The sequence below is a fragment of the Maniola jurtina genome, chromosome 16 (assembly GCF_905333055.1).
Source record: "Maniola jurtina chromosome 16, ilManJurt1.1, whole genome shotgun sequence".
NCBI classification, from domain to species: domain Eukaryota; kingdom Metazoa; phylum Arthropoda; class Insecta; order Lepidoptera; family Nymphalidae; genus Maniola; species Maniola jurtina.
In genome coordinates, this window is record NC_060044.1 from 7,376,959 (window position 1) to 7,501,364 (window position 124,406).

At 36.3% G+C, this 124,406-nt stretch overlaps 3 protein-coding genes and 1 non-coding gene across 13 annotated transcripts; all 4 read right to left on the reverse strand.

Moving 5' to 3' along the window:
• Window positions 1–36,848: 36,848 nt before the first annotated feature.
• On the reverse strand, window positions 36,849–56,566 carry LOC123873237 (homeobox protein Nkx-2.5-like). Its single transcript, XM_045917987.1, has 3 exons — window positions 56,211–56,566; window positions 45,693–45,907; window positions 36,849–39,347 (listed from the first exon to the last, which is right to left on the reverse strand). Exons 1-3 carry the CDS (start codon window positions 56,360–56,362, stop codon window positions 38,740–38,742), a joined length of 975 nt encoding a protein of 324 aa, XP_045773943.1. The 5' UTR covers window positions 56,363–56,566; the 3' UTR covers window positions 36,849–38,739.
• A 2,668-nt stretch (window positions 56,567–59,234) lies between these two features.
• On the reverse strand, window positions 59,235–59,307 carry Trnar-ccu. Its single transcript has one exon. It is a non-coding gene; the product is annotated as a tRNA-Arg (tRNA).
• Window positions 59,308–60,881: 1,574 nt separating this feature from the next.
• Window positions 60,882–72,327, reverse strand: LOC123873233 (vam6/Vps39-like protein). Its single transcript, XM_045917970.1, has 14 exons — window positions 72,291–72,327; window positions 71,993–72,159; window positions 71,636–71,785; window positions 70,804–70,931; window positions 69,886–70,089; window positions 69,159–69,345; window positions 68,385–68,502; window positions 67,956–68,082; window positions 65,565–65,954; window positions 64,816–65,038; window positions 64,124–64,579; window positions 63,816–64,045; window positions 62,952–63,086; window positions 60,882–62,514 (listed from the first exon to the last, which is right to left on the reverse strand). The coding sequence occupies exons 2-14, from the start codon at window positions 72,060–72,062 to the stop codon at window positions 62,359–62,361; spliced, it is 2,574 nt and encodes an 857-aa protein (XP_045773926.1). The 5' UTR covers window positions 72,063–72,159; window positions 72,291–72,327; the 3' UTR covers window positions 60,882–62,358.
• A 1,249-nt stretch (window positions 72,328–73,576) lies between these two features.
• Window positions 73,577–115,749, reverse strand: LOC123873234 (glycogen synthase kinase-3 beta-like). 10 transcript variants are annotated; one of them, XM_045917973.1, is made up of 11 exons: window positions 115,311–115,749; window positions 94,448–94,510; window positions 85,475–85,665; window positions 84,934–85,017; window positions 84,709–84,768; window positions 81,694–81,804; window positions 80,227–80,464; window positions 79,721–79,818; window positions 79,105–79,200; window positions 76,111–76,408; window positions 73,577–75,858 (listed from the first exon to the last, which is right to left on the reverse strand). In XM_045917973.1, exons 1-11 carry the CDS (start codon window positions 115,417–115,419, stop codon window positions 75,809–75,811), a joined length of 1,398 nt encoding a protein of 465 aa, XP_045773929.1. In that variant the 5' UTR covers window positions 115,420–115,749; the 3' UTR covers window positions 73,577–75,808. The 10 variants fall into 10 exon arrangements, with proteins under 10 accessions (XP_045773929.1, XP_045773928.1, XP_045773927.1 ...); XM_045917972.1 differs by lacking the exon at window positions 115,311–115,749 and adding an exon at window positions 94,672–94,923 and having other exon boundaries at window positions 73,577–75,855; XM_045917971.1 differs by lacking the exon at window positions 115,311–115,749 and adding an exon at window positions 94,672–94,923.
• Between the last annotated feature and the right edge of the window lie 8,657 nt (window positions 115,750–124,406).

Consider the following 124,406-nt stretch of genomic DNA (forward strand, 5'->3'; position numbering starts at 1 on the left):
GTGCCATTATGGGTCTATCTACTTATTCTTTAAAAAAATGAGTCGTAGGTAGAAAGGTATAACTACCTTTCTACCTACGACTCATTTTTTTATTTTATTACTTTATAAAAACTGGCAGAATAAATAAGCTTTGAAAACATCTGTGTTGTTTTGCTAAGAAGATTTACGAGGGTACCATCATGGATGTAGTTAGTATTTACATAATAAATATAATTATCATGGAATCTTGTGTAGCGATGCCTACGCGTAGCCCCTAGCTACTCGAATATGAACTACGCGTAGAGCGTACGGTATTCATTACTCGGATGGAGTATTATTTTTTGGCTAAGAGTTACAGACAAACTTTTCCCTCCTCAAACTTTTATAATACTCATTATTGGTTCTGTATACGGACGTTATAAATTGATGTTTGTCCACCGATAAATATATGAATTTATTTGTCTTCTGGCAGCCACTAGCGATAAAAATACAAATGTAATAAATAATGATGAGGGTACTGGGTACCTAGTATGTTTTACCATATATCTTCCTTACTTTGTCAGTTTAATTACCTACCTCCTACCTAATAGGTAAATCAGTAACTATGAACTATGAATAACAATTATGAACTTGCCTGCCTAAAATGTTTTTTGAACAAATCGATAACTTACCTAAAATTCAAATGAATTTTTCGAATTTGTTAATTACCTTTTATAGGTAAAAGTGTGACTACATTGCATGTTTGCATGTAGGTATTATGACGCAATTCATCCCACGATTTTTGCTTCAAACATCACGTTTCATTGAGTTTTGGCGTGTAATATTATTTTTAAAAATAGCTCTGTAACGATCTTCCTGTGCTGAACATACCTACGTATATAAAACGTTACGGCAGCGCTTTAAATCATATTGATAGCTTGTAGAGTTCTACAAGCTATCAATATGATTTAAAGTTCTGCCGTTACCCTACCTAGTTAATGTAGTATGGTAATAACGTCCTGTTAATGACCAACAGTTGGGAAATGTACCCATCAGCGAGGAAGCTGCTACATTGACAATAATTATAATTTTAAGTTATTTCAAAGTACGTAAACTAACGACGTTACAGACATCGTAACGATGTTTGCTTTATGTCAAAAGATAAAATAATGTAACGCGGATAACGCAATGTCTGCTCATTGCCCACGCGACGTTTACTGGGTGACACGCGGCATCCAACCTTGCACTACCTGTCTATAATATAATGCGGACATCGAGCGACGAGGTGGTGCTGATTAGGTGCCGGGGTGGGTCTAATGAGCTATGACCTTAAACCGCCCAAATCGTGTCGCTTACGCATTTCTCCGTTAAGAATAATTCTTCGATTTGTTTAAGTCAACTAAAGCAGCTACCTCTAGCTTCTAACACTAATTGTACGTATTCCAATATTGCGAATAGATAAATGATTTAAGATTTAGATAAGTAGCGTATCACCTTTCATGATGTCTATCAATAGGTTTTTTTTATAAATTCGTAACTTACCTTTATAGATTAGTTACCTATTAGTTTGAGTAATAACAATTAAATATAATTGGAGACAATTAAGCTACGAGGCGGTAACAGACGACCTATCCGTTAACCGAGATCCGTTTGCCAACTCTACGTGTGACATTTATTAATGTTTTAATATGGCTGCCACTTTTAATTTTAAGACACGTTTCATCGTTTCATTATTATCATCACCAACCCACCGCTGCCAGCTCCCAAATACACCATGATCAAAACTGCGTAGACGCTGATCGTTCCTTGCTGTGCTGGGGACAACACGCAGAAAAACTTTTAGCTTTTATAAAATAACGAAGGTCTGGTATGCGCTGGCTCTTACTCCATAATAATTGCTTATGAATAAACGCCGAGCTAGTTAATATTCCAGTAAGATTTGTTTTTAACGATCAGTTTTATTGGCTTCTGATTTTTGACTACATTATGAACTGTTTATTATGAACCCTTTGTGTGCGAGTCCAGCTTGCATTTGACGAATTTTTAGGCATGGATTTTAAAGACCTGGAGTGGCAACTTCTTGTCCCGCAAAATCAAAGAACTCCCACGAGATTTGTAAAAACCTGGAAAGCACGGCTCACCAGAAGAAGTATTCAGAGGGCTGAGTCATTTTGACTAAATATTCTCCAGCGGAGGCGATCCTTTCTTGGGACAAGGTGAGCATAAATATACTACGTCTGAAGTCGTCTTTAAATTATATAGTTTTGCTCATATTTTAATAGGTAGATAATAAATGTTCTATGTTTATATTACACAGTCATGCTGTTTACGTTATTCTAAAGTTAATAATAACCGTTTACTAATGTTCATTCAATGACAAAATCCGACGTAACAAATCAGACGACCACGACAAGCATTTAGGACGGGGCACTACGTACCTATACCTACCTTTTCTGGAAGCGTTTCGTCGTATTTTCGAACCGTCATAGCTTCGGTCTGGATGACGCTAGAAAGCTGAAATTTTCAGAATAAGATGTCCGTGATAGATTTATCAAACAACAGTAACAAGTATCAGTTATCTACCTTTTATGGTTTCAGGTTTAGTGACATCTGAAATACTTCCAATCCATTTTGACTCACTGATAGTAATCAAAATTACTAGAGTACTTCCTAAAAGACGTGACTGAAGTCCTAAAAGACTGAATATATACCTAAACTAAAAATCGCATATAAACTTCGGGAAAGTTAAGAAATCATAAACTTTCCCCCTTTAGCCCCTAGTATAGGGGATGCATGTTTGACAGTCTGTACATAAAAAAATGTGTTTCCTGAAGTCCTAGAAGACTGAAATTTGATATGTAGGCTAGGAATCGCATATTGAATCGGTTGAAGATATCTGCTTCAAAATTGAGTTCAAAGATTCCACCCGAACAAACATCGTTACATACAAGTACATTGCAAGTTAAATAGAAACGTTAAATTAAAAAAAGTAACGATAGAGACTGGGCCATTGAAAATCCAGGAAAAATTAAAGCCAGGTTAATCCTAATAGGAAAGGAAATAGCTGTGATCTCATCCAGACCTGCTTCTATTCGTTTATACGTTCGCTATAAACTGTTACCGTCAACAATGGCCACGCTCGTAATAACTCTATTTAAAATAAATTAATAAGCTATGCGTGAATTTCGTCTACCAAATCGTTAAAAGCCAGGTCAATAAAATATATATATGAAAAAAAAAATATAAGAATATTTCAAAAGGAATGGTCAGGGCCGGCCCGTCCATAAAATCGAACTAGGCGATGGACTCGAAACTCGCCTTCCAAACTACTTGATGGAGACTACACATCATGGCGAGGGTACGGGACTAAACGGCGCGGCGTGCTAACCGCGAGTTCATAGGCTAACGTAGTCGTTTATGTTATGAGAATCGACTGGCTCTCGACATTATTTTGTACCTACCTGAAAATGCCAATATCTGTCGTGCGATAGCTTGCGTGATCTAGCCTTGGACGACAGAAAAAGCGGTCGTTGCGTGCGTTGCTTTAATTTTTTTTTAACTTTCATGTCTTGAGAGTTAATTATTTGAAAGGTCATTTGTGTTTCAGTTTTCGCAAAATTTTTGTTGCAAGTGTGCGTGTCCAGTACCGAATTCGCCTATGGCGCCGAGTTTACTCGTGCCGGCCCTGCCAGGGGTTCGGGTAATTGACAATCTTGGAAAAGTTTTCAACAACCTGCAAGTACTCATTTTTAGTCAGATACTCAATTTAAACTCCACAAGTGACGAGTGTCAGTTTGCGTAGGAAGACAATACACAGCGAAAACTATTGTGAACTATTACCACTCTAACCCGACCCACACCTCTCCTCTCCGCTCTTTAATTGAACGAACTTGAAGGGAAAGTTGGTCGAAACGGCGAAGGTCAAGTAGAATTTGGCTGAAGAAACTGTAATACTATATCGCCTGGCCTTGCTACGAATAGTGTCCGCCCACGTAGACGCAGTGGAAACGATGCGTTATACGAGTCATTGGTAATATTACCTATACCCACCTGATTCGATCTTTTAAAGTTTTAGTAAAATTTTAGTTGATTTATCATATATACGTACCTATAAGTAAAAGTATCTTGGTAGGTAGGATACTAGGTATTGCTTTATTGTTCAAAAGATAGAAATTCCTAGGTAGATTTCCTAAGTATCTTAAAAACATTCAGTTTAATATTAAAACATTGTATGAACGACGAAAGAGAAGAGTCTCAATATTATCATCGATTTGCGCTACTTCCAAGAACAAAATAAATCTCCTCAAGAATTGAATGAATAAAAAGACCCTCAAGGAAACTCTAAGGCATCCGTTCCCGAGTTGACAGCTTGAGACTTTTTGAAGAGAGGCCGGAAACATGTCAGTGTATTGGACAGCTGTAGATGGCGCCACAATAGGAAAGTTACGGGATTCCCTCGCAACGATGTGAGCTCCACCGCTTCCGGGCGGGAATTTTGCGCATAGAAATGGCAGCATTACACATTGTTACACAAAACTTTTACTGTAAAGCTCTCCGCTGCATGCCTCACTCAATATTTCTGGGAGCACTTCCCGTTGGACAAGTTGTTCGATAAACAGAAAACTTCTCATTCTATTTTCGTGTATCTAGTGAATCGTAAACACAGGAACCTGGAAGTTTTGCTACAACAAATTGGATTTGGAAATATATTATTGTTTCGTAAGTTTTTACAAGCTTTTATTGTACTTCCTGTGTAAATAAGTGATCATGTCTTGCAGCTGAATTTAAGACTAGTTTCCCTGGAACACATATCTATTGTAACATCGATGACAAAGCAATAATATGGTACCATAGTGGTAGTTGCATGACGGAGCTGGGAGGTGGCCATAGGAACTCCTCAACTCTTCAACACCATTTCGTCGTGTTTGGGATCAATGGATGTGTCTTAACGAATACAATAGGAGAAATCCAGAGGGATATAGTCTAGGTCAATTGAACTTGTCTTCCATGATTACCTACCTACCTCCCGGCTCTATCAAGAGACCTTTCTTTAAATAAAACCGGGACTTCTTATGATTAGATCTTCTCAAGTACCTACCTAACATAGCTCGGGCTCGTGTTTGGGCTCGTTAATTATTTAAAACTTACTTATAAATTATTAACAACTTAAAAAAGCTTATTTTTATAAAGTCCTCTTAATAGAGGACGACAGGTATCATTGTGTAATTGATTTTCGTAAAATGCTTATCGCTAATTACCTAACTTTTTAAGTAAACTGTACTTCAGTGTAGGTACAATAGTATTTTAAAAGTTGATTCTAGGTAAGTAATTTAGGCACTACACTGGAACATACATATGATTATCACTTTCATTTTATTTCATAGACTGCTAATATCATAAATAAGTTCCTTCCTTCCTTTTGGCTTTGCCCTTAATTGGGTGAAAAACGAAGCGTACCTACTTAAGAATTGATTTTAAACCTAGTTTGATCTGCGAGCAAAGTGTATTATTGCACTATATTTCATTCATTTACCACCCCAGAATAGATATTGACACGCTGTTAGTGGGCAAATATGGACAGTGTACACTGCACACACAGGCGCGGCGCTGCAAATGTTTGCCGTGACATACGCGCTTGCCGCCTTCCGTGAACAAACGCATTCTGACATTAATGTTTGCTCTATTTATTACAGCGATGGGCACCTTAATTACTAGGTCGAAGGTCAAACATAAGGACACTCTGAGCGTATTCGGAACTAAATGTTAGTTATAATAATAATAATTTATTTATTAACCGGACAACAAAAATCCATATAGTGTTAGTAACAAAATACTTTAAAAAAATAGTTATGAGACATCTATCAACATAGTGTCAATACGAAGAACATTTGACTCAAAGTGTCAACTTTAGTGCCCAGAACGCTCGGTGGTCCGCTTCGAATTGGCACAAAAATAGCTCATTTTGTATGGCACATCCCTTCCAGCGTGCTTTTATGTCCATTTGAATGTCAAATATAAACTTGAGGATGTGCCCGCCAATTTTATAACTTTTTAACCGACTTTAAAAAAAGAGAGGGTCTTAATTCGTCGGATTTTTTTAATTTTGTGTATGTTCCCCGATTACTCAAAGAAACTTGGGCTGATTTGGAAAAAAAAATTTATCAACCTCCAGGTCCAGGATTACACAGCTACAAATCTTCATAGAAAGAAAAGTTGACCTCTATGCCTAAAGTGCATTTAAGAAAAACCCTTTTACAAATACCTCACCTTTTACTTATAATTATAATAAAAAGTGACTTTTATTTAAAATTACATGCATCCTGCAAGTGACACTCGTCAATACAACATTCGCTGCACGACATGATGTTCCAGATAATTACTAGACAACCATTAACGCTCTAGATAAAACAATCACAAACTCCGAAAAAATTTAAAATGACGAAAGCATCATGGAATATGCATACAAAAAATACACGTAATGATCATGCAACAGAGTTTATAGTTGCATAATAATTTCCAATGAAATGGGGATTGTTTTTCTTATTGGCAACAAACAGCAATTGTTGCAGGGTATAATTCAAAGATGGCGGCACGCGTCGCGCGCGTGTCGGAAGCGACGTCAGGAAGCGCGGGAAAGCCGCCCTCGCCCGCCGAAACAATACAAACGTGTAAATTGATATAAATTGATGCACTTGCATTGTTTTGCTTACAATAACTTTCACGGGTCATCATGAAAGGTTCTTTAAACCTTTTAAGTTCTAAGAGATAATATTATGTGGAAAAGCTTTTAAAGTGAAAAACCTATTTAATCACTTTAGATATAAATAATACAGTCTAAGTACCAAATAAAATTTGCAAGAAGCTAAAGATTTTCATGAGAGTTTAATTTTGTCTTACGAAAATCGTTTTCTTGGCTTACTTATTATTAATAATGGCATAAATTGACTGAGCGGACCTTAGGAGCGGATAATTATTACTTTGACTCCACAATTCGCCAGCGTTTTGTAACAGCCAAAAAAAGAAGAAAGCATCTCTATAGGCGCTATCTTTGACATCAGATAGTTCCAATGTCCAGTTCCCACCTGCATCATCAGTACCTATCCTGTACGCTTAATGGCACAATAATAATCAATTAATCATCTATCGTCATCGACAGCTTAATCGGACAGTTGGAAGTAGCCAAAAATCAGTTATGACTTTCGACTAGATGATGACATAAAAAGCTTCGAGCTACTGAAAAGAAGCGTTCGTTCAAGCGATTGTAACCAATGGGCGTCTAGCCCTCAATAGCTCGTTCACACAGGCTGCATAAACGTTGCGTAAGCCTAGACTTAGCGCGTACCATTGCGTTGTATTGTATGGAACTGTATGAAACATGGCACACTGCTTGCGTAAAGCGTGGACGTATGCGTAACTCGGTGTGTAAGGGCTTTACGCGCGTCACTATGCACGTGTCACGTGTACGCAATTGGTGTGAATCGACCTTTACTGTTTATTTTCTCTACGCGTCCGATCGTTGAAACTATTGAGGTCGAGGTGAGATTCTCAAACAAATCAGGTATGCATTAACTAAATTAATAACTAACATACAACCAAGAAAACACAAACAGTTTTAAAATAAACATTGGTAATTAATGACTCCCACGGCAGGGTGAGGAGTAAGCAAACGCGAGGGACACGACTACCGTTCCCGCGCCCTCGGTGACTCGTCGCGCTAATTACGCAATCAGTTCACACAATTATGCGACGCCCGCCCACACTGCATTACCTGACGTTTCACTTATCAACACGCTGATTTTCAAATGTTGGAAATAGTTTAACAGCTGAAACAAAAGTAAAAATATATAACGCATGGAAAAGAATGTTTCAATATTTTTTTAAGGTTCCGTAGCAAACAAGGATAACCCTTGTAGTTTTGCTATGTCCGGCTGTCTATCCATCTGTCCGTTTATCCGCGACTTAGTGCTTAGACAACTTAGACACAGACTATACTACATAGAAAGATGTAATTTTTCATACAAACATACTCGTAGTATTAATAACGCGGACAAAGTGATAAAATAAAACACAAATTAACAAAAAAAAAGATTTTTTAGGATACGAGTACCTTCGGCTCCTCTGCACGTAAAGTGAGGTCGAATTTTTTTTCTTCTCCCCTGTCTCATGCATCATGTCAATGCCGGTTGACATTTGGCTGGCCTTTAGAGTTAAGCTACGATAATGTTTATAAACTAACTATAAAGGAGAGTGAAATAACTAAATAGTATTGTGGGCTTAGAATACTAACATACTCTTCTATGTTAGCACGCTTATATTTACCGCTCCGAATTACCTACTTAATGCATACCATCAGGAAAAAATATCAATAACTTTTCATCAAATAAATAAATGAAGTAAGTTATATTACATTAGGACAATGGTTTTATCCGAGGCTCATTAAGCTCATATTGAAAGTGGTGGTAAGGCAAGGGAGTTGCCCTTCACATTACTAATAGCAGAAGATACGGTAACGGCTTGTTTGTTGCTCACAAACGGATTGTACGACGCGCCGCGATATGATTTGGTGAACAGGGAAAACTGTAGACAAGGCCTATGCGGTGCTCATGGTATCCATACTAATATTATAAATGCGAAAGTGTGTATGTCTGTCTGTCTGTCTGTCTGCTACCGTTTCACGGCCCAACAGTGTAACCGATTCTGACGAAAAGTAGGTACAGGGTTAGCTTGTATCAAATAAATAGCTATACTGCACTAATATTTTAAAGATGTAAAATCTGTTAGTTTGTATGATTGAGTCAATCTCGGAAACTAATGATTAAGTAGATTCTGAAAATACTTATAGAAAGCTACATTAGCCATGAGTACTGTAGCCAGGCGGATCAAGTCACGGGCACAAGCTATGTACCTAAGTAATTTCCTAGGGTATTAGTATCGTCACATAGTACCCATATACATATCCCCATATATAATGAGTATTAATGTCGTTGAATGACATCATTGAAACTTTGTCAATTGAAACCATTATTTAGAAGTTCTTATTATTCCAAATCAATGATTGAAATAAAATAGTGCGCTAAGCTTTCCAAGTTAGTTTCAAAGTGAATACGTAAGTTCAAACCTTAAAACATTCAATGTAGGTAATGGCAATTTGTTTTTCAAAAGTGAAAATTTGTTTAGACGCGTTGGACGATTTTGAGATGGGTAGACACTTCAAGATCGAGTCACCGTATATCTGTAGTTATACTTAAGTGTGACATGTTACACGTGTGATTTACGCATTCGATAATAAAATATACCTCTCTATTATATTATAGATCTTTAATTTTTGTAAGTACTATATAGAACAATTTGAAAATCCAAAAAAACGCTGTAGTTTCCTATAGTTTTTAATTTTCACTTCCGCCGTCTACAGAAATGAAAACGGAAAGACTAACTGCATAGACTATATATATTACTTCTAACTGTCAATTTTTGTTATTTCATCATTTTATTTGACGACTCCATAGATGAATGTGATTAAGAAATGACAAATACGCATCGGAAGCGATCCATTTCGGCGGGAAAGGCGCAGGAAGTCGATTCGCCGACCGCGAACATTGCGGCGCCATAGTCGAGCGAGCCGGGTTGCCAGCTTCCAATTGTTTTGTACTTTTGTTTACTGTATATATTAATGATTAACGACATGGAAAATTGCTCTCAGAAGTCTCTTATTTTTCAAAATATTTTATACTAAGTACTTTCGACACGGACAAACACACTTCCACATTTAAAATATGGGTAGTGTAGTGATGCTATGTAACAATCAAGTTTCAAAGAAATACTGCAACTGACTGACAGACAAAACACAGCCTATAAACTTGAAATCTAAGTAGGTTCTCTCTATGTACTATGAACTAAGAAAGGATTTTAAGCATATTTTTGCTACGTATAACCTAAATAACTTTAAGACAAGAGTGAATACTAAATAGGCATCTTCTAGACAAGCACGCTCCAACTTAGACCTCATCTTTAGTACTTGTAGTCAAGCATATCTTGCAATTTAAAAAATCATAACAGCCACAGCTGCCATTCGACCCGCCTTCCATCTGCACATGTTTAAAGAACTACTTAAATAAAATTTAGAAGATCACATAATATAAATTAAACAATCATATTGACAAAAGTGGGTGCGTTTCGAATCACGTCAAAAGGAATGAAACAGTTAGGGTCGCGTGGAGGCCAGGTGCTTCGAAGTCAATCTTCGATGACAAATCATCATTGTGTTTTTTGGATGGCCCAAGTTTTATATTTCAGATGACAAAGGCAATAAAACGTTGATGATTTTTGTGTAACCCTAAATGATGTATTGCATAGTTATATATATTTGACATCTCGTAATGCATTAGGCCTTCTTAATGTAAGTTACAGTATCTACTGCAAAATGACAAGTAGGTACAAGTTAATTTAAATAAAAACTACAGAGTTACGTCCAAAATTGAAGGTGACTATCGCCTGCTGGAGATGCCAAAAAAACCGCGCCACTCACTCTACCACATGGTGGTGTGGAAATGAGTTATTTGGCCAAAACGAGTGTTGGAGTGAACTTTGCGGCACTCGTTTGCTAAAATTATTGATTCTACAAAAAAGGTGACTACATAAATAGTATGTAGTCACCTTTAGTAGTAAATTATCTCTAGTTTAATTTATTACACAACCATTTTCATCATAAAATGAGTCGGAAAGCAGTCATCATCAAAAAAACTGTTTTTGGACGCCATTTTTTCAAGATGGTGGTGCGAGCGGAAAAGATACAAGGTGGCAAAATGAAAATTCGGGGAGAGCATATCGAAATCTATAAAATTACCAATTTTCACAACTCCCGGAAAAGTTTCCAGGTTTTGAGGACCAAATGACTGTACTATTATGAGTAGGTAGGTACAGTTTACGTTGTTGTTGACAAAAGTTTACTTTATCTGTTAGCGAGTAAAAGTTACGAGACAGTATCGTCTACATCATATAAAATTTATAACTACCTGTTCATCGCTTTGTAGATCACCGATCGCAATACTAATGGAAAAGGAATTAGTCACTTCCTTCCTTAGCTCGGAAAAAATAGAAGAATTCCATTGTGTCCACCGGCCAGTGAGGGCGTAACCCTTAACGATTCGTATTCGAAAGATGCTGCTTTTCTTTGTACAATGCTTTTCGTTGTAATAGAGAATGGAATAATAATAATTTTAAGTGTACTAAAAACTTACGAACTAAAAAGGTACTTACTTTGTGGAAATTTAGAAGGAAACCCTAAAAATTATTTACTTTAGCCGTCTGCTCGTCGACTTAACCATGTTTTAACCCATCAAGGGTCGGCTTGGTCTCCTGATTCTTCTTCTGTCGAAGAATCCAAGACCAATCACCTGACTGGTCTTCGATTTAGAGATTTCCACAACTCGCTGTATTTTGTCTCTTTTGTCCACTCGATCTTAAATTGTAAGCGCTTAACTTTATTAGCAACACCCCTTATTTTGAAACTATCGTTCTAAAAATCAATTGTATCACAATATGGTCATCTATAGCCCGAACGATTGGTCTATTGTCCGTTAATGCATCCTGTAGTAGAGGGTGAAATTTCATCGGCTATATTGCTCATTCAGTTTCTAATGCTGGATTAGTTACAGCAACTATAAACAGAGGTGTAGACACAACGCAATGGACTTGATGAAAGTTTTCATAGATGGTGGGTTGGTAGGGGTTGATTTAACACCGCAGTTACAAGTCAGTTTACCATTGCCAGCTAATTACACGGTGTGGCGATGGTTGATGGTATACGATACGATATGCGATAACAGTAAAACTGCCATAATGGCCGCTGCGACGCCGTGTGTGTCAACAAAGTCGGCCGCTCTGAATGGTGCCATGAATTAATTGCTCGACTGCTATTAAACTTTGTCTTAAATTTATTAGATTCAAAGGGGATCATGAAACACCCTCCAGATTTTACGTGATCAGTTTTAGCAGGTTTAGGTTTGGTTTAGTAATTTTTTTTCCATTTATAATATCAACCTTATTATGTCCCTATTTTCCAAAAAAAATCACGTTATTAGCGTCCTTGTGTGAAAATTTTAACCGAATGGATTTAATTCTATCTTGTACTTGGCTTGTACAATTCTTTGTGAAATACGCAACGCCGACACCTGAGCATACACGAAACTTAATGACTTTTAACATCCAAACACAAGTGGCTCAAAGTTCCGAAGGCTCGTGAAGTCATTTCCGATTGTTAGTAATGAACGATGACCCGTATTGAATTGTGGGTGGAAACATCCTTGCGCGACAAAACACCAATACATTCTTTGTTCGAGAGATATTGCGTAAAAACCACCGCCTTGCGTTTGTCGGCGGTGAGTCGACGCGAATCGCATCCGCTCTTCCGACTTTTGTAGTTGCGACATCCCATTGTAACTTTGCAGCGTCCGAATATTTTTGATAAAATTACGTCACACAATAGGAAGAACGCTCAATGCCTTGTTGTTCGATTGTTGTACTTTATTGAGCGAATGATAAATGTCCGGGGGCCTCTAGTTGTTCCTTCCGATATCATTGGATTTGCTAATTCTATTGCACAATTAACTCAGTAGCAATGTTACACCAAGATGAACCGAAAACAGAATTTGTAGTAGGTACCTAGTTGTTTATCTATTTTTTAATATTACCATCTGATTACCATGAGCAGGTAAAGATAATCTGAATCTAGATAAATATTATCTTCAGATAGCATTTATTTACTTATCTACAGTGAATTTTCCAAAGAAATATCAGTGTACAGATCATCCTTTTGAGAAACCCTGCATTGTTCATAGCAAATTAATATCGCCAATTATTTACTAGGTCGACGGAAACATGTAGGTCGTTGTTTTATAACAGCTGTTCCTTCTACATTTTATATGTATATACAGCAACTACGAGTAAAAAGTAGGTAAGTCAGTCAATAAGAAATAAGAACTCTTCCTATCTATACGTAGATGTTTCCGCCAAGAGCGTTTTTGTGTTTAATTCATGTAAAAAGTACAATTTCCAATGTTCCACTAGAATGGTTTAATGGAAATTATGCGTAGCGGTAAACGTCATAACATGTATTAGACCGTGCTCAAAGCAACCCTTTCAGGTCCCATGGACGCTTTGTCAGAATTAATAGCCCGAAAACACGAGCGGCTTCCACGGCTGTTGCTACTTTCCTGATTTTCGGATTGTTTTACGCGTTATTAAACCAGCAATCCAATTACATCAGTAAGATTGAAATGTTGATATTACTTACTTACTTTGGGTATAAAAATATGGCTACAAAGTATCCCAAGTATTTTAATAACCAAGCTACGCTACTGTGTTTCCTTAGCTAGTAGGTATATCATTAGAATTTAGATGAAATAAAAACAATTAGGTCTAATTTTTTGGTGCTTGTGAAATGTCACATCAGCTAATACCTACTACACGAATTATTTGATTGATTTTTGTTCCATCGGATCCAATATAACTGTGATAGTTTCAAAATACCTAGGCATTCTACATACCTAATCTACGTAATAATCTTTAATTAGAAGTTAATTTTGTCACTAGCACCTAGGTTTTAACACTGAGCTAGCGCAGTAGGTAGTCGGATATTAAAACTAACGGATTTCATTTAAATTTTCACTAAAATACCGTCTCTCGGACATTTCAACGAGAATAATAATATAGTTTGTAATATAAACATTTTGTATTTTATAAAAGCTATCTAAATGTTTTGCAGAGAAGAGAAGCTGTGAAAGGAAATTCAACGCCAAAACTGTATTCAAATTAATTATGTTACACACTGGCAAATGTGCGTAAAATCTCTTTAGCTAAGCGGCTAACAATGTGAAATCAATCTTCCGGGGTGAGGCGATGAATGCTAAAACAACGGTGAGGGTGCGAGGGATGATGAGGCAATATTGCGACCCTCCGGCGCGCCCTGCGACCCCTGTTACATCTTACTTAACGCTCCCGAGCCATTTGATCGGACATCTGATTTCTGAGCAACAATATTAGCTGTTTAAGGTTAAAGGTGCAGGGTTCATTTGATAGCTTGACGTAAAAAAGATGACTGAAAACAAGTGTAAATTAATTTATAACACCCCCGACAAGTGAAGGTTACAGTAACTAGAAAAAAGCTGAAAACTTTCAAACGGCTGAACCGATTTTCTTGGATGATAGCTAAGAACACTCTCGATCAAGCCACCTTTCAAACAAAAAAAAAACTAAATTAAAATCGGTTCATTTGTTTAGGCGCTACGATGCCACAGACAGATACACAGATACACACGTCAAACTTATAACACCCCTCTTTTTGGGTCGGGGGTTAACAATACGCGCGGCGTGCACTTCATAGATGCAAAAAGTTTGTACATATCAGCATTATATAAGTTTAGGTGCTTACATTCGATGTTCTATTTTACAAAGCAGGCAATGACTACTTTATAGGTACGTATATAAACTACAAAAGCCTCGAATTTAAATTTTAATGGGTGGATATTGGACGTTTCAGAGCAGTCAGCAGATATTAAAAGGATCCATCACAGCAGCTTTGCAGTGTCACCCTTTATTCGCTTAATTACACCGACATTGTCGCCTCTGTTTATTGTTTACTTTTTTTTAATAAGATTTTCACCAACTGTTGAAATTTTACCCGAAAATTCATACTAGTTTGTTTGAACTAGGCCGTAAGTATTATAATAACAGCTAACAATGAATTCTATGAAATAAACTTAAAACTAAAATAATATTAAATTAAAACCAAAATAAATTAAATTAAATCTAAAACCTTATCGAAACCACCGCAGCGAGGCATTGTATTAAAGATGCTGGCAGTTTTGCCCCCGGATGGTCAGAGGCAATGCGAACATATACCTACCTTAGTGATTCATAATTTTATTATTTCAACTGCAAAACATGGTTAAGTGCCAAAAAGTGTGAATAATAATAGGTATACTTAATTGCTGATGCTATGGTAACAACTCTTAATATTTCAACGTCTTGGGCTAACAAGTGTAAATTAAAAATTTAGAACACCCCCGACAAATTAAGGTTACAGTAACTAGAAAAGAGCTGATAACTTTCAAACGGCTGAACCGATTTTCTTGGATTATAGCTAAGAACACTCTCGATCAAGCCACCATTCAAACAAAAAAAACTTAATTAAAATCGGTCATTAGTTTAGGAGCTACGATGCCACAGACAGATACACAGATACACAGACACAGAGATACACAGATACACACGTCAAACTTATAACACCCCTCTTTTTGGGTCGGGGGTTAAAAAGAACATTATTAATTAAGTAGATAAACCTTAGAAATCTAGTTGTCTAATATGTGCCTCTAGGCAATCCCTATCTAATAAAGAAAAAATATTCAATGCTATTAATAGGCATCAAATTTTAATAAAGTTAGCTACGTAACACACGAGTCAATATAAAACCGGAGGACTGGCGTGGATTCGGATTAGTTGTAAATCCGCGCATGGATACGCATACTACGAGGGCGCTAGCAAGTAGCTACTATTACTCTATGGTTTAAGTTACAAGCTTTAGCAATAATTTGAGACTTATGTTAAGATTACTAGGATTTTCTTTTTTACACTTGCACGCAAGAACCACCATAATTAATTGCGTATTTCACCTAGAGTCTAGCTTTTTGCTCTTTAGTGACAACTACTTATTGTAAACTTTAGTGTAGGTTCTGGTTACTACAAAATAAACAGTAGCAAAATGTACTTCAACAAAATTTAGGATCTGATGCTTGAACGAATTAAAGTTTAAACCATTGATTTGATTAGTAATACCTATATAGTATCTAAATAGTCACATGTTGCACCTATAATATACGGCCTTCATGATCTCTATGTAAGACACATATCATGATGACTTTGTATCCAGATACCTATTTATGAGTCATATTTAAGTTTAAGGTAAGTCGCATGGACGGTGGAGTGTAAAAAATCTTACAGAAGACCTCCTTGTAGGTTACTTATCATGCAGTGTAGGTACATCCTTTAGTAGTCCACTCATATTTAATCGCTTTTCACTTGTAACTTCAACCGTGGCCTAAATGTGCAGGGGCGGCTGCAACACAACAATCAAAATGTAATGGTGGTTCTAATATTGTCGACGATTTATAAGGATAAGTCAGCGAGAGTAAATATTAAATTTGTTAGCGATACTTTCAGATTAAGTGGGAGGGACCTCTACCTCTTATTGGTCCCTAGGGATTTACTAGGATTAAGTTTATTGGTACCTACGAAACTGGGTATTTGTTTGTTTAAAATCTTAGCATATATAGGTACTTATTTAATATTTAAAAAAAAATGTTTATCTGTTGGTTCGTTATACATATATGTATTCGTGCATCGTTCATCCAACTGGATTGAACCTTTGTACAGTTGGGTCTTTGCGGGAAGGTTTGTAAGATAATTCCACACATAGGTTATCGACGCGCGAATCGCATTTCATCACATGCCGGGTAGGTATTAAGCTAGTATCACACACTTAAGTGATATATTATTTATTTTGAATATAATGTAGGTAGGTTGGGGAAACACTAAACCTAATTTGATTACTCGTACTATATACCTATATTCGCCTGTAATCGAACACTCCCTTGCCAAGCACTATGGAGCACCGCGCGCAATACCCCACATCATCTATCCTTATTAGCACGACAGGCCGGCTGGTGGCTGCCATCATAGGCATTAGGTGCGTTTATTATAATTTTAAATAAGTCGTATTATGTTTATGAAGTTACCTAAAAAAGTATTTTTTAGGGTTTCGTAACTCAAAAGGAAAATAGGAACCCGTATGAATCAATTAGTTGTCTGTCTGTCTGTCAAGAGTCAAGACCCGTCAAGGAAATAGAAAATCAAGATCAATTATAGGGTGGGTACTTCTCGTTGTCGTTCACCTCGAATTATCAAAAGCAAGAAGCAACGTCTCATAGCACAAGTAAAGGGGAAAATCCGAAAACCATACTTAGTAGTTAGTACGTTATCACTTATCACGTTAGCGATCACAAACTTATAGCCCTAGTATTTGCAATTGGGGATAATTTAAGTAATAAAACATGCAGATAATAAAATATTTATTTTCATTATACCGATGTAACGTACCTACCTAATAACATGGTGCAAACATTATATTAAGGAAAGCGAGCGACAATGGAAATAAGTTGCATCGTAAGGCGTCGTCGTATTCTACGTACATAAGAAGGTATATAAATCTTCGCATATTGCCTCACATTCAGGGTTGCCACCTTGACCAATTTTAGACCGTTTCGAAATTCATCTAAAATGTTCGTGCCTCGGGAAGCACTCAAATTCTAATTAAATATTGAGTGCATCGCACAGGACATTGAATAACAATAACTCAAAGAACTTTTAGGTTCGCTTCAAAAGGTAAATAGTAAGTACATAAAGTTAAAACCTGCATTTTACTGTAATACAGACTAAGGAAAAACTTGGACGTAGGAAAAAACTCATAAACAAATGTTTTTACGCGACTGCATCATAAGAAGGGTAATGTTTTTAGAGTGACCAATATCCTTGTTCAATTTGCAACGCGTAAACGTAGGATCCAGCTTTTTAAACTTCTTTTTAGGGTTCCGTATCCATACCTGAAGGTTGCAACCAGGATTCTGTTACCAAGTCTACCCTGTTCGTCCGTCCATTCGTTCGTCTGTCAGCGGGCCTGAAAATCTCATGAACTGTAATAAGTAGAGGGTTAAAATTTTCACTGAATGTGTATTTCTATTACCGCTATAATGAGAAATAATGAAAAAAATCAAAATGACCGCCATAAATATTAAAAATTTGAAAAGGTGTCCTTTCTTATACGATGTAAGGAACCCTTCCTGTGCGAGTCCGAATCGCACTTGACCGATTTTTTAATCTCTTAAATCTTTTTCTGGTTCGTTGCAGCAACCCTACTGGCACCAAGTATCACGCCTGAGAAACAACTAACCCTTGGCTGCCTCGTTATTGAGCTCTCACTCCCAAATGCTCCATCCCTTTCCTTCGTATACTGAAAACCAATGTAGATAAACGTACTTTCTTCCTCCGATTTCAATTTACTCGAGACACATTTTCAGGGATTCGTAAGATCAGTGAGCAGTATATGCAAAAAAATTAAACTAGGTAAGTACTTATTTATTATTACCTAGGTAACTAGGTAAGTGTTTACGATTTTGTTACTCTTTGAAAGCATGCTACTATTCAGCTTATAAATAGTTAGGTATATAAAGTAGCATTGATATGATACATAATGGGAAAGTATCTACCTGACCGTCTGAGGCGTTGTTTGTCGCGAATACGCAATCACACTAATATTATAAAGGCGAAAGTTTGTATGTGTGTGTGTGTGTGTGTGTGTGTGTGTGTGTGTGTGTGTGTGTGTGTGTGTGTGTGTGTGTGTGTATGTTTGTTACTCCTTCACGCAAAAACTACTGGGCGGATTTGGCTGAAATTTGGAATGGAGATAGATAATATCCTGGATTAGCACATAGGCTACTTTTTATCCCGGAAAATCAAAGAGTTCCTACGGGATTTCGAAAAACCTAAATCCACGCGGGCGAAGTCGCGGGCATCGGCTAGTGTTTTATAAAATTTTCAACAATTTACGAAGCGCTAGCCGAGCGCGCCAATTTTCTGCATCTTTCCGCTGAAAATGCGACGTCATTAGAATGCCAGTTGCTGGGCGGGCGTTAGTCGGTTTGACCTGAAGATTATAACGCTTGATGTGCGACATTTAAAACTGTGTCAATAAACGATTTTAGTATGTTTTTCATAATAAGTAAAGTATAGTACAGACTCAGATATGTAATACCGTTTTATCTGTTTCTTTAACTTATACTATTGAAACCGTGATTTGCTAAGTAATAGCAACGACAGCCTTTGTTAGCAAGGGCGTGGATAGGTACCTAACTACTACATAAGTTTGATTCTATCTTGTAAGGATGATGGAAAATGTCGAGGAATTTTTAGCTCTCAGCTAATAAAATAGTGAAAAACCGAATGGTTCTGCAACCAACCACTAGTGGATCAAAAGCTTCAGATTTTGCATGACTAATTAGGGTTTCTCTGTAATGTGCCTACCGACCACGCATATCCCACTAAGAAAGGATTTTCAGAAATTCCACCCGATCGATTATAAAACGTATAACTTACATAATACAGACCCATGTCATGACTGCCCATCTTTACAGAAGACACGAGATTTCCGCGATACCCTTACTTAGTGTAAAATAACAGTTTTCGAAACAATTATCGAGTTCCTGGACCTACGCTTACAGTAAAAGTACCCACTGAAAACTCTGGTAGGTATAAAAAATCTGTAGGTATTTTAATAATTTTGATAGGAAAATATACCTAGGTAAATTTTCTCTGACATTACATAAACCATGTGTAAACGGGTACGAAAAAAATAGTATTTCTAATTTTAGTAGTTAATCGAATTACTTACACAATTTTTTAGACCACTAAGTGATGTACTGTACCTACCTTCGTTACGGTTAATGATACCGATCAGAAAAACTTTTTGTAATTATGGAAGTGTAATTAAAAATTTTACACGAAACCGCATATAAAAAAAAATTACTAGGTACAATGTTATCGAAATATTTTTACGAATGCGTAATTTTCTTTGATACTCTAGAAGGCGGGGAAGTCATCGTTCAGAAGTGGGTGTGATCTGCTTTATCGCCTACCGAAATAGCGCACATCTGTTCAAATTAATGTATTTCTTTCTTTCATTTGACATTCTGTGGTTTTTATTTGAACTTTTGAGCATTGCATCACACATTCCTCTCAATAAGTATTTATTATATCACTATGGTAGATAGTCGATACCTACTTGGTTTTATTTATTTATTTATTTATTTTATTTGTAGCAGAAAGTTGTAACAATAAAGGGAAAAAGAATGAAAAAGTAGACAGGAAAGCACTTATTTATAAGAGATCTCTACCAGTGACCCTTGACAGTGCGAGAGGTTGTAAAGGGAGTAGAATAGGTACAACAATGACTTTACCTACCAGGCAGACTGTTTGGAGGACATGTTTTATTTAACAGAAATCATGGCTTAATTTGTATCGTTACAAAGAAAGTAAAATAAAGGTACTTAATTAGAACAGAAAACTGATAGCCCAGCCTGGTGCAGTGGTATCATGCATACTTTACATACAACCGATTTTTTGAACTAGGTAAACAGCTTTTATAGTTTATTTTAAATGACTGAGGCACACAGACAGAAATTTTTCTGTCTGCAGACAGACGGACTAATTCCGGTTCTTTGTTTTACCATGGAACCTTAAAAACTGGACTAGCCAATTAATCACCTCTTTAACTGTTGAGCTATTGAGACTCTGTTTATCTTCGTATATCTATACTTTACCTACATCCCAAATATTTATTTTATAAAGCGGAATGTTGCTTTTACTTAATTCGGCAGTTATTTAAGCGTTTGGTGGGTGCTCATGCGCAGAGTGTGCGGTCGCCATTCAAGGAACATCCCTCATTGTCCCATTGTCCGTCTGTCAGTGGCATCCCAAACAAGTATTCTCTCTAGGCAGTTGAAAAAATCAATGTTTACCTTTATACTCGAGCACATATTTTTATACAGAGTATAATAAGCACCGTTTACAGAATCACGCTTGTCCACAATGCCATACTGTGGGCTGGTATAAAAGGTGTGATAAATGGACGCGGCTATCTATGGCTAATGATGGTGGTGAAACAAGGAAGTATTTTACATTCAAGAATATTACAAAGGTGTGGTGGGTACTTACTGTATGTGAATGTGTGTGGGAATATAAGTACCTATATATTATAGGAAAATCATTAGATAGATATAATATGATATACTAATGTTGTTCGTTATCAAAAATATAAAGGCTAGTTTTAATGGGACTTAGATAATACGACAAATGCATTTTATTTCTTGACGTAGTATTTGTAGTTTGTAGTAGTAAAGAATAATTCTTTATCTATAAAAATTACATTTAAAAAATTAATATCAATAATTCATTTTTTTTAATTTATTTATTCACTAGAGGATGCCCGCGGCTTCGCCCGCGTGGATTACGGTTTTTTAAAATCCCGTAGGACCTCTTTGATTTTCCGGGATAAAAAGTAGCCTATGTCCTTCCCCGGGATGTATCCCATGTCTATACCAAATTTCATCAAAATCGGTTCAGCGGTTGGGCCGTGAAAGCGTAGCAGACAGACAGACAGACAGACAGACAGACACACTTTCGCATTTATAATATTAGTATGGATTACATGCATACACAAGTTAGTTATATAATAGTATGTTTCGCCAAACTGTACAACAGATCATTCATCCTGCATTGAGAAGAAGAGCAAACTTTTACGAATTAAAAATACAATTTTTAGAACGATTGTCAGTTGTCAAAATAGAACTCGTGTTAATAATCGTTAACTGTGGGTACCTTTTGAACTGATTTTCTTTCAATGCTTTCCATCGGTATGCGAGATAATGATGAAGCTTAAAAATAAATTGACCGTCAATAAACGGGAGCAGTGTGTATTAAGGCGAAGGTCGGCGCAGTTGGCACACGCCGCGATTTTCGCTATTCGGCGCACGATAATGTTTAGACGACTTACAATTTAATTATTAAATATTCCACTATCATCATCGTGTTAGAAACGTGATTAAATCCAAGTACTGACAGCGGTGGAAAATAAGGGGTATTTAACTGGTTGAATTAATCGTTACTATACCATTATGTCAACCCTTTTCAGTCATACCGTTTTTTAACTGGAACCATACCGGAACCTTATTTCGGTACCGAAATACAAGATATCAACAAAATATTGGACAGTTTCGTTAAATCATGTTACAAGTCTTTATTTACTTAAAAACTTTTGGCAATCGTTATGCTTTTTTTTACTACGTATAATTACGTAGCGGAGTGCGTCTATTTGTTCTCTTACATAAAATTTATCTAAGTAGGTAGGTACTTGCAATACAACGATGGAAGTGACGAGACAAATTTTGCGGAAGCTTTCGCTACATTCCAGTCGTTTGAACGTCCTTTGTTTATAGTTCAGATATGAACAAGATACCGAAAATAATCACAATAGGTATAATAGGTATGTATAACATAGCATATAACATAAAGTTCCTAGTAGTTATTTGTTTTGTATCAAAAGTTTTGCTCAAAGTTTTTCTCCGCCTCCTATTTCACAAAAAGTTACGTAGGTACCTAAGATTTAAAAAACTCGCGGTAAGCAACTTTATTTTTCCCCGGAAATGAAAAGATATACTATGTCTAAGATTTAACTAAGATTCAAGTTCATGTTATCTCAGTGCCAAATTCTGGCATCAGACCCCAAACGATTGAGTGTGACTCGTTGGGTGTGACCCACCTATTTTATGATATTATTAACAATACTTTCTTGCGGCTACACTATACCACGAGAGTGCCACTAGGCACTAGTGCTATGGGCACACTGGGTGGTCAGCGCTCATTGTGATGGAATGTAAACAGGCCACCACAGCCCATAGTCTCGCCGGACGTTTCCGTGCGGATATCGGAACAATCGGATCTAAGCGCTTTGTAAGCCCATATTAAAATTATGAAAGTTTATGCCCGTTTACAATTAGGTACAAGCAAATTCTGGGATTCATTCCTGTTCCTGAGGCCTATTACCATAGAAAATTTAGTGCGTTTTTCTTGCACACTCCTACGTGGAAATATATTAAAAAAAGTAGCAGGGGTTGTTATTATATCGATGCCAAACCCGAAATTGTAATAATTTTTTTTTGTCTGTTTGTCTGTTTGTCTGTGTGTTTGTGCACGCTAATATCAGAAACGGCTTATTCGATTTAGATACAGTTTTCACTAATATATTGTAGTAAGCTTTACTTAACATTTAGTGTTTATTTCATGTCAATCGGGTCAATTTAAAGAATCACGGCGAACATTTTTAACGTACAGAGTATATATGCTGCCCGAAAAGTCACTATTCCACGCGAACGAAGTCGCGGGCACAGCTAGTTTATAATATAATGTGTAATTTATGTAACGATAAAGTAAAAGGTAGAGTAGGTAGTTTCTCTTTTTGAGGGTAAGGTAAAACCACAGCAAAACTGGCACATCTGTTACCCAAATCAATAGGATTCGTGCGCTTTGTCTAACTAGCGTTTCTCCTCAAACAAAAGGATAAGCAAGTGTTGAAGTCACTTCATAAACTGTAATAACTGTGCCATCGTGGGAACCGAGTGGGCAAAGCATTCGCATCCGGACAATTACCTGACTAACAAATTTTTTGCCTTGTAAAACACTCTAGCACTAAATAGACTATTGAAATGTGCGTTAAAAGTGTCGGCTTTGATACTCAATGACCAAGAAATTATTCATCTCAAGCTGAATGACTCATTGAAATCAAAAACAATCCCGGTCTTTGACTGAATCATGCGTACCTATAGATGTCGAAGATTATCTACTACTTATTTACACTGGTATTATTGTAGAACAATTATTTTTGTATTATCTACCACATATCCAAATATTTAAAAGGAAAAGGTGACTGACTGACTGTCATATCAACGTACGGCTCAAACTACTGATAATTATCGGATCGGATAATTATTATGACGGAGACATCTACTGAGAAAGGATTTTTAAAAATTAAAACCACAAGGGGGTAATAGTCCACATGGACGAAGTCGCGAGCATAAGCTAGTTACTAAATGATTTTAATAATGGTAGGTAAAACACTATCATAGAAATTATGGACACTTTATTACTTCTATTACCTACTTAACCTACCTACCTACTCACTTTCGAGGAAACCTGAAAGAAATTTCAATTAGAGAGCTTCAACTTTGCTGACTTTATTTTCACTTAGTGAACCTAGTGGTAAAGTAGTTTGTAGCAAGTAGATTTATGTACAAAAAATACTATATTTTTTCACCTGGTAAGAAATGGGTACGAGTACAATACCTACATCATAATATCAATAATTTCTACCAAACAGCAAACCTAGTCAATAGGATTAACATTCATATTAAGTAAGTATTGATATACCGGTCTGTAGTCGACACCTAAGCATTTCATAAAATGAGAATTCTCTTAAATTAATATTTATAGTAATAAATTCAAAATATAGGTACCTACCAAGGTAGAACACTCTGTTATCCAGCTTTCACAGCAGCAGGACACTTTCGTCAAAAAAAAAGGATGAATGAATGCGTGAAATGTAAAACGATCAATGCATAGTAAACAATGAACTACCTGCGACTTGCGAGTGGCTCGTAGTGGCCCAAGTTGTAGAATATGGACTTATGAATGAAAGTCGCGTGAATGAATGAACGATTGGGCAGAAACTTCCGTTTCTTCAATAAGCTGGACCCAATCAATTTCACGCATCACGCCGTTGCATAAAACTAATCACAAATACGAGTATCCTGGGTTACGTATTGAAGAAATTCGCCACAATGTTAAGGCAGTAGCTCTAATAACAAATTATATGTGTGAACGCCTCCTGAGAATAAAATGAAATCGAACAGTGAACTGGCTTCGATCAATCAGTTTAGAATGAGGTTTTTTTTGAGATCATGGATTTATTTGTAAGCGACATACCTACTTGTGCAAGATTTTCTTTGTGCAAATAATAATCACATAGCACCTAATAGCTAAAAGTTTTTAATTGCGGTTAATGCTTCTTCTTTTCTGCAATGTTTTTTTGAAGCTTTGCAAATTATTATCTCCCCTCTGCCAGAGTGAATTACTAACAATGTTTCTACTTCTTGTAAAAAAATGCTGTAAGTTTCCTTTACAATAAATGCAAATGAAAATCAAATGACATAATAATATATAATTTTAAACCAATAAAAAGAATATTCTAGAATCATATTATCACGCTTTTCTAAATAGGTACCTACATAATATTATTACAATATCTAGGTAATATTACCTAGTAGCGGAAAATATCTGTGCTATAATCAATGTTTTTACCAATTAGGTACCAATCATAGCGATACTTAATGTTATCGAACAATACCAATAGATAGACATTAAATCGTTTGTTATCATTATTGTTTATTATCTTTAAATATTGTAAAAGTACTTCACAATATAGATAAAATCAGTATTTTCTTATCGAAAATATATCTACACACGTCTCCCTGCAAAGGCTTTAATACGCAAGATCGCAAATATCACTTAAATACAAATAGGGTAATATTAATTAAAATAAATAATTGTCGTCCTACTTGACATAAATTCCTTCCTTTTTTAATTATATTGGCTGCAATCAGACCTGCAGCTCGATTGTGGTAGAATGACAGCTACAATGTCACGATCGCAATCACCTCTGATTGGTTGACGCTCGCTCACTATTGGCTACAGTACATTGCATTGTTGCAACAAGAATAGCATAAAAGCCAATAACAACAATTGCGATTGCAATGATGATTGATGTAGGTTGTACGGAATCGGCTACTGCTGAGTGCTGCCAAATGATGATGCAGCCTAAGATGGAGCACTGAGATGTTGCCTTTTCACTCTTGACTTGAAGTAGGTACCTACTTAATAAGGAAGCAAATCGCTTTGTACTTCAAGATTAGGTAGCAAAATAAAACAAAATTCTAATAATAAATAATTAAGTAATTAATGTACCTTTGCAAAACTCAGCGTGGTTTTCAATAGCAACAAACATTGGCGACAGACTGTCTGGTGGAATATAAAGGACGCACCTAAATATTCTCTTACACTACCATTACAAATCCTTTTATAGGCGCGATGCCTTGACGTGGGTCTCCTTTCCGGTGGCCAGTATAAAGGAGCCAATTATAAGCATTACCTCCGCCTAGCTGTCTTTAAAGACCCTCCAGTTCGGCTTCCGAATTTCAAAGAAACGGCAAAGAATAAGGGATTAACGTAATTTAGTTTATTTGTGATGGTGAATCAAAAATGAAATGATTTGTTTCTTGTAACATACGAGAAACAAATCAGGAAGAGGATAGATGTGAATTATGAACTTTTTTTGCACGATGAGGGGTTTTGGGATGAATAGCTATAACGTTAAGGTTTTTTTTATTTATAATTGTTATTAATTTTTTTGTTTATACTTACCTAATTCTTATTGTTGACATCCACAGGCTGATGACGATGATGATTATGATGAATTGTTATTAAAGATTAAAGGTAAGGTAGGTTAAAGATGTACTTACAGTTTAGCTGGAAAAAGATAAAGCTAGGTACTTACACTCACCTAATTGTAATAAAAAAAATTTAATGCTAAGTTTTTCCGGTTAATTTCGTACTAAGCGGAAAAACTTAGCATTAAAATCGTTTCTATCAATGAAGCTATCTGCTTTGGAGCAGATAGCTTCATTCATTCAATAGCATTAAAAATTTGGAATTGATACAAAGTTTACAAAGAAGTGAGAATTTTTAAAAGCTAGGAAATTCAGAATAAATCCTGACGATAGATAATTTCAGTTGCAATTGAGTTTTTTATTAAAAATTTATTTCATCCTGCTTAGAGACGACGAAATTTAGTGTTTTTGTCATTGCGAAGCAGCGTATTCTTTTGTCAACGGGCCGGACCCCCGCTGCTATCTAATTTCCTCGTTTGGTGGACACTGGTAAGTACTTACGTGATATACTGACTGACAGTGACAATTCAAGGCTCAATAGCTCAATGCAAAAAAGGGTACACTCGGTAGACTGAATTCCCGCAGATCGTAGTTGTTACGTCACCTGGAAGAACTTCGAGTAATATGACCATACTTCGTCCTAGATTAGATTTTCACGCATAACTATTAGAAAGTATTGGGCAAGGAACACACAGACTTTGTTTATAAAGAACACTTATTTTTTGTGTTAAAAATCAGCGTTATATCAATAAAGCAGATAAATAACGAGAGCGAAATTTTATATCATTTGAATCTTCGAAAAATTATGTGCAATACTATAATAATTTTTTATTTTAATATAATTATTATGATGTCAATATAAAAGTAAACACCACTCTAATAAAAAAGATAAAAAATATCTAAAAATTCCTTAAAATGCCTTAAAATGCCCAAAAAAATTACGAATAAAAAAAAGCAAGTAAGTACTCGTTCAAGTCATCGAACGAAAAATAGAACGCAATTTTTAAAGAGTTACCGAATATTTTTTTTCCCGCCGCATCCACTTATACCTATCTCTGTAGTCATAAAAGGAGCTCTCATCATTGAGCCATCAGCTGGCCTGATTAGGTGGAGTCTTGATAAAGATAATTAATCATGTCCCAACAAACCAAATGACCATTAGCCGGCTGCTGAATCACGCACCTAACACGGTGGTCGACTGAGCACCACATAAAATATAACTTCAAAATACTTTGTACGTACTACTCAATAATAAAAGTAAGCCCGTGCTATTAAAGTGTTCAGTTAATAACCAATTTCATTAAAAAAAACTAATTGAGACATTTTCAGCTGCCATATTCGCAGAGTTATAGCGTTCATCTTAATATCTCTGTGGTCGTTGGTGGCCAGTAATTGTGATAATCTGTGGACAATAATAATCTGTGGCTCATTAATTGACATTTGACAGGTCTTTCACAACAGTCAGCGGGGGCGCAATTATTGCAGTGGCGGCCGGAAGTGCGTCAATATTGACGTCTCAATTCCGTTCTTCCTAACTCAGCAAGGGGAATCAGGATTCACGGTCAGGGAGAACTGGAAGGAAATTATTGGAACTTAGCACAAAAAGGCAAATGTAAGTAGGTAGAGACTTACCTTTCGTTCTTGGACAACCTGTCTGTAGTGTAAATAAATAATGATAAAACACATTTTGACTACGTGTAGCTGTACGGACTTGAAACCCGTCCCGTTCATTACTTTTGAAAAAAATATTTGAACTTACGTAAGTACGTTTATCAAAATCCGTATTTAAATTTCAAAATGGTCGCAGAACCTTACCCGAAAAACACACACCATGCACCCACGTGTTAATTTATTGTACGTAAGTGAAGTGTGTGTAATGTGTACCTACTTACGTAGTTACAGATGTGGTTATAGGTATTGCACGTCAAAACTTCACGGATAGGTACTTATCAACTTTGATAGTTTCAAGGTAAGTATTTTTGCCATAGAGATAGTATATGATTTTTGCTATATGATTGCCGTCAGTATGCCTTCTAGGTGTCACAAATTCAAAAGCGTGACAACATATTGCATAACGTAATCCTTCATGCTTTTTGCACTGTGTACCTACATATTTGCATGACAAAAATTTTAATTGAAGCTGTCGCTATTATATCAAACTTTACCAACCATGTCACAATTTTCATCAAATAAAAGATCTTCCTCTTATATTTAATTTTAATCGACCTCTACGATCGAGGAGGTTATCTCAATGTATAATTATCTGCGAGTAGTTACACGTTTATCAGATGAAATCGCAGGCAGGCAAAAACAATAAAATAAATCTTGTAAGAGAAATTCATTTAGAGAAGTTACTTTCGATTATTGGAACTTAGCGTAAACAAGAAAAACTATCAAAGTTTGCTTGACACGAGGGCTGAAAGTTGTAAATGGACGGACAGGCGAGTAGACTCGCGGTAAATGCTCGCTCCATATCGATTTTCTGATTTAGCCTCCCCCTGCTGATAACGACAGGCGACAGGTAACCTCGACGATTGTAGGTATTACATGAATCTTTTTAGACTCTTTGATAAAGTTGAGTATTCTAGTTTTCATAAGTGCGGTTTTCATAGTAGAGCTATAATAGACCGTATAATTTTCAGTTGGACTACAAGATACCTCATAGTAGAGTCATCATTATCATCATTCATCAATTCATTTCTAGCCTACTACTGAGCATTGGTCTCCTTTAAGAATGATAAGTGGCAAAGCCCTAGACCACCGTGCATGGCCATATATGGATTGGCACACTTTACATACCTTTAAGAACACTATGGAGAGCTCTCAGGCATGTAGGTAGACAAAGCAAGTGATATTTGATTGATTAAATAAAAAGTTAGAGGTGATTGCCCGGTATAGAACCCCCGACTCCTCGAATAGAGGCTTACTTCTTAACTACATACTAGACTATCATCGAACCATAGAATATATAGTTCACTCTAAAAATATCGTGGTCATATAAATTATGAATGTTTAGTATTGGATAAACTCTTTTCCTGAAATGTCACAACACAATAATGTAGTCCTTTCTCGCTCAATATTTGTAGATACAATAGTTGGGGAAAAATAGGTAAGTCGTAGCCAAGCCAACAGGGACACTCAATCGTAAGCAATAAATTATTGTAAAGAACATATAGAACACAATTAAACAATACTATAATAATGGAGCCGATAAAAAGTCCAATAAAATAAAGTATAGCATTAATAAAGATATACGACAATGTAGCGAAGAATTTCCTTTGATTGGGCGGCGATTTATCGTGCGGAAATGCCGTTACTCTGTAATATTTCCGCCCCGAACTGTTCATTTTCCCTTTTTTTGCTAAAAAAAGGGCGCGAGACGTCTTAATCGAACTACTCGTTTCAAATATCCGAACCCTCCGCCAGCGGACACAGCCTAAAAGGTACTCATACCATTCTTGAGCGAATGTAACAGTGAGCAAAATAATTCTGAGACCAATTTTTCATTGAGTTCAATGGTAACAGATAAGGATAAAATATTGTCACAGCGCAGCGGGAGATTATAAGGATTGCTAAAATATTGTAAGTAATATACTAATCCAAAGCACAAAAGCTATCAACAATTTGCTTTAAAAGATTTTTGGTTTGTGACGATAGGGATGTGTCCAACTAGTCAAATCAGTAACTTTTTATCAAACTTCAAAAAACGCGCTTAGTATTACTAAGCACGAGTTAGTATGCGAGCTTCTATGAAATACTCTACTGCATTGTGACGTCACAACGATTTAACGTGATTTTTTAGTTTAATCGATAATTTAAATGGTTATAACAAGGACGTGGAGTTTGCGTATTTTGGAAACCAATGAGAAATAATTTTTTTTTTTAGGAAACTTCCCTATTGAGAATATTTTGGTAATTTCAAAGTTTAGGGAGAAAATATTCTAAGTGCCACATAAGTAAAGAAAATCTGGTTATGGATTATAACAGTATTTAAATGACATTTGCATCAGAATATTATTATGAAACTACATATGCTAAGAGCATAGTCAAAAGATCGTGCAGGCAGGTACATAATCTACAACGCAAAAGAGTATATATTCGTGTACCTACATGTTTAAAACAATAGACTGGAAAAATAAACTAAGTGGATTAAACGGGAGCACAAATATGAATGAAAAAGGAAATGTCTAGTTTGCGCAACCGATAAGACAAATTGTTACGCCTAGCCCTACGGAATCGAGACGTAACCCCAAAATGCGCGCATCCGCAACGATGATATATGCGAGGGTATTTCCTGACACCGGCCAGTAGCTACTTGATTTAGCGGAAAGTCAGATAAAACCTAATGCGAACAACAAAAAATATATCACAATACCAGCGCCATAAATATGACGGCCTGTCGTAAACCTTTATGTCTGTGCGTTGTTGCTGGCACGTGAAAAATGGGACTTGCGATACAAATAGAAAAACTAAAACATTTTTTGCGAACGTTGGATAGTAACGGCAGCGCTTTCGCGCGGCATTTGTTACGATGTGCTTTTAGCTTCTAACGGGTTAAAATTTTATCAATTTAGCTTATCTATAGGTATACTAAGTATAGTGAAATAGAAGGTGTACCTATAAAAAATTTATTCACTAGCTGATTGACTCACCTCAGCTTTGCATGTATAGTTAAGTATATTATTAATATTATTTAAATAATATAGTTAGGTATATTATTAATATTTTAGAAATATTTTTTATTCAAATATTTTCGATTCGTCCAATGCATCTAACACTAGTTCGGCAAGAAACTCGGCGATTGCTCTTATCGAAGGTTCGTTTTACAATAGTAGGTACGCCATGTATAGAATAATTGCAGTCCTGCGCATTGTTGGAGTGAGCTGCAACTCAAATCTGGCCCAAAAATGTTTTTTTATTTATTTACATAATCTTCGATTTTGTATATGCGTTTTTCAGGAGCATACTTTTAATAGATTTTTAACCCCCGACCCAAAAAGAGAGGTGTTATAAGTTTGACGTGTGTATCTGTGTATCTGTCTGTGGCATCGTAGCTCCTAAAAGAATGAACCTTGAAACATGGCTTGATCGAGGGTGTTCCTAGCTATAATCCAAGAAAATTGGTTCAGCCGTTTGAAAGTTATAAGCTCTTTTCTAGTTTTCTTATTAGACCAGTTATTACTATCCGACCAATACAAATTAGTGTCCAGCCAAATTCTAATAAAAATGTGTCGGTTTTTTTTTTAATTTTTGCAGTTTATCAAACTTGTGTCAAGTTTTTGCAGGATTTTAAATTATGAAAGATTACACTGTAAATAGGGATTATACTGACTGAACATGGTTAGCTAACTTTAATTATTAATTAAGTCAATAATTATGTTGGGTAAGGCAAGCAAATCTAAACACAAAAATCATGGCGGGGAAGCGTGTTATTAATATTCGTTAGTTACCTACATAACGTGTTTATTAGAGACAATAAACCACCGGCTGAGGGTGCTAGCCGCAAAGTGCTCCCGCGTGTCTATTTTGCTACGACCATTTTCCTTGAGGTCTGTTGTATTTTCTTTGAATTTTTTTTGTCTTCGAGTTTTATAAAGATGTCCTGAGTAAATTCCCAAGCCACAATAGCTAATCTTAGAAAAAAAAGATCAACCTGTATTTTAATTAACTACTTTTTCACTTGAATTGTATTTCTAATTGATGTGAATGGTTTGTATTGTTTTGTGTGCCTTAAAGAATATATTAATCTATCCACCTACATAATATATCTATCCAGCTTAAGGTGGCTTAAGACCGTCAATAGTTATGAATGAATTCATAGATAAAACATTCAAAACATGAATGTAAAATCGATAATTTCAATTAAAGCTTTAAATCCTTTATATAAAAAGAATAAATTAAATGACTGACTGACATTATCAACGTCCTACAATCCAAGCCACTGGGTTTAGAAACTTGAAATTTTGTATCTACTATATAAATTTTCATGATAAAGTACCTTTATGGAAAAAGTCTAAGAAAGGATTTTCTGAATTTCTTCCTTGCGCCTGTTAGAGCTTAATAATTATTAACTGATTATTTTCAAAAACCCATAATCATGACACACACACCTATGCATGATAATGCTGTTAATATTGTTATGGAAGAGCTGCGGTGTTCTGACACAGAAGACAACGCTACCGGGATACTTCTAAAGGCAGCCCAACCTTTTAAAAGTTACTGTAGACCTAAGTTATTTGAAATAAACAATTTTAAATTTTAATTTAAAAAATAATTTCTAAATGACGGAAAAAATATAATTATTTGCGTTATTCATTAGCCATACAACGTTCATAACGTCTTTATTGGAGCTAGTATAAACCGCCCGGCAGCCACAAATGCCTCGCGCGTGCCAACTAAGCTCTTACAACGTTCTTCAGGCCTACTAGAAAGCTTGATGACTTTGATTTACTTATTGGATTAGCCGCCTGCATGTGAACCCTGTAAATGCAATTTGTGCAGCCCATAAATGACTTTTGGATTAGGCGTACCCAATACGTAATGAAGGTTTGGAATTGATAATGGAAACTTTTCCCATTACTTACTCAATTTCTGTTTCTACAATCTACATACATACCTAAGTACTTCAAGATGATACCAGCGACTTCTTTCACGTAAAGTCGGTCTTTAACTATTTACGTAAACTTAAAACTAACACTTGTAGCTTTAGTTTTAAGTTTACGTAAATACCTTACAAAACATCATCTTACAAATCCAACAATTGACAATGAAAAATTGCGCAATTTTACCTACTTACTTTGAATAAATGATTTGACTTTGACTTTTAAAATACCTGGGAACTTTTTGATTTCCCGAGATACCTAAGTATGTAGTACTTAGCATACCTATATCAGTCATCGTAATGCAAGCTATCTCAGTACCCAATAAAGATGATACTTACCCGAGACTTCTTCGGTATTATTTAGTTTCACTAAAAATGCGTAGAAGTTTAGCGTCTGTCGGGATTCGGTAATCCCCCGAGTCTTCAATTTTTTTCCATTTAGATACGAGTGCCTGTACCTATAGAAATAGTTTAATCAGTCTTTTTAATAAATTTTTCAGTTTAATAATTAATTAAAATCAGTAGTATGGAAAATATACCTATACTTCGTTAATAAACTAGCTAAATAGTTGTTAGGTACTTCAAAAAGGTAATCTACTGTCCTATTTATGTTTATGATACATCCATTAGATAAATTACTTACATTATCTTCTAATCAAGGAACCATCACACGAGCAAGGTGTGAAGTGTAGTCAGTAGTGCATCAATGTTATCGTGTTTCTACTCCATTGCGCACTGACCGGCCACCGCTCGTCCATCATAACGATATTGCGCTTACATCAACAATATTGTCTCAATCCACTACCCATTATTCACGCAATTATATACCTTGCAGTTTTCATTTTAAGCATCAATTTAGCTTAACCATCAAACATATACAACCCTCCCTTAATACCAGCGTGGAAAACCAATAAAATTTCAACTGTGTTGCAGAGCAAGATGATTTGTAATAATAAAGTAATGTTTGTCATTTACGATGTTTTCGCAATGAAGCAAAAGCTTTCTTGTGGCTATAATATTATGCTATGTCATAAATGTAAAGCGTCCATTAGTAGCAATGTTGTACCGTTTATGGATGAAAATCCTAATCACAATTGTGTAATTTCTTGCAAATGCCTGAAATGAAGATAGGTATTATAAAACGAAAGTACCTACCTACCCACTGAAGGCATCACACTAATTAAGTATTACTAAGTAACTAATAAGAATACCGAAACGCGAGACTTGAGGAACGGTAAGAATTTATTAATAGGTAAGTATATATTTAAAGATTGAAATATCTACATTATATTTTACTACTTTTAAGTATACCTATTTTTAACTTATAATAGTGCAGTGAATTATTTGAATTACAAGTTACAACTTAGTAACTAAATAAAAAAAACGGTTTAATACCTTTACTTATTTCAATTGAAATTGTAGAGCCAAAATACTCAATTTGTAGTTTCAATTTTCACACAAATAGATATCACACATGTGTCCAAATCAGCGTCAGGAGCCGAAAGGCTGTATTTGTTGTGTATCGAACTAATCGGCTTAACCGTCGCTCCGACACTTCTATTGGGTCCTTGGGCTTTATCGAAGGCGTTTTGAGAATTCATCGAAATTAATTCCCAGTTTGTTTGCCCATTGTCGAACTACCGACGGCGAACGGCGGGCTTTTGTGTGGGGGTTATTATTTATTTAATAAACGGCGACATCTCTTTGTGTGACGTGTTCTCAATCAATTCACGGAGGCGTTAGCTCTTTGTGGAAGTAGGTATTTGTCGGAAATGTACACTCCTTCACAAATGCGTGCGCGCTGAGGCACGTCTATTTTCCTGTGTATTTATATTGGAGATTAGTAAATACTCAACACAATAAATACAATCTCTCATGTAGGCATATCTACCTATTCTGTGCTACGAGTAACTTCCAAGAACATTGATGCAAAATCATCATTATACAACAGAAAACAATTTTTTTTTATTGAACGATAAGTCCTCTTATTTCTAACACCTCATTTTGAGTTTTCTTTCTAAGCTCTACTATTCTATACGGAAATAACAAAGTACCCAATGACCTAAATAGGCCCAAGTTTATGTCTGTATCTACACACGTTTTGCTCGTACAACTTGCTTAACAATGATTTAAGATACGGTAAAGAAAAACATCTCAGGGAAAGCTGCAACCTGAAAGCTCTCTGTAATTTTATCAAAGGTGTGTGAAGACTGCCAATCCACACTTGGCCACCGCGGTAGACTATATTTGGATTTCTGTGACTATAGCCAAATCCTTCTCATATACTTACTGAGTAGAGCCCCGTGCTCGTAGTGAGCCGCCGATGGCTCGATGATGATGATGATGATGATGTTACCACTATAATAATAATAATTATAGTCCATACTTAATTAGTCGCGTCTCTACAACCTGAAGCCTACAACACTTATCTTGAAAATTAGAATAGAATACAATTACAATTGGTCTTCTCTTCGTTAGTGTCCAAAGAAAGTAAGTTTTCTTCTTTGCGAAAGCAAATTTTCCTAAAATAGAGTTTCAAGGAATGTAATCTTTCATACATATTGTCGGTGTTTTATAGGATATATTTCGGAGAGTGTGCTCAGGAACTTTTCGATCTTGTCCCCCCTTTACCATTTTACCACCGAACCGCAAGACGTCGGGCGAGTTTCCATCCTTATGTCGTCGACATTCCATCTACACGCACAAAACGTTTTGCGTTTTCATTCCTCATACGCATGGCTAAGGTTTGGAATACTCTTCCGCGATCTGTGTTTCCTACCAATTACATTCCGGGTATCTTTAAAACAAGAGTGAATAGGCACCTTCTAGGTAAACGCGTCCCATCTTAGACCACATCATCACTTTCCATCAGGTGTGATTGTGGTCAAGCGCTTACCTATAGTGAATAAAAAAAAAAATGTGCCGTATTATATTTGGCACATGTATGAAAGATTACATTCCTTCTGCAATGCCTTCCGTATGACCTCTAACAAGGAAAAATGGCGCAACGTCGTACCTAAAGAAAGTGGATACCTCAAGGGAGGCACGATCCTCAAAATTGAGGGACCGCTGCGAAGAAGATGAAAGACGATCAATTGAGAAAGGCTACGATTTTTTGTTGTGTTCGTAATTTTACTGTCAGGACATGGTTTGATGAAAGTTTTTTTTTTGGAAAATCCACCGGAAAAGTCAGAAAGGATGGGATTTTTGTAATGAAAATCTCAATACACTTCACTCATTAGTGAACTGCACCCATGCGAAGCCGGGGCGGGTCGCTAGTAAGTAAATAATATTTTTGTAGGCATCTAACATAATAGAGCAGGTGTAAAGAAAACATCGGGTAACAAGTACGAGTATGTCAGTAATCGGGTCGCGGACTATCGGCAGCCGCAGATTAGATAAATAACGGTACCGCAAATATTTAACTGGTAAACAATGGACGGCGTACATGTACCGCAGAACTTTTCATGAAACCCATACTTCCATACTTAATTTTATGAATGCGAAAGTGTGTCTGTCTGTCTATCTGTCTGTTAGCTTTTTATGGCCCAACAGTTTGTGGACTGGTTGTGATAAAATTTAGTACAGAGTTAGCTTACATCCCAAGGAATGACATAGGCTACTTTTTATCCGGGAAAATCAAGGAGTTCCCACGGGATTCTCAGAGGCCCTTCCGTTTAACCGATTTATATGAAATTTAGTACAGAGGTTGCTTCCATCCCGGAAACTGACATAGGCCCCGGATTTTATATCCCGGAAAATCAGAGAGTTTCCTCCACGGGATTTTTAAAGAACCTAAATCCACGCGGACGAAGTCGCGGACATCATCTAGTCTATTATTTTTACAAGGCGAGTTACTATACACGCAGGACTCAGAAGAGGCGCTAGTACCGCAAGAAGCACATTTTTCAGTAGGTACTATAAACCGGGCAAGTGCGAGTTGGACTTACACACGAAGGGTTCCGTACCATTGTATAAGATACAACACTATGTACTTTAATTTTTATTATTTGTTGTTAAAGCGGCAATTGAAACAACATGTTCTGTCCGTTTCTTACTTTTAAACTTAGTCTCGTTTCTAGATAAAGAAAAGTTTGTACACATAAAAACAGCTGTATTTTGTCAATCAATTTAATATTCACATAATAATTTATATTTTAAATAGTTTTTTACAAATTTAACATTATTTTAGAAATAGGTAGGTAGTAGGTAGATATTTACTTAGAAATGAATACACTTTTGGTTCTTTTCAAACACACTTTAGCGGAATATTAAAAAGTGGTTATACAAAGAAGGTCCCCTAAAAGTAACTAGTAGGTACTATAGATGTACAAAACTGCAAGGTAGGTAGTTTGTAATTCTGCTCTTTGTAAAGCGCCCTGATATCAATTATATACAAAATATACAGTTTCTAATCTACACAATTTTTAAACTACATTTTTATAAATATATTTTGGAATATACATAAAATATAAACTATTCGCTAGAAATATTCGACTATGATAATACTGAGCCTTACAACTAAATATTGCAATCTAATAAAATCTGATCAACTTTCATAATGATATCTCAGGTAGATCGTACTTAATACTTTCTTTTTACATTAATATACAAAGGAATGTTATATTGGAATGTTTTTAGGACTAATTTTATAATTATAAGAAGTAGCATCTGACAAGGTCCATTATATTGAAAGGTATGTACCCTAGTCCCTAACCTTTATGTACATGGCAACTACCTGCAAACTTGTCTCGAAACAGTCTAGAAAAATACGTGTTTTGGATTTTTGTAAGTTTGTCATGTGTCTGAGTGCAATTTTTTTTAAATTAAACAATGGATTGAAACATTGGAATGTAGGTATTGATTGATAGTAATTTGCCAAAAAACATAACATGTGAATGTTTAACAGATCGTCATGGGCATTTGTAACGAATTTCATAACCTGATTTGTTGACTTTGCGTTCGCACGCATAAATTCTTTGACAGATTTCAAGAAGGCTGTGAAAAGGCTGTGAATAATTCCTGTTGTTAAAACAAGTTCCTCTTTAACAAATTATATGACAATTCCTTCGCAGTTTATACAGTTTTCAGCGTAATTTTATGTAAATGTTACGTAAATGCAAGCTCACGGTAATTTATCCTCTCCTATCAATATTCCGAATATTATAAAAAAAAATAGGAACCAACACCTCAATTAATGTACCATTTAACAATGTATCTAGTAATGCTTTATAGTATTCGAGTTGTCAACTGATCCACATAGTATTGTTTGGTCTTTCGAAAATATTCCGAAAATAAAATAAATATAGCTACTTAATACGTTAAGCTTGCAAAATCATTTAACCAGACCAATGCCAATATTCTGTTTCTATGTTACCTTCATACTTATCAGTTTGCTGTATAAACCGATTGCATGCGTCAGATAGATAAGCATAGCGTTGGCACACACTGGATCTCCACGGATAAAATGTACCTATAATAGGAAATCTTTATGATTTTATACGTTCACGGAATATAAAAAAACTCAATACTATAGCAGAAATAGCCTGATAGTTGGTCACAAGTTTAAAGCCACTCAGCGTACTATGGAGCGGGCTATGCAGTTGGATGTCTCTCTGTGGGGTCATAACGAGGAAATCTACAGAGGAATCAAAGTAACCGACGTAGCTCAAGCTGAAGTGGCAGTGGGCAGGCCATGTCTGTCGTGTTCTGAAGTGGAGCCCGCGTACCAGCATGTGCACTGTGGGATAATCCCCATCCCGTTGGATTGACGACTAAAAAGGTAGTGGATTGTGCTAGATGAGGAATTGAGGAAGGCGGAGGATGTCCAGCAGTGGACGCAAAGAAATTGATTGCTTGATTGATAGCAGAAATATCGTGCCATCAATTTCTTTTAGCTTTAGATAACAAAATATTGGCATTGAAAAATAATTAATATAAATTATTGTTTCAATAAATATTGCAAACTTCAGCTACATCGACTAGGTAACCACATTAAACTCTAGATAACCTATTTTTTCACCACCAACATCCATTTGGCTGAGGACCGTGTCCCGTAACGGGCGGTTGATGATGCATCGGTTGGTAGGGTGGTAGGCCCATTCCGAGCGGTGGTAATCCGTCTGGTTTGCCGATGCACGGCCTACCATCCTTCACCAACACAGGAACTACAACGCGGCGCGGTGATTTTATTCCGCCCATATTCAGGTCATGAGCGCCCTTTTCTTGAACGGCGCGTTTCGTTTTGTATCTGTGGTTTTGGAACCATATCTTCACTTGTGTGGGTGTTAAACGTATTAAGCTTGCTAGATGTTCTCTTTCAGGAGCGGATAAGTACCTTTGTTGTCTGAATCGCCTTTCTAGTTCGTAGGTTTGTGCTTTGGAGAACAGGACGCGCCGTTTGCGTTTTTTATGTGAAAGGACGTTATCGGCGGTGTTCGGGGGCTGGTCGTGGTCGATGTCGTCGTCGTGGTCGAGGCTGTGGTCGTGCACGTCGTGCTCGTGGTCGTGCTCCTGGTCGTGGCGGGGGTCGACTACGGTGGGTGACGAAGCGGAAGGTCCCACTGCGTAAGATAAATCGGAAGCTCTGGACGTGCTGTCCGGACTGACTTGTTGGCCGAGGACACCTAAAACAAAGAAAAATCTGTTTAAAATCTATCTCTAAAACACTACCTGCCTACTAGCTAATACTTTCAATTCAAAATATTGAAAATTTTAAATACTCCTGTCCATGATAAGTAGGTAATCATTTTCTACTAGATGATGCCCGCGACTTCGTCCGTGGGAATTTAGTTTTTTTTAACTCGTAACTCGTAGGATTTTCCGAGATAAAATGTTGTCTATAACAGTTTCCGGGATGCAAGCTAACTCTGTACCAAACATAAAAATCGGTTTAAATGTTAGGCCGTGAAAAGCTACCAGACAAACAAACAGACAGACACACTTTCGCATTTATAATATCAGTATGGATTATCTAGATATACAGTACCTAGTGAGGTAAGGTAGATAGATAAAACTGCACACAACACTTAACGCATTAAGGATGAATAGAGTAACCTTGTTCGTTGATTGCATTGATAACAGCTAGTAACTACCAATGACGTTGCATGCACGTACTTTCCTATTCAGGTATAACCTAGGTATACCTACTGCATTGATCTACAATTCACATTGACTGATGTCTACCTAACCAAGCTATAGCTCGACACCCACTGTAGGTGTCGACTACTGTAGGTGTCGAGGTAAATACCTCATCATAATTATCATCAAACCATCGCCGGCTCACTACTGAGCACACGTCTTCTCTCAGAATGAGAAAGGTTTGACCATAGCCAGCACACAGGCCAAGTGCGGATTTTCAGACTTCACACACCTTTGAAAACATTATCAAGAACTCTCGGCATGCAGGTTTCCTCACGATGTTTTCCTTCATCGTTACTCACATAACTCCGAAAAGCGAGTGTCCAGGAGCGAACCCAGACCCCGTCTAGGAAGCTACAGTTAGGTATAATTTATATTCTGTGGTAATAGCTACCTACCTTGGTAGTTGCATTTCAAAATTGTTAATTACTAACGGCTGCCTAAAAACCGGGCACGTGCGAGTCAGACTCATGCAACGAGGGTTCCGGCGTATTTTTTCCACATTTTGCACAATAAATCAAAAACTATTAAGTATGCATAAAAATAAATAAAAATCTATTTTAGAATGTAGGTACAGGTGAAAGCCCTTTCATATGATACCCCACTTGGTATAGTAATCTTACTTTGAAAGTTGAAAATGCTTTTTGTGATGTAAGTACCTAGGTACTTACGTAACCACAAATTCACGGTTTTAGGATTTTTCTGCGTATGTGTGCTATAAGACCTAATTTCAAAATTTCATGCCAACTTTCATGGGAATCAACGGGATACTCTATAGGTTTCTTGATAGCCACGATAGACAGACAGATAACGAAGTGATCCTATGAGAGTTCCTTTTTCCTTTTGAGGTATGGAACCCTAATATAAATGAAATAACAAACAATTACAATACAATGCAACTACAACACAATATACCTACCTACCTACTACAGTTTTACACTCACATCTAAATCTCCACTTAATCTCTTGGGGTCGCTCTATTTAACTCTAACTAGAAGCTACCAGAAGAATAATGGGACATGAAAAAATCACCGCAAATATTGCATTGTTCGACTGTTCCCCAGCCTCCCCTCGCGAATTCGATTCAGTTTCACACGATATGCTCACTCATGATATCTAGAGGCGGGAGTGAGACTGGGCGTGGTGATGCGGGGAGGAGGGAGGGGAACACCCACCCGCCGGCAGATGTCTCCATTGTTCTGAGATCGTCCTTTCTGATAAGCGCATCTCGGTAATGGAGGTAATAAGTGTCATTTTCCTACGTTCTGTTCTCTATATATCTACTATCTATGTCCTAACTGAACGACTGATCTTAGATCAGTGATCTACCCATCAACGCACAAGTCACAACCTAAACAACTGGGGTTAGCAACTTGAAAAACAGTGGTGTTTTTAGGGTCCCGTACTTACCTCAAAAGGAAAAACGCAAGAAAAAAGAAAAACCCTTCACTCAGAAAGGATCACTTTGTTGTCGGTCTGTCTGTCCGTCTGTCGTGTCTGTCAAGAAACCTATAGGGTACTTCCCGTTGACCGAGAATCATGGGCGGGTACTTATAGCACAAGTAAAGGAAAAAATCCGATAACCGTGAATTTGTAAGTACATCACAAAAAAATTAAAATGTGTTCATGAACAAGTAGGATTACCTACTTATCTATACTACTCTTACTATAGGTACTTATCTTAGGTTATCTTACTTTGAAAATTGAAAATAGATACTAATTATAGTATTTTTAATTTTCAAAGTAAGATAACCATACCAAGTGGGATATCATATAAAAGGACTTCACCTATACATTCTACATCAGGTTTTTATTTATTCAGTTTTTAATTTATTGGGCAAAATGTCGAAAAAATACCTCAGTACGGAATCATCGGTGCGCGAGTCTGAATAGCACTTAGCCGGTTTTTTATAATGTAGGTAAGTAGGTAGGTAGGTACCTAATCAGTTATTAAATACCAATACCTACTGGTCGGTCTGGTTAAGGTACTGGTAACTTAGTTCAGAAAAATTGTAACAAATTCGATTTTTACAAAGATCACAGATTCAGATCAAAGGTTACCTTGGTTCGGACAATAGGTATCTCATTGGCCACTTATTTTATCACGAAACAAAGAAGCAATATTGAAGCCCTTTTATAATAGTCCATCTAGCATGAGGTCCTAAACAACACCCATTACAACAGTTATAACAATAGAATCTATAACTGTCGTCGAATAATGAACAAATAGCATCCCTAACAGCCGCAAACAGTGTAATTGATAGCCAGCTGCCTCGCTCGTCGATTGGCGACAAATTCGTTCCGCATCGCACCCCTAGCAAGTTAAACAATCGCTTAGCCCCCAATCTAAGGGCGTGACGCACCTACGTACCCTATTTACGACGATTTGTATGAGATTTTATAGAAAATCTATATGATATCACCAAAAATCATTTATCATTATCATAACAAAAGGTCAACATCATGACGCATGGGAAAGCGGAAAATGACACTTTTTTTTTAAATATTCTGACTTTTCTGGTGAGCTTATTTACCAACGGGAAGTGAAAGATTTACAAAAATGTTTCATTTATTACCTTGGACTACATACACAGACAGAACATATTCGTATACCAATATGTATTCAACAACCTACCTAGTTTTAACATTGCCTTGATTAGGTAGTGCTACGACACGTCTACGAACTTTATAAATAACCCATTGTTGTGAAATCTAGCAATGAATAGAATACTTATGTGCATCACATGGTCAGCACAAGAGTCTCACAGCGAGCCGGTATGTAGGCGCAGACTCCAAAAATGTTGTTGAAGTTTAGAGGTCGGTGAAATGACGGTAAAAGAGACAATAAGAGAGTATGGGAAAAGTTACTTCTGACTGCTTGGTTTGCTTTGTTTCCTTGTTTACTTGGCTAAGACCCACTCAGAGCTGTAGATCTTTGATGTTGCTGACGACGCGACTTCGGAACTGAAAAGTTTATAGCGTGGACTAAGGATAGTTTCAAATCGTTAATCTAAGCTTTTAAATTAACCCTCAAATCATGTAGATACCTACCTCGAGCACTTTGGTATACCTGTGCTTGAAGATATAAGTACTTTTGGAAAGATAAAAACAAACAATAAAAGACTAAAAGTGTTCTGAATACTTCTGTTTACCGCGAAACTATTTGTTTCGATACAAAATAAGCTATAGAATAATAACTTACCTATTATAAGGATTATTATTGGTCTATTAAAACCTTAGAATGTAGGTAATTGGTATGATCAGGCTTAGGTATATCCAGAAAGACACGATAGGCACTTATACATATAAAGGTATGATAAAATCTTTATGTAATTGTAAGTAGGTAGGTGGTTAATCACAGCAGAGGATTAGTGTTTTTCAACAGGCAATCAAAATGTAACGACGAGTGCCGAAATATTAGATAAGCGATAACATAATTAATGACAACCACAGATTAGCGGCTGAAGGCACTTCATTGGAGGAGCATTTCAAAAAATAATCTCGCCCTCTCGAACTAACTACCGAACACCTATTATTTTCGAGTGGGTCAATATATTTGTGTACGATTATTCGTCTAGGTACTTGTCTTCATGGAGTGATAAATTTGAAGATATTCAAATTGATGTTATCAGTTTATCGATGAACGAAAAAGATACCTATGAATAGCATGTACCTATATATGAGTAGGTACGTGCTGAAAACATTTTGTGAATTAGGTATTAGTAGATAGATAGTTTTTCCTATCAGAGTTTATAAAAAGAGAGTTTTTTTTTTCACATAAAAGAAAACAAACATTTTCTTTTTCTCTGGGATATCTAGGTAGAGTTCCCGTGATTCTCTATTCTGTTCTATATTGCGCTAATATCTAGCAATATAATTGTATCTAGTCTACTATGAAAAACAAATAAAAGTGTAGGTGCTATCTATCTAATTTACAGATAGGTACGACCTACTTTTATAGGTAAGTACCGAAAACGTTAAAAGACGGTGTTACTTTTCCTAATTATTAAAACCTACCTACCTAAGTACATAAGAAGTTTTAAAATTTTTATCAATGTATACCTACCAAAGTGAACTAATATTAACGATGATAGTGGAGTTCTCCTATGTAGGTATAATAAACAGACTTTCAATATCTGATATCTTCAGATAAAAACGTGAATTTCGTAAAGACAAGTTAAAATTCACTCCTTTTGTACAGCTTATACCTACCGTGATATCGAAAAACTGGTGGGCACAGAATACGATCAATTTACCTGCTGAAAATTATTACTAAACTGTGTACCCTACCTACCTGCTTACAAATTCATCAAAGATACCAAACGTTTTAATAACAATGTATTTTAAAATATTATTACATATTCATTTTAAATTAATTATCTTTAATTTTATATTTTTGCAATGTTATATTTTTAATTTTATTTTAATAATTTGTAATATCTATTATATGTTTATATGGGTCCTTGGCCTGAAATAAAATGATAATTTTTTTAATTAGGTATAAGGCGACAATGTAAATCGTTATTGGAACCAATCGATTTTTTTAATGATGTTGATTGAATACCTACCAATAAACCAAATAAAAACCTAAGTATGATACTAAGTACCTACCTACTAGGTAAATGATACAAGTTAAAGTACATACTCTGAAAGGTCCTCATGTTTAGTTTTTACGACTTTACAATATTGCTACTAGCTATTCAGTTAAAAGCACTAATAACTTATTTGAAGGATCATTATCTAAAATTGCTCTTCATCGTGAAAAGCACTGTCAATATTCGCGAAAGGGCTACTTGCCTCAGTTATTTTACTTTGTAACTGTAGAGAGTATATATACCAAGCGCTGAAGTTTCATGTTTACCGTTTAATCGACCGAGAACGACGAGACCAACGAGACAGGTCCTCTATGGTGGTAATAGGCACTTATCCTGCGGCCGACAAGGAAACGACTAGCTATATTTCCTCGCTCAAGGAATGTACTAATCAATCTATAATACCGCGTCGATAAAAGAGATTAATAGTTGATCGCTTATAGCAGAATGCACTGTAGGTGAGAACTCTTACCACTAATATGTGGCAGCGACAAGAGCTATCAAAGAAAAATATTCGCTCAGCGATGCTTGCTTCCTATGTCTCGGCGAGCGGTGAGAGTAATCGCCCGTCGGACTCGCACACTCGCACATATTCCAGCGACAAAACTATCCCAACTAATCGTTTCTCGTTGCTTGGCAAGGGTGCCAATAGGTCGCTGTCCATCTGTCTGTCAGTGGGTTAACGCGGTGCTAACTTTTATCCTCCCAAAGCCACCACAATCCAAAATTCTCCCTGTGTTGGGGACAATACGCAGAGAAACTTTCAGCTTTTTAACGGAGTTCTGGTATGCGCTGGCTCTTAGTCCATAAGTATCCATAAACAACCATTACCTATTAGCTACTAAGTAGATAAAATGAGTTCAAGTGAGGATAATATGGAATTTGATTGCACATCTCCTAATTTGAGAGCGAAGGCCAAATTAGCAAAATATATAAGTATATTTTTAAATTACTTAATAATTTATCTTGTTTAATATTTTAGAAAAGCACTATACATGCTTCAACCAGGAGTGCCTTTCTGGCCTCATATTGTAGACGTCCTCGCCAAGCCTCGGCCGTCTAACTCACGCTCGAACAGAAAACGCTTACTTCCCGGTCTCGTACAGTAATGCATTAATTTATTGATGACAATCAGTAGGTACAGTCAACCGGAAAAATGTCAGAAACTACCAATACAATGGGAACATACGAAATTACTACACATATTTTTTTTTCAGTTCTGTTGTAATCTTTACTTACCGGTACCATCGTGTTGGTCCAACGACAGCCAAGGTTGATGGTGCCTTAACAAATCCTGCGAATAGCTATGATGTTGCGGCGCATAAGGAGGTAGCTCAAGGGGGTTTAAACCCCCTTGCGGCGGTGCATCCAGCCCTTTAGCTTCGTTCAGGCCAAGGATGTCAGAGATTTGGAAGCCGGGCCGCTGTCCCGGCATCTTCATACTGTCTAGTAACCTGTAACAAAGACGTTTTGGTTAGACATCACTACCCATATTATAAATGTGAACGTGTGTTTGTCCTCCAATCACGTTGCAACGGCACAATTGATGTAAATTTTTGCATGGTTATAGTTAAAGACATGGAGAGTAACATAGGCTAGGTACTTTTTGTCGCTGAAAATTAAAGAGTTCCCACGGGATTTTTAAAGACCACAATCCAGGCGGACGAAATAGATTCGAAGAATTAAAATGTAAAAATCTAAGTGTGTAGGTAACCTACCTATTTAAACAGTTATAAGCCTAGCATTATTTAATAACTTGGGATTTATTGGCAAACGTAGGTAAAACAAGAGATCGATTATTTGGCATACCGCTTTGTAATACCTATTGAGAATACTTGAGATGAGCGGCTGCGACACATAGATAGGTAATACCTATTTTTTTACCTATAATAATTATTTTCAAGACATTTTGTTGTCTCATACACATTTGACAAGAATTCCTACAATTATATTTATCGGTAAGTATCGATTGCATCACATCACTATTAAAGAGATGTAAAAAAAGGACAACACACGAAACGTCGATTATGTTATTGATTAAAAAAATAGACTAATAAGTCAATCGCCGTCGCCCGTCGCCCGTCGGGGTCGCGTAGCTCGAAATCTGCCTTTACAAAAGACATAAACGCGCTTGGTTACGAAGGCTCTACAGTAAGAAATATAGTTTTGGCCCCTAATTATTTTAATAGTTTATCATATTGTTAGTTTTGTTTCTAATAAAGTAAAATATTCCAATATTTTATAATGTTTCTGATAGTGTTTTATCTATACACAATACACATACTTCAAGGGAACAAATTATTTTTAAATACATATCAAAAATTTGGAAACTGGCATTATTCGAACCTGCGTCTTCTGGGTTCGCGCCCCACGCTCGAATCCTGCCAGTTCCGTAATTTTTGAATGTATTTAAAATATTCCCGTTAAAATAATATTACAAAAATATACCTATCTACTAAAAGATGACGAAGCTCAGCAGGTAGTATAACTAACTACCTATTATTAAAAAAAATCAAACTCTTCATTGATGGATAACAGCTAATGTGCCGCGACAAAATAAACATACCTACTCGTAGGTAGGTAGGTACTTAATCTTAACTTGAGTTGAGGGTGTATAATTGAAAAGAAACACACACAAATTCCATCAATTCAACTGCTCAATTGTGAAGTGAGAACCTCTCCAGAAAACGTGACCCACATAATAGATTCCAGAGATTCAACAAAGGCCAAACTGTCGAATGTCTATTAAAATACAAGAATTACATGTAGCCGCGAAGGTTCCGTACGTGACCGGATGAAAGGGCGGCGGGACAAGGAACTTTAGCAGGTTGTAAACACTACTATTAACAAGGCTCAGTGAGTGTAAAGTCTGTAAGGAAACTGTCGCATGTCACGATTTCGGGATTATTGGAATCTTCACATAAATAGTCAGACTACAGTGATATCTAAGAAAAATAATTTCCTTCATCACATTATGCCTAAACTGTATAACAATAAACATTACCTAAGTCTTTGATAGACAAAATATGTTCTAAGTAGGTAGGTAGGTACCTATAGATTTCAGCGTGAAAACGATGCGCCTATTTGTGAAAATTTTTCATACCTACCTACCTACTTAATCAGATTTATTTTAATTACAGTTACATATTATAGGTAGGTAAGGATTTTTACCTACTAAGAAAAATATCCTATTCCAGTAGCTGATATACTCCAACTAGAAGCTTTCTGTCATCATAATTTCATTTTGGATGATTTTCACAAGAAATATTTAACACACTGAAAAACAATTTTAGCAAGAACGCAATATTTATTACATAGAACTGGCATTCCGTCGCTTACCCTGGAAAAGCAGATCGGAAAGCCGCCGGGTAAAGAGCCGGCAGGAAGGCAGGCCCCCATGGCGGGAGCAGTATGGGGCTCCAGGCCAGCAGCGAGGCCGGCGGCAGCAGAGGCGGCGGAGAGCGCGCGCTCTCGCCTTCCTCGCACTTCATCTCCCGACCGGGAGAACTCGCCTTCGGAATAATCTTGGATACTGATAAGCCACACCCGCGTAAACACGTGCTGCGTCTCGCGACGCCGCGCCCGCACTAAACAACCCTCGAGTGGCCCTCGGGGTGAAGAACACCCCGCGCCGTCGTACTTCGACAGCCTACTCAGCTCAGTTTGAGGGTGCTCCACTGACCTCCGCCAATAGCGACGTCCCCTTGGCTGGGCGGGCCCCGATCCGACCAATAACCGCCTTTCAAAGCCTTCCCAACAAAAAACTGGAGTATACTTTTGAATAGAGGAGCTTTCGACGTAGCACGTTACGTTATGTTGCTTTTGTAATGAGTGCGCACGTTAAGCCCATTGTTGAGGCCGGGTTCGTTATGGACGCCGCTCTAAATGCCCGGATAACGATTTTCATTTAGAGTGTTTTTAATAAGTCGTATAAGCTCGTATTGAGATTTTTTCTAAATTTTTTTTACCGTGATGGGAGTGAATATTTAACTACATACTGCATTCCATCATGTAGACCTATTTATATCTCTGGTATTTTTTCAAAACTTCAGTATCCACATTGAAAAAGATGTAACAAGTAAATTGTTATTTTGAACTCCACTTTTTTGGTTTTAGTCCTTTGGGCCTTGGGGCAGCAAAAGTAGAATCACAATACAAGTTACACATGTGCAAGTACTTAGTACATTGTCACTCAAAAAACAATACCACCACGGTGAAGTTCCGTGAACAGGTACAAAAAGTCGTACTTACCTACGTTATCAGTTTATGACTTGCACGTGTGCGCTGATGCATTGTTTCAGTTCAAGTCTTTCAATTGTTTGTGTTGTTTTAAAATGTTAAAAGCACCAATTTATTCGTACAACAAGAAAACACTTATTGGGTGTAAAGGAATTAATTATTGAGTTCGATCCCGAATTCCCGATGCGTGTCCGGGTCCGATAGTGAAATTTATTAGCTTGAAATTTCCACTCTTCAATGTGAGCTTTTGGTAAAATGTTGTTGTGTACCTACCTACTTTTACTTCATCATCTTATCGTCCACTGTTGGACATAGGTGTCTTTTGAGTTCCACCAACGTGTTCTATCTTCAGCTTTTCACATCCAACCGATGCCAGCAAGCCTCCGGATATCGTCGCTCCATGCTGCTGAGGCGCGGGTTCCACTCTCGAGGACTTTTCGATTCCAACGTTCACCAGTCCTCCAAGATACGTGACCAGTCCATTGCCATTTCAACGCTTCGCTTCGCAGTCGCTCTAGTTCTTTGGGGCATCAATTCATTCCGAACTAGCTCTTCTATAGCACGCTGAGTGACTTGGAAGTCAAATACTAAAATTACAAATTTTAAGTTAATAAGTACTTATTAAATTAAAATCAGTAATTTACTCTAGGTACCCATGTTCATTTATAAAACACCCGAACGTCAGGCAATAGATTCCTAATAAAGGTTTAAAAGGGATCAAACATCTGTTTGTATTTATTTAAGTAGACATCAGGATTAGGGAAGACGCCAGGTGTTCAACCGTGAATTAACTGAACTTAGAACAATCATCCGTTTAACAATAACATTAACTAGAATGCTTGAATGAAGTGGAATCATAAATGGAATGGCTTACTTTGAACTCATATCGAATATTGAACTCACCCACCGTTTATACGAAACGAAAAACATAAATCGGAAGGCTACAAAATATACCTATGTAAGTAGTACCTAAGTACATAGTACATACCTAAATGCTTGACAATTTTCCTAAAAAAATAATTGCTCTATGTACCTATAAGTATAATAAATAGGTATTTTTATCAAATGTGGTATCAATGATTGATTTTTGATGGTGATTACCTAAATATGGTATAACTATCTATCAAAATAATAATCTAATTTGTAATTCAAGAAAACTTGAAAATTAAAATTGAAATCTTTTAAGTTTTCCTCAGTAGTAGTAAGTATAAATGATTTTTGAAAATTCAACCCCTAAAGTGGTAAGTGGGGGTTTGAAATTTGTGTAGGAACTACTACTCCACGCGGTCGAAATCGGAGGCATGAGCTAGTAATTTCATAAGCTAGGTATACACTGCCTATATTATCCAGTCCTTAACAGGTGTTCCTAATCCATTCCATATGTTGCTGAGTTTAAATTTTGATGTAAAACTCCTTGAGAAAAAATGCTGTCTTTAGTAAGTACTCTTTAGAATTCTAAACAATACTGGCTAAACAATAGCTTATAGGTACTTATAGGCATGATAAGTACCTGCCTACTTAACAGAATATTTTTTATGTTTAGTAATAAATTAAAATCGTTTCACCTAAAATCAAATCTTTTTAAATTGATGTGCATCTACGATGATTCAAAAATCGATCCGCCAGCCAAGCTCAGCGCATAAAGGGCAACAATAACAAAAGGCAATCATTTATGTTTGAACCAGCCCCTAAGTGGCGTGCAGCGCACGTAAAATGTTTAATTGACTTATTGAGAATGAGTTTTTAAAAATATCTACAATCTACCCATCGCTTTATAATCGGCGCTTTACTGCTCTAGTAAGTATATGCTTAATATGAAGAAAAAATATTATTTTGCTGAAGGGTCAGCCCACCAACTGAGGCCAAAAACCCACAATCTGCCGGTTTCCTAGCTGCCGGTTTGGCGAACCGTTGAATGAAATGACTTGCTACGAGTGTTACAGTGCACTTGACGAAACTAACTTCTCCTATAATGAAAGCTTGCATCATGAAAATCGACTCTCACAAATTAGTCGATACTAGAGCTAATTTCTTAAACTGGACCCTTTCAAGTAAAGATTTTTACATAAACCTGTGAGGATGATACTTACTGCAATTGGCGCAGTTAAAGTGCAATAAGCCTACGTTGTCGTATTATTTTTTTTCATATTTTTCTTTAAATCTGGCTTTACTCTGATTAGCCAATGTCAAGTTTGTGATATTTTCAAGTTATTGAATTTATACAAGTGTGGACTCCGTCTGCGCCGGCGCCCGCCGACATACGCGGCGCCCCTTTAGAGCGCTTCCCAGTCAGTTCCACCACCAAAAAACACCAACTAACACAAAAACCAGCCACTCTTAACAAAAAAAAAACACTCCAAACAAGCACAGCACGCGCACCAGCAAACGCCATTACAGACGAAGTCCCGTATTAGTTTACAGATGGCGAAAAACCAAATTAGAATTTCGCGGGCAGACCCGTCACATCCACCTGAAGGGCATCATCATCACTATCCACCCAATGTCAGCCCACTACTGAGAGTACGAATCTGGACTCAGTGTGAGAAGGGTTTAGGCAATGCAGGATTCCTCACGATGTTTTCCTTAACCGTTAAATCAAGTGGTATTTAATTGCTTTAACGGTGAACTTTAATGAACCTACATTTCATTTTGTGAAAGCGTCTTAAAATTTCGTCTATACTGCCTCAGTCAGGTACGAGTAAGCTGCGAGGGCCAGATTAGTGAGGGGCGGGCGGCAGGTGCTCGCGCCCTCGCAATCCGCACCGTGCGTTACCCGTACCCTGTGTACCCTACCTCGATTTTAAACTTTTTGAACCTATACTTATAGACTTGTCAAAAAGTTACTTAAACTCCACTTGATTATGTAGTGGGTAAAATAAAGAGTAACAGCTTACAACTAAGGCCTTACCTACTATAAAGATGGACAGGATATGTGGATGATTAATCTTAAGACCTAAGTATGTAAATAATAATATAATGTTGCGTGTACCATATACTGGTAAAATAAATGTTTGCGTATTATGAATTATGCTGGTGCCTACGACTTCGTCCGCGTGAATATAAGGTTTTTAAAAATCCCGTGGGACCTTTTTGATTTTCCAGGAAAAGTACCTGCCTACGCTATATCAATCGGTTTCTAAGATACAAGCTCTGTAGCAAATAGAGATGCTCGCTAATTTGTACACGTAGATTAAGGTTTTTACAATCCTGTCGCAACTCTAACCCGTCAAAAACAGATGGGTAGTGACAAGCTAACACACAAACAGACACACTTTCGTATTTTCTATGAATAAGTATGGATATGGATGAACATCATCTTACATTTTATGTAGGAGATTGTTACGGCTAGCTATAATCACGTATTTATTGCATTACATTTTATTTTAATTATGTATGTTAGTAGTTTTAATAAATACTTAGATACAAAAAATGTAATTAAACAAAGTATTGTAGAAACTTATAACAGTATCTTAATAGTAACATCATTAACACCTTTAAGTAGGTAGGTACCTACCTCCTAACACAGCATAAAGTTGTAAAATTTTCTATTTCTGTTCCTTTATTTTACGTACTGACTGACTAAGTTGAATAGCGAAAAATATACCTACCTAGTACCCAAATACTTAAATGTTAACTTTGTCAAAGCAATACTTTTAATTCAATATAAACAATATCTAATCGATAGAATAAACATGAAAGCCAAAGTAACGGTAGGTACCTACCTAGTCATTTGTTCCATAACAGCTGTACAGTAAAAAAATATTGTGAGTGAATACTGCAAAGACAATTTCCAAATACGACATCCAATTCTACAGTGCTTTCGTTTCGCCAGACATAAAACGACGACACAAAAAGGAATGCCGAGTGTTCGAGTCATTCAATACATTAGCTTTCCGAAGCGCTCGCTCCGCCGAAATTGACTCACGAAATTGCTGAAGTAGACTAATAGAAAGAGATCTCAATTCGTTAGACAATAACATATTGTTTGCTGTATCTGAACTTATTTTTACGTATTTTAAAATTATTTTATTTGTGGATCCGTTCCGAAAAATTTACTGTATTGCAAATTTTAAAAATTTCCTATCATACGGTTGGACAACAATGTCAAACTATATCAACTAAATCATTTATTTATCAGTTCTATTCTGGTGGAAAAGGGAAACTGGTGGATTTCACACGCGATTCTAGGTCTGGTGGCTGTCTGCTAAATAACGGCGGATGTCCGCCGCAGCAGACCTACCCCTGGGACACTACGTGCCCCCAAACACCGTTAGAAGCATGCCGGAACCACAGCATGCCAACCAACCCGAGGAGCACACTGTGAACGACGGACCGCCCCGTGCCCATCATCCACAGGTTCTCCATCCTCAACATCTTCCTCGCCCGTCTTCAAAAAGAGGCGAGAAACCGGTGGGGCAGCCAGTGATTGGATGGGTGATGAAACACTCATCACCAACCACAGCCACATCTTCAGCTCCTGGGGCTATGCCCCATGGGTGCGTTTACTGCGCCCTCTACTCGGGACACTCAAAGGAACGCGCGGGCAACACCCCTTCCTTGGCAATTCAGTTTTAGCCATGGCTAACAATATCCCATGAAGATAAATTGTTAACCATATTACCATGGGACACCGGCACAAGCGCTGAGCTGCCAACACTCGGGTACCTAAGCCAAGATAAGATGAAAATGGAGCCCGGCGAATAAATCAAAAATCAATCAAACACCCACTCTCTGCTAGCTATAAACTCCCTGTAGCCTGTAGGGGTATGTAATTTGTAGAACTCCCATTATTTATCTGCCAAACTGGTAGGATTAATAATAAATGTTTCCAAGGTTAGCCCAATTATTTAATCTTTAACTCAAATAAGCGAAGCAAAGAAACGATTTGGTAGGTAGCTATTAACTATTAATCACTGAATTCGAAGAGACAATCGTTTGATATTCGCAACAGTAGGTAATGATAAAATAATAGGGGCTGATGGTCGACACGATAGGAAAGTAATTTGTGTAAAAGTTTAGTGGGTTATATTATATTGAACCTACTGTACAGCGCACGACGCTCGTACCACCCGCCGCTCATCGCGAGAAAAAACTACCCCGTGACCAGACTTACTCATACCATTGCCTCTTTACAGTAGGTACGCCCCGAGTCAAATTACGCGACAGTTTTTACATAATGTCTCAATTACGAACAGCGAAAACAAGCAATAAATATGCTAAATCAAGGCCGAAAGAGCTTATTGTGCCGACAGTGGCTGACGGCTGTAATGAGTCTACGTCTTGCCGCGTTCGTGACAAAAAACAAACTAATACCAAACATAATATCCGTCAGTCAGCACCTATTGTACTTAAAGAAAATTTATGGCGCAAAGTTTCCCAATATCAGAAACTTTGCGATGCTACCTATGCGTAGAAGTCGATGGGATTTCACGAATATTTCGTTGTGGCGATATGGTTAGGCGCACTGTGCCTAATGGTTGAAAGCACGGCAAGCCGCGAAGAGGGCTTCCAAACCAATTAAGGGTTCCACGAAGGCATGGGAGAAGACGCAGCTGACGGATTACGAGCTCGATGGTACTCAGGCACTGCCACTGGGACGATTGGCCTGGATCACGCGACCGAAGCCAACGAACCGATAAACGCTTTTCTGAAGCATATTAATAGACTAGTTTAAATATTTTAATTTTGGTTTGTAGATATAGCTTTAACTAAGTATATCCACTAAGTACGTCACAAAAAAACATTATTTTTAAAAAACTGTTAAATAATGTTTTTACAAAAAAACATTATTTTACTTAATAAATATTGGATTCATAGCTTTTAATATCTAAGTGGTTGGGCTGCTTTTTATGTTATTTTAGTTTTAGTGGCCTAACAATGCCTAGTTAAACTGATGATGAGTGACTAATGAATCATGTACTCGTAGATACCTATGCCTATTCGTAAGTAGATAGACAGGTATTGGGGTTGAATTTCTTATTCACATGTAACAATATGACTCACCCAATGACGTAAACATATACACGAGCACGAATAAATATGTGGGCACATGAGTAGATATAGGAAGGACTCTACTCGTGTGATGTGGGTCTAGATACCTACCTACGAGTACATACTTAGTTACGTTTCAAAGCTCTTACTTAATTTTAGGTAGATAGGCAATTTAATTGCTGAACTTCAGTTAATTAGGTTAGGTTATTTCAACTGAGTCGCCAAATTGAGAAAATAATTACAGTAGGTAGAGCTCATATCAGTAGAGTAGTTATAGAGAGCAGTTGACGACTCGAAAAAGAAGACTAAACTTTGCAGGCTGAATTACCTATTGAGCTACGAATGTAGACTAAGCTTCTGTAATTTATAGGTTTTAATTCTTTAGAACGGATTCCCATTTTGAGAAATATTTGTTCTACAACATTATTACCTAATCGTAGCACAAAAATCAAATTGTGTTACCTAGGCAACAAAACAAATTTAAACTTAACCATATAAAATACTTATTTCAAATATTAATTATTATTTTAGATCGGAAAAATTTACTTCCGTAAAGTAAGTATAGGTACCTAGGTTATTTTTCAGCAAAAACTTATTTAAAACTAGCTGATGCCCGCAGCTTCGCCCGCGTGGATTGGTCAGATCCCCTGCAGCATCAGGATTGAGGAGTTGGAATCCAAATTTTTTATGAAACAATGTCACAAAGTTCCTCTATCGATTAAAAAAGAAATGACGCAGATCGGTTCAGAAATCTCGGAGATTTCGGTGTACAAAGGTAGAAAAACACAACTCCCTTCTTGAAAGTCGGTTAAAAAAGTAGCCTATCTTACACCCTGGTCAATCCTCTACTTGTATGTGAAAATCCCGTTAAAATTGGTTCAGCCGTTCCGAAGATTAGCCTTTTCAAACAGAGAGACAAAAATTTAAAAAATGTGTGATTCAGTTATGGTATCGTTCAAATAACCATATGACTTTAATATGTGGTAGTTATTTCGAAATTACAGACAGACACTCCAATTTTATTTATTAGTATAGATTAATCTGTAAGTAGGTACGCTATTTGATTGATAGAAATGAAAGAGAAATTCTAAGTGACCTATGCACCCTATGAAATACTAGCAAATCGAAGGCAGGTACACCTACCTACCTACACCATATCTAGGTACTCATGTGCCTACACCATAAGTTTGTCGTGCATAAAGTCAATTTCAGCATAGGTACCTACTTAGGCGAAAGAGAGACTTTTATACAAAAGTACTTGCAATGAACGTATAGATATCTAACTATAAAGCTTGTAATGTAATGTACCTACCTAACGTAGACACGTATACCTTATACCTACTTAATAGTAAAACATGAAAGTTCCCGCCGCATTAATTTCAAAAGTTTTCAACGGATTTTGCTTAATAGGTAGAAGAGAGCATCTGAGAAAAGGTTCGTATATTCATACCTAAGTAGTAAGCAGATTATTCAGCTAAATATCGGTATAATCGTCTAGGTAAATTATGTAAAAAGCTAGGAACTTACGCGTAAGTGCCGTAACGATAGTCTTCTTCTTGCGATTGCCTGTACTGGCAGCTCGGATCGGCGCCGTAGTCGGGCGGGATGATGGACCAGCTATTGTCATAGTAATTGTAGTAGTCCCCGTAGCCCGCTTCGCCGTCACCCATCATTTTCATGATACACCAACCACCAAAGCAAGAATCACTACACTACTCGGACGTCTAATTAATTCTAGTATTTTGACAGTTTTAATCCGTATCAACAATATCCATTTACGATCCAAATCGCCGCCGATAAGACGATAGATGCTTAATTATTGAAGTCTGTACGACAGAGTGCAGGCGATCATATCGACTGATCGATGGCTCACCGGGCGTTATCAATAAAATTGTATCGTTATCATATCTAACAGCTTTCCCCCGCGATACGGGACTTTTATACCTAAATGCGACAACTCGCACCGACGACGCTAATCTAAATATATAAATTTAGGTATAAGGAAAAGGTGACTGACTGACTGACTGATCTAACAATGCAAAGCACTGGACGGATCGGACTGATATTTGGCATAGAGATACCTACTTACCTACTTAGCTATTATGACGTAGGTAGGGATTTTTGAAAATTCAACTCCTGAGAGCCCAAAATATGAAAATCTGTTATGTATAAAAATGGTATTTGGGCTTTCGGTTGAAAATGAAGAAATGCGTGTATCACGATTTTTGGAAATATTAATGAAAAGGGAAGCACATGCACATGCAGGGTATACATGCTTAACCCTCTTAAGCAGGTATACCCGCAGGAAATGATCTAGACTACTCGGGATAAGAACCTAATTCCATGCGAAGTCGCGGGCGAAAGCGACTATAGGTACCTATATTAGGTACACAAGATAGCTTTAACTGATTAAGATGGTAAAACAGTCATTGTGAAGGAACACAAAATCCTGGAATTACCTACAGGTTGCCGCGTGTTATAAGAATTGTTTATTAAATATTATTATCATTAATGTCGATAAGCATTGCCGTAACCTATGGATGGCTATCGGCGGCGGCATCAGACGGTTCATTTTTAGGGTTCCGTGCCTTAAAAGGAAAAACGGAACCCTTATGATCAATTTGTTGTCCGTCTGTCTATCTCTCTGTCTGTGCCCGTCTGCCCATCTGTCTTATAGTACAAGTAGGTAAAGGAAAAATCCGAAACCGAGCTTTTGTAGTTACATCTCTACTTCGTTATACTTTAGTGTTTGCTCCGCTGTTCGCGAACAAAGTCGCGGGCACCAGTTAATTTTTAAATAATTATAAGGGAAATATCAGCTAAATTAGTACTGCATACTACCTACCTGGACTAATTTGTTATCAAATAAATTATGTGTAAACTTTTATCGATTTAATTGCAGTTTTTCACTTGAAAATTGCATTAAGATAAGTTAATTAAAATCCTTTAAATTAAAATTTATAATAATATATCGTTTGATAAGCTCCAAATAGAGTCACGACTACTGTAAAGAACATTAAAATTATGAAAAACACGATAAAAATGTTGTTAACTATACTTCAAATAAATAACTAGAAATGGGTGACCGGTAAATCATAAAGATCCCGTTCAGAGTTAGGGGAGGTCAAATAATATACCTATCCATTAAATAAAAGGTATTTTTAGGGAGTAATCTCTGGAACTGCTAAATCGATTTTGAAAATTCTTTCACCAGTAGAAAGCTACTTTATTCCTGAATTACATAGGCTATATTCTATTTTCAAAAAATTAGAGATCGCTACGAAAATTGTTATAATGTGAAAAATCGTTTCATCTGATAGCTTTCGTGGCGTGCGCTGTGTGAATAGCTAGAGCTACACGAAACAATAGGTAGGTATAATTTGTTTCTCCCAGTTTGAGAGAGAGACTCACAATTACCATTCTAATGATTTCCAAATGTGGTCTAAAAGCTTTACTTGCGAAGGTGGTTTTACTGACATAGTTGGTATTAATCCTTATCAAAATAAAATTTTTGTTCATCTTAAATATTTAATTTAGACCAAAATTGCCATCTGTATCATTTAATTTAGAATAATGTCATAGAAGATATCACAAAATTAAAATAATGGCTAGGGCAGTCCATGCTTATGCAGCACGATTGCGTCGTATTAGTGTACGTTTTTTTTCCGATAGTTTATTAAATGGGATGAATGCATCATGAGCCATAGAGCACATGTAGAGGCTGTGGACAGAACCGAAGCTCCGCTGCCGTCATGGGTTGCATTACCTGAGTTGGCACTACAAAAAGCCACCAATCAACACTGTGCAGATATTATCATTTCACGATAAAATAAAATAAATTGCACCCGTGCGAAGCCGGGGCGGATCGCTAGTGATAATATAAAAAATGCAATATTTTTGACGTAAACCAACCAAAATTATAACAGGTTAATCATAATACCACCACGATACCTTAGAAGGAAGGAGGTATCAACGCACAGTACTTTAGCACATTAATAGCTCATTTACACAGGCTGCGTAAGCGTAGACGTAGCGCGTATCATTGCGTTGTAATGTAGTTATAGAGTTGTATGAAACATGGCACACCGCTTGCGTAAAGCATGGACGTATGCGTAACCCGGTGTGTTAGGGGTTTACGCGCATCACTACGCACGTGTCACGTGTACGCAATTGGTGTGAATCGGCCTTTATAGCACCAGTTGAAAATGCGTCTATCACCGGCTTGGAAGATTGATCGCGAAGTAGCCGGCGTGGAACTCAGTCATCGTCATCATGATCAGTCCATCGCCGGCCCACTATTGAGCACTCAGAATAAGAAGGGTTTAGGGCTTAGGCCATAACAACTCTCAGCAATGCAGGTTTCCTCACGATGTTCCCCTTCGATATTTAATTACTTAAAAGTTAAAAACACACATAACTCCGAAACGTTAGAGACCCGGAATCGGACCTCCAACCTCCCGAATAGGAGGTGGACGTATTTACCACTAGGCACGAGGAACTCAGTTTTTGCTTTTTGATTTTTTTTACATTTTTTGGTAAAAATTGTTGCAGTACCTCTGGTGGGACTCGAACCCACAATCCTCGGCTTAGGAGGCCGATGCCTTATCCATTGGGCCACAGAGGCGCGCGGCGGAGCGGCGCGAGAGCCGGTCCACGTTCTTCCAGCGCGATCGGCTTGCGTCACCGCTCAAGCACGACACACGATGCGCGTCACTCGCTAGCTGTACAATTAGCACTGATAAATTATTCCGCTATTAATGAGCATATTTTTATATATCAATACAAATCTATTTTCAGGGTTCTGTACCTCAAAAGGAAAACTGAACCCTTATAGGATTACTTTGTTGTCTGTCTGTCCGACTGTCGTGTCTGTCAAGAAAACCTGATACTTCCCGTTGACCTTAGAATCAAGAAATTTGGCAGGTAGGTAGGTCTTATAGCACTAGTAAAGAAAAAAATCCGAAAACTGAATTTGTCGTTACATCATTTAAAAAAAATTTAAATGCGTTCATGAACAATTAATATAGTATTTTCAATTTTCAAAATAGGATAACTATAGCAAGTGGGGTAGGTACCATTTGGGGCTTTACTTGTACATTTTAAAACAGATTTTAATTTATTTTTATGCATGATAGTTTTTGAATTATCGTGCAAAATGACGGAAAAAATACCCGAGTAGGTACGGAACTCTCGGTGCGCGAGACTGACTCGCACTTGACCGGTTTTTACTTTTAGATTGTTGTTTGTGCGTTACCGTATTCTTGTTTCAAATACTGTGACGCCCGTTTTAAAATATTCTTGCCTAGGTATTTCCACAAAAAGATAAATAGGTATTATACACATTCGTTTTATTTTCAATACTATGATTGCGAACTGCTACGTTTGCTTACTATCGACGATCATAGATCGACCAATACTCTATTTTTCTAGGGAGATGTATCGAATGGGCATAGTCTTTTTTCTTCAGGAAGAGAAACCTCTCTGGACTTCTGCACGGGCTAACTGCTTCCCCCATGTCAGCGGGGAATTGCATTGCATGAGGGCCGGTCTCCTAAGCAGAGGGGAGAGATGTGTTTAATAGACCAATCAGATTCTTAAAAGATGTGATAATTTCTTCACTTCATCTAAGAATCTGATTGGTCTACTGAATACATCTTCTCTTCTTTCTTCGCTCCGCTTAGCTGGAGACCGGGCGTTACTTCGTGCTGGCCTTCTAGTTCTTTCTAAAGAGGAAAAGAAGAACTTTTCCTCTTTTTCACTCTTAGGGCCGGCGCACATATGGCGAAGCGCAGCGCAGAGCATTTTTCACAGTCAAAATATTATCGGTATTGTCCTCATTGAAATAATATCTAAAATCAATTGCGCATCCGTGCGGATAATCGCGCATCCGCGCGCAGTCCCACACGTGCTCGCGCATTCTCTGGTAGAAATTCGCGTAATGTGTCACGCGATTAGAAAACTTCGCGGGCATGCTCTGCGCTGCGCTCCGCCCTATGTGCGCTGGCCCTTATAGCATATAGCATTTGGCAAGCAAAGCAAAGAAAGAAAATGCATTTATTTGTTATTTCAGACATCCATCCACACCATCCGGTATCCGCACAGATATAAACGAATGTATTAATTTAGTTAGAACACTAACATACGTAGGTAACAATAATTTTTGGTAAATGTCACTACAATAAAAAACTAGGTAAGTATTTTCGTTTAAAAAATTTACTTTAGAATAAAAATATTTATACACAATGATTACATATTATTATATTATTTTTACTAATATAGGTACAAGATTAGAATTATTTAGAACATCCATCGAAAATATATAAACAACAGTAGCGTACCTATTTACGGAGGTAAAACTACAAGATTTTACACTTATCTGTACAATGTCTTAGATCTTACAATATAAATAAAAGTCATAGATAGCACTTAATAAATAAACCACACTAAAGATTCATTACTCATTTACTAAAGTTTATGTACCACCTGAGGCGACGCGACGAACAGTTTCAAAGCTAAATTGCACGCAAAATCTTTTTTTTTTCTCTCTTGTCTGGCTTTACAAAGATTAGCCAATGTCAAGTTTGTAGTTATTTGTAACAAGTTAGTTAAACTATACAAGTATGGACCCCGTCTGTGCCGGCGCTCGCCGACATACGCACGGCACCCCCTTAGAGCGCTTTCCAGTCAGTTTAAAAAAAAACACTCCAAAAAGGCAGAGCACGCCCGCCAGCTAACACCAATATAGACGAAGTCCACGCAAAATCTTTAAAATCCTTCAAAAATGTCTGGAAATTTCCTCTAGTGTTCGAGGCTCGTTTAGTGCAACCGGTCAATATTTGCAAGACTAAACCGCTACCATCTCAGTGTGAATTGACCCTAAAAGCTGATAATAGATATAAATAACTAACCCAAATATCAGCTGCCAAATCGAAGATCCAATTTGTCGATAACTGTTGAAAGACGTTTCGATTTATTATTTCAAGCGCGATTCGATTGCATTAGCCTAAAAGGTTTTAAGGAAATAATCGTTTATCTTTAAGAAAATTCCGAGGAACTTCCAAGATTAAGAAGGCATAATTTTACGTTGAGGATTTTTTATTTTAAATTAAAAAAAATTGCTACGAAAAATTATTATGCATCGAATTGAGAACCTACCCCTATCTTTATATCAGTTAAAATGGTGCTGGAATGTAGTGTGTAAATGTGGTTTTTAATGATTTTAGTAAGTCTAACTTTTTCAATGAGTAAATGAATCCACAGTTCCCACTCAGAAACCCACAGTGGTACCTACAGATTCTGATGGCAACTAAATTTTAGAGTATTCGCATCTTTTTCTTATCATTGTAATGAGAAAAGGACAGACAAACTTTTTTTGTTTAAAACTGTCAAACGTTGAGATTTTAGGTGCCAAACTTGAGCATTGTGTTGGAAGTAGAGTAACACTAAAATTTTAAGTTGTTTATTTAAAATTCATTTCCCGCCCTTTTTTATCAATATTAAAAAGAAAAAGATGCAGATACTCTAAATTTAGTTAAGAGAAATAAATCAAAATTGACGCCAACGGTAAAACAAATATCTGAAATAAAAGGAGCGTAAAACGCGCAGAAGGAACGATAGTATGAAACCACTAGAACTTCAATAGAGTGTGTTTCCACTATAAAAGATAACTTTTTGTTTACTTGTCGAGCCTACAGGAATAGTGCACGATATCGCCGTTAGGATAACGCACAAACGCACTCTGGTTTCCAAACCGTTTCTTGCAAACCGGACACAGGTCGTAGTCGTGGATCACAATCTTCTGCGACTCGTGGTAATGCTTTAGCTCTTGTACCTGTAAACACATTCAAGTAATTCATTAATGCCAACAGTCACGGTTTTTTATTCCATGACAAGTTAGTCCTAGACTACGATCTCACCTGGTGGTAAGTGATGATGCAGTCTTAGATGATAGCTAATTGCTTAGATGATGGCTAATTTGGAAAAATTAATCGCTTGACGGCACGGCTTTGCCGGTAGGGTGGTAACTAGCTACGGCCGTAGTTTCCCACCAGATCAGTAATTTTTACCACCATTTAGAAAAAATAAATTTCCAAATGTCCTTGCCGAGAATCGGACTTTGTCCTTGAGAATCGAACGCTAGACCCCACCGTTTATAAGACCATAGCGCTTACCACTGCGCCAAGGTGAACGAGGAAGTTTCTCGCTGTTTTGTGGTAGAATGGTGAAGGAGGAACAAGGTGTACAATAATTATGATGATGATTGAATACCTGCAAGTGTTCAGCATACAGCAGCCCCTTGAGCACCTGCGTGCGTCGCTTGAGCGTGAGCTGGCTCTCCAGCGCGCTCTCGAGGAAGCACTTGAGACGCCCCAGCGGCACTCCGTCCGGTAATACTGACAACGCCTAAAAACGTTCAAAATACATGTTTATACTCATTTCTGTATACAACAGACATTAAAAGTTAAGGCTTTTAGACGTACTAAACGCGACGCTAAGGCCAGCCGCATATTATAAGAAAATGTGGCTAGGTAATTCTGTTGAACACAATCTCTGAACCCTAATGACAAGTCAAAATATATAGCTATCCTTTTCATAACGCTTCATGCGGAAAATGATAGCAGATTTAGAGCTGTCGATTTAGTTAAGAGATTGTGTACTACAGCAAAATTAGCCACGTTGTCAATTAGAAAAAAAATTGACACGTCGGAGGGCACTCAGCTCATACATTTTGTGCTTGACCCCAAACTATCAAAATTTTTCTGGTAGTGTCCGTTTTCTCTGTCACTAATCACTATGCTCTTGATAGAGTGGTCGTGGCCGTCACTGCAGTGGTGTGGCACGTTTAACTATGTCTAGACTCAAAAGGGCATGAACCCAGAGCCGTAAAACCAGTTTTTAAAAATGTATCCATTTCTCTGTGCTGCCCTTCTTGTACAGTCATGTACGGGAATGTCCTTTGGAGCCCTCCGTTAGTCTGTTCAAACTCTTTCAAACTGTTCAAACCAACTAAAAGCACTCCAAGACGGCGATAACCAAAAGGAATACAAGTTCTATCCCTGCCAGTTCCGCAATTTCTGATATGTATTAAATAATGAATATTTATATCGATGCCATAGTACGGACTCAACGAACCTTCATCGGAGATATTTTGTCCGCGTGCTTCTCCAATATACTGAGAGCAGTTTCCATGTCCTGGACTGTAGACTTCGGGTGCCTCGCCACGTTGGCCAGGGGACCAGTAAGAGAATTACATTGTTCAGGGTTCATAAGAATTTTCATTAATATTACATAAACATCGACGTTTTTGTCTTTGGATTTCTCGCCCACATTTTCACAGTATCGAATCGCTTTTTCCACGTCACCTAAAATGTTACACTTGATTTTATTTTTGTATTTATTTTGAAAGGTGTATAGAAAAAAATAATTGCGATTGTACTCACCAAGGATCTGTACATAAATGGCTAACGCTTGTTCATGTATCCCAAGCTTGCCCAAAATGATCGCCCGCTCCTCGAACAACGTGTCATTCGGGAAATGCAATATCACTCTCTCGGGCGTGTAGTGCGACGATGTTTCCAAAAACGTGACAAGTTTGGATTTAATATGCTGCAGTTCCTCCTCGGTCGAATTTGCCTTTTTATCCGTAATTTTCTCTCTGTACATCTTTATCAAGGCATCGTGGAAAAATGGATTCGTATCATTCCACGTGTGTATAACATGTTCTAGATACGGGATAACTAGAGATTCATGTTCCCTCAACAGAAAATCTAGAACTTTCGCACGCGGTAGATTTTCTACTTCGACTATGTCCTCGGTGAATATTTTTAAGCCTTCTTCGGGGTACTCTTTCAGTATCCAATCCGAAAACTTAAATATTAAATTAATGTGTTCTGAACCTGAAATATTCGGTAATTTAGCACATGTTTTAAATTTCAGTAACGGTTTTGATAAGGAAAGTTGCGTAAGGAAAGGATTATAAGCAACATTTAAATATTTTCATAAGCCGTTTCGTCGTTTAGACCAAGCAGCATTGCTTTGTCTTTGTTTATCTAAAGAGAATTTAACTGTATGGGGGTAGAGTAAGAATTCGCTCTCGTTTTGTCTAAATCCACCTTGACATAAAGTTTTTTACCAAGATGTTGCAGATAATGTTTGGTCCTATGGAAGCCCTTCAGGCTGGAGTCAGGCTGCTTGGCCTGCTCGCGCAGCAGCTGCAGCGCCTTGGTGTGCTGGCCCTTGGTCTGGTACAGGATGATGAGCTCGCTGTGTTTGCTGTGTTGCAGCAGCGTTCGCTCCGCTTCGTCCAGACGACAGTAGTTTAAGCGGAGAAGAGCAGCTACGAGAGCATCGTTAGTCTGTAAAGAGAGCATTCAGTCAAAAACTCTGAAGATTTATAAAAAGATCATGAAAAAAAGGCAACTGTCAAAATTGACTTGTTTATAATAAATAGTATGTCATGCAGGAACAAGTCTTAAATGGTTTTAGAAAATACCTTATGTGGAAATATAACTAACATGATGATACTGTCTAGCTGATGGTTGATAGGAGGTTTATACAATGTCTAATTTATTTATTATTTAGTGAGCGTTCACACCTTACGTAATACCAGCCGCCGACTGCGAGGAGGCTCGCTGAGCCACACAATGCTGACAGCATTTTTTGTTCACACTATGTTGACAATGCGCTGTTGCTACATAGCTAATAATAACAATCGGCCGCTCAGATTTTGCAACCACGCATAACGTTACAGCATATTGTCATGGGTTTGTTGTGAGGAATAAGTTGAATATGTACGAAAAAGTAAACTGCGTAACGCTCGCTCACAGTCGGCGGCGGAAAATACGTTAAGTATGATCGCACGTTTAATCCGAACACCCATACCTGTAAATAGCATTTCAAGAGCGTTGTATCAATCAACTCCAATTGTTGCGTTACATTCCTTTGGCTCGTCGACTCGTCTTGACTCTCGCCCTCTTTTGCCGGTTTTACGCCAATTTTCCTTCTTAACGCCAACAGATATTCAATCAACGCTTTCAGTGCCTTTTCTAGATCCTTCTTTTTGGCGTCAGTTTCTGTACCTTTCTTATGACTGTCAGCTGGTTTGTCCAACTCGGGAAAGAGCTTGATAACGTCAGCCGGGTCTGTATTCAGTTTAAGAAATTCGTTCATGGATTGTGAGTACTCTTTGTTGTCAAAGAGCTCTAGCGCAAACAGCTTTTGTATGGAATGTACCGTTTGCTTTTTTTCTTCAGCCGAACTATCTGACAAATTCTGTGAAATATAACAATATGTGAACATACACTTTATCTATAATTTTAAAATACCTAGTTGCTATAAATGTGAGGATGTTTGTTTTTCCTTCACACCACAATGGCAACCTTGTGTTTTGTATTAGCTTAGTTTTCTTAGTTTCTGTGTACTTTTCAACTTTAATTTGCTTATTTCCATAGTGTGGCTTATTATAATAAGGTTTTATAATGTATCCTTTGTATATATTATTGATAGAATATGAATAAAATCTTTTTAATGTTGTCATATACTCCTTATTTACTTACCGTTAATAGAAGTTTCATCGTATCTTTACGTTTTTTGCTATGAACTCGCGGCAAAGGCATGGTTTAAATTTTGTTTACACTTTCTATTCTATATTTAAACAATTTAGTAAATTCAAATAAATACTTAATACGTAAATTAATATACATTTACATATACATTTAGATATATATAATATACATTTAGATATTTTGTATTGGTACCTGACGTAGATAAAACAATTTATTATTGTAGAACGATATAAGTATCTACTTACATTAATAAGTTTGATGATTTGGGCTTGTCTTTTTTTGATTTTCGTATGAAACATTTTTAATATATTTTTTCAGAATAAAATAACAAAACTAGCTATTTCAAACGAAGTAATAGTTCATTACCTACATAATAATGTTGTATGGTATTTTCCTCATCGATATCACTTATCGATGTAATCAGAGCGAACACAAACAATTAATTAAATTATTATGTGCCATTTCAAATATTAGAGAAAAAAGAAGAGTGATTTTTGGTTTGTCTGTTTGTTTGTATGTTACCCCGCAAAGTTTAAGCGACTGATCAAACTCAATATTTGGATAAAATATGAAATATACATAACACAAAGTACTTTTTCCTATTATTGGTTTTTCTGTTGAATTTATTGATTTACGAAGAAAGAATAAACATATTATGGTATAAACTACAAAAGTCAAAATCATATAACTTTACAACTTAACTTTTTTTCAATTGAAAATGGTGAATTTTTGATAAATTCTTTGATAATGAACGAAAATTTGTTGTTGACTTTATATTAGTTAAATAATGTGCGTCATAAGGATTTACGAACGAAATATTAAGAACTTAATAATTTAACTAAATAATAAAATTATAAGATATTTGAACTCTTACAGTAAAAAAGAATAAATAAATAAAATTATCAAATAAGACTTAAACTGTTATTAGTACAGTTATTACTTAACTGTAGAAAAACTTCATTTAAATTAAACACTGCTTGCACAAACTTATGAAGCCACTGTGATACAGGGAAACTGAAGGAGGAAGGATACAACATTTGATAGGTATATTAATATTAGCACCAATTATAAAATTAATTCGTTTAATATATCCTACTTATATTACAAACACGAAAGTTTGTATGTATGGATTGTTACTCTTTTACGTAAAAAAACTACAAGACGTATTTGGCTGTTTGGAATGGAGATAGATTATACCCTGGATTAACACATAAGCTACTTTTTATCCCGGAAATCCATGAGTTCATTAGGAATCTTTATAAAACCTAGATCCATGCGAATGAAGTCGCGGGCATCAGCTAGTATACAATAAATGTGCGAATCACACCCAAAAAGACTGAACTCTCTAATAATACTCTATGCAAAATTCTTCCAAACACATATTTACTGAGAACAAAACTTTCATCACCCTTAAAATATGCAGCAGAGCCTGCCCTTGTATTGAAGTAAAAATGAGCGCTGCTTAGGGGAGACGGAGATAGGTACTAATAATATTCACAAAAAAAAAAAAAGGTGTACAGCTGCATAAATAATATGAACGTAACATTGCTTAGGTTGAAATCTATAGAAGCACACTTTGACTTTGCTTAGACTTAAGATTCAGTTAAAACAAGACAGATTTATGCCAGCGGTATAACGCTGTCTCGTTTTAACGGTGTTAGCGCTCTATTAGATCTCAGCCTTAGATATATGTACGGGTGCAGCTTACCGTTAAATCAATAGCAATTTGGAACTGCTTGTCCTTCAGTAGCTGCTGGCGCTGCTTGGTGATGTCCACGGAGCTCAGGCACCACACCTGCCCCACTGACGACACGAATATCAGGCCGCGCTTACACCTGCAGGTACACAATATAAGTTACTAGATGATACCCGCAACTTCGTCTGCGTGTATTATAATCCCGTGGGAACTATTTAATTTTCCAGGATAAAAAGTTGCCTATGTCCGTCCTAGGATGTAAGCTAACTCTACCAAATTTCGTCAAAATCGGTCAATCTGTTGGGCCGTGAAAAGCTAGCAGACAGAAAAACAGAACCCTCGGTGCGCGAGTCTGACTCCCATTTGGCCGGTTATCTCTTTATAATATCAGTTTTTATCCAAATATAAAAGCAATTCTTATAAATAAATGTCTGGATTTACCTATACATCAGTCTTGCTTTATTGAGATCGGGTAGTGTCTGTATAAATAGTGATGGCTCCACAGTCTGAACGATCACTTGGTCTTGTAACAAACCTAACACAAACGGCTCGTCCCACACTGCAATAGAACACATGTTGGATAGAAGCAGGCGTTACTTAGTACGGAAATCCATGGTATACAAGGAACCACAAATTTAATTCGCTATAATCCACCTTTAAACACAAACCTGTATGGTACAACGTACAGTCAAAGGCCGTAAGTCGTTTAGCACCTTAATAATCATATTCGCGTGGCACGGTTATGCGCTCCCTGTATGAGCACTTTTTCAATTCAAGGCACGCAATGTGTGAGGCGTGTTTATAGAAAGAGGCGACTGGTTTTGACACACTAGGTACGCGGCATTGCTACTCGAATTCTGAGGCAGACCGTACAGCATGCGATAAGCACCATCCGCCCTCCCACTACTAAAAGAAGCAGGAAAAGCAAGCAATATACACAGACAACACGCAGCACTACTGTGTGTGTTGGTATAGTATGTATTGCTTGCTTATGAATTAAGCTTCTGGTTCCTTGTAGAATACTACATCTTTGCGCAGAGGTGAGCTCTTTGGTCTTTATAAATGAGAAGTCCCAGATTCGATGTCCGACAAGGGCAATTTGATAATTTGTGATTTCTAAATAGTCTCTGGTGTGTTGTGGGAGGCATCAGCAGTTTCTCCATCAAGAGATCAAAACCGCTAAATAAAATTAATAGTCAAGACTGATTTTCTTACCGACAGCTATTGGTGCTTCCTTCCACTTGATAGTCTTTTTAATCTTAATATCTTCACCTTCTTCTACCAGCACAGAGGTGTTATCTCTGCCAAGCAGGAATGCTGCTTCGGAATATTTAGCTATTGTAGGCTCTAATGACTTGGAACTGCTTGTGGGGAACAGTTCCTTTGGCTCTCTGGTTGATATCTGAAAACATATCGAATGAAGCTATGATACTTACATTGAAAGTAGGCTGTAGGACCCAAAATACACCAGCCACATATTATTATTTAAGGAATAAGTAGTCGATAAGGCGAAAAATACGGCCTTTTTCTTTGTTTACATTATAAACAGAATGTTTCCATTTCAGCTTTCTAGGTCTATGATTTGGGGTGGGTCACTCAGTAAGTGAGTCAGGACTAGATACTACATCATGAAAATATAATTGTTACCATCTTAAAAGTTAAGCAGGCCCTTTCTATTGGATATAAAAGTGAATTTTTCTTGCCACCTATGGATTTTTTACTTATATAAAAAAATAGAGAAAAAAATCTTTTCAAATTATTTAAAATGGCTATGTACACTGCACTGTAAAGTTTCACAAAATACAGATTTACTTTTCTAGGACGATGACAAATTTCTTTTATTGACACGGAATCATATATCGATTGTACGTTTTTTGAGCATGCTTGCTCATTGGCGGTGGGACAAGTGCCTTAGAGTAATTAATACAATAATTATACTAACATCAAACATTGTGTATTCTCCTTTAAAGCCAACACAGAGGTATTGCAGTCCCCAATCCATAACCTTGGGCACATCTGGTATGGTGAATTCAAATGGGTGCTTTTTGAATTCTCTATTTTTCCCATAGTATATTTGCAGTTTTCTCCTCACAGCAACACAGAGTTGTACGAGGGAATTCGATTCGCCAGTCATTGAGGTGGCTGACTGAAAATAACAATTTGTCGTAAAAATAATGATATTTCAGTAAGACAACAAGTCGTTTTTATAATCATTTATATCTTAACTAGCTTATGCTTACGACTTCGTCCACATGGACTACACAAATTACAAACTCCTCCCTAGGGATTGAATTTTCAAAAATCCTTTCTTAGCGGATGTCTACCTCATAATACCTATCTGCATGCCTTTCAGTCCGATCAGCTAGTAGTTCGAACTGTGCGTTGATAGATCAGTCAGTCAGTCAGCTTTTCTTTTTATATATGTATATATAATATACAGATGTGACATGGACTTAGAGCTAATTCTTAATAGTTTCATACAATTTCACTTATAACTAATTTCTTAGGGTAAAAAGTGTCATGTTACAGCCTTTGACGTTCAAGCGACCTCTGCACCAAATTGCATCAAGATTGGTTCACCAGTAGTGAAATGATAGGAATAATAACAGCGTCACTGCCACATTTGTAATATACTAGCAGCTGCCCACAACTTTGTCCTTTCTAAATTTTTCAAAAATTCAGTGGAAACAGGACTAAAATGTATCCTGTCTATTTCCAAGATGCAAGCCTAGTCAAAATCAGTTCACCTATTGAGCCTTAAAGCTAACAGATAACTTACTGAATTTTTGCATTAATAATAGTAATTTCTATAATAAGCAATATGTATTGTAACTTATTATACTTAGGATGTCCAACAAACCTTGATGTGCAATGCAAACAGTGAAGCCCCTTTAGTTTCATGGAATGTCTTGACTAATGGAAAGTTTACTCCATTTATGTCATATGAAGATATAATATTGTCAGTGAGACATAGCAGCAAGTGGTCTTCTACAACAAAGAAAAACAATATTGACAAAAGATATCAAGTCATAAAAACTGCATTGATGTTAATTCAGTGGACCACAAATCTCTAACTTAATTGAAGAGTCTCAACGTTTCTTTATATTATAGACAAAACTTACTTATAATATAGACTTTGATTAAACCAACAGTGGAAGATGCAGACAAAGATTGAAGGCTTGCCTTGAAGATTACTATTTACGCTTAATTTTTCATAATGTTTTCCCAATAAAATAGCCGAGTGGTAAAGGCATATGAATTAAAGCATATAAACAGTTTTATTGATTTAATTCTGGGAGATTTTGTCAAAGTGTTTAGAGATTTCACCATTCATTGTTTACCACCACATCAGTAATCACCAGTTATCAGTATACACCAGGAAAGTTCTCAGATGACTAGACTGGCAGTAATTAATTTTAAAATACCACTAAAATAGGCACTGCCATGAGGCTGTGGGGACACCTTTACAGATCATTTGTTACTCCATACACTAATGCATAAACATAGTCTTCGCTTAGGGAAACACATAGTGCAACTGGAAGAGAAAGATCCGGCCAAGAAATCAATAATGGCTGAGAGCTATGGGAGATGTAAATAGTGGTGACCACAATAAATCAACAATGTAATACAGAGTCTCCAAGAGCCGCCAATCCAGAGAAATGGAACAGTGGAAATCATTAGATTAAATTTACCTGGTATAACATCTATTTGCTGAATTGGTTTCTTACTGAAGTTTTTACAGTATCGAAATAGCTGCAGTTCATATTTCTGATTGCCATTATTGTTGGATAATGAGTACATCAACAAATGGCCCTGTCTTGTACCCAATAACAAGTTTCCATCTGAAAGAAAAAATCGTTCAAGTGTGAGTTGGCCTCGTAAACCAAAGGTTCTGTATCATCATACAAGAAATAACACTTTTTAATTATTTAAAATTTTCATGGCAGCCTTTTTAGCTACATAGGAGCACATAGGAGTGTGCTTAACAAGGGGAGTGCCTAGTTTGTCAATGTTATTTATTTTGTCTTTTTATTTTAGTAGGTACTTACCATAAGCAGCGATTGCCTCTATTTGTACAGTTGCGTTCAGCAAATGAGATACTTCGTACGCTTCGTGCATTATTGCAATATTAATTATAATGGAACAATCAATAAGAAATGTTAGGCTTCAGTGTAACCTTTAGTAATAAGCCCATGTAGCTAAACAATAAACATAGCTGGAAAATCGTGACATGTTCATTATAAAATATCACTACGGTTAGGTATTCGTACGTTTAAACTTTATAAAATATTGTTCTTCTTGAAAAATTGGAACAAAAATCTATGACAAAAAGTGATAAATACAAACCAAAATAGTGGATTATGAATATTGTGTCAATGTCAACAATTACCACAGACAATTACCAGCTGACGTGCAACTGACAACTTATCAAGCACTATATATGTAATCCATAGAGTAAAAGAGATTTGCCCCTTTAAAAAACTTCCAAAATCAATTGACATCAATAAAATATCTAATGTTTTTATTTATTTTGCTTTTATCGTATCGTCCACAGGTATCATCACAGTTCACTCTGGTATCGTGAAGGCTTTTATCGAATTTCAAGATTAGTTTTTTGCAGTTCCTTTCCAATGAATTGTAAACTCACAATATTTGCCACATTTCTAATGTTACCCGTGACTGTACATGAAGCAAAAACTAAGAGCAAGAGGTCAGACCAATAGTCGACTGTCGAAGTCAGTCTCATTTGATAAGAGTAACCGCTGACTTTCTTGCTGGTTCTTCTCCGTAGGAAAGGCATTCCTAACCAGAGGTAGATTCTGTTTCGGGCTGGGTTGACCGCTCTTACTTGCTGGCTCTACTCCGTAGGAAGGGCATTCCGAACCCGTAGTAGATTCTGTTTCGGGTGGTTGTTAAAATTGAATAAACGACGTCAGCCACAGGGCGGCGCTTGATGTACCTACTATAAATAATACGTTCCATAGAAATTCATAAAATTTTAATAATTTCTTCAGGCACCTGTTATATTGTAATAAAATTGCCCCTTGAGTTATTGTATAATGCGCAGTCATAGGACTCATATTTAGATTATACTTGTTATGCGCGCATTATAAACGAGCTACTTTGGGGTAATATGAATTTCGTAAGAAACTTTGTGAGGAAAGTATCTCAGAATGAAATTCCGGATGTATGAGCTGGCCATATAACTTCTCTGGATTTAATGCCTGTGGTTCCAAATTAGCACAAAATCTATGAGCTTCATGTGCAATGTGCTTAGTCCATATGGCCGCAGGACAATGGGCACGGAGCTATAAATTGGTATAGAGCGCGCAAAACAAGTAGTCCAATTTAAGTTGGAAAATGGCAGTTTTAGACTGATTTTTTTACTCAGCCGGACGATTTATTTAATGTTAAATACACAAGTCCGGCTGAATAAAAAAAAACTGATCTCGCTAAGATTTTTTTGTACAATACGCAGTCATACGCACTGTGTTCAGGTTTGGCTATTTGTTTTGCGCGCACTTTATATTCAGTTGATCCTTATAGCTATTGCCATATGGGCAACTTAGCTTACCTAATGTCGATGGTGCGAGAAATACATATGAGAAACCTTAAACATATAAAATAAAAACCACGCTTACTATTCATTTAATATTTACTTTATAATTATGTTATTTTCATTCATAACTAACAACGATATGGGTGTTACGATGTATTCAAATTCAGTAAAACAAATTAAAACAAAATACAAATTTCACTCACTATTAAATTTAATATTATTACAGTACTATAAGAAAACTCTTTTACTTTAAATAATTTATATAAAGTCAACCCCATTTCGAAGTAATGTTTGCGGTAAATTCTCTTGTGTTAAAATATGTGCTCGTGAATGTGAGAATTCAGTGGGATCAAGACGTTCTGTAACATCGCTTCAAACATTCAGGTCACTAGTATGTCTTAACTTTTTACACAGAGGGTTTTTAGAAGCAACGCGACGTTCGGTTACAAAATTCATCTTAGATAGACTTAATAAAATATGCGTATCTAAACTATCGTAATACCTCACTGACCTCGAGGCGAGCGAGCCGCGGCCAGCAAAACTACGACCGGCTAACGTTATCCAGAGTCATACCGTAAAGATAATAATTAATTATTATTATAATATATTTACACGAATTATAAAGGTGTCAGCAAAGGAATAGCCGCAGGGACGACAACTAAGCTCCACTATGTGTGATTTGAAATCGTGCGCCGAGCGCATTATATTATGTCTTAACATACTAAAAATTTATAAGTAATTAGTACATACAAATATGTAATAATACGAGCGTATTTTATATACGTTAAGGGGACAGATTTGTATTACAGTTATCAGATGAGCTAATTTGTATTAGCTTGGCACGCTAATGTGATATATCGAGATGTGACAACATTTCACTCCATGGCTAATGGTGTAGTGCAGTGGATGAGTTGTGTCCATGGTGTCTCGTAAGTTTCCAGCGCCCTAATCTGTGCAAAAGGTGCTCTCTTGAAAGATATCATGCAAACGTTTTTATATCGAATATTACGCATTAAGGCTCTATCTAAAAACCATGTTGTTACTCTATACTAGAGACTCCAAAACCTTCTCCTAATAACTGTACTGCAACTCTGAGTGCAAAATTAAATTGCTCAAGTACTTAAAACTATGACAATGAATTTAATTATTACTTTAATATTATAGTTTTCATAAATGACTACTATCAATGTGTTCTCAATGACAATTTTTACATAGCAGAAATATCATTCATAGAATATATGTAGAATACAATATTATCGAAAAACTATGACGTTATAATAGGACACAGACAGTGCTATTAATTAATATATATAAAATACATTACATTTAGCCAGAGCTGGAAAAGAGGTACACTGCGTTAAAAAAATACTAATGTAAAGTTGCCTGAATAAACAAATATTTATAATGTAGTAAATCTAAAATTTATATCTTTTGAATTGTTTATACAAATACATAATAATCTGAAATATCATTAAATATTAAAATTATCTTGAGAGATCAGTTTACGCTAGTTATAAAAATTTACAAGTATGCTCATTATTTATGCAACAAAATGCTCCATCTGCGTTCGTCGTTGATGCGACGGCGTCGCAAGTCGGAAACTTCCCTCAGCAAGTATTCTATGCGCTACTGAACTGCTACTGATTACATGGCCAAGCGAGGACATCGTACGGGCTAGCGGCGAGCACGCGGCGGTACTCCCGCGGATTATACATCGTTTAAGAAATACATCGGGATATACAAGGTAAAAAACAAAGTATAAGATTTACAAAGGGTTGCGACGAAACGATCTCTCATATACCGATCCGTCGTTCACCGCGAGTTATAACACAGCAGTAAGGTATGTACACGAGGAAGGGTTTGAGCTTACAAAAGTACAAATCAATCACATTGCGACGGCTCAGAATGTATCGGAGTTACCCTTCTCACCGACTACAACAGCTCAAGCTTTATCGACGATTACACTACAGTATCACCAGAGGACTCGCTGAAAACATCTATTATGCATAATTTTTCCGATGGCCAACACGAAAAGTACTATCATCTAAAATAGCATACGACCGACTCCCGACAAGAGAGCGGCGAGCGCCTGAATGCTGGAAGCGGCCGCCGCGGTCGAGCGCGACCGCCGTACAAATTAACATTCTATCAAAAAATTATAAATTTAACAGCGCCCACTAGGAATCCTCGTCGAAAACCAAAATCATGCACAGCACCTCCGACCGCGGTCGATGTCCGCGCGAGCCGGCTCCTGCGCCTCGCGTCGGCTGTCGGCGGCCGCGGGGGCGCGGCGGCGCACGCCAGCCTACGACGCGCCCGGGGAGCCGCCGCTGGGCCCGCTCGCCGCGTTCTCTCCTGCAGACGACGAACCGTTCAAATAGGGCAAGATATTGGCTCAATTTGCTACAACATACCTTCCTACCTTCAGGATATTTTTATTCTTTGTAATATAAGCTTGCATCGACTAATAAACAACAGATTTTTTAGGGCCAAATCAAATCATTTATTCAAATTGGGTAGCGTTGTACATTTTTAATTTTCAATTATAGAATTTGTAATGTAATGGTGTTAAGTAATCTCCGAGTACTAACAAAACGCATGGCATACCTTGCGCGTCGTGGTCCTGCGCGGGGGCGGGCATGGCGGCGGGCGCGGCGTCGGGAGGCGGCGCGGCGCGCGGCTTGAGGAAGTCGTTGAGCGAGGGCTGGATGCCCAGCTCGTAGTCGGTGAAGTTGAACAGCGGCGGCAGCGGGCGGCCGTTGGGCAGCTGCGCGTTGGGCTCGCGCAACTCGTCGAAGAAGCTGTGCGCGCACGCCTGCAGCGGCGACAGGCGCGTGCCCGGCGTGTACTCCAGCAGCCTCGACACCAGCGAGATGGCGTCCGGCGGCGTGCACGCGCGGAACACCTGCACCACCGGCAACCGTTACACTCCCCTCATACATCAACATTATGTAACTGAAGAACACCTTTATCAATGAATATTTAACACAACTTTTATGAGGATGATTTGATGATGGCGGATTTATTTACACTGTTAATGATTAGAAAACGATTAGCAGCATTGACGTGTGCGCGGAATGATGAAAAGTGCCGTTTCAGAGTAAGTCCTGTAAACCGAAGGGCCTTTTGTTACGATACGAGTAGCGACATTTTAAAAAGAAAAACTGCACTCATGTAGCTTGGCAAGTATGCACACTGAACACCAACAAACATTACGCAATAAACCAATTAGTGTAACCTTTAGTTAACACATGCCGAAGGTTGGGACCGTAACTGACCTACAAATTTATTCGCAATACGATTATCAGGTTACAGTTGGGTTACATGGAAATGGCTAACAGATAAAATATAGAATATTTCAAATGGGCAACGTTATTTAACTGAACTTGACCGGTTTACACAAAGATTTTATTTTAAGTGGTATACTATAACTGTCATGGTGCGAATAAATTGTACACACTAAATGCCTTCACCTCAAGATGGAACAAATCACTCAAGCATTCAGATAAATGGGCTGACACAAATCAAAACTCTTATAGTAATTTAGCTCTTTAAATCAGCTTGCATTTTTAAATTAATTTGGTGTGTAACCATCACAATAGATTTTTTTGCATAAAATAGCTTGTTTTAACCTCAAAAAAAACTATAACCAATTTTGAGAATATATGTGGAGTCTAAACCAACTTTCACACTTTACAGTGCTTTATTCCAGAGACTTGATGTAGCTAACTCCAGACGCGGACTGGACATTGTTGGTACAAAATGTATGGTGCTCTATTGAACTAGCTTCTTTGCTATATCAAGTCCCTAAGAACAACAATTAATGAATAAGTACATAATAAATAAATTGGGTGTATTGTATTTTGTACTTCTATCTTTTTAGATAACTATAAATATACCCAAAATTGGCGGTTTCACAATTCAGCGGTGTTGTCTTTATAATTTAAGATGCAGAATGAGTGGGTTAAATTTCAGAAAGCTTATTCACGTAAAATTTCGCTTATTATCATATCGAACCCAGTAACCTGCAGATTATCTAGATAATGTTGCTAAATCTGTTGTACACAATCTCTGAACTTTAACAGCTCTACATCTAGTGCTATCGTTTTCCGCAGGGAGTATTATGAAAGGGATAGCAATACATATAGACCTGTCATTTTAGTTAAGAGATTGTGTACATCAGGATTAGCCACACTGCGTACATTAACGTATTCCGCACTCGTGGTAATAGATACACAATTTAATTAGGACAAAAAGCATGAAGGCATTTAGTTCAGTTGTGTGTCTTACTCGGATGCGCTGGTGGTCAGTGGCAGACTTGGGCATCGTCATTCTCTGCAACATGTACTGTAAGCACGGGCCGTAGTGTATAATAAGTATTGGGTATAGTAATGTCATAAAATGCTCAGACACTGCGGGCGATTGAGAAAGCTATGCTAGGAGTTTCTCTACGTAATCAAATCGGAAATGAGGAGATCTGTAGGAGAACTAGAGTAACTGACATAGCTCAACAGGTTGCGAAGCTGATGTGGCAATGGGCAGGGCACATAGTACGAAAAAACCAGCCAAGTGCGAGTCAGACTCGCGTACCCGAGGGTTCCGTACTTGAGTATTTTTTCCGATATCTTGCACGATAAATCAAAAACTGTTTTGCGTAAAAATAAATAAAAATCTGTTTTAGAATGTTAAAGCCCTTTCATATGATACCCCACTTGGTATAGTTATCTTACTTTGAAAATTAAATTATTTGTTCAGAACACATTTTATTTGTGATGTATCCACAAAGTCACGGTTTTCGGATTTTCCCTTTACTTGTGCTATAAGATTTACTTACCAAATTTCATGATTCTAGGTCAACGGGAAGTACCCTATAGGTTTTCTTGACAGACACGACAGACAGACAGACAGTCAGTTCCTTTTAAGATACGGAACCCTAAAAACCGAATAGATGTTGGCTTTATAAATAGCGATATGGAAAGCGCAGCGTTGGCAGACTCCCATTAGGTGGACAGGCAACATCAAACAACCACAGCCGTTGGATTCAGACGGAGCCAGACCGCTGTGTTGGTAGTCCCTACAAGAGACTTATGCCCAGTAGTGGAAGTCTTTCGATTGTCGATAATGATGGTGATAGTACTATGACATATCAATACATTTTGATATCATTTTATAATCACAAATATGCTGATTAAACGCTTCATTATATTATAAACGCGAAAATGTCTGTCTATCTTTAGATTTTCAAGACCCCGTTAAACCGATCGTAACGAAATTTGGTACAGAGTTTGCTTACATCCCAGGGATGGAAATATGCTACTTTTTGTTTTCAGAGTTTCCATGGAACTTTTGAAAAGCTAAATCCACATAGGCAAATTCCGAGACATCATATATTTGGTACAGAGATAGCTAAGAGACAGACTTTTAACCCAGAAAATTAAAGGATTCCCACGGGATTTAGAAAACCTATATCCACGCGGATGAAGACACGGACCTCATCTAGTTTATAGATAAAATAGTTTTGGAACGTTTTTATATTAAAAATAAAGTTTGAGAGACAATAATAGTTAAATGTATTAGTTTGTTTCAGTATTTTGAACTTACCTTTGCCCAGGGATGACTTTTGATTTGTGGAAACTTGAATTCTGTGTAGTTGGGATTCATCTCGCGTATTTGTTCCCGTGTTGGTGTGCCTAGTACCTATTAAAATGAAATCACTGTTGTTTAGTTAGCTAACTTTAAGAAACTTAGATTGTACTGATTTAAAAGTTTTTAGTAAGCTGCCTTAATTTAGTTTATATAGTCCAAAATCATAGTTATTTTATTCAAACTAAAAGTTCCAAAATGCAGCTCCAAAATGTAACAATTAAGAAACAGGTTCTTATGAGATAATTTGACGTCATAGTTTTAAATAATAATGCTGGTCCACATTATTTAAAACTATAACTAAAGGCATAACATATAACTGAGTATGTTCCTACACTAGTGGTGCGGTGCGGGAGGGGTGTGATGACGTGAACGAGAGCTCAGTGATTCCTCAACTTGTGACAACTGTCACCCCTCCCGTACTGCTCCTCTACCGCAGGAGCCAACTCAGTTATGCGAATTATTCATTAGTAACTCGAATAAACGGCTGTGACAGATGGACACACAGGCGTAGTCGCACGATAAGGCTCTTTTCCCAATTTTGGTACATAACCCTAATAGTAAAGTTAAAAACCTTGATGATTTCGACGAGCTGATCGACGCCTGAGTCCCCAGGGAAGATGGGCTGACCTAGCAGGAGTTCCGCTACCACGCACCCCGCACTCCATACATCTGGAAAATTTATTATATTAATTATTATTGAGCAGGCTGTAGGCGTCCACTGCTGGACATAGGGCTTTTCAAGCGCGCCACTAAGCACATTATTGAGCATGATTTAATAAAAATAACGATCACGTTAATCGAACCAAAGAAACTCAAGACATATATTTTTTTTATTCTGATACAAGCCCTTGACCGCGATTTCACCTGATGGTAAGTAGCAGTCTAAGATGGAAGCGTGCTAGTTTGGAAGGGGTAGGGGTATCCACTCAATGCAAAGCCTACAAAAAAAAGTCCTTGAACTGAAGTCCTTGCCGACCTGGGTGGCTTTCATGGATGCTGGACTGACCCGGCGAGCAGCTGCACCATCGCATGTACAACAAACGGAAAAGAAACCCAGGACAGAAGAAGCAGACTCACCGATTTTAGTAGTATAGTCTATAGCTCCGAAGATGAGTTCGGGCGCGCGGTAGTACCGCGAGCAGATGTAGGACACGTTGGGCTCGCCGCGCACCAGGTGCTTGGCCGAGCCGAAGTCGCACAGCTTCAGCACGCCCGTCTTGGGGTCGAGAAGCAGGTTCTGCGGCTTGATATCCCGGTGGCAGATGCCCAGCGAGTGGATGTATGCCAGGCTTCTGAACAACTGGTACATGTACAGCTGCAAAACGACAAGTCACGGCTGTACCCCTGCGCGTCGATCCAAACAGAGTTCAAAGTTCTATGTCCCCATGTCTATACTAACTAGAAACTTACCAACGAATTTAGATTAAATACCCAAAAAGTACATAATCAAAGTATTTTTATCTAGCGCCTGTTTTACCACCTCCAGATGAACTTTATCTAATGAATAAATTTGACGTTATGACAGTTTTTGTATTGGGAATCTGTCAAAATGTCAAATTTATCTGTTAGATACAGTTTATTTGGCCGTTGCAAAACAGGCACTAATAGTTTAAAAATTATAAGCTTCCAAAAGTCGTTGAATTTTCAATAATATACCTACTTCCCATCAAAAAACGAAACACCTCGCAATACCTTTTTTTTTGGAGTGTTTCGGTTTTTTTGATGGGAAGTATATACAGCCTTAACAAGATATTTGATCTAACGGTCAGTTTTGACAGCAGAACACAGAACTCAAATCTAGATGTGAAACCAATGGACTGATGGTTTGATGGTCTTGGTGAGTTTCGATTTTATAACGCCAAAGTATTATAAAACTCAAGATCTTTGTTTTAAAGTCGTACTACTCATGTTTATTTCACTAAGGTATCGCTAGGGTCGCTGGCTGTAGATTTCGACAGGATTTCACTTTCGAAACCGTAAAAATTAATAACAGGCCCTTACAATAAAAAGTTGAAACAGATACTCATATCAAACTATTTGAGCACTGGCGTATGTACAAGGTTTGAAGCCAGGGTAGGTTTTTTGGTTAGGTATGTAACTATTTAATGACAGATCATAGTAAACAGCTATTTTTACTGACGCAAGCAGTGTTTTTGTGCCTCTATGGCCTGCACGCTAGTGTTTGAGGTGTTTACCATTTTAAATGTGAAATATAGTGGCAATGGAATAATTTTACATAATACATAATACTGTAGACTTTGTGTCTGACACTGACAATGTATTCTTCTAACATGTACAAAAGAAAATGAATTTTGAGAGACTTTTTATGGTTGTTTAATTTTGCTCGACTAACCTAGCATTATTTTCAACTTACCTTTTGCCTTACCTTACTGTTTGCAATCCAGTAATTTTAGTTTGAATAATATTCAGAAATAATGTTTTCAATTAGTGATTAAGGTTTAATACAAGTTGATTTGTTCATGGGAGCACATAATCACAAAGTGATAAAGTCCCAGTATAAAATATAGATTTAAAAAAACTTACCTTTATAAAACTAATTGGTATGGTTTGTTCATCTTTGGAGTAGTGACGTGCGACTTTATACACAGTCTCTGGTATGTACTCCAGCACCAAATTCAGGTACACTTCGTCTTTCTGCAAATAAAACCTTTATTATAACATCACTATCACTGCATACATCAAATTACAATCAATAAATCTAATTAAGTATATACTTAGTTCTATATTATTATGTATGAATCGAATATAAGAAAGGCAGAAAATATTATAAAAATTAACCCATAGTAAATATTTTACTGGGTTATAAAATGGTTAAATATTTTTTAACTTTTGTAATTTTCAATGCTTTTCATATTATCACTGGTTTAAAAATAAAAAATCACAAGATCAGTAAATATAAAAATAGAGAACTCTTTGGCCTTTTGAAGCAGATGAACATTTGCAAAATATGGGGTCACAACTAACGGAGAGCCCTGAGTTATAGTTACCAGAGTAGAATTTTCTGGTATGAAAAACTACTAGATGGCGTGTTAAATTCACTTAAATCTACTCTAACCTCAATAACTAAAGAAATAAAGAATGAAACGAGATAAAGAAGCTTCAGTTTAATTCAATTTAGGTAAGTAATATCAACTAATTGAATTGAACGAACTGGTTCCCAAATGGATCAGAATTTTTCAATTGATACCGGCAGTGTGGTATACCTACACGCAAATTCCTAATAACACCAACTGAATAGGTACGTAAAGCAATAAGATTGATTTAGCAGAGAGTCCGTAAGACAAATACATTAAACATCATTACTACGAATATATACCTACTATTCCAATATAGGTACTACGAACGATAGTGACTTACTAGCAAGGTTTTGCCATGAGGCATAAACTCACAATGACCACTTCACACATGTAACCACAGCCTTGCCCACGTATCAAAATAGGTAGGTATATAAGAATAATATTTTCATAATAATACAGTCGCAAAAAAAAACTCACAAAACAGAGTTTGAAAAGGAAAAAACATGTAAAGAAATATAAACGAGCAACATTTTGAATAGCGATACTCAGTGTCCTATTTTTTGTACACAAATAAAAACGTAGGATATGTTTACGCGAAAAACTCGTTAAGTTAGCGCGTAGATAATAACTGCAAATTGGCACACGTCCAAAGGTTTGGCGTCTGAACCGCTAAGGATAAAAATCTTGACCCTGAACTAGTAACATAAAGTGAGTTAGTTATTACATTATTATTCTGTAGATTACTGAAATACAAGGTTCTTTGAGGAAATGTATTTACTTATAAAGTACTTTTAAATCCTTAAATCCTTATATTTCAGACAAGACCCCGCTCCATTGTTTATGGTAAGTATTTATTATATTTTCGCTTTTGTAAACTGCACAAATCGTCAACGAAACATTATTTTTCTTATAAGGTCATTCTTATTGTATAGAATTTACGCTTTTCATAAAAACTAATATAATAGGTTCTCGTACTTCAAATGAAATCGTGGCCAATTCGATATTTCGACAGACAAAACGATACAAAAAAAACCAATCGATTGTCATGTTCAGTATTTTTCCCACGGTTGAGAAATACATTTTATTTAGATTTTTCAAAAAAAAACGCGTTAATTAGTGTATAATTACTGGAATGCAAAAAAAATATTTATTTGTATTTACAAGGTAGATTTATATAGGAGAAACTCCACGAGATTTTTAATTTCGATCAATAACTATTATGATTTAAATATTATTTATTGCTTTATAATTCCAATATTGGCATATTGTTATATTCTTTTGTATTTATTCGATAGTTGCACTTACAATATGGGCTTAGGTACTCTGGAGTTGAGGTTTGGCGTTTCACAAATATTGAGATTAATACCTACATCAAAAGGAGGTTACGAGTTTCAGCGGATTGAACACGAGCACGACAGAAAAATGTTGAAGTATTTTCGGCACAAAATATTTTTTGGTCGAAATTTTGGAGGCTCGCATCTAACAAGAACCACAAAGAAAATGCCACTTGTAAAATTCTTCAACTCTTCATTCTTCACATGAATATACAAAGAATATTTTTTCACTACTAAGATCTAAATAAAACAACTCCACATGAAACTGAAAGCTATCATAATAATTAGTTCATATATTACTGTATTTATAGTAGTTTATATACTGTTCAAACGCTTTCTATTTTAGACTGCACCATCCTTCAATCGGCAAATTTTTAAATAAAAACTCGTATCAAATAATAATTATCGTGAAAATATAAAACAGTATAATTAAGTACAGCGTAATAATGTATAACTCAAAGGGTAAGATTAAAAATCATGAATAAAATGATGGATGGAATAATTTGCGAAACATTCGACACCATAACATAACCATGAGTCCAAATAATAATCATGAATATTATTATAATAAGGTATACTGATATGATTTTTAGTGCTTTATTCAAAGCAGAGTGCGAGAATGAAAATGAAAACTTAAAACAACACAAAAACAAAACAAGCAAAATCTGATGGACGGAAGAAAAGTGATAATGATAGTTTCGAGCTTGATTCGATTCAAAACAAAAACAAAAGCTCTGAACTAATGGCATGATTATAACTCGCTTTTGACTAAAGTTGCATCAACACACAACTGCAAAAGGCTGTATAAGGTCACCGACCGATATTTTATGAAAATTCATTTGTAAGGCCAAGCGCGCACATTAGAAATCTTTCTGCCCGCGGGCCTGCTCTAATAATGCCATTTTGCAAAATGCGACACAAATGCCCGATAAATTAATTGCCTTTCGCAATCGTCGAGCCTACGAAAGTTTATTCCTCGAGCAGCCTGTCGTCGTCCCAATATCTAAGATAGAATACTGATAAACAGAATACTGTCGCGGTTGGTCTGCTAATGTGCGGCCAAGCTTAAGGAATTAAGGATACGAGCAAAATAGTCATTCAAAATGTTAATCGGTAACCCTAGCCGGAGAGTCCTAGATGTGCGTTAGCACGCTAGCTTAAAAAATTTATTTGTTCATTAGACATACTGCGACTTCTAGAGACTGCATTGCATTTAGCAGAGAGCTAACGGCGTCGGGCACTGCCATCTTTCCCCAAATAAAACATACAAATTACATACTCTGATTAACTGCACTATTAGCATCACATATTATAAAAGGTTCAAACAAATTTAAAATATATTTAACTAAAATCACATATTTAGTAGGAGATACTTGTTATTAATAAATGCATAGTGATATGTAAGTAATTACCTTTTCTCCACTTGAATAAAAGAAGTATTTCAATTTGACAATATTACAATGCTCCAGCCGTCGCATAATTTGCAGTTCCCGATTCTGTAATATTAAAAATGAACAACGATAGATAACTAAAAACTGTATATATTCGTGATAAAGATTTTAATATCGACCATAGAGTATACGATCTTCTCTATGGATATTGATGCATCCATAAACCTTTTGTAAGGCCATACCTCTGCCTCAAAAGATAGTACTTACTTACTTTGCTTATTGGGTGACCGAAAGATCGAAAGAGGAACTTGGCCTAGTATCACTAGAACACTCATACAGCCCCGTACCACTTTCAATGGGGTTCTTCTCTTGGTTTGTAGATATTTGCATGCTTCGTCTACCCAGCGATACCTGGGGCGTCCAACAGAGCATATTCCCATTGGACAATCCAAATATTCTCTTCCTACAGCACAATCCTTTCTCATCCTCTTTAAAGTACTACGCCAATATAATATGATCATTCGAATAAGCTTTTAATGTGGGGTTCCAACTTTCAACATACCTTAAACCTTTTGTCCTGGAGCACCTTTTTAATGGCAATGAGTTCGCCGGTATCGCATAGCTTGGCCTGGTAGACGACGCCGAAGCTGCCGTTTCCGATGAGCTTCATGTCGGCATAGCTCACCTCCTGCGGCCTGTCGGGGCCTTGCCCCGGCGTCGCTACCACGGTCGTCACCTTCGAGCCGTCCTTGCCTGTAACGTAAAGTATTTCAATAAATATTTATGCTTACTTATAGAGAACACCACACACCTAAAAGTAAAAAGGTTGAGGTTAGTTTCAAAAGAATCGAAGTTTAAAGTATAGCCAAGCTTGTAGGTTTCCCTGACAACATGTCACATAGAAAATCGGGAAGAAAGGATTTTTTTCTTCAGACCCAAAATGTTGAATTCCTAAATTCAGTTCATCGAAAGTACAACAATGAATCGGTCCGTCCTTGAAAAAAGATGAACGCTTTAGGTGTTCCTAATAGTTGTAGAGGGCCCAAGGTGAACTTTGGGTCGTTCTGTCGAAATTTAACAACAATCAACGTATGTAAACAGTTACTAACAAAACCACCCTAGTTTTCGAGACATCCGCATAGATGCACCGATAGCGTCGACTCCAACTCGGCGACCGAGATAACTGACACTCTAAACATAATTTCATTCGAAAGTAATTATCTAACAGCGATTACGCAGAGATACATTTGAAAGTAGCGTAATTAATTTGATGATAAAAAAGATGTACTTAGTAGATACAGCAAATAGTTGCCTACCTAATGACTCTTTTACATAGTACAGTACATATAACGACATTATATACAGGTTTCTTGTCTTGATAATTTATTTCAGACATAGGTTCTATTAATATCGTTAATTTGTTGCAAGTTACATAAATCGATAAAAGAAATCAGTTAGTAAAAGTTTACTACATAGCTAACTTAAAGTTTACTTTAAAAAACTATCACTCCATCCATGTAATTGTAAATTATTCGCAAATGTATAATAATTATCATTTGTAGCTGTACAGTAATTTTGTATTGGAACACTCAACACATTACTGAATTATTGTTTACAGTGTTATGTCAGACAAAATTATAAATAGGTATTTTCAATGTTTGGGAAGGCACTTGTCCCTAAGGTTGGGTTTCCTAGTTTAGAGGTCAGGATTTCTTTTTTTTAACCATGACTAATATTCTCCTTCCCCTCCAACTAAGAGTAAAGCTTGCGCTAGGAGTAGGTACAACAATAATGCAACGGGTAGGGTTAACCGCCGATCTTTCGGATTTCAGTCCGCTCCTTTAACCGTTGAGCTATTGAGGCTCTAATGATTTAATGATTTCAATGTATTGTGTACTGTATACGTTTACTAATAAAGATTTCTAATATCTATTTCAAAATGGTTTATAGTTTAACTCGGAAAAAGTCTACAGTAATCCAATCCAAAAATTAGTCAAGGTAAGTGAGAAGGTAAGCAGTTATTCGTAAGTTGATCCATACCACTATTATAAAGTGTGTGTCTGTCTGCTAGGCTTTTCACTGCCCTGAAAATCGTCTGTTTTACCAATACTGATGAAATTTGGTACAGAGATAGCTTGCATTCCGGGGACGAACATAGGCTACTTTTTGTCCCGGAAAATCAGAGTTCCTAGCGTGATTTAAAAAAACTTGAATTCACGTGTACGAACTTGGTATCCAGATAGATTGCATCCTGCAAATGGACATAAGCTACTTTTTATGCCAAAATTTTAAGAGTTCCCACGAGATTTTTAAAAACCTAAATACATGCGGACGAAGTCGGAAGCATCATGTAGTAAACCATTAATCACGGATGTCCTGCGTGAAAGTAGTGGGTAAACTTAGTATTACATCGAGAAGTCCTAATTAACATAATTGTACCTAGGTAATAATTATCACATTCGACTTTGCAATACGTGTAGAAATCTTTGTTTATACGTTATTACAGCATATTTCTCTCAATAGAGGGTTGATTTTTCAATCGCCAAATAAACTATAAAGTAATGAATGAATTTGACATTCTGACTTTACTATACGACAAGTGTAAATTAAAAATTTTCAACACCCCCGACAAATCATTTTCAAATAAATAATTATGTATATCTAGGCAACGTCCATCTTGACAGCTTGACATTTGTCAATTGACACTTGAATATTATGAACCTAAGGGTTATCTAACCTTCTTTTCTACAAGAAAACTAGAAAATAGCTGATAACTTTTAAACGGCTGAACCAATTTTTTTGGATTATAGCTAAGAACACTCTCGATCAAGCCACCTTTCAAACAAAAAAAAAGTAAATTAAAATCGGTTCATTCGTTTAGGCGCTACGATGCCACAGACAGATACACAGATACACACGTCAAACTTATAACACCCCTCTTTTTGGGTCGGGGGTTAAAAACTGTAAAAACGTCTAATATTAACCTCAATTAAAAGTTATTTGGCAAACATTTTTAAATAGCATAAAATCTGAATTAATTTCCGAAATAATGAACCTTTCATGAAGTAAGCGTAGTTTTCGATACGAATTTCGAGCAATGAACTTGAAGCTCATTCAATTACACGCACGTTTAAAGTTTACAATAATGGAGCTAATTTCATATTATGGACAGATCACCTCACTATAAAGTTCCTATTTATAGCAAGCACTGTTTTCTTTTTTTTCAGTAAACGCTGTACGTTGATAGGTCAGTGAAAGGAAACGCAAGCTCGACTACAGTGTGCACTCATGCATGTGCATGATGGGTTTATCATTCAAACACTTTGAACATACTTTGAATAAAATAACCCTATGAGTAAACTATCAAGCACCCATTTATTTGTAGTTAACACTTTTTATTTTAAAATACTGGAGCTTTTTTAAAATCATTTAGCTGTTTTGAGCGACAAACTTTCGGATATAATATCAGGTACATACATATAACAGCTAGAGAACACCTCGACATTTACTCCTCATCTACTGAAATTTTCCTTCCGAATATGGGTTAGGTCTGTAAAAAACTTGTGATATTTACTTAAATAAGGTTTTTATAGCATTTCGGCAACCAAACTAGATCAAGGTGCGCCCCAATTTTCGCGTCCCCCTACCGCACGCTCCCTATAGTCTTGCAAACATAAATCTTAGTAGGTAGAGTCAACCGTAAAATATGGAATTGTACGAGACGCGAGTCTAATTTGTTGCAGAAAGTGTGACGGAAAAGAAGGAAATGAGCCAGAAATAACTTCGGAATGTCTCCTTAATGTCAAGTCGATTTTTGGCCCCGTGAAAAACAAAATATAAATACATTTTCTAACAGCAATGCCACATGATGTAGGTACGAATAGATGCTGCCTACTGGTTACCCCAGCATCCATACTTCCAAAAAATATTATATTATGCGAAAGTGAGTACATACTCACTTTCGCATATATAATATTTTGAACATACTCATAAGGATTGGCTGTCTGTTACCTTTTCACGGCCAATCCTTTTAACCGATTTTGACGAAAGTTGCATAGGCAAAGTTTACTTTTATGCCGGGAAATCAGAAAGTTCCCACGGGATTTCTACAAAACCTAAATACTCGTGAAGTCGCAGGCATCATTTAGTATTTTTATAACTTACATTTACAAAACCTACAATTTTAAAGAAAATCCATTGACAGTCAAACACAAATTCAGCTACTTTCGAACATTATTCGCTAAGAAACCATTTAAATTAATTTTTGAAAGACAAGAGCCTATAAAACCTTAGTAAATTAATTAATCCTTTTAATTTATAGTTCCGTACTTGGGTAATTATTCCAACATTTTTCACGATAAATCGAAAACTATTCTGCATAAAAATAAATAAAAATCTGTTTTAGAATATACAGGTAAAGCCCTTTCATACGATACTCCACTTGGTACAGTTATCATAGTTTGAAAATTGAAACACATTTTAATTTTTTTTTTAATGATTTAACCGCAAATTCATAATTTCCGGATTTATTCCTTTAGTTGTGCTATAAGACCTACCTACCTGCCAAATTTCAAGATTCTAGGTAAACAGGAAGTACCTACCCTAAAGGTTTTCTTGAAAAAATTAAATTAAAAATTTAAAAAACCCCCGACACATAAACCTCTAAAAAGTAAAAAAATAATAGGTAAGTATGTATGGGCCCTTTAAGAATAGTATAAATAGTAAAGTTTTTATCCAAGCGCTCGTTGCGCCAGGGGACCACTACCTATCGTAAACTATGAAAGTCATCTGTTGTAGAAAGAATAGTCTTTAGCGGTCCCCCGACGCAACGAACGCTTGGATAAAAACTTTACTATTTATACTATTCTTAAAGGGCCCATACATACTTACCTATTATTTTTTTACTTTTTAGAGGTTTATGTGTCGGGGGTTTTTTAAATTTTTAATTTAATTTTTATTTCACGCTTTTTAAACTTTTATTCATAAATTACCGTTTATTTGTGCCATTCTAAAACCCAATTTCTATAATAATATAAATCCAATAAGGCAGCTAATATCTCTTCAAAAGTAACATCAATGTTATGTTAATTATACGTTCCATGAAATATTTTTGACCGAACATCACTAAATCAAGAATTATCTGAATGACTCACATAGTTTAACACGACCAAAACGAAATATCTCTTTCTGACATGTCGTTGCTTTAAAAATGTACCCATTTTACGTAGTCGTATAATAGTTTGCTTTTTTTAAGATATACGATTAAATTGAAATCGACTTTCATCCGATGAAATAAGGAATAAAGTGGATTGTATGTCATTTTGTTTGTTATTGCATGTCAAATTTTTATTTGACATAACTTTCAAAAACCGGTCAAGTGCGAGTCTGCCTCACACATGAAGAGTTCCGTACAAGTTTTTTTTTATGTAATGACAATTCAGTTGTCGGATTTTTCTGTTTACTTGGGCCACAGGAGTAGAGTGCTTGGGCTATAAGATATTGCTACCTGCCTTTCATGATTCTACGTAAACGGGAAGTACCCAATTTATAAGTTTTGATTCTCTTGAAAGATGACACACAGACAGACAACGAAGTGGTGAAGGAAAACATCGTCAGGAAACCTGCATGCTTAAGAGTTGGCCATAATGCTCCCTCAAAGGTGCGTGAGGTCTGCCAATACGTGCTTGGCCAGTGTGGTAGCTTCTCATTCTGAGAGGAGACTTGTGCTCAGTAGTGAGCCGGCGATGGGTTGATCCTGATGATGATGAATTTTAAACGTATTTTGTCAAAGTAAATAAGCTGAGTTCAAGCAGATAAAATATAAAGAAGGTGCGCCTAATGCATCATCCAAACCTGCGCGACAAAGCGACTACGATGCGGGAACCTCAGCCGCGCGGAGGGTCATCGCCTCCTACGATATTTAATGGTGCCATGCACACCTACGCGACTACATCTTTTTTTTTTCTACAGATACCTAATGAACCCTAAAAATAGTTTGACTATGGTTTGGGTTTGGGTTGATTGTTCGTGGCCTTTGGTTGACTGTTGGATATTATAATTGAATTGATGTTTTCTCGTTAAACTGTGATTATAATATTTTATAAATTAGAAACTCCGCGCCTACGATCCAAAGTATCGGAGTTTTCCAAAACATTATTTTCAAATAAATAATTATGTATCTAAGCAACGTCCATCTTGACAGCTTGACATTTGCCAATTGACATAATATTATGAACCTCTGTTACAATAGTGAAAGATCCCAGGGCCACCAGCCGTCACGTATTTTCTGACGAACGAAATGTGGACGATTGAGTAGTGTTAGTATGTACTAAGAACGCATGCCTACAGACCTGCTAGCTTGCTTAGACGGCCAATTTTCAGGTATCAGGTAATCAAGGTACATAAAAACATTACTTACCTCATGTAAATTCTTCAATTTTTTTAATTTTTAGCTGATTTTTTTTTATATTAATAATTAATTGACATAAGTAAACTATAAGAGAGTGAGAGAGAAGTCAATATATCCTAATACATGTCTTACTCAGTCTCATGCGCGTAGATAATGATGCCCTCGCGCTCAAACCCACAGAGGCATTAAAATTGAATTTAGGGGATAATTGGATCTGGATCGGTCTGTCTTCTTGTAAAAGGTTTTAAAATAGTTGTCTGGTGGACATATATAAAAATGGAGCATCAGAATTTACGTGCAGTTAAGTAATTACTTATTTTGGGAGCTTTAAAGCGTCTGCAAAGCAATACGGCCGACGCGGGAAGTGTCTGGAAGTATTGGCGACATATTTTTAAGGATATTGCCTAAAATATACGTAAAAATCAGTTTGGAGAATTAACGTGAGGTAAGTAATGGTTTTATGTACCTTGATTATCAGATACCTGAAAATTGGCCGTCTAAGCAAGCTAGCACGTAGGCTAGGCATGCTTTCTTAGTACTTACTAACACTACTCAATCGTACATATTTCCTGTGTCAGAAAATACGTAACCTCTGGTGGTCCTGGGATAAAAGTAATAAGAAAACCAGAAAAGAGCTGATAACTTCCAAACGGCTGAACCAATTTTTTTGGATTATAGCTAAGAACACTCTCGATCAAGCCACCTTTCAAACAAAAAAAACTAAATTAAAATCGGTTCACTCGTTTAGGCGCTACGAGGCCACAGACAGATACACAGATACACCGATACACAGATACACAGATACACAGATACACAGATACACAGATACACAGATACACACGTCAAACTTATAACACCCCTCTTTTTGGGTCGGGGGTTAACAAACACGACGGACGGACGGGCAGTCAGACAGACAGACAACAAACATTTTACACAAAGGTGAGTATGAAAGTTCAGGTAACCTTTGCAAGCCATAAAGGGAATGAAGTAGATACATTACATTAGATAGCCACGACGATAAACAAGGGTGTAGAACGCTTGAGGTTGCGTCAACATTCAACAAGACTAGTTCAGGGTGTGGCATGAACCTTTCGGTCAGACTTTGATGGATATATTGACCACGTGGTTAGTGATAAGAAGCAAAAACCAAACTTTCAAACAACTCTCTCAAAATTTAGTAACATCGCATTAGGTTTTATATTAGTTAATACCACCACACGCACCACCAATTACGTCGATGGTTGATTTGTACTACTAAGTTACTATGTAAGCAATTAGTGTTTTCTTTATGTAGGCTCTAAGAAAATTCTCACACAGTAAATTAGGAAATCTTAAGTCCTAGTCTTAAGGAATTTTGAGGTCACGATAGTGTTGTTTTATAGATGCTATTACAATTTAAAAAACTCCACTTTCCAATTAACCAAATAATAAAACAGGTTCGGTATTTTGATAGGTTAGTTTTTCAGTAACTAATTGGTGGATTATTTGAATTTTAAACTATAGATAAGACTACATGATCCTTTATAGTATTTAATAGCTACAGCCCGAGAATCCAGTTTAAGTTACAATTATTAAACTGTTTTGGTACCTTACTTTTTACACTGTTTTAATTGAAAACTCAAATATGGGTTATGGAATGATCAAAATAAATACATACCCACTAATAACAAACCCAAATTATCTAGTCAAATATAATGAAATACGCATACGTAGGTAATCTATCCATACCTAATAATATGATAAATGCGAAAGTGTTGTCTATCTGTTTGATAGCTTCACTGCCCATTCGTTTACAGATTTCGACTTTTGGTTCCGGAAAATAGAAGAGTTCCCAAGAGATTTTAAAAACCGATCCGTTTAACCGATTTTGACGTTTAGTACAAAGATAGTTTGCATCCTAGAGATGGATATATAATGATACTTTTTATCCCGGAAAATCAAAGATTTCCACGGGTTTTTAAAATTATACCTAAATCCACGCGAATAAAGTCGCGGAAACCATCTAGTAGGTAGAATTAATTCCATTTTTGTTTCCAGCTGGAGATACGAGCAAACGAAATGGAGGTACAATATTATATGTACTTAGCTAGGTATCTAATTTATGTGAATGCGTGCCCATCTTTTGAAAGCGACTGGGAAGGGAGAGAACGCTTTTGACCTACAAAGTGGAAGCCTCGAGTTTAGGTACCACAAGCTCGATTTAGATGGATCGATCTTGTTAACTCAGAATTCAGAACAAAATGTTTATCTAAAGCTGTTCATTTTCAGCAAAGTTAATAAGATGTAGGCTAAGTAACTTTTAAATAATGATTTAAAATATCTACGACATACAATCAAGTCAATAAGTATCCATAATACAACCATAATAGCATTTGATACAACAATAATTATTAAGTTAATTAATTATTCAGAAAGTTCAGAAATTGATCTATCTCATTAACGCAGAACAATGTTTACTACGTTATGGTTATCTAAGATTACTTTTCGTTTTTACCATTTATGTAGGCAATTACCTAATTGTAAGTAATTAATAAATAATGATTCAAAACATCTAGGTACCTAAACTATCTATGGCATGTAGAATAAAATCCAGACTATAGTTAATAACGACATGGGCTATTAAATAGCATTTAATAAAATATAAGCTCCACTTAGGAGTATATGGATTGATCCAGTTTATTGCAGAACAATGTTTATATCTATCTACTTACGACGTAAAACTTTTTCTAAGTTACTTATATTTTAAACAACTTTAATTATTAAAATGTTCAAAATCAGTGTTTTGTTAATAATTTACACGTCATGACATGACTTGGATTATCACTCATCACTTCTTGAAATATCTTTTACTTAAACCTAATTCAAAATAATCTTACTGGTTAATACACCCAAAACTTTAAACACTACAAAATCAGGAACACTTACACACACACGACGAAAACACTAATGAATGAAATGAGATGACATTAAGAAATGATTGAAGCTAAAAAAACGATAATTTAGAAATTATAGGATACTTGCTAAAATAAATTTGATACATAAATAAATGTGTAATGTCATGAAAATGTGAAAAAACTAACATCTATTTACAGCCGAGCTAAAGTGTGTGCCACATCTAGCACTTACGATGCGAGGCGGCAGGTTTCTTTTCCGAAGCCAGCTCGGTCTTTTTAGGTGTATCCACGTCGCCTGTGTGCCGCGGCAAAACACAAAAGCAACATTAGAACATTCAAATGGACAAACATGTACGAAACAATAGACTAATAATGAAATGAGTAGAGGCCATGATGAATGAACCGGGAGACCGCATCGAACACTTTCATTTTGCGAAACAGTCAAACGAAACTCACTGATGGTACGCCGCAATTTCTTAAAACAAGTGGAAAGGCGATCACGAGCTCTGCTCAATTGGCCACTTTTATCGGCGTCAACTAATCGTAGCAGAGAGGGTTCGGAGCGGGCGGTCACCTCGCCTACGGGGCGAAGGCCCATGGTCGCGGGACCATCGGAGACTCTCAAACTGTCCAGACATATCGGGCCTCCGGGAAACTCCAGTTTGACGGAGGATCGCACACGAGCGCGCGTCGCAGCAAACTGCCGGCAAACTGCGCGACCAGTGTTGCCAGTGGCAGATAGTCAATTGTAACACGAGACATCTCAAAATGTAACATTTTCACGAGAAAAGTAACATTTCCTTATTTTTCGTGGAAAATAAAAGTAATAAGGTGCACAGGTTAATATGGCACTTTATTATACAAAAATTTAAACAGTTTTCTTGTCCCATTAGTTAAGCTTAAAAAGAATCGTAATAATAATTGTTGATTGAATAAATTGACTGCTGATCCTGAAAAAGAAAAACAAATCAATATGTAAAATAATAATATAACAACGGATTTAGAAATGTCTTTGAATAGCTATAACTTATTTTGTTAATCAATTTATAATACAAGTGTAAATTAATAATTTATATCACCCCAACAAGTGAAGGTTACATTAACTAGAAAAGAGCTGATAACTTTCAAGCGGCTGAACCGGTTTTCTTTGATTATAGCTAAGAACACTCTCCATCAAGCCACCTTTCAAACAAAAAAACTAAATTAAAATCGGTTCATTAGTTTGAGAGCTACGATGCCATACACAGATACACACGTCAAACTTATAACACCCCTCTTTTTGGATCGGGGGTTAAAAAGATTAAAATCGTCTTATATCGGGCGATCTGGCAACACAGGACTGTTTGAGTTTGAGAGGCTACGCACTAGGTGGACTTTGTCTGTGTAGCGTTTGATGGCGCGCGTGTGGTGCCTTTTTGGAGCGTTTTTTTTTTTGTTAAAAGTGGCTGGTTTTTGTGTTTCACTGGCGTTTTTGGTGCTAGAACCATGCTGGAACTAACTGGGAAGCGCTCTTAAGGGGCGCCGTGCGTATGTCGGCGAGCGCCGGCACAGACGAAGTCCTTACTTATATAGTTTCCCTAACTTGAAAATATCTACAAACTTGACATTGGCTAATCTTTGTAAAGCCAGACGAGAGAATAAAAAAAAAACGCACTAGGTAGGTACGCAGTGAACAAAATTACGCGGGAATTTCAAATTCGTTTTGTTAACTGAACAATACTAGGTAGGTACCTAACTACTTACCTTGGTCTCAGCAAAGAGATCGATAGATTCGATAGCAAAACTCAAATTTTAGGTTACGCCGGCCGGTATCTACTCAGCTCGCTCTCATTCCTGTAAAGAAAACCGAAGTTACCTACAACAATAACTAAGTAGTAAATAGCTAAATGAACTTCTGGAAACTAATGTGACTTAATAATAAGATGACAGTCAATACAAAAACAAACTGCTTTCAGTTGCAAATACTATGACTTTGTTTTTGCATTACTGATTCCCTAATTAGTTAACTACTTACTTATTTACTTAAAACTACATTGTATACAACATTTACTTACCAAGCAAGTAGTGTTAGCAACACATATACACAGTCGATAAGGATACCGAACAAACCAATCACTTTCGAATTTTGACGAAATAAAGATACAATTTTTTTTTGTACTTAGATACCTAACTACAATATCACTACCCCGCAACGAATAACTTTTTTTGTTTTCTCTCGTCTGGCTTTACACTGATTAGCCAATGTCAAGGTTGTAGTTATTTACAAGTTAGGAAAACTATATGTATAAGAATGGACTTCGTCTGTACCGGCGCCCGCCGACATACACGCGGCGCCCCTTTAGAGTGCTTCCCAGTCAGTTCCTTGGTCAGTTCCACCACCAATAAACACTAGCAGAACACAAAAACCGGCCACTTCTAACAAAAAAACACTCCAAAAAGTCACAACACGCGCGCCAGCAAACGCCACCACAGACGAAGTCCACGAATAACTATTAGCCAAAGACCTTAAGTGTAAGGTCTTTGGCCAATACAAAGTTGAGTCACAGAGAAAAACAAACAAAACACTTTTTTAATCACAGAGTAATTACAAAACAAAGTGAACTTAGACCAATAACTTAGAGAAAGTGAAATATTTTGGATGCGTTCCGTTTCACGATTATTTTTGGTTTGCTGGGAAAAATTTGAATATTTTTATGAAGTCCTAAAAGTAACGTAAAGTAACATTTTGAGTCGTGTAACATGGAGGAAACATGAGGGGGTCAAAAGTAACGTAAAATGTTACAAAAGTAACATTCTGGCAACGCTGTGCGCGACACCCCGCCCCGCACCGAGAGTACGCTCTACGGTCCTCGCTAAACTCATACAACAATGAGCTATTCAAACTTTGCAAGTACTCTCTGCTATGACTTGTACACTTAGATAATTTCTGCTAAAATATGAGAAATATAACGAAGCATGACTTTGTTCTGGGCCTGATTTCGTTCTGGGCCAACTTTATTGAAATCTACCAAGAATGTCCAAAAACTATCAGATTCAACGAGCCGATTTTCCAATCGTCAAATAACTTTTATTTGAGGAATAAATTTGACGTTTTGACAGTTTTTGTGTAGGAAAACTATAAGAAAACTGTCAAAACGTCATTATTTCTCGGATAAAAGTTATTTGACGATTGAAAAATCGGCCTTAGTTTACCAAAAATATCAAGGATTTCCAAAAACTAACAAATTCTCCATCAAAATCTGCCGCGTCTTTGTGTGTTCATTTGTGTGTATTGGTTTCGTTATTAGGGTTCCGCGCCTCATACTTGACCGGTTTTTTTATTTGTTAGCATTTTCCTGAAAATATACTGGCTCGATTTTAATGCGATTTATCTAAGATCCTGCATCCTGTATGTCTGTCTGTTTCTGAGTGCCCATTTAAATAGATGCTTTGTTGTCAAGGCTCGTTTATTTTTTCTACCAGGTTTAATATTACCCTTGAAAACTATTGAAATCAGTACACAAAAAATATTTTTCAAGGCAGTTTTAAAATGTTAAAAACTTAAAATACATTATAAAATAATAACAAACATTTTAAATACAATCCAATGAGTTGCTAATTAAAATAAAGAAAATGTTCGCGATAAAAGCACTATTTGAATTTAATTGAACACAAATGTAGACGTCATTTAAAGATAACACGACATGTTATATTCCTTTCAGGCTTGATCAGTATCACAAAGCACGCGCGCGTGTTCATCTCTTTATACTGTTGCTGATAATTTTGTCGTGTGACGTCACTTATTGTCAAATCACAATACCTATACAAGTGTTAAAAAACTACGTACACAAATTCTCAATCGTAACCAGTGAAATTTACAAATATCTCCAGATCCGTTTATTAAATCTAAAAATACAAGTGTAAATTAAAAATTTATAACACCCCCGACAAAGTATCTGAGTTTTCCAAAACATCATAAATAATTATGTACTAGATGACGCCCGCGACTTCGTCCGCGTGGATTTAGGATTTTTGAAATCCCGTGGGAACTCTTTGATTTTCCGGGATAAAAGTAGCCTATGTGCTAATCCTGGATATTATCTATCTCCATTCTAAATTTCAGCCAAATCCGTCCAGTAGTTTTTGCGTGAAGGAGTAACAAACATACACACACACACACACACACACACACACACATACAAACTTTCGCCTTTATAATATTAGTGTGATCAAGGCAACGTCCATCTTGACAGCTTGACATATTTTGTCTATTGACATAATATTATGAACCTAACGGTTATGTAACCTTCTTTTCTACAAGAAAACTAGAAAAGAGCTTATAACTCTTAAACGGCTGCACCAATTTTTTTGGATTATAGCTAAGAACACTCTCGATCAAGCCACCTTTCAAACAAAAAAAAGTAAATTAAAATCGGTTCATTCGTTTAGGCGCTACGATGCCACAGACAGATACACAGATACACAGATACACAGACACACAGACACACAGATACACAGATACACACGTCAAACTTATAACACCCCTCTCTTTTTGGGTCGGGGGTTAATAAATATACAGGACCATGGTAAGACGATTTAGCTTAAATAAAATTGAAGGGTCTGTCTGTAATTTCGAAATAACTACCTCATATTAAGCTCATATGGATATTTGAACAGTACCATAATTACATTTTTATATAATATACATATACATATAATTACGTTTTTCAAATTTTTGTCTGTTTCAACAGGCTAATCTTCTATATTTTGACGGGACTTTCACAGACAAATAGAGGATTCACCAAGGAGTAACATAGCCATAGGCTACTTTTTAACCGACTTTCAAAAAAGGAGGCGTTGCGTTTTGTTCCTATGCACACCGAAATCTCCGAGATTTCTAAACCGATTTGCGTTCATTTTTTAAATCGATACTGAAACTTTGCGGAAACAAGGAATTCCCACGGAATTTTTAAAAAACCTAAATTCACGCGGACGAAGTCGCGGTCATCAAGTATGAAATATAAAAAAAGAAACTCCAGTTACACATATTACTTGCTAAGAGCGAACAATGTAGCTTAGTGCTGAAACGTGTATTGTTACATAACATAATAATAGCGTAATAAATGGTCATATTCTTTCCGACTATTACATAAATATGAAATCAAGCTAAACATCTTTGTTGATGAACTTTTAACGTACCTAGTACATACTTACTAGGTACTCGTATGCCACTGTGCGAAGTCACGGACGAATCAAGGGTAACTATTTGCTCAATTATTATTATTAGTACATAAGTTTTTAGTTTCGTGGTTAAAATAATTATATTGGGTCATATTTACATAACACAATTATTGTTGTAACAGAAAATTGTTGTTACCCGTATGCCGTTGTAGTAAATTATGCCAGTACAGAAACATGGAAAGATTATACGACAAGTGTAAATTAAAAATTTATAACACCCCCGACAAGTGAAGGTTACAGTAAATAGAAAAGAGCTGATAACTTTCAAACGGCTGAACCGATTTTCTTGGATTATAGCTAAGAACACTTTCGATCAAGCCACCTTTCAAACAAAAAAAACTAAATTAAAATCGGTTCATTAGCTTAGGAGCTTCAATGCCACAGACAGATACACAGATACACACGTCAAACTTATAACATCCCTCTTTTTGGGTCGGGGGTTAAAAATAAGGATAATTGAATTGAATGGTTAAAATGCTCACTTCATTCTCATTTGAACTGCGACTAAAGAAAGACTCACAATGGCGTAGGTAGGTTTTAATTTTCATCTGAGTTTTCGGAAGTAGGAATGTACGATTGAAATCTTAACACAAACTGAGACGCAGGTTTCGAATTACCAGTGATGATGAAATCAAAACTTTAATTGAAAGAGAAACTAATCAAAATCTCTCTCTATATCTGCGTCGTCTTTCTGGTCAGAATAACTAGGTACCTATCACATGCCCAAGATATTTAAACCACTCTCGTTCGTGAAGTCTTATATTAATTGGAGTTACATTGTATGGTAGTGATTTTTCTTTGGCCTGAAAGTCAATGCATTCATTTTTCTTGACATAGGTCAAGCCATGAGTTATGACTCATACTGTGGGCATAGTTTTCACAAATGTTCAATAGTTTCACTTAACCACAGATAGTTGCATTCAGCAGCACCATGTCGTAATAAACTTATAACTTGTAATCCTTCTTGATTTTCGATTTCGATTCAAAAATTGGAGAAGCCAATTTTCATTATGTAACGACAAGATCCATCAAAAATTTTGAATATAATCCGAAAATAAGCTATTCTATTATTTGCTAGTACTAAAATATTTCTAACATATGTGCAGAATCCACCTTTACAGTTTTAAAATCAATAATATATACAAAGTATTTGCTGGGCGCTAGGACTTATGACGAGTAGGCTTATAAGAACTCTAGTTAGTGCGGCATAACATATTATAGAACAAATTGGATTAGAAGTTTTGGCGAAGTTAGTTGGATTCTTTGCACGCGACAGACCGCGAGTGTCTGCCATTCGATACGCTTTCGCTTTCTAGCAGAATATTGATTGATCTGAAGCTGTGAAATATTTATTCAGCAAGCGTCACTAGGGTAACTGATCATTTTCTGAGAGTTTGCTTTCAAAAACCCTATAGTTATTTCATACACAAATGCGCCTACGTTTTCTCAACCTAATTGTTTAGGGAGACCATAGAGAATTGCTGCATCTTCTTTATGACTTGATCCTTACACATTTTAATAGTGAACTTGTGAATATCTCGTGGTTACTTCTCTCTAACTTTAGACTACCTCTATTAACAAGAGAAATAATCTCTTCTCAGATCTGGACTCGTTTGGAACCTTCCTCGCTATAGTTTTAAGTTTACGAAATTAAGTGTCACCATTACATCATTATCTTGCAAATTCAACAATTAATAATGCATAATGGTATAACTACCTAAGAATAAATTATTTGACTTTGACTCAAATTCTCTACCCCGAGGTAGAGGTTTAGAGTAAGATTTTTTACTTGAGGGGAATTTAAGTTGTGATTCAACTTAAATTCTCTGATCCACGGGAATACCTGTCGCGTCGTTCCTAGATATTATCACTAAAATATTGCTGTTTTCAGGAGGAAAATTATCGTAATCTATGTGCCACTAGTTTATCTCTTAACGAGTTGCGGAGGTCAGATGTCAATCGCGGTGTATAAAAACTGGCAGCATGCCTAATTTATTATTATTCTAATATAAGACAACCCTGGTAAAATACTATTATTACGGTAAATCGCCAAACGAACTTGTAATTTGGAACATATTTTGACTTTGCAAAATGATTGCTGATACAACTGAAAAATACAGCTGGCTAATTAAAGAGTCGTTTATGTAACGAATTACGACAAAGATCTTGTAATATGAGTAGTTCATTTCCTAGTCACAGTCTGGGCACATGCATTGTTAGTGGAAACCGACACCCTGGCTTACTTGTATGCTGCGTTGCATACACCAGCTACTTTTGATCGCGATCAAGGCAAAGTCGCAACCAACCGACCGACATAATAGTGGAAGGAACCGGTCACACCACTTCTGACGCATCATCACATACCTACGTCACGAATGCGCCATTTGTTACTACGCGGTGAGTAGAATCTTATTTGATAGATAGACGAAGCGCATGTACGCTCAACGTTTAACTAATTGAGCGATTTTTTTTACAATTTTGAATATACTAATCTAATATTTAATATGCATACAAACAAGGTCCAATTTAGTAAAATTCTTGCCGTCAAATCATAAATTTTGGAATGCACAGCTCTCCAAAATCGATAGTAGAGATCGTGTTTAAAGATGTTAAATTAATTAACCCCGAATAAGTAAAAAATGTCAATAAGTAACGTATTTACATAATTATGGCAATTATTATCATAGTTTAAGTAAGTAGTAACAGATTCGTACAGCATATAGATTGCGAAAGTGATTATCAGCATGGCTAAAATCTCAATTGTTGTGATTAACTAAATTCATGGCACTCTTGCTGCGAAAGTGCATTTTGGCCAATAGCAAAAGGGAGTTAACCATGTTAATAAACAATCAGAAGTGATTGCGATTGTCTCACTATAGCTTCAAATTACGGCAATCGATCTCCAGGTTTTTAAGAACCTAAACGAAAAAGTTGCCCTTCCGTCCCTTGTGGCATTACGTAATGATTGGTGCGCTGCCATCATCTAAGCCTTTTTACACTTTTTGTAATGGTGACTATAATTAATTAACAGTAACCGGAAAAGTATCCACTACTACCAATACCAGTATTAATTATTATCTACTGATAAATTTTATCAGAGTAAGCTACTTAACGTGCCATTCGAACTTCAGGAGCATGTGATGCAGATGAGATTACTTATTGACAAGTTGTTAGCAATTTCTAGAATCTACAAAAACTGAATGATGTATCATTTACGTCCTTGCATTTTATCTGATTTTAATCAGTGTTTTGTTATTTGTTGTTACAAGGCGAAATACCAGCTACTAAAGGAAGGTTTGTATGAAGTTAAATAGAAGCTTTAATTGTTTTCTGTCGAGCTTACGATGTGAGATTTTAACCTTTACGAAAGAGTATGGGAGACAGGTAATTCATAGTTTATATGAAAGTTCGTAATTTTGCAAGTCACATCCACCAAAAGCCCAAATTCCAATCATTTGGATTTTGGTTAAATATGAAGAAATACGTGGTTTAAGGATTTTTGGAAATTTAGACCCTAAAGGAATTTTTAGAAACTCCACCGTCGTGAAGCAGGGGCGGCGTCAGGTAAGCAGTAGTCTCATAGATAATTTAGCGCAAACTTATAAACCAAACAAGTTTGAATCTGATCAAATCAAAGTCAAACACCACTCGAGCAAAGTCGGTAACAAAATCACGTCTGTACAATGACATAAAGAATGCTTGATAAATCAATACTATGAGGGAAGACAACGGGGAATTTCCAAGGAAATTCTGTAAAGTGTCCTGAGAAATAGTTGCAAAATACTTAGGTAGATCATATATTTTAAATCTATGTTTAAAGATTAATATGTCTTTGTTTGTTGTTGTTTGTCCATTCCTATATTGATCCGATTGCAATGAAACTTTGTACAGTTTTTGCTTGGACTTGCGGGAAGGTTTCTGACATAGTACCTATTATCGACGTAGGTACCATAGATGGCATGTGAGTCGTGCATATACCTTGTTCATAGAAAGAGGCATCGATGAATTAATGAAACAGATGATGCCTGCGAATTCATCTACGAGTACGTTGATTCAGGTTTTTTTAATGCCATGGGAATTCTTAAATTTTCCAATTCAAACGAAGCCCATGTCCGTCCCCAGATCTCTTTACTGAATTTTCCGAATTGAAAAGCTAGCAGACAGACGGACACATTTTTGCAAATTTTATAATATTTAGTTTATGGATTAAAACATTAATTGGTAACAATTGTTTATTTGGATTAATTTTATCTACTGCAGATTTAATCACTATTATCAGCTAATCGTGTAATGTGCCAATTTAGACAAAAAGTAGATAGCTCTAGATATATGTAATAATATTATGTACATATTGTTTTTATGATGGTATTTATTCATTGTAAATTAACAATATGGCTTTTACTCAAATAAAATTAACGTCCAGGCTTATAAACTTTGTTGAATAATTACAATAGAACACGATTTTTGTTTTGAGTGGGTCATCTTGTGCGTAGGACATAAAGGTCGTTGACTGATATGATTTCACTTTTAGTCCAGTCAGTTCAATTTATTTCAGTTTTGAGTACAACAAAAGAATCAACGTCACTTTATGAAAAGTTAGTAAAATAATTTTAGGCAAAAATCCAACAAACATGAGACAAAGACATGCAACAAAGACGTCGTGTATGGAAAAGGATATTCATTCATAATAAGTGATAACAAAGAAATGCCAGGAACAAAATAAAAAACAGAATACTTAGGCACCATGTACGTACATTACAAATATTTTATACATATATTGTAGATATGTGTTAAATAATTGAACTAATAATAAATAAATAAGTCTTTATCTAGTCTACACTTATAATAACCATCTGAAGCATTTCTGTACATTAAAATAATATGGTAGGTATAGGGTACTTAAGTAATTTTGAAAAATTTAAGTGGTGAAATCATAGCCTAAAACAGTATTTTTTAACCCCCGACCCAAAAAGAGGGTCGTTATAAGTTTGACGTGTGTATCTGTCTGAGGCATCGTAGCTCCTAAACTAATGAACCGATTTTAATTTATTTTTTTGTTTGAAAGGTGGCTTGATCGAGAGTGTTCTTAGCTATTACTAGTTAGTTACTGTATAACCTTCACTTGTCGGGAGTGTTATAAATTTTTAATTTACACTTGTTAAAATTATTGTCTGTATGTCTGGGCACGCATCTGTCAGCTACCTTTTCAAGACCCAACGGTTAACCAATTTTGAGGAGAGGCACAGAGATAGGTAGCTTGCATATCAGATACGCACATAGGCTACTTTTTATCCGAAAAAATCAGAATTCCCACAGAATTTTTGAAATACCTGAATCCACGCTTACGACGATGTCGCGGGCCCATTTCGTTCATAACTAATAATATAAATGCGAAAATGTTTTTGTTTATCTGTTCCCTTTTCACCGAACTTGACGAAAGGCAAGGTAGCTTACATCCTTGAACCGATATACGATACTTTTTATCCCGGAAATCTACGCGGACAAAGTCACGGCCATCATCTAATAGGTACCTAAGAATATGCCTGGTGAATTGTATTAAGTAGGTAGGTATCTGAATTAAAAATAAACTTTCCGAAATGAATGACTTCTCCAATCAAGTTTTGATCTTTGCAGTGCCTTAACCCCTACTGGCAGTTGGAACGTGGTTCAAGCGGTTCTCCAGTGTTGATTGGTTCTTGAACTTGTTGGCGACCGCTACAATAAAGCCTTTTGAAAGACAAAACACGTCGCCCATACGCCAACTTTTGTTAACGCCACGAGACATTGTATTTTGTAATGTCTGCATTTCACACTTTTCTGTCATGCATAATTAAGAGTAGGTGGCCAAGGCCTGACTTTTTAGATGTAATTAGCATGCGTCTCTATGCCCAAAATTTAGGGTAAAATTAGCTAAGGCAATTGTCTCTTTTTAACCCCCGACCCAAAAAGAGGGGTGTTATAAGTTTGACGTGTGTATCTGTGTATCTGTCTGTGGCATCGTAGCGCCTAAACGAATGAACCGATTTTAATTTACTTTTTTTTGTTTGAAAGGTGGCTTGATCGAGAGTGTTCTTAGCTATAATCCAAAAAAATTGGTTCAGCCGTTTAAGAGTTATCAGCTCTTTTCTAGTTTTATTATAGAAGAGAAGGTTAGATAACCGTTAGGTTCATAATATTATGTCAATTGACAAAATGTCAAGCTGTCAAGATGGACGTTGCCTAAATACATAATTATTTATTTGAAAATGATGTTTTAGAAAACTCAGATACTTTAGATCGTAGGCGCGGAATAGTCCAAGAAAATCAGTTCAGCCGTTTGAAAGTTATCAGGTCTTTTCGGTCTTTTCTAGTTACTGTAACCTTCACTTGTCGGAGGTGTTATAAATTTTTAATTTACACTTGTTAATATTAACGACGACAGCTCGCACTAAAATAATCATGTTTTACATTTACCTACCTAGGTAGTTATTTTTTTTAGGGTTCCGTACCTCAAAACGAAAAACGGAACCCTTATAGGATCACTTCGTTGTCCGTCTGTCGTGTCTGTCAAGAAAACCTATAAGGTACATCCCGTTGACCTAGAATCATGAAATTTGGCATGTAGGTAGGTCTTATAGGACAAGTAAAGGAAAAAATCCGAAAACCTGGTTTCGTCACAAAAAAATGTGTTTATAAACAAATAATTAGTACCTACATATTTTCAATTTTCAAAGTAGGATAACTATACCAAGTGGGGTATCATATGAAAGGACTTAACTTAAACTTAAATAAACGAATATTTTAAAACAGATTTTATTTATTTTTATGCATAATAGTTTTTGATTTATCGGTGCGCGAGTCTGACACGCACTTCACCGATTTTTTTCCTTTTAAGATATGAAACATTAAAACACTCAGTACATAACTGCATCCAAACTCCAAAGTATACTTCGGTATAATAATATCTTTTTACACGCTTTTAAACCTATTGTTAATGACCTAGGTCAACGCAACTATGCAATAGTTCACGTTGCGGCATCAGCTGGTAGGTACGCTAAGCCACCTTCGGGTGAATTGTTTTTATTGCATGTCTAATGCGTAGTTGCGAGTTCTATTTCAGTACTGGTATTGTAGAATGAGGGACTTGTAATAATAATTATACTAAGCAGTGACCCATTGGTGTTACTTACATTTTCTTTATACTGCAGTTACTGTTTCAATTTACTTGATATCTGAAATTGTGATCGCGATAAAATAATGCAATATAGGTGCTAATTAGGGTCGATTTATTTAAGCGAATTTCTTAAAAACACAGCATATTGACTTCTATCTTCACCACGTAAAATTCATCTTGCGCAGATGAAGAATTCGCGGGAATTCGAAATTTTATTGCGAAATTCGAACGAAATAATTTTATTTCGTTTTATTTCTCGGTTGAAATTGATGTTTTACATGAGATAGAGTTCAATAATATGTCATGTTAAGAGGGCTCTCTCCGTCACTCGTTTCATACAATCGTAGTTCCAATTTCATTTGAATATTAAGCAACCAAAGTCCATGAAATTTTGCAGACATATTCTAGAAACTAATATCTATGTCTGTGGTTTTCCAGATTTCTGTCAAAATATTCGGTTTCAAAGTTACGCGGTCTTAATATTTTCATACAAATCTTTGAGCTCCTGTAATTTTAAAACTACATATTTTTAGAAAAATCTAAAACACCACAGACACAGATATTAGTTCCTACAATATGTCTGCAAAATTTCATGGACTTTGGTTGCTTAATATTCAAATGAAATTGGAACTACGATTGTATGAAACGAGTGACGGAGAGAGCCCTGTTAAATTTTAGAAATTTGTTTCAATTCGGTGCTAGTATAAATTGACCCTTAATACATGGCTAGGGACACCGCTGCCAAACCGAGATTGTGTCTTCAAAATTAAGAACTTGATGAACGTACGGAATGGTACCTTTGTATTTAAACTAGACTTGCAACGAATATTCGGTTACTATTCGGTATTCGGCCTATTCGGCTGCTTTTATTATATTCGGCCGAATACCGAATACTTAAATAATATATTTTGTCGTAGAGAAATAATTGGTAAAATGAAAAATTAAAATCGATTGATTACGTATATATTCATATTTTCATTTCTGTTATATTCATTTAAGTAGTCATTGTTGCATAACACAGGTACATAATCATCTTCTGAATTGGAAAAATGGAGGATTCTATGTATTTGAATTATTGTGGTAATCAAAATTTAGAAGGGTAAGGTTCTCATTTCTTTTATAATCATTTATTAAGTAGTCATTGGTACATAAAACAGGTACATAATTTAATCATTTTCTGTATTAAACAAGTTGAGAATTTTCTATGCATTTGAATTATTTTCATAATCAAAATTTAGAAGGGGAAGGTTATGGTGCAGAAAGACTAACTTTTCTGCATTTTTAGGAAGTAGTTTACTTCTTTTTTTCTCGTAGACCAACCCAACTTCAGAGCGATGAGTACATTAGAACAAAACAAAGGAGCGCGAAACAATAGTTTTTGGCGCTAAAATCCGGCCGAATACTTTTGCCGAATATTCGGCTATTCGGTCAGGGGCCTCGCCGAATATTCGGTATTCGGTATACTGCCGAATATACTATTCGTTGCAAGTCTAATTTAAACTACTTAAAATAACATTGAATAAAAGGACATTGAGACCACTATCTATGTGCTCCAACCATTTATCTCTTTACGACATGAAGCTAGATACATATTATATATAACTATACATAATATGTATGATAATAAATAATATAATATGATATGTATAAATAAATACAAAAAATCGATTGAAACGTTACACCTGTACGTAAATATATATTTCATTTCTATTGTTTTTATTTTGAAAGTTTTGCATTCAAGATATCATTAATCCGAATCTCTACTCAAAATACCTATATCATAATATCACATAACATAATATGTGTATGTATTACTTACATCTTATCTTGATATATTATACTAAAGTACATGTCGTATAATTTAGAACATCTGTCGTAAAATGTGATGACGATGGTTATCGTCAAGTATCAGTATTGGTTATTGGGATGCTATTACGCAAAAATATAAAATATTATAATTTATATATGCAAAGGTTTTTAATATAAATAAAAATAATAAAATGTAAGTAATTAAAGGTCTATACAGTGCATTTTGAGATCTCACTCGCTATTTTAGCTCTATGTGTCAACTGTCATGTAAAAAGGTGAACAGCATCTTTAAACTAAGATCTAAAATCATGCCAATATAAATATACATATTGGTTTTTAGGTCTTTTAAACCTAATTTATAAACTTTACACTTGCTGATGTAGTAGAGAATTTTTATGAGAACGCTCAACAAAACGAAAGTAATATGACCTAGGTGCCTACCTATTACTTAATTGGAAACAATAACTATGTTATGTAAATAATATTATTATCCTAATTTCATGGTAATGTTAACGCTTATCGTTATCACATATTTACTTAGGTATATTAAAAAAACGGTCAAGTGCGAGTCACACGAAGGAGGGTTCCGCATCATCGTACAAGGTATACCTAACACTCTTATGTAGAACATGCAAGTTAATAACGGACTGCGCCATCTTAAGTGATTTATTAAATTGATTTTTTCGTGAACACATTTTTTTTGTGATATAACGACCTACCTAACCAAAAATTCACAATTTTCGGATTTTTTTCTTTACTTGTGCTATAAGACATGCCTACCTACCTTTCACCTAGGACCTAGGTCAACGGGAAGTACCCTATAGGTTTTCTTGACAGACACGACAGACGGATATGCGGACAAACAGACAGACATTTTTTCTTTTGTGGTACGGAACCCTAAAAATAACTATGCCGACAGTAGGTGCTACATGTATATAATAGGTAACTACGCAGAATTAAACTAGATAACCAATTATTTAAATCAATTGAATTATACATTGTTACTAGCAAGAACTTCACAGAAATAGCCTAAACTCGAAATGCTAGAGGTTTTAAGACTAATTTGCTCTGGCTATAAATAAATTGTATAGTTAACACGAATTACCTAGTTTCTTTGATATAAGTGTGGTTAGATCAGTGGACTTCGTCCGCAGCCCAGAATCAGCATTCACAGTATACGTTCCACGACGTCGTAACATGATTAATATAAAGTGGATAATATCCGCACAACTTTAAATCACCATCAAACTTTTGACACTTAATCATGATCTTTCACACTTAGCACAAACTGCAGCTTAACTTGCGCGATCATACACGTAACATCACTATCAGTTAATCAATGAATTCGTTACTGTTAAGTAATATACAAAACATATTGTGCATAGTTTATAACTATTTCACAATCGATGCATATACCTAAGTGCGCTAATGGTAAGTGGGTTAACGGACCGATAAACAATTTAGCAACTAACGTGCACTGGCCGCGGCGACTACCTTTGCGACGCAAAAGTTTTGAATGGGCTGTGGGGCGAAAGGCGCAACCCAAGAGTACGTTGGCACGGTTATGACACGAATGGGATGGAAGCGCTCTTGCCTCGACCGCGAGATAGCGAGATCGCCGACACTTGCTGATAACGCGGGCGATAACATCGACAAGTGGTCATATCAAACGATACTAGAAACAAGCAGCAGATGTCACTGAATACTCTTTTCCGGATCACTTTAGCCGGCGATACACACTTTAGGTAGTGTGCCCGGAAAATGAGAACCGGCCAAGTGCGAGTCAGACTCGCGCACTGAGGGTTCCGTACTCGGGTATTTTTTCCTACATTTTTACGATGAATCAAAAACTATAATACATAAAAATAAATAAAAATCTGTTTTAGAATGTATACGTAAAGCCCTTTCATATGATACTCCACTTGGTATTGCTTGGTATAGTTATCTTACTTTGAAAATTGAAACACATTTTTTTTTAAATATAGTACCTATCTGCCAAATTTCATGATTCTAGGTCAACGGGAAGTACCCTATAGGTTTTCTTGACAAACACGACGGACGGACGGACGGACGGACGTACGTACTAGCTAATCAACTTGCACTTGCCTAGTTTTTGTCTGAACGCTCACATTAAGGGTGCAATATTTCATAGGATAACATTCAAGCTCACAACTTTGTGGACCTATAAAAGATTCAGTTGTAAATATAGGTACCTATGTAGTATGTACCCTAATAATTATTGTAACACTGCCCTCATTAGTAGGTAAGCCATGGAGCGTTAAACCAAGGTTGTGTGTCAGCTTTATCAAAAATTCAAACTTCGCGTCCTACAAAGTATTTAACAAGGACAGTCCCAGGGATGTTGAATTTTTAACTTATCCACATAGCGACAGGAGTATGCAGGAGTACATATATCCATACCTACCCATAAGATACATTTGGTTATTGTATTATTTAGTTTAAGCAATACTAATAACTAAGTCCCTAGTGCACTTAGGGTAACATTATTACCCGACTGCAGCAAAGCCAAAAGGAAGGGTTACGATTTTAGCAGTCTATGTATGTATGTATGTATCCAGATTTTGTGTATTCTACCGTAGTACAATTGATTCGTTGTAAAGGTTCGGGTGACATAGGCTACTTTCTATATGAAAAAATTGACCTAACAGATGTTACATCAAAAAAAGTGGGGAGTCTCCAATTTTTTTTTTTTGGCTATTGTATATGTAGAGTAGGATGTCAAATGAAAAATTTGAGTTGAGAAAATTTTGAGTTCATGAATATAAATGCTGCCATCTGCTTTAACCAATATTAACATATTGTTTTGATGCAATGTTAGCTTGTATCCCAGAGATGTACATAGGCCAGGATTGATCCCAGAAACTCAAAAAATTCCCTCCAATTGGATATGGATGGATGGATGAAAGTCAAGGGATAGAGCAGGTAGAATTTTTAATTAGGTGTGAAGTAATAAATAATTATGAACTAAATCAAGTTTTTTTTTCTTCAAACTAGTTATCAAATATATTTGCTTCTAACTAAATAATGGAACATATTGGTCACCAGGACCTTGCAATGACGCATTGTTTGGAAACGTACCCCTCACAGGTGACAATTGAGCACGTCAGCTACAACAGCAGGAAGCCACCACTGGTTGTTGGTAATAAGAAGCATACTACTTTGGATTGTGGAAATCCTGACAAGAGACGTCCAGCAGTGGATATCCATCACTTAAGATGTCGATTAACTAATACAACAAATGCATAGTATATTTTAAAATGACTGTGATACACAGACAGATTGTAAGATGGACTGGACAAAACTATAAGAATTCCTTGTTTTACATGGCCCCCTAAAAAGGTGAGCGAACTTATGCTCAAACCCAATATAATATAAGTAGTATAGTACCGACATTATCATCGTTAATCATCGTCATGGGTCTTCCCTGATCAAGAATGAAAAAGATTTGGACATAGTCCACCATGCTGGTCAAGAGCAGACTGGCAGACTTGACACACCTTTGAGAACATTATGGGGAACTTTGAGGCATGCAGGTTTCCTCACAATTTTTTTCTTGACCATTAAAGCAAGTGATATTTAATTGCTTAAAAACCCACATAACTCCGAAAAGTTTGAGGTACCTGCCTGGGATCGAACCCCCAATCTCCCCAATAGGAAGCAGACTTATTAACCACTAGGCTATCACAGGTCTCGTAGAACAAATAAAATTTATATTTAAATATAGGCTAAGACTACGCTGCATTTTCCTAGGACATAATGTATTAGTCAAGTTGCACCCTTTTATTATGTATGCAAATTGGTATTGATGGATGGCACAATATGTTATATGATATCCATAATCCATATTGCAATGATCACAGGTAATGATAAACATAAAAGTTGGATGCTTTTCTTAATCTTGTAGAGATTGTATGGTTAATGATAAGGTTTTAATTATTGTTGGATCATGTTGGTAACATCAATTGACTTTTAGAGTTCCCTCAATTGACTTTTAGAGTTCTGTACCCTAAGGATAAAAACTGGCCAAGGGCAAGTCAGACTCGTGCACCGAGGGTTCTGTACTACTCATATTTTTAGACATTTTGCATGATAAATCAAAAACTATTATGCATAAAAATACATAAAAATCTGTTTTAGAATATAAAGGTAAATATAAACCTTTTCATATGATACCCCACTTGGTATTAGTAATCCTACTTATCTTAATTTTTGTGACAGGGGCTCTTTCAAAAACTAAACTAGTTAGGAATATGAAATTGAATTAGGAAATGAATGAACAAATACTGTAAACAATGATAATGAACAATAAAATAGTTTGTAAGCTGTGACCAAAACAAATGAACTTTTTGAACTTTTACTTTTGAATGAACTTTTGAATAAAATTTTTTGGGTTTTTCACACCCTCAACAAAGAGATACCTATTCACCCTTGCCTTGCCTTGCAGGAATTTAAGTTATATGTGGCAGGGAACACGGAAGCCAGCTCTCCATCATACAGGTTTGTATCAGAAACAATAAGCAAGAAGACACATAAAAATGCAATGTTCACTGTTTCTCCCTATTCTGTGCTAGATTAGTGAAAGAGGAAAAGTTTGTGAAGTTCCTGAGTACACTCCTCAAACTATATCTGAAAAAATATTGAAAAGCAGGCATCATTGTGTTGGTGCTGAAGCTAAGCAATTTTGCCTGCATAATGATTGATCTCCAATTATTTTTTGAGTGTAGTGATCAATTGATTGTAATACATGGAGTTTACTTTTTTATTTATTTATTTATTATTATTGACATTAAAAAATATACAGAGAGTTTTTGTTACATTCAGCGCCACAAAAACCACAGTTGGTTTTACTGGGCACTGAGTTTATTAATTATAGCTATACAATAAAAATAAAATTATAGAAACCAGCATAATGATAAATTGGTAATGTAGGTACATAGTACATACTTGGCAGAGCCATCTCAGAGGTGGCAGCAGTACTCCATTGCCAGACTGAACCTAAGCCTGAAGTGCTGCTTTACCTTGATCAGGATACTAAGTTTTTTGGCAGCTATATTTTGAAAAGTAGGAGCCAAGCTGAATTTTGCAGTGAATAAAAACTCTTGGTTTTGTTGGCATTAAGCTTGTCTACAAAAACATCTTATGAGTGCATTGCAATACCCCAACATCTGTCTGCTCAAGAATTTCAGAAGTATAGGTTTGAGAACTGGACATGTATCTCAATACCCAAAGATGCCGGGTTTGAATAGTTGATGTGAAGAAAAGTTTCCATAAATAAAGTCAAAATAGATACTTTATGATACATATAAAATATCATTTCAAGCTATACAAACATTTTTTATTTCAAATAGCATTTTTTTTACTTAAAAGTATTCTGCAATGATTTTTAAGATATCAATGAAATTATCTTTATTTATGACAATTTAATTAGGTTATCACTAATATACACAGGCCATTATCTATATTTTCTATTAATTGTGATTTGTGACCCAATTTATAGTTTGTTTGAATAAATTTTTATAGTTTACTATTACCCAGTAGGGTATAAGCTTTGTGACAGTATTCCAACTCCTTAACTTCTTGCTGCAAGGGAAGCCTACACAGTTGTTTGTTTGTTGGTTCATCAGTTTCCTAACCTAATCATTAGGCTAACATGTTTTTTGCAACTTTGTCCATGTGGACTTAGGTTTTACGAGATCCCTCCACTTGAATTTCCGCAATTCTGATTCTATCTAACAAAGTCAGCATGGATATGCTATTTTGTCATTTCAATATATAATTATTATGCATATATTTTCAATATGAATCATATGAATCATTAATTCTAGAACCTTGAAATATACATACCAAGTAATTTCTCAGGACTCTCATAAACAGAGGATTTGAAATGAAAGTTATGCAGAAGGGGTGATAACCCAAAAGGGGCACTGTACCCATTTTATTATGGGGCCAACCCTTGAATTATGATATTTTTATTATTACCTACTGTACAAAACCAAATAGGTAAAAGATCAGATAACACTGACAGAATTAAGATACAGAAACATTTAGAAACATATGAACCATTTTTGTATGGAATAGCTGATTTTTTATAATTTAAGGGTTGGTCCCATAGTATAAATTAATTAAATAGATGAGTTAAGTAACACTCAAACTTTTTCTCAATAATTGGTTTTGTATTAGCATTCAAAACTCAGTAGCTTCTTACTTTTGTATATTATATGTACTTAAATTAAATAGGTAAACAATTAAGAAAATGCCCGTAGCTCTGGAAAAATGATGTTCATACTCATACTCTTAGTTTGTTTTTATACGAACTTTAATTTAAGTTGATAGCAACTAAGCAAAAATTAAATAAACTAAAAATAATATGATTTAAATAAGACAAACAGTTAGGCCTTAGTACAACTAAACTAGAATGTTACTGCTACAACTATGATAAAACTGCTCATCAAAAAAAATAGGAATTAGTACTGGTCCTATCATTTAATTACGTCATTAAAATGTAACCTCAAAACCGATTAAATCTACAAATATTCAAAAGTTTTACCTATGGAAGGGATAATTAAATTTATAGATATAGATCATGGTTTTTAAATTGTGACGTACATTTATGATAATCCAATTATTTTATGCACAAGTATAGTAATTTGCGTGATATCTGTCACACATAAATCAAGGCTTATGTGGCAAACTCTGATCAAGAGTTGCATAGGCCATTTTATAATTTAAATGTGGACATTTTCACCTCGATATCGATTTCATTTATAATGTCTAGGTTACATGAATTCTACGTAGATTGGAGACATCACAATCCCACCAAATGTCAGAACAGGGAAACGTCACAGTCTAAGAAATCACGATGGCCGACAAAGAATGGTTAGGTGGTACTCACTGCTAATTTTTACGCCTCCTAGAGTTGGTTTCGGTGGTTGATTATCGAATGTCTTTCGAACGGATTTGCTGCCCTCGGCGAATGACGTGGTCCTAGGGCGTCCGCTCATTATTATAGGTATAAAATAAACGGCCGAATCCTGAACTTCATAGATACTACTTCACATTTCTCGTTACCACCCTTGCTTGCACTCGCACTGAACTCTCTCACTTTGCCGACGGAATACAAAGTTAGCGATTCACTTGTCTGATCTGTATCACTACTATAGTGTTAAGATAATAATAAAACTGTACTAAGGTCTTACAAGATCATTTTGTTAGATTTTTATTAAAATTTACATCAATAAAGTGAACGACAAATTTTTAGTTTCTTTGGACTTCACAGACTTTATGCTGGCTCGTTCATTCGGGAGCTCGGCTAATTTCGGCTTTCGCTCGGCATAGGCTCGGACCTTCGATCTGTGACGTAGATATATTCATTCCTTCAAACGCAGATAGTTTACAACTCAAATTTTGTACAATTTCAAAATTATTGTACAGTATAATAAAATGAAAGTAGAATTAAAACAAATCAAGCAGTATTTATACTTATTGAAAAATCATACTCACTCTAATTCTCGTAAATTATTGTACCTATTGTACATTTCTGATTGAGTCCAAAGGAGTTGGTCTTATGTATTTACTTACTTAATATTTTTGTAATGAACCAATGTAAAAAATCCAAAACAGTGTAGACCGGACAGCTAGGCTTTGTAATATTTCTACGAAAATAAGTCCTTTGTATTCGTAGATATCATCATCATTAGGTACAGCGGGATGATTCGCTATTAGAACTCAGTTACCAACACTAAGTTATAGCCATCATGTAACCATCAAGCTCATTAGACATTATTGACATTGAGATATTATTGATATTGGTTGATTCTCATTGCTGCTTCACTGAGTGATATTAAAATTGTTTTACGTAGATAAGCTTCAATGGATTAAAAATAAATATGCTTAGTGGTAATTACTCAGTGTTGATCACTGAGTTAGTGAATCATTCCGCATGTCTCCTATCAGATTGAGAAGGGTTTGGTCATAGTCTACCACGCTGGCCAAGTGCGCATTGGCAGACTTCACAGACCTTTGAGAACATCATGGAGAAGGATGTTTTCCTTGTAGTTCTATAAATTACCATTTTTCAGAGTCTGTGCCAATTAGGGGCCAATGTGGAGTCACAGTAAATGGTTCATGCTGTTAATAGCCGGCACCGGCTCCAAAAAATGTTATTATACAACTACTCTTGTAACTAACAATATTCGGTAAATTAAATTATTTTTTACTTTTTAGTGTTTGTGGCATAGATTTTTTTGTGGATATTGAAGTCGGTTTTTAATTTTATTTTTGAAACTTTTTTGAATGTTGGTGAGCTCAGTTATGCTAAGTTGTCATCTGTGCCCAATAAATCTGACATGGTGCATATGTGATAGTAATTTATAGCCTATCTATATGAGTTTTTATTTAGTTTTCTGTTTTATTAGTGTTGAAGGTTAGTGTTAGGTGTGTAGAAACTCATAGTTTTGGTCAAGTTATGGTGCACACAGACCTAGTATAATTATCTATTATATCGATGATGGTGCATTGCTTGCTGTGTGATCAGCTGTGTCGATTTTTTTTATAACCTGGCAGCACTGCGTTTTGAAGTATTCTCTATTTCGCATATTTTGTCTCTTTATATATACATCAGATATAGTTAGGTACAGTTTACTCTTTGACCCCTTTTTAATGAAAAATAAATAAAATTATTTTAGAGCGTTACTACTTTTTTTTTTTTGTAGTAGATAGGTAGTAATTTTAATAAACTGTAAAGGAACGTTTTGGAACTATATGACGTCACATTTCACTGTTTCTAGCGCCATCTCTTGCGGACATTATTAAAATGGATTGTCTATTTTTACTTTTTACAGTATCTACAGATAAGAAAAAATAGTCACAGAGTCATTTTTAAGCATAATTTAAGATCACAGACCACGAATCCGGATAAAAAATTTCAAACGTGTGCATAAAATATAGGTAGCTGTGGTAGTGAAGCGAGAAGCTTAATGTATAACCATACTAACGACTTCGTCTGTGATGGCGTTTGCTGGCGCGCGTGCTGTGCTTGTTTGGAGTGTTTTTTTTGTTAAGAGTGGCTGGTTTTTGTGTTAGTTGGTGTTTTTTGGTGGTGGGACTGACTGGGAAGCGCTCTAAAGGGGCGCCGCGCGTATGTCGGTGGGCGCCGGCACAGACGGAGTTCATACTTGTATAAATTCAATAACTTGAAAATATCACAAACTTGACATTGGCTAATCAGAGTAAAGCCAGATTTAAAGAAAAAAAAAAAAAGAACCATACTAACCATGTGAGATAGAAGACATGTACTTGCAATGTAGGTACCTAAGCACATTTGAAATACCATCGCCGGCCCTGTAGATCATCATTTAGATATATTATAACTAAATAGATACAACTCTGTTTCGAATTTTTTACAAATGAGAGAAAAAATACGAAACTTCACGGACTTGTGCTGCCAACCTACCGAGGTACCTAATACCTATACTTCGTGGTCTGGAGTTCCTGGACCATGGTCATAAGGACCAGTCACTAGACCCATATCGATGGCTAGAATGAGGTACTGTACAGTACTTTACAAAGTAGTCACGGGTAACTTTAGTAAAAAGGTTAACTTGTTGAGTCGATGTTTCAATATTTTTCTAAGGAGTCGACATCTCATGGAAATCGGGAATAAGATGGAAATCTTAGATTATAAAAAAAGAATAAAATGGAAATAACGCACTAACATTGATATAGTTACTATGAGTTCGCTGGAAAAGGTGTACAGGGTGTACAAAATGTCAGATAATTTTTGTGCCGGATCGAAGCGCCCGCGCCGCTGCCCTCCCGAACGAAATTAAAATTGACACTTCATGTCACTATCCATACTCCCTGAATCCTCACTGCTTATGGAATGCAGTACCCTGCAGCATCAGAAACAAAGAGACTTTGAATTCAATAGAGAAGTTTATGCTTGAATTTAACCACCAACAGTTCCAATTTTCGAAATCTCTATGGTTTAGGAGTAAGTATTGTGTTCTGCATCATCAAGGTTGAAGTCGAGACTTGAAGTTCAATCATGAAGACTTGTTGAATATCAAATGACCGTCAAGAGTTCCTAAATTCCTATAGTAAAGAGCGCTGAACCTTGCATCATCAGCATTGAAGAATTAGGACTTGGAGTTCAAACATGAACTTGTTGTTTGATACATTAAAATATATCAATTCATCATCAACAGTTCCTGAATTTTTATGTCGGAATTTTTTTACCGCGAACTTGCTCAAATGTAAAAAAAAAAACAATTTTGTAAATCGGTACCGAAGTCTACAGAAATCAGTTTACATCGTAGATACACATAATATAATATCCTTCTGTTTGGAAGACAGTTTAAAAATATATTCAAAATTCAAATGAGCCGTAAACAAAGCCTGCGATTTATTTCATACAATGTTTTATATTAACCAAACTACGCAGTAATTACCTATTATAGTATCAGTTATTTGATAACGGTTTGAATAGGTACATCGTCATAATGATATAAGTACTTATATACCTACCTATTATAATATTAAGTAGATAGGTACATAAGTACATAATAATTTAAGGTACAAAGTAGGTATAATTATTTTATAAAGCCCGTAGACAGATAAAGCCGGAGAGGAGAGCAGGCAACAGTCACAAGTAGGTATCAACTCAGCTCATTAGTTGCGCGTGCGCCGCGATAGAGGCGACTGGTTTATCAGTGGCCGAAGCCAGTTCCGATAATGTGAAATAATAACAAACCTCACAAAAAAATAATATCTGGCTTGCCTGCTTGTCTACTTGATCAATAATGGAGTGCTATACATCGGATAGTTGCGATAGTGACAGCAGGGAGCAGAAAACACTCGATCTATCAAATCGATCTTTGGATTTCGAGACAATATCGTCTGTAATGGAGAGCATTATCGAAGAAAAGGGATGTGTGGCAAAATACGAGATCATTTTGCTCTACAGTAATCAAATAGAGACACTGCCGAGCTCTGTCAACAGGTTTATCAACCTAAAGATACTAGACATAAGCAACAACAGACTGACCTCGCTTCCCGATGTGCTCAAAAATTGCCCACTTACATCATTGATTGCTAAACACAATCAATTGACCAACGAGTCCTTACCAAAGTGCTTCTATACATCAAAAAACACCCTACGAGAGCTCAACTTAAGTGGCAACAAGTTAAACTTTTTCCCAGAACAAGTATTACAATTAACGTCGTTGAGATACCTTTATTTGGGCGGTAACAGTATAGTCAATATACCAAAGGATATTTGGAAGTTGAATAGGTAGGTAATGAATCTTATTGGAAACGTAAGTAACTTTAAAATGGTAGGACATACAAAAAAATGTAGACTACTTAACATAAGAACTTAGAAATTAACGCCTGTTTTATCTCCGGGGCAAAGGTCGAAGAATGACTCTCTATATACTCTAATAAAGTCGATGAGTGTTTTTTTTCTCTCGAAATAGGTACCTACCTACCAGAAGGTGAGTAGGATATTTTCCTTCCACCTAAGATTTTATAAAAAAAAAACGAGCTGAATAGGTAGTTACGTGCGAGGCAGACTCGGGCACTGAAGGTTCCGCACCTTGAAACAAAACTTTACAAAAACGTGAACCGAGCTCAAAAATAGCCTAAACAAACACTACTACTTTTCGAATATGATTCATATTATGAAGAAGAACTATGAAGAAAAACATCTAGAGTTACGACTGTTCTGAACAATTGTACAAGATATAGGTAGGTCTTTTTTAAATTTGCATGGCGGCCATTTTGAATTTTTTTTATCATTTGATTTTGTAACGGCAATATAAATACACACTGAAAATTTCAACTCTACCTATTATGGTTCATGAGATACAGCCCGTTGACAAACATACGGACAGCGGAAGCTTAGTAATAGGGTTCCATTGGCACCCTTCGGGTACGAAACCCTAAAAACCACAAATTCTACAGCAACATGACAACCAAAGAATGTATGAAATTGGGTGCACCTAGTTGTAGCGATCTAAACCGCCTAGGTACCCTAAGTAGGTAGGTAAGTACCTATCTATATGTATTGTATATCATCATCATCATGATCAACCGATTGCCGGCCCACTAGTAACTGAGCACGGGTCTCTTCTCAGTGTGAGAATGGTTTAGGCCATAGTCTGCCACGCTGGCCCAATGCGGGTTGGCAGACTTCACACAACTTTGTGTAGATACATGGAAAACTCTCAGGCATGCAGGCTTCCTCACGATGTTTTCCTTCACCGTTGAAGCAAGTGATATTTTAATTGCTTAAAAACGCACATAACTGAAAAATTAGAGGTGCGTGCCCGAGATCGAACCCCCCATTTCCGATTAGGAGCCGGACGTTCTAACCGCTAGGCTAACACAGCTTTTTATAGTTCCGTCCCTCAAAGGGAAAAACGGAACTCTTAAAGTATCACTTTGTTGTTTCTCTGTCTGTCTGTCCGTCCGTCGTGTCAAGAAAACCTATAGGGTACTTCCCGTTGACCTAGAATCATGAAATTTGGCAGGTAGGTAGGTCTTATAGCACAAGTAAAGGAATAAATCTGAAAACCGCAAAGTGGCTACATCATTAAAAAAAAATTAAAATGCGTTTAAATTTTCAAAGTAAGATAACAGCTATACCAATTGGGGTATCATATGAAAGGGCTTTACCTATACATTCTAAAACAGATTTTTATTTATACTTATGCATAATAGTTTTTGATTTATCGTGCAAAATGTCGAAAAAATACCGGAGTATGGAACCCTCGGTGCGCGAGTCCGACTCGCACTTGGCCGGTTTTTTTATATTGAATATAAGTAGACCGTACTATTAGAGCTGAATCATGTAAATTGCAGCTGTGATTACAATATTGCTTGTCACACTTAACGGGTCACAAAATGTGTTTAATTTATACTTTATGGATAAGATGATAATACTACTATCGTACCATGTAAACATCCATTAGTGATAACTGATAATGATGTGTGCCTAATGACAACCTAAAAAAACTAGTTTCGAGCGCAAAATTCTGGAAAAAGAATATAATGAATAATTTTTTTAACCGACTTCGACAAATTTTTAGTTTCTTTGGACTTCACAGACTTTATGCTGGCTCGTTCATTCGGGAGCTCGGCTAATTTCGGCTTTCGCTCGGCATAGGCTCGGACCTTCGATCTGTGACGTAGATATATTCATTCCTTCAAACGCAGATAGTTTACAACTCAAATTTTGTACAATTTCAAAATTATTGTACAGTATAATAAAATGAAAGTAGAATTAAAACAAATCAAGCAGTATTTATACTTATTGAAAAATCATACTCACTCTAATTCTCGTAAATTATTGTACCTATTGTACATTTCTGATTGAGTCCAAAGGAGTTGGTCTTATGTATTTACTTACTTAATATTTTTGTAATGAACCAATGTAAAAAATCCAAAACAGTGTAGACCGGACAGCTAGGCTTTGTAATATTTCTACGAAAATAAGTCCTTTGTATTCGTAGATATCATCATCATTAGGTACAGCGGGATGATTCGCTATTAGAACTCAGTTACCAACACTAAGTTATAGCCATCATGTAACCATCAAGCTCATTAGACATTATTGACATTGAGATATTATTGATATTGGTTGATTCTCATTGCTGCTTCACTGAGTGATATTAAAATTGTTTTACGTAGATAAGCTTCAATGGATTAAAAATAAATATGCTTAGTGGTAATTACTCAGTGTTGATCACTGAGTTAGTGAATCATTCCGCATGTCTCCTATCAGATTGAGAAGGGTTTGGTCATAGTCTACCACGCTGGCCAAGTGCGCATTGGCAGACTTCACAGACCTTTGAGAACATCATGGAGAAGGATGTTTTCCTTGTAGTTCTATAAATTACCATTTTTCAGAGTCTGTGCCAATTAGGGGCCAATGTGGAGTCACAGTAAATGGTTCATGCTGTTAATAGCCGGCACCGGCTCCAAAAAATGTTATTATACAACTACTCTTGTAACTAACAATATTCGGTAAATTAAATTATTTTTTACTTTTTAGTGTTTGTGGCATAGATTTTTTTGTGGATATTGAAGTCGGTTTTTAATTTTATTTTTGAAACTTTTTTGAATGTTGGTGAGCTCAGTTATGCTAAGTTGTCATCTGTGCCCAATAAATCTGACATGGTGCATATGTGATAGTAATTTATAGCCTATCTATATGAGTTTTTATTTAGTTTTCTGTTTTATTAGTGTTGAAGGTTAGTGTTAGGTGTGTAGAAACTCATAGTTTTGGTCAAGTTATGGTGCACACAGACCTAGTATAATTATCTATTATATCGATGATGGTGCATTGCTTGCTGTGTGATCAGCTGTGTCGATTTTTTTTATAACCTGGCAGCACTGCGTTTTGAAGTATTCTCTATTTCGCATATTTTGTCTCTTTATATATACATCAGATATAGTTAGGTACAGTTTACTCTTTGACCCCTTTTTAATGAAAAATAAATAAAATTATTTTAGAGCGTTACTACTTTTTTTTTTTTGTAGTAGATAGGTAGTAATTTTAATAAACTGTAAAGGAACGTTTTGGAACTATATGACGTCACATTTCACTGTTTCTAGCGCCATCTCTTGCGGACATTATTAAAATGGATTGTCTATTTTTACTTTTTACAGTATCTACAGATAAGAAAAAATAGTCACAGAGTCATTTTTAAGCATAATTTAAGATCACAGACCACGAATCCGGATAAAAAATTTCAAACGTGTGCATAAAATATAGGTAGCTGTGGTAGTGAAGCGAGAAGCTTAATGTATAACCATACTAACGACTTCGTCTGTGATGGCGTTTGCTGGCGCGCGTGCTGTGCTTGTTTGGAGTGTTTTTTTTGTTAAGAGTGGCTGGTTTTTGTGTTAGTTGGTGTTTTTTGGTGGTGGGACTGACTGGGAAGCGCTCTAAAGGGGCGCCGCGCGTATGTCGGTGGGCGCCGGCACAGACGGAGTTCATACTTGTATAAATTCAATAACTTGAAAATATCACAAACTTGACATTGGCTAATCAGAGTAAAGCCAGATTTAAAGAAAAAAAAAAAAAGAACCATACTAACCATGTGAGATAGAAGACATGTACTTGCAATGTAGGTACCTAAGCACATTTGAAATACCATCGCCGGCCCTGTAGATCATCATTTAGATATATTATAACTAAATAGATACAACTCTGTTTCGAATTTTTTACAAATGAGAGAAAAAATACGAAACTTCACGGACTTGTGCTGCCAACCTACCGAGGTACCTAATACCTATACTTCGTGGTCTGGAGTTCCTGGACCATGGTCATAAGGACCAGTCACTAGACCCATATCGATGGCTAGAATGAGGTACTGTACAGTACTTTACAAAGTAGTCACGGGTAACTTTAGTAAAAAGGTTAACTTGTTGAGTCGATGTTTCAATATTTTTCTAAGGAGTCGACATCTCATGGAAATCGGGAATAAGATGGAAATCTTAGATTATAAAAAAAGAATAAAATGGAAATAACGCACTAACATTGATATAGTTACTATGAGTTCGCTGGAAAAGGTGTACAGGGTGTACAAAATGTCAGATAATTTTTGTGCCGGATCGAAGCGCCCGCGCCGCTGCCCTCCCGAACGAAATTAAAATTGACACTTCATGTCACTATCCATACTCCCTGAATCCTCACTGCTTATGGAATGCAGTACCCTGCAGCATCAGAAACAAAGAGACTTTGAATTCAATAGAGAAGTTTATGCTTGAATTTAACCACCAACAGTTCCAATTTTCGAAATCTCTATGGTTTAGGAGTAAGTATTGTGTTCTGCATCATCAAGGTTGAAGTCGAGACTTGAAGTTCAATCATGAAGACTTGTTGAATATCAAATGACCGTCAAGAGTTCCTAAATTCCTATAGTAAAGAGCGCTGAACCTTGCATCATCAGCATTGAAGAATTAGGACTTGGAGTTCAAACAT

Bases quoted from the DNA above. Each gene is read 5' to 3' on its own strand.
- LOC123873237 (XM_045917987.1), bottom strand. From the start codon at position 56,362: ATGAAAATGATGGGTGACGGCGAAGCGGGCTACGGGGACTACTACAAT. The intron at 45,908-56,210 runs GTAAGTTCCTAG...TCTTTGTTACAG, and splicing joins TATCGTTACGGCACTTACGC to GTTACTAGACAGTATGAAGA. The intron at 39,348-45,692 runs GTAAGTAAAGAT...TCTTTGTTTTAG, and splicing joins GGACCAACACGATGGTACCG to GTGTCCTCGGCCAACAAGTC.
- LOC123873233 (XM_045917970.1), bottom strand. From the start codon at position 72,062: ATGCACGAAGCGTACGAAGTATCTCATTTGCTGAACGCAACTGTACAA. The intron at 71,786-71,992 runs GTAAGTACCTAC...TTTTTCTTTCAG, and splicing joins AGAGGCAATCGCTGCTTATG to ATGGAAACTTGTTATTGGGT. The intron at 69,346-69,885 runs GTTAGTATAATT...ATATGTTTTCAG, and splicing joins GAGAATACACAATGTTTGAT to ATATCAACCAGAGAGCCAAA.
- LOC123873234 (XM_045917971.1), bottom strand. From the start codon at position 94,813: ATGGGCCTTCGCCCCGTAGGCGAGGTGACCGCCCGCTCCGAACCCTCT. The intron at 94,511-94,671 runs GTGAGTTTCGTT...CGCGGCACACAG, and splicing joins GAAATTGCGGCGTACCATCA to GCGACGTGGATACACCTAAA. The intron at 76,409-79,104 runs GTAAGTTCAAAA...CCGGTGGTGCAG, and splicing joins AAAGTCATCCCTGGGCAAAG to GTGTTCCGCGCGTGCACGCC.